This window comes from Bombyx mandarina, chromosome 26 (assembly GCF_030267445.1).
Source record: "Bombyx mandarina strain Sakado chromosome 26, ASM3026744v2".
Lineage (NCBI taxonomy): Eukaryota > Metazoa > Arthropoda > Insecta > Lepidoptera > Bombycidae > Bombyx > Bombyx mandarina.
In genome coordinates, this window is record NC_143232.1 from 5,010,323 (window position 1) to 5,144,223 (window position 133,901).

Sequence of the window (133,901 nt, forward strand, 5' to 3'; positions counted from 1 at the left end):
TATTGGTCAACATCGTGTCTTCTTCTTCTTTATTTCCTATTACCCCCTGCTGGGGTGTAGGGCTCGAATCAAATCCATCTATTTACATCGATCTTGGGCAGTCTGTTTTAACTTCTCCTGCATCATGCTTGTCGTGGCGTGCAACCTCTTCAACAGGATCTAAGACCTAAAACGACTAGACATAGACTAAGACAGAGACTTGACAAGAATTCGAAAGGAAACAAAAGCAACAAACAGAACAAAGGTGGACATGACTAGCGATAGGCAGTACTTTCAATGTCTTCCTAAAAGACGGACACGAACCAAGCAAGAGGGGGGGTCGTCGTAAACCCTTACGGGGGCACGGAGCGCCTCGGGGTGAACCCCACTGCCCGGGCAGAAGCTCCCTACCATGAAAGGCAGGGGTGAAGTAATGCAGGCAGGAATTGAGAAGGGGCAGCTCGCAGCGTGCTCAGCGCACCCACATCGACATATATACCTAGTCAGGTCATAAATTCTGTCACATGTTTAATGTAAAATAATTGAAACAAGTTTATTCATTATGTAACCATTCATATACCAAAATGAACTTAACAAAACATAGATTCTTATGACACTAAAGTTTATTCAAAATGACCTCCGTGATTTTGAATACAGGCCTTTAATCTGCGCGGCCAGTCGTCTATCGCAGCACGAACGAGGTCCATGTCAATATCGGCGGCTGCCTTAATCAAGAATGTCTTGAGTGACTCCAAATTGGGATGAGGCTTTGAGCACGCCTTTTCCTCCAAGTGTTGCCATATCTTGTAATCTAACGGATTCAAATCTGGACTGGAGGAGGGCCAGTCTTCGTGCCGGATGAAGTCGATTTCACGCGCCGCCAGCCAGTCTTGTGTGCTCTTCGCTCTATGAGCTGGCGCCGAATCTTGTTGGAATACCCAGTGCCTGTTATTGAACATGGTATGAGAAACAGGTTCCACAAGGTTCGTCAGGACTGTATTTTGATACACAGCTGCATTCGTTTTTACACCTTTCTCACAAAAATGTACCTCTGCTAAACCCCAATAAGAAACTCCCAACCATACCATGAGCGAGGATGGAAAATGACCTCGTTGGACACGCGGAATACGGTTGCTCGCTTCTTCACTACTGTGTGCGTACACCTTATCATTTTGTTTGTTGTAGCTCTCTTCTACGGTAAAAATGTTTTCATCCGAAAAAAGAATTTCCCGATATTTTTTTCCCGCGTACCGCTTCAACAAAGCGCGGCATCTCTTCAGTCTCAGGTCCATTAGACGAGCATTCAAACGATGTCCTGTTTTTCTTCGATATGCCCGAAGCCCTACGTCTTCATTTAACACCCTTTTCACCGTGGTTCTGCTTAACCCCATATGAAGGGCCAACAGTTTCTGCTTACGTTTGGGATTTCTTTGAATTCGCGCCTTCACAGCTTTTATCACTGCTGGAGTCCTAACAGACCGAGGGCGACCACTTCTTGACCAGTCATCTACACTAGAGTCTTCATTGTATCGTTTGATGGTACGATAAACGAATCTTTTGGTTATATTCAAATTTTTCAGTATGTTAAAAATTTGAATTGGCGCGTAACCGCAACGATGCAACGCAATAACTGCAACACGGTCTTCTTTAAGCGTCCACTCCATATTTAAAAATGAGTATAATTATAAAATTATACATTTTTATTTTCATGAACAATTCGAAATTCGAATTCAATAAACTTTTTTGTGGCCAGCATTCTAAAAGAAAAGTTTTTACTGTGTGACAATACTTATGACCTGACTAGGTACATAAATATAATACGATGGCTTGAATCCTGCCAGGAGTGACAAAGCTCCCACCAGCGCCGTGCTGTCGTCAGCTTGGTTTTTTCCTACAACTAACCTAATACTATCTAATACTATCTATAGACACGAACCAGACGACAAGGAATGTATTGACGGTTCTCATGTACATAAAATAGACGACAAAAGAACTAACCGACCGATCAATGCCCAAGAAGCCCAGCTCCTACTCCACCGAGCAACGCCAAGTTGTTCTGGGACGGCCTCTCTTTCAGACACTTTCCGGTCAGTGCTCTCTTGGACCCACCTAGAGTATCGCGCTTTCTTAATATGTGACCAATCCAATGCCACTTCCACTTCATCGTGTAGCTAAAATGAAAAACACAATGAGAATCCGTTTGTTTCAATCATTGAGAAACAACTCGATTGAGATCATAAATATCTGGTGTCGCTTCTACCACATCCACCGCTGCAACGTCTGCTATGATCCATAGCAGCGACCTTTTAGTGTGTTCTTTTCAAATGCAAGTGCAAATTTGTTCTTCGACTGATTAGACGTTTTGTCATTAGACCAACGCGATAGTTCTAGTTGTAAACTAAACGTGAGACCTTAGAACATATATCTCAAGGTGGGTGGCGCATTTACGTTGTGGATGTCTATGGGCTCCAGTAACCACTTAACATCAGGTGGGCTGTGAGCTCGTCCACCCATCTAAGCAATAAAAAAAAAAGTTCGAATGTTACTCTTAAAATTATAATACGAGAGGAAGAATTTTGTATGCAAAATATTCGGTAAATAATTATTGAATCAATTCAAATTTTTCTTAATTTCTCTAATCGTCCATAAATGTCACTAACTGGTGTAAACGCCTTGCTTAGTTATAACTTGCTTTCTCTCATTAAAAACCAACATTTTTCGATTCCATTATTTTATATATCAACTAGCGACCCGCCCTCGCTTCGCTTCGGAAACATTAAAACACACATGAAACAAAAAAAAAATAAAAAAATAAATAAAAAAGTAGCCTATGTTCATCAGGGACGGCTTCTAATGGAAAAATAATTTTTCAAATCGGTCCAGTAGTTTCGGAGCCTATTCAAAACAAACAAACAAATCTTTCCTCTTTATAATATTAGTATAGATATAGATAAGATACCGACCGCTTTTTGCTTCGTAAGACAAACAAATTTGATATAACGACGAAAACCATAAGACGATAATAAAAAAGATCAAATTGTTGGTAACATCTGCCACTGATAGCCCCTAGCTCGTGTTATAACCCCAGCCTATCTGCTTTAACGAAAAACGCCTACACATATCTATACTTAACATTAATATCCATATTTTACGATATTGTAATTCTGATTAAAGATTTTATTGTCTTTTTTTTAACACAAACAAAAATACAAGGAAAAGGTGTGTTTTGGATTATTGAAAAAAAAAACGTGTTCACTTTTTTTTTTATTGCATTGATGTATGGACGAGCTCACAGCCCACCTGGTGTTAAGTGGTTACTGGAGCCCATAGACATCTACAACGTAAATGCGCCACCCACCTCGAGATATAAGTTCTAAGGTCTCAGTATAGTTACAACGGCTACCCCCACCCTTCGAACCGAAACGCATTATTGCTTCACGGCGGAAATAGGCGGAGTGGTGGTACCTACCCGTGCGGACTCCCAAAAGGTCCTACCACCAGTGATTACGCAAATTATAATTTTTGCGGGTTTGATTTTTATTACACGATGTTATTCCTTCACCGTTGAAGTCAATCGTGAACATTTGTTGAGTACGTATTTCATTACAAAAATTGGTACCCGCCTGCGGGATTCGAACACCGGTGCGTCTCTTCATACGAATGCACCGGACGTCTTATCCTCTAGGCCACGACGACTTCAACTTTGGCTTTGCTACTGCAACTACTTTTTTGGATTCATTTTCATCTCCTGAAATGTATTTTATTTAAATTATTTTTAGCCTTTTATATGTGAAGAAGGATGAGATGACTAACCACTCGTATCAAGCCATGCCGACATTAGCATATAAAGCTGGTATTAAAATTTTGCAAGAATTGCATTGCATTGCATTTATAGAAAATACATAATAAAGCATATGTTTACGCCTTGCACAATAGGGTACTGAATACCGTGAAATAAGAATCAGACCCGCAAATTTTAGCATTTATATGTGAACTAGCGACCCGCCCTCGCTTCGCTTCGGAAACTGTAATTTATTATTGATTTCTCTACTATTTAATGGATGTTATTATACATATAAACCTTCCTCTTCAATCACTCTATCTATTAAAAACCGCATCAAAATCCGTTGCGTAGTTTTAAATATTTAAGCATACATAGGGACAGACAGATATAGGGACAGAGAAAGCGACTTTGTTTTATACTATGTAGTGATATAATAACCTGGGGAACCGAAGGAATCCAACCATAGTAATAATATTTAACCTGGCTTATAATGTTTATAGTAAAACACGAATTAATACGTTCGACTATTTATAACGGAAGCTACAAGTCACTTTACGGAATTATTCGCCTCTTTCCAGCCAACATTCTAACTCAATCTCTCCGTGACTTAAAATATAGAAAATATTTTTACCCCGAAAACCCGGGTCCGTATCCGCTGATCGCACATGAGCTATTAACACTTATCTAAGGCGCCCAGAGGGTTCTGTATTCCCAAATTATCTTCGCACAAAAACTTATCTCGCGCTGGGACAGATAATGACGGTCGAGATAATATACTGTGAAATTATGAACGGTAGGGCTTTGAGTGAGCCGGATTGATGTGTCTTCTGCGTGACTTTTAGTTTTGGAGCTACACATGTTACGTATTTTACTGAATGGTTTACTGGTGGTAGGACCTCTTGTGAGTCGGCACGGGTAGGTATCACCACCCTGCCTATTTCTGCCGTGAAGCAATAACGCGTTTCGGTTTGAAGGGTGGGGCAGCCGTTGTAACTATATTGAGACCTTAGAACTTATATCTCAAGGTAGGTTGCGGCATTTACGTTGTAGATGTCTATAAGTCCAACATGTCTCAAGAGATGCGCTTCGTAACAATCATTATTTCATTTTTATTATGATTGGTTTATTTTGCAATTTACTTTATATACTTGCAGAGTATACAATCCTTGTACATTAACAGGCAAATTGCTGAGATAGTTAATGCACTTTGCACTTCATTAAAGATAATTGATACTGATTCTCAATTTAACAGCTATTTCAATTGAATATACGACTAGGTATAGTAATTAGTGTGATATGAAATTTATTGGTATCTTAATTGAGTATAGAGACTTCAAACCAATATATCAATACATAATAATAAAACCATAAAATCTAGTGTGTGCTATACATACATATATACATATTATTATGTACTATATATTTATATATTTATATATATATATATATACTGTACATTAAAGAACAGTAATAAAAATAGAAGGGGCTTACTAAATAGGAGTAATGTAATTATTTTCTGTCTGGTTGTTTGTTTGTTCGCGCATATCTTCAGAACAAAAAGCCGGGTTCTATTTTGAAATTTTATATTATTAGTTGTTATATTTACAGATGTAGAGATTTTTTAAATTTACTTTCTTACTACTCAACGGTAGAATTTCACAGCATACTATAAAGCTTTTTTTAAATTAAACCACTGAGTCGATTTTGTGGAAATTATATAAGGAAATAGTTTGAACTGGGAAAAGCTATATGTTAGGCCACTTTTCATTTCATTGTTATTGTGTACTATTATAAATATTGTTACGCCGGTAAGAGTAACGCCATCTGTCGTCGAGTAGCAGAAACGAATATCAAAAGAACTAATAATAACGAGAACGCTCGAGAAGTACAACGCCATCTATTATCAAATTGCGGAAACACATATCGAAACTACTCCACATGTCAGGAATATTTTCGATAATTCTAGGGATGTCGTATCGACTACAAAAATGTAGCAGAGATGAAGCGAAGCAATTAGTAGTCGGATCTACTCGAAGCGAAACGGAAGAAGTGAATTACGAAGCTTAAAGTGTTCTGTGAGTGTTTAATACAGTTGTAATTTGTATTTCGGTAGAATTTTTATTTATCCCAAACCCCAGCGCGTAACGATATATAAGAAGTACTACTTCCGTTCACAATGCTTGAATGAATGATTTGACATTTTCGAACTGGCTAACCAAACAGATGATGCTTTGTTATAATTACAATTAATCTGTTTTTTATTCGTTCTTTGTTTCAATTTTCTTTTACGAGTTTTCTATCTCTTACCTAATTTGGATAAATTATTAAAAAAAATGCAAATCAGTCCAGCCTAGTGATGCACATATCAACGAACCACATTTAATTATTGTTTATCTCAATTTCTTATCTAGACTATTACCGCAAATACGTAATTAAAATCATACATTTACTTTCGCAAACATAACATAGTAAAAACAACAAATTAATTAACAAATGAACTGAGCTAAGCCTGTGGCTTCTCTCGTATCTTTTATATTAATAAATTATATATATATATATATATTTTTTATTGCTTAGATGGATGGACGAGCTCACAGCCCACCTGGGTTAAGTGGTTACTGGAGCCCATAGACATCTACAACGTAAATGCGCCACCCACCTCGAGATATAAGTTCTAAGGTCTCAGTATAGTTACAACGGCTACCCCACCCTTCGAACCGAAACGCGTTACTGCTTCACGGCAGAAATAGGCGGGGTGGTGGTACCTACCCGTGTGGACTCACAAGAGGTCCTACCACCCGTGATTACGCAAATTATAATTTTGCGGGTTTGGTTTTTATTACACGATGGAATCCTTCACCGTGGAAGTCAATCGTGAACATTTGTTGAGTACGTATTTCATTGGAAAAATTTGTACCCGCCTGCGGGATTCGAACACCGGTGCATTGCTACATACGAATGCACCGGACGTCTTATCCTTTAGGCCACGACGACTTCAAATCCTTATTAGGTTTATTACTTTATTAGTTTAGTAGGTATTAGTTTAATTAGGCTTATTAGTTTAGCAATTTATTTTTATCCGAACTCAAATTCAAAGATGATGGACCTTTTTTTTTACTGACGAAAAAAAAAAGTTTTTGAATGTTGTATATTTTAGGCCACTCTGTGTATTCTTTGTTCTATTGAGGCACCTTTTTAAATAAATATAAACACAGACATCACAAATGCAATATTTTACATATCTCGGTACTGTATTGATTCTTCTTCTCCTATTTCTTCTTCTTCTTTCCGGGGTTTTTATGAAGTCAATGATATCTGAACCTAAAATGATGGCCACATTGTTCTTATACATTAGGCACCTTTTTTATTGCATAGCTGTGGCCTATAGAACGTGCATACGGTCGACCCAGAGCTAAATGCTTAGTAGAAGCCGCAGATATTATCATGTGAAAACCGTCGCCCGCTTTGAGATATGCGGAGTAAGTATTATTCATGTAATATTATATCTCTCCTACCGATCAAAACTTGCATTGCGTTGTGCGGTAAGTTTGAAAAGTAATACTTACTTATAGTAGATTGAGAGCTAAGTTTGTCTCAAATGGCAGTTTTGTTACATAGCCTATTTCTGCCGTGAAGCAGTAATGCGTTTCGGTTTGAAGGGTGGGGCAGCCGTTGTAACTATACTTGAGACCTTAGAACTTATATCTCAAGGTGGGTGGCGCATTTACGTTGTAGATGTCTATGGGCTCCAGTTACCACTTAACACCAGGTGGGCTGTGAGCACGTCCACCCAGCTAGGAAAAAAAAATCTATTTCAATAGGCCTCAAACATTATATCGGCTCAGATTTTTCAAAGAATTAACAAACTTTCTTACGCCTTCACGTGTTAATTCCGATAGCTAAGCTGTTTTTAAAGTCAAGTGAAAGTCATCTAAATACGAAATTGTTGTTATTATAATAAACAAACTTAATATTAATTAACCTTCAATGATATATCATTGAAACGTTATTGCACTAATTGAATTTGCGTGATGCTTATTGAGAGCAAATTAATAATTACGAAAATCGGTCCAAGCATTTTTGGGGCCCCGTGCCAAATAAAAAGAAACCCTACAGAAACAAACTGATGTCTATCTATTTGTTCTGTTCTTTTAATCAGAAATGAGAAGTTTATCATTAAAATTAATATCTAAATACTGCATTTCGAAGGGATAGTTCGGTTCGCATCCATTAGACAATTTAATGGCGCAAAATATAAATTATACTTTTACAGTTTAATCTTGCGTCTTTAACTGTCATTTTATTAATTCGAACACTTCTCGGTTTTCGTGTTCACGGACGATGATATACATAACATCGTGTAAATATATAGTTTCAATTATGTACGTTTTTTATTGGGGGATTACAAATTTATATTTACAATTGGATCAACCAAAATATGAACTGATGAATGAATTTCACCGACTGCAAAGTTAAGTTTGTCATTCAATCCGACTTCTTTTGTCATTAGAGGAATTTCAGTGCTTACCTTACCTATTAAAAAATAGACAAGAACCGTCAGAACTCGATTCCCGGGACGCTTTAATATTTACATTATAAATTAAGTTTGTACGGAACCCCTCAAGACACACCGCACTCGTAAAAATCCATTATTTTTAATATTTAGACGTATGTCACAAAAGATGATAATTTAATTATGATTAACTCTCATCAGAATCTCTCAGATTGTATTGTATTTAGGACGCCTTGTGAGTCCGCACGGGTAGGTACCACCACCCTGCCTATTTCTGCCGTGAAGCAGTATTGCGTTTGGGTTTAAAGAGCGGGGCAGCAGTTGTAACTATACTAAGAACTTAGAACTTATATCTCGAGGTGGGTGGCGCATTTACGTTGTAGATGTCTATGGGCTCCGGTAACCACTTAACACCAGGTGGACCGTGAGCTCGTCCACCCATCTAAGCAAAAAAATATATACCTATATGATCATTTCCCTTTAGGGTTGTGCGGACTCATAATTCGCCCTACCACCGGCAAAGATGCTCAAGTAACATCAGCTGTTATTTTCCAATAGAATGCAATAATTCAAATGAGATCACCGTGTTTTTGTATGATAGATATCTGTCGGGAAGTTGGACTGTTTATGAGACTGATATGAGATATGCAGGGATGGAATCGCATCGTAAAATATCGAACCGGAAATTTTATAAAATTCCGTGATTATCTGTAGTAGAGCGTTAGGCCGTAAGCGCATCACTATCTTGCCCATTTCTTCGGCAAAGATAGTAATAATATAGCTCTTTATTTAACACCACATGTACAGAGTAAGCTTAAAAAACAAATAATAGACGGTGACATAAATTGGCGGCCTTACCGCTAAAAGCGATCTCTTCCAGGCAACCTTGCAGGTAGAGGAATAAGCAAACTGGACGGTGCTATATCTTAATAAACTTACCTAAAAATATAAACTTATATACACATGTGAAAAATAAATACAATATAAGATAGACTTACATACGATTAAATACAAATAAATACTAAAAATATGCTACTTGGAATACAAAAAAAAGTAGCAACTTGTACAGTCATATTGTAGGAGCCATATTATTGCGCAAGGCAAGTGCGATTTTAATCTGAACTTGAAAATTTAAAAAGATCTTCGTTACTAATTTGAAGGGTAGAACCTCCATTCGAAATTCGTTTGAACAAAAATACCCAACAAAATCCTTTCTATCGCTCTTAATATAACGAGCTAATCTGGTCTTAAATTGGGTAACATAACCTATGTTTTTTTTTATTGCTTACATGGTTGGACGAGCTCACAAGCCCACCTGGTGTTAAGTGGTTGCTGGAGCCCATAGACATCTACAACGTAAATGCGCCACCCACCTTGAGATATAAGTTCCAAGGTCTCAGTATAGTTACAACGGCTGCCCCACTCTTCAAACCCAAACGCAATACTGCTTCACGGCAGAAATAGGCAGGGTGGTGGTACCTACCCGCGCGGACTCGCAGGAGGTCCTACCACCAGTAATTACGCAAATTATAATTTTGCGGGTTTGATTTTTATTACACGATGTTATTCCTTCACCGTGGAAGTCAATCGTGAACATTTGTTGAGTACATATTTCATTAGAAAAATTGGTACTCGCCTGAGATTCGAACACCGGTGCATCGTTCAGCACGAATACATCGGACGTCTTATCCTTTAGGCCACGACGACTTCCGATGTACTTTGAGACATGGGGTCGTCTCAATTGTATCGTATAACGGCTATCCCATCCTTCAAACCGAAGGCTTTGCTTTCGAAGCCTTTTTGCGCCATAATTCGGAATTTATCCAACCATATTTACAAGATCTTCCAAGTGTTTCCCTGTTGTTTAGTCTGCACTCCGGGACCTTGATCTGCAACTGTCGCTTGCAACATACGATGTCTTATCAACGCCCGACCCGTTAATGAGTTGTGTAAACGCTAATTGATGCATGTCAATTAATAGCGGAAATCTTAATTAGTCGACATTATTCAGGCAAGCGATGGCGCCTTTGTTATACATATATATATATTTGTATAAAAAAATTAATAAGATGGTTCTGCTTGGATATTTTTAGTTTAAGACGCAGTTAGGATCAAGGAATTGGGTCACTTTTATTTTGCATTTTTCCTAGGAAAGCTTGTATTCTCCTCCATTCGTCACGCTTATCATGTCCAAGGATAGAACCACTTCTATCTTCGACTATTCGGAGAACATCATAGAAGGTGGAATCAAGTTGGTGCGAATCTGGTCAGACCAACGCATTTGTTTGTACAAGAATCTTTATTATCTTGTAAATTACGTAATCACTTAGTAGACGGTATAACTTTGGAACTTCTCAACCTTAATATTGTACACGACTTGTAACAAAACTACTTTAGCTACTAGAAGATCTACTGAATCATATAAGTCTACTGTTTCATTTTTAAACGCTTTTCCCGGAATCGAGTACTGTTCTCGTGATGAATTCTCCTTCATGTCTTCTACCGAATGAAAACGGCAGTCTCGAAGTGGTTATTTCAGTTTTTTTTTATTGCTTAGATGGGTGGACGAGCTCACATCTTACCTGGAGTTAAGTGGTTACTGATACCCATAGACATCCACAACGTAAATGCGCCACCTACCTTGAGATATAAGTTCTAAGGTCTCACGTATATTTACGACGGCTGCCCCACCCTTCAAACCGAAACGCATCACTGCTTCACGGCAGAAGCAGACAGGGCGGTGACACCCACCCGCGCGGACTCACAAGGGGTCCTACCACCAGTAATTACGCAAATTATAATTTTGCGGGTTTCATTTTTATTACACGATGTTATTCCTTCACCGCGGAAATCAATCGTGAACATTTGTTGAGTACGTATTACATTAGAAAAATTGGTACCCGCCTAAGATTCGAACACCGGTGCATCGCTCAACACGAATGCACCGGACGTCTTATCCGTTAAGGCATGACGACTTCTAAGGAAAAAGAAAGAAGTCAGCTGAAGTCATATCATATATGAGTGAATACAGTAGTTGCTGGATGGCATATGTTGCGTTTTTGGTCAAAATATTCGTTCGCAATTTTGGGTTAATGCGAATGCTTAATATCGTGCTACAAAATCTTTCCAGAAATCTGACCGTCGTCTTCGTTGAATTTGGTCAAATTTGCTCTCTTAAAAGGCGCATAACGCTTAAATAATATTATTTATTACCATTAGACCTTCCGGCAAGAATTCCAAGTGCAACACCGCAATATTCAAAGTAAACATTCAACTCACTTTGCCTTTGGTCATCTTTAGCGTGGTTTTTTCCGGTTTGGATTCAGTATGAAGACGCCACTCCAAAGATCAAACTCGTCCACAGGTTTCGTCAATTTTCGGTCGAAATAGCTTCGTTCTAGCACCAACTCGTATGCAATTGATTTCTTTAACAAAATTCAGATTTTTTTGGACTAGTCCAGCGGCAACATGTTTCATGCCCAAGTGATTATTTAAAATAGTACCGATCGACTCATTAGACACAGAAAGTTTCATCGTTCACTATAGCTATAATATCTTCAGCTGCAGACGTTTTTGGCCTACCAGAGAAAGAAAAATCTTCCATCACATCTCGAGCACTTTTGAACGCTTTTTGCGCTCTCATAAGTACATGTTTTTGATAAAGTCGATTCACAGTAAGCCTGCTCTAACATTTTCAGTAACTTCGAACATGAAATTCCATTAGCGATGCATACTTTAAAAAACATTATTTGATCGATGCTTTTATTCCCTATATGTATAATTCACAACCTCAAGGACCACCCGATGCTAGTAATTACCGGAGCACAAAGGCATCAACAACGAAAATTCCGCCACCTACCTTAAAACACTTACTGGTGGTAGGATCTCTTACTTACTGGTGGTAGGACCACTTATTTCTGGTGGTAGGACCTTGTGTGACTTGTGAGTCCGCACGGATAGGTACCACCACCTATTTCTGCCGTGAAGCAGTAATGCGCTTCGGTTTCAAGGGTAGGGCAGCCGTTGTAACTATACTGAGACCTCATATATCAAGGTGGGTGGCGGCATTTACGTTGTAGATATCTATGGGCTCCGGTAACCACTTAACATCAGGTGGGCGGTGAGCTCGTCCACCCAACTAAGCAATAAAATAAAAAAATCAATTATATAGTACAACATGCGTTATCCAGGAATGCATTACTGCTTCGGTAATAGCAGGTAGTAGAAGTAGGCTGTAGAAGATAGTAATGACCCATGCGGGCTCACAAAACGCCTTAAAGTCAGTAAGTTACGCTAATTACGATGAATTGCGAGTTTTTTTTAAGCTATAGCAAAGCCATTATCGCGGGCTTAGAGCGCGGCGACCGAATCAAGAAATTCCGTAACGAAAATAAAACCTAAAACTCCGCCTACTATGTAGCTCGCGTTCAACACATTCACACGTTGCGCTTGTGTAGTGTTTGTGAATAAGGGCGCGGCGTAACGTCGCACTGCATGCGCATCATGAAAAGTCTGCCCATCTCTCTCTCGCGTCGTCTAGCTTATGAGTGTGAAGAGGACAATTAAGGTTTTTCTTTTCTTAATTTTTATATATATACAGCGTTATATATAATACCGTGGGTTTATTTTAATATTATATTATTATTGTCTAATTATAATTGCAAAAGTTGATAAAAAATGCTATGCAATAGCTTTACCGTGGCAGTCCCCGAGTGCCACACGTGTTTTTTTTTTTCTTCCGGAAACGGAATTCTATAAATAAAATACGTTTCGAACCTTATTTCCTTTTTCCGGGAAAAAAAATCCCTTCAATTATATTTCACTTGCGACATCCTGTAATGAGGCTTTTAAAAAAAAATTACCTTCCGCAAAATGACTTCTTAACTCATTGAAGTTATACTTCTTTAGGCGCGTTATGAAAAATTGATGAGAGTGAAATTTTACGATGCGCGCGCACCGTGACACGAAATTAACAGAAATGAAGTTCCCCACTAAATCGCTCATTACAATACGACCGATGTAACTTGGCGAGTCTGAATATAGCCGCAGTGAACTTTCGCATGTACACTCGTAAAAAAAAGTGTTATTAGCATTGATGTTTTAGTAATATAAATGATAAAATTATTATTTAATATAATTAATACTAAATATTATTAAATTATTAACGTTAAATATTTATTATTAATTATTTCATATTTAAAAAGAAAAAAGAAAAAAGAAATAAATTTTATAAAAATAAAGTATAACTTCTTACGCACGTACATAAGTACACGCACCTTTTTTTTTTGTTCTTAAACATATACATATTATAATAATACTAAAATACGTAACATCAAAATTATAGCGCCGAAAATGTGCTTGTAACACGATTTTGTTACGAAAATTTTAAAATTCAATCTTTATAGTTGAACGGCTCAGCTCGAACTAAATTGCACCCGCTCAATATTCCAACTAGAGCTTTTAGCTTTAGGGTTCCAAACGAATATTTTTTCAGTCTTTTTTGGTCTTTTTTTTTTAATGACAAAGTCCTATAATGAATTCAGTAATTAAACATGTTTAGTGACGGTAGGCTATCTTCGATTTTCGATCGTAAAAAACAAACTCTATTCAACTCCGTTGTATTCGTCAACAATAAAATTACGTGTTCTTCTTTAACCGAGTCATTCACCACTTATCTTTAGAGGGCATTATTTGATAATTGACAAAAAACATATGTAAGTTTCAGCTTAACTTCAACAATCTTTACGGCAGGATTGAGAGATCTGTGAGTCCTCGTTTATGCTCTGCTATCAATAAAATGCCAGTTGGGATTAGAATTGTGCTGGTATGACACTCAGAGAACGCTGCTGCTGTGAGTTTGTTATTGAACCTCTTAGTCGCCTACACGACCTCCAACAAAGGATATGGAATACGTAGGTCTAGAATAATCCGGTGCATTCGTGTTGAGCGATGCACCGGTGTTCGAATCTCAGGCGGGTACCAATTTTTCTAATGAAATACGTACTCAAAAAATGTTCACGATTGGCTTCCACGGTGTAGGAATGGCATCGTGTAATAAAAATCAAACCCGCAAAATTATAATTTGAGTAATTACTGGTGGTAGGACCTCTTGTGAGTCCGCGCGGGTAGGTACCACCACCCTGCATATTTCTGCCGTGAAGCAATAATGCGTTTCGGCTTGAAGGGTGGGGCAGCCGTTGTAACTATATTGAGACCTTAGAACTTATATCTCAAGGTGGGTGGTACGTTGTGGATATCTATGGGCTCCAGTAACCACTTAGCACCACGTGGGCCGTGAGCTCGTCCACCCATCTAAGTAATAAATAAAAAAAAATAACAGCCGGATATCAACGACACCACAAATTTAAATTTATAATTTCAAAAACTTGATCTTATCTCTTACATCAACAGCAACACTGCCGATTATAGATTGTCAATCGCATCAAAATACAATTTACAAAACGACCAAAAAAGCTTAAAAAGAATTAAAAGCTAACATTTTTTTTTTAAATCCTGTTCATCCTTATCGGTTCTTAGTGCGCGAGCTAATTTTCAAGTCAATCGGACGTCTGGAAGTTAATGAAAATTACGTTGAATGGAATCTCCATTACATAAATAGATGCAGAACACGCTAATTAAAGCTTTTTAAAATTAAAGCTATCGTTGTGGTAGTGTTATTGCGTTAGCATCAACTACTTTGTAATGCTTAAGATGACCGATTTTTTTTTGGTCAGAAGGAAATCGCTGGACTCCCGCCCTCCACTGAGGATGGCGGGCGGAGCATGTCGGAGTCGAACCGGCTAAAACCTCCTGTCGCTCAACAACCAACGTCCAAGCCTCGCATGAGACAGAACTCATGAAAAGGCAAAGGGGGGAAAGTGAAGCGAAGATGACCGGTACCTAAATCTATTGATTCGAGAACTGATTCACGAATCTACTACATTAAACAGCCTCCTGTCGCTATTGCTGCCCTATACTGAGGCACTGGAATGAAGTCCATGTTGGCTCAAGACCAGCCACGGTCAATGTAAAATAAATAAAATGAACTGCTTTTTTTTAAAAAAGATTTTGTATTACTAACCCTTCATATGGAATTTAATTCTGAAATAAAAATTTATTATTATTATTATTAAAAGAAAACCTAAATGAACCTAGTCAATATTTCCTACAGAATCCGCATACATTTAGACTCGAGCATGCCTAAGAAGGAAATCACTTCCCCAGTGTGAAATATCAATTTAACTTATCTACTTTGGAAAGAAAAACTTCTGGAGTCTTCGGATAGAATTTCGATTACTGACTTAAATTTCTTATTCGTTATTGGACTGATTCTCGGTGCGACGGGGGGATTAACACCGTAATGTTGTTCCGTTGTATATTTGCAAATAATTAAACTTACTTTATAATTTGTTTCTGTGATTCATTTTAAATTATGTAAGCTTCAATTAACTTTTGATTTGTTTATTGCCGCAAATGTTTAGATTAGTGCACGGCCTTGTTTTCAAATAGTTTCCGAAACTGACAGACTTACTAATGTAGTTCTTTTATTAAGAAAGATTGTTAATAATAAATACAATGTTATCAATATGATACTTTTTTTTATTACAAGTCGTCCTAGTCGTGGTATTAAGATATATTGATAAAAGTAATAACTGTCATCGACCTTTGATGCACGTTCAAGTTTTCAAAGCAATCGAACGAATTGAAGTTGATGAAAATTACTTTGAATTATTCCGTTATTACAGACTAGCGACCCGCCCTCGCTTCGCTTCGGAAACATTAAAACACACATGAAACAAAAAAAAATAAATAAAAAAAGAATTAAAAAAAGTAGCCTATGTTCATCAGGGACAATGTCAGCTTCTAATGGAAAAAGAATTTTTCAAATCGGTCCAGTAGTTTCGGAGCCTATTCGAAACAAACAAACAAACAAATCTTTCCTCTTTATAATATTAGTATAGACAGATAGATACATATCAATAGAGTAAAAAAAATTGCGTCTCGGGACGCCCGACAGAAGTCATAGCTTAAATTAATCTAAGTTGAATTATTTAATTAAATTAAATTAAGTATTAAAACTTAGAACACTTAACGAATACTTTAAAACTCTCAATTCACTTCTTCCGCTTCGCTTCAGGTGATCCGTTCGCTGTTTCGCTTCGAGTAGTTCCGATTACTAACTAGCTTCGTGACATCCCTGCAACGCTTTTCTAGTCGATATGACAACCCTAGAACTATCGAGAACATTCCTCCTTTACTAGTTCTTTTGGTATTCGTTTCTACTATTCGACTATAGATGACGTTGCTCTTACCGGCGTAACAATAAATTGAAAAATATATATAAATAGTTAGGAGTTACATACTTTCTCAGCATCGCTGCCGTATGCGTGAGAGGAAGGGAAGCCTGACAGATTGGCGCCGCAATGTGTTAAGTAACGAAGCGGCTTACCCTCCCAAAAGAAGTTATCACTTCAGAAACATTTGTTAAGATGGCTGGTAATAAATGTGGTTTGAGTACATTACTCAACCTGGTTTTCACATCTCGTCCTTGCTAGGTCATCGTACTCGAAAAATACGCATTACTTTTTCTATCCATAAGTTAAACCATAAGCTAATTACGCGCTAAAGTAAACCCGTCCAAAAAATCCTTTCTACTTGATTTATACTAGTTTTCTTTAAAAACACTGTAGCGATAGTGAACGAGAAAACTAAATCGATAGTATACTTAGTCTGGCCTTAAATACTGTTACAATTGAAAATAAAAAAAAATCTATTGCAAATAACATTTATTACTTTTACAGTGTGTTAGTTTAATACATAAATATAAAACAGTTTAAAGTATAAAAAGTTTATTCGAAGTGGTCTCCATTGGCTGCAATACAGTCCTTTAAGCGTTGAGGCCAGTTATCAATAGAAGTATGCACTCTTTTCATGGGAAAATTTTTCACTGCCAATCGTACGGATTATTTTAGGGACTCCAAATTATCATGGCGTTTAGAGCAAGCCGTACTCTCTAAAACTGACCATAAATCATAATCCAGCGGATTAAGATCGGGACTAGACGATGGCCAGTCTTTACCTCTGATGAAGTCCGAAAAGTTCGTTTCCAACCAAGACCGCGTAGACCGAGCTTTATGACCTGGCGCCGAGTCTTGCTGGAAGGACCATTCTTGATTATTGAACATGGTGTTGTTAAGGGGCTTCACTACCTTCTCAAGAATGGTATCTTGATACACTTGTGCCGATGTTTTGATACCTTTTTCACAAAAGTATGGCTCAGTCACTCCTTCATAGCTAATACCCCACCAAACCATCACTGAAGTCGGATAGTGCCCACGTTGCACTCTGTCGATTAATTCAGAAGCTTCCTTAGTGCTTTGAGCATAAATACGGTCATTTTGTTTGTTAAAATGTTGCTCAATTGTAAAAATTTTCTCATCCCTAAACAAAAATTTTCTATGACCTCCCTTTGCGTACCGCTTCAGTAATTGTTTCGATTTTACCACCCTATTCTCTTTTTAATTATCAGTTAAGAAATGACCAGTACGTCTCTTATAGGCTGCAAATCCTAAGTCATCTTTTAAAATACGCGACATGGTTCTAGGTGCTATCTTCTTCTCCCGAGATAAAATCTTTTGCTTTCGGACAGGATTTCCTCGAATTCTTTCCCTTACTACTTTGACCACCTTTTTCGTACGAACACTACGTGGACGGCCAGATCTTTTTCTGTCACAAACAGAGGAGGTCTCATTGCACCTATTAATAGCCCGCTACACAAACATTTTACTAATACCAAGCGTATGGAGAGTTTTAAAACTTGGATTTGGCTCCATACCTACTTTGTATAATGCAATCACAGCGATTCGGTTCTCTTTATCACCCCACTCCATTTTAATATCACAAAATATTGTACAATGTATTGGCGCCAAAATGAGAAAACCCAATGAGCAATCATATAAAAATGACAGATTCCAAATTCGAATGTAATATTTTGTTTATTTTTAATTGTAACAGTATTTATGGCCAGACTAAGTATTTCCGTTACATATTTTATATTCGTACCTTAAGCGATAAAAACATCAAAGAAGTTCTTTATCGCTTGTCGGCGCTTTTGTCTCCGTAACTTTGGAACACCAAACACGCTGTCACATCGAACCCATTCGAGAATGTTCTAATTCGATCAATCAAACCAAGTATACACGAAAGGCGCCGGGACTGATATGGAAATCGAAATATAGTTACGATTTTTTTTTATTTTTATTTAGGCCTGCAATGTGATCACACCTGGGTAGCATTTATAAATTGAAATAAGTGTAATTTTTCACTCGGGTCAATTTTTTTTTTTGCTTTAGGTGGGTGGACGAGCTCATAGCCCACCTGGTGTTAAGTGGTTATTAGAACCCATAGACATCTACGACATAAATGCGCCACCCTCCTTGAGATATAAGTTCTAATGTCTCAAGTATAGTTACAACGGCTGCCGCACCCTTCAAACCGAAACGCAATTACTGCTTCACGGCAGAAATAGGCAGGGTAGTGGTACCTAACCACGTGGACTCACAAGAGATCCTACCACCAGTAATTACGCAAATTATAAAGGAGACGGAAAATCGTGGGCCAAAAATGTAATAACTTGGAATGTAGTCTAAAAAATTTGTCATATTTTTTTATATAAGAATATAAAAAATCACCTCAATCCTCTTTCTGGGACCGGAGAAAAATAAGAAAGTTAGTTTTTGTCGGTATAACGGTATGATCGATTTAATTAATCGATTACAGTATTATAAAAAGAAAAACATTGCACTAGGTAATTAATGCAAAGTAATTAAATGAGCAATTTATACTTGCTGTATACAAGTACGGTATACGCCGGATTTAATTGCGATTATATACATAAATGAAGAAAAAGTCTATTATTACTTAACAAAGTAATATGATTATCGATTTCAAATCGATTAAAATCGATTGTATTTTTGATGACAGCTTTGACAGTAGGTAAGCTGACATGACGTTTGTTCATAGATTATACAATTATTTTATGGCGCTTGTTAGTTTTTTCTGCTCTACTCGTTTTGTATCTTCGACGCATTTTGAGTGTGTATCTATCGGGCTGTTTTAATATTTTCAACGATCACTGCTTTATTATTACGGATTCCAACTCTGCCAGTCTTGTACGACAATTGCTTCTACACTGGACACCGAAGATCGCTCACACGTTTGACTTGAAATAGTTGCATTGGATACTGTTGAAATTATGGATCGCTGTGTGAATTGTGGGATAGCAATTCCATATTCCATACCTGATATATATCATTGATATTCATTCATAATATGACATTTAAAAGATTATCCAATGCATATAATAAACATTTACTTATGCTTAGATAAGTTATTATTCAGCTCTTTTAAAGAGATTGTAACATAACCTACTTTTACTAAATCTTTATTAACTCGGCTCTCAGATTGAGAAAACTTTTATAATTTTCAGCAAGGTACTGATAAATCTGAATCTATTAATTCATATTAGTTTCATCACGTTACATTCGGGCCCAAAAATGTATGTAATCGTTTCAGTCTCCTTTGCGCGTTTGATTTATATTACATTATGTTATTCCTTCACCGTGGAAGTCAATCGCGAACATTTGTTGAGTACGTATTTCATTAGAAAAATTGGTATCCACCTACGGGGTTCGAACACCGCTGCATCGCTCAACACGAATGCACCGGACGTCTTATCCTTTAGACCACGACGACTTAAGATTCAACGCAAATTGGATGGTTCTCTTGGTATTTCAATCAATCGGTCATTACGTCATATATCAAGCGCTGAGGGTTACATGCATAGTATATTCGGCCGTTTCGTGAATCAGAGATATAATTGAAAGTACTTTTACGATTTAATCTCGAAATCAATACACAAATTACTGGTGGTGGGACGAATTTTAGTACATTGGTGTTATTTATTCGCCGTGGAATTCAATCGTGAACATTTTTAGTACGTATTTTATTAGAAAAATTGGTACTCACCTGCGAGATTCGAACACCGGTACATCACTTGATACGAATGCCTTTATCCGGGCTTTTTATCCTTTAAGTCACGACGACTTCTCACTTATACCCATCTCTATCGAATTTGCACAAAACAACAATAGAGTATCATATACGTTAAATATTACATCGGATATTTTACCGCCTCATGCTTTTCTTATAATAGAGAAGTTGTACATATCTGGAAACAAATCTAAACTTTATCGTTTTGATATATCAGCTGTTGACTAGTCTAAGATATATAGCTTTACTTTGAAGCATAAATCTTTCATTGCACTCGAGCTATGACAAACAAAGTTCTATAGTCTATTTAACGTCCGTCTGGTGTAGTAGTAAGTGACATGGTCACTACACTAGGGGGTCGCGGGTTTGAATCCCGCCAAGGGTAGATATTTGTATGATAAATATAAATGTCTTTTCCAGGGTTATGGATGTATATTAAATATATGTATGTATGTATAGTAAATATCTTACATTTATTCCCGATATCTGGTACCTGTAACACAAGTTCTTTACGAACTTATCATGGGACCAGTTAACGTGGCGCGATTGTTAGTAAAATATTTATATTATTTATATTATAGTAAAATAAATCCGTATAACGTTTATCGAAAGTCAAAAAATGTATTAATTCTACCAAAAAATATTAAAAAATCAAAACTTTATAATGCAATGACTATTATCAACGTAAGAACTGAGATATTAGAACTTATGCCTCAAGGTATGTGGTGGTTTTTATGTGTAGATGGCCTTTGATGACCACTTAACGACAGGTAGGCCGGTGTTACTCATCCACCCATCTAAACAATAAAATAAAATTAATATGTTGTTGGTAAAACAAAAAAAAAATCTATTCTCTTCTTTTCATCCCGACTTTAGACGAAACCGCGAAAAATCGAGATAAACACAGAATAAAGTTCACAATAATTAATAAATACGGTTCTGATTTCTTTATGTGAAAAATATCCAATTACACTCGTAACTTAATGATTATTCTCAATAAGTTTCAAGTGTCTTAACACGAGATTTGGAAGTTAATTGCATAAATTATTTGTATTTTAAGTCCTCATTAAACTTTGAGAATTACTTTAACTAACTAAACAATGATCCAATTACTTTATTGGATGGAAATCAACGTTATTTGCTTCAATTTATTTATTTATTAGATGAAGCTGCAGTGTGTTTAGTTATAAACGATTAATTTACAGTTAAATAAATACTTAATTATAGGGTTTTTTTTTCCTACCTAAGCTGATAAACCTTGAGAGGCTATTTCAGCGTAACCTAACTAGTAGGTGAGCTCACGGGGCTCAAACCTGACGACGTTGCTAACACGAACCCTAGCAAGAGCCGTGCTTCGCAGAATCTACCACCGGATCGGAAACGCGATCCACTGAGAATATCCGGCAAGAAACTCAGTGGGCTGTGTCTGTGGGTTAATTTACTCGTCGAGCCCCTCGTCGTAAGCGACGGGTTCGACGAGAACGATGATCGGTTAATTATCATGAATATTATTGATTTACGGGTTTTTAAATTTTTTTAAGTGTGCTTAACAACACAACGCAAACGTAGAGAATGGTTTGCTCTCCCCATCGCTTTGCTGACGTCCATGAGCGACGGTAATCACTTACCATCAGTTGAGCCGTATGCTCGTCTGCTTACATGGGCAAGACAAAAACGTTATAATCATGAGTGGACAAACTGGTTATTTAAGTAAGATACTAAAATATCGTTTTTTATTATCTATCGTAATATTTTATCCGGGTCTATAGTATGCTATTTCTTTAGTAACTAAGATAGGAGCTAAGGGTTTGCGCATTAAGTAAGTAGCAACGAAAATAGAGGAGGCAAAAATAGGTACCTATTACAGCTACTACCAATTTACAATAAGGTCTACCATCAATAAGTCGGGGAAGCTACATACCGATTTGTATCCTATGTAGCATAAACATAACATAAAGGTGTTCACGAATGCTCACAGCAAGGGCGGATCCAGGGGGTGGGTCATGGGGGTCATGACCCCCCCCTGAGCTGGTTCCAGGACCTAGGTGGACCACATATTGAACATAATGATTTAAGAACACAATACTTAGACTGGCCATAAATACTCTTACAATTAAAAATAAACAAAATACATTTGTATTACATTTGAATTTGGAATCTGTCATTTTTATATGATTGCTCATTGAGTATTCTCATTTAGGCGCCAATACATTGTACAATATTTTGCGATATTAAAATGGAGTGGGGTGATAAAGAAAACCGAATCGCCGTGATTGCATTACGCAAAGTAGGTATGGAGCCAAATGCAATTTTTAAAACTCTCCATACGCTTGGTAATTATTATGTGGAAGGCATTGGGGAAGGCCTATGTCCAGCAGTGGGCAGATAAAGGCTGATGATGATGATGATGATGATACGCTTGGTATTAGTAAAATGTTTGTGTACCGGGCTATTAATAGGTGCAATGAGACCTCCTCTGTTTGTGGCAGAAAAATATCTGGCCGTCCACGTAGTGTTCGTACGAAAAAGGTGGTCAAAGCAGTAAGGGAATGAATTCGAAGAAATCCTGTCCGAAAGCAAAAGATTTTATCTCGGGAGATGAAGATAGGACCTAGAACCATGTCGCGTATTTTAAAAGATGACTTAAGACTTGCAGCCTATAAGAGACCTAGTGGTAATTTCTTAACTGATAATTTAAAAGAGAATGGGGGGTAAAATCGAAACAACTACTGAAGTGGTACGCAAAGGGAGGTCATAGAAAAATTTTGTTTACGGATGAGAATTTTTTTACAATTGAGCAACATTTTAAAAAACAAAATGACCGTATTTATGCTCAAAGCTCTAAGAAAGCTTCCCAATTAGTCGACAGAGTGCAACGTGGGCACTATCCGACTTCAGTGATGGTTTGGTGAGGTATTAGCTATGAAGGAGTGACTGAGCCATACTTTTGTGAAAAAGGTATCAAAACATCGGCACAAGTCTATCAAGATACGATTCTTGAAAAGGTAGTGAAGCCCCTTAAAAACACCATGTTCAATAATCAAGAATGGTCCTTCCAGCAAGACTCGGCGCCAGGTCATAAAGCTCGGTGTACGCAGTCTTGGTTGGAAATTAACGTTTCGGACTTCATCAGAGCTGAAGACTGACCGTCGTCTAGTCCCGATCTTAATCCGCTGGATTATGATTTATGGTCAGTTTTATAGAGTACGGCTTGCTCTAAACGCCATGATAATTTGGAGTCCTTAAAACAACCCGCACGATTAGCAGTGAAAAATTTTCCCATGGAAAGAGTGCGTGCTTCTATTGATAACTGGCCTCAACGTTTAAAGGACTGTATTGCAGCCAATGGAGACCACTTCGAATAAGCTTTTTATACTTTAAATTGTTTTATATTTATGTATTAAACTAACACACTGTAAAAGTAATAAATGTTATTTGCAATAGAATATTTTTTTCCTTTGTCTCAGTATTTATGGCAAGACTAGGTATATTGTTGCTCCTTATATTGCTCCTTAATTAATTTAATATAATATAATAACTTTGTATGATGGCAAATGTTTGGGAACGAACGCATCGAAAATTTGAATTTTACCGCGCCACACTCGCGCGCGCTTGTCGACTACGTAACGTCTAGCTAGGCCTAACCTCAAACTGAATCCTAACCTCAATCGGAATCGGAACGACTAAACTTCAACATATCTTAACATAGTTCTAAGTTAAAAAACTAAAATTTCTTTATACCTTTAATGTGCTTATACCTTTAATGTGCTTATAATAAAATACCTACTTTTTACTTGTATCTATTGTTATCAAAATTAAATTATAAGTTCTTGACTTGACCATGACTATGTGACCCCCTCCTGGCACCAAAGCTGGATCCGCCCTTGGCTCACAGTTCGAAAACCGTTTATAAGGACCTCTTGTGAGTCCGCACGGGTAGGTACCATCACGCCGCCTATTTCTGCCGTGAAGCAGTAATGCGTTTCGGTTTGAAGGATGGGGCAGCCGTTGTAACTATACTGAGTCCTTAGAACTATATACAGCTTGACTTTGACGCATAAATCTTTTATCGCACTCGAGCTATGAAAACAAAGTTCTATAGTAAAATAAATCCGTATAAAATTTCTCTCGAAAGTAAAAAAATATATTAATTCTACCAAAAATATAAAAACATCAGAACCTTATAATGCAATGACAATTATCAACGCAAGAACTTTACTTTTACGTTGTGAATGTCTATGGGCTTCAGTAACCACTTAACACCAGGTGGGCTGTGAGCTCGTCCACCCATCTAAACAATAAATTAAAAAAGTCGTGTGCTTATCTGCCGCATAGGTCGCGAAATTTTTCGAGAACATTTGCAAATCGGAACTGCTCCAGAAGATTTTCCGGGCGACTACACGAGTCCATCAGAACGGTTACATGGAATTGAATCGGTCCAACACATAAACCATTTTGCCCACATCCGGCCACCCTAGGGCAGCCAGAATCAATGGTTATTGGATATTGCCACAGTCACTTGTTCTACATAGAATATTTGGTTGATTTGTAGAAAGGGTTCGATTTTTTAAGTGAAACTTCTTTAGACGCGTTGAGAGTAAAATTTTACTCGCGACAGATTCGTTACGGCTAGAGAGAAAAGATACAATTTAGGAAGAGCGAGAGGGAGAAAATAGATAGAGCGTCTCGCGAACCACTCGACCGTAGAGAGAGGGAAAAGGACAAATCGAGCTAGGTCGTATTTTTTATACACAGCATTCCCTATTACATGAGAAGTTTGATTTAAGGATAAAAAATGAAGAAGACCACAATACTAGACAACGCAAAAGAAGTCATACGGATCGCTTGGAAACTCTGGGTCTGCGGAGGGACTTCGGTTCTGTATTCTATACCGTATGTTCCATGGGGAGTGCTCTAAGGAATTATTCGAGATGATACCGACATCTCTTTTTTACCATCGCACCGTCCACCACCGGAGTAGAGTTCATCTATACTACCTGGAACTACTACGCTCATCCACAGTGCGTATCCAGCGATCTTTTTTGCCACGTACCATCCGGATATGGAATGAACTCCCCTCCGCGACACGACCCACGACGGTAACCACTCACTATCAGGTGGGCCGTATGCTCGTCTGCCTATATGGCAATAATAATAAAAAAAGTTTCACTTCTTTTACGTACACCAAGTTGCCCGCGCATCATTTTTATTTATTTATTTATAACTTCATATACTAGAAAGTATAAAGGCGGACTTAATGCCATAGGCATTCTCTAACAGTCTACCTTAGAGGAGTTGAGAGATGAAGCTTGGTAGGTGTAGTGTCAAGGTGATATTACTTAAACATATCTTTATATATAACATACATAATATTTATAGATACAAGTACTCGTACTTAAATAAATACATATACATAATTATATACATATATATATCATAAATATATACACATATAAAAACATATATAAACAAATATTATCAATTAGATGACTCTGCTAACTCTCTGAGAACCAGTTCTCGAACCTTCGTCTTAATTTTTTGTTTCATGTTTCTAACCGATGAATTGACTGTTTCTTGGCTTTTCTGATGTCCATGAGCTACGACGCCATCTCACTATCAGATGGCGTATGTTGGTTAAGTTTTGAAAGGAATAAAACGTATTTTTTTCTTAATTTGCCTCAGGGAATACCTAAAGCGTCGTTTTCCTTTATTTGAATTTCTTGATCTTTCAAAATTTTGATCTACATTCACCGCTTAGAAAGCTAGCGATCGTTTAATATTAGTTAATTAGTTAAAAAATATTGGTTTTGTTCAAATTACTCTCGTCAATTATTATGTGTTATCTATCTATCTATGTATATAAAAATGAATTGCTGTTCGTTAGTCTCGCTAAAACTCGAGACTGATTTGGCTAATTTTGGTCTTGAATTATTTGTGGAAGTCCAGAGAAAGTTTAAAAGGTAGATAAATATGAAATTGGAATTAAATAAAAATAACAATTTTGTATTTCCTTTGATTTGTGCCCCGTCGGACGGATTCCTTTTGTTTGTTTTAAGTTTATTTTATTAAATACAAAAGTTTAGGTCTTTTATTTATCGATTGAGGCACTACGAAGTCTGCCAGGTCAGCTAGTATATAATAAAAACAACCAAACAAATACGAAAGCAATCATTAATTTTAAACAGTTTGTAATGTCGCTTCGATTGTTTAATACTTTTAAACGCATTTGACGCTTCTGCAAGCAAGTCCAACAAACTATTTTATGCTTTGACCGAAATGCCAGAACCCTTCACATATTTATGTCTCCACGAACATCGGCACGTTTGCCACTGATAATATAGAAAGAATGGTGGAATGTGAATCACTACTTGTTTTCGAGACGGATTCCATTTCTGTGGAACGCGCATATATATATATATATATAGATTTATATATATATACAAATTATTATTATTTTTGCTTATATGGGTGGACGAGCTCACAGCCCACCTGGTGTTAAGTGGTTACTGGAGCCCATGGACATCTACAACGTAAATGCGCCACCCATCTTGAGATATAAGTTCTAAGATCTCAGTATAGTTACAACGGCTGCCCCACCCTTCAAACCGAAACGCATTACTGCTTCACGGCAGAAATAGGCAGGGCGTTGGTACCTAACCGCGCGGACTCACAAGAGGTCCTACCACCAGTAAAAATATTATCTTATTTGTATGATTAAGGTTTCTCTGCGTACGCTTTTTGTTGTGCGAGAACACAATTCTTTATGATTCCAGGTTAATTTTTGCTGTTACATAATCACAATTCATTCACAAGAGCTCAACCTGACAGAATTGCTAGCACCGGCCTTAGCAAGAAAGTGCTTCGTGAATATACCACTGGATCAGGAATATATTGCTGTCTGTGATACTCTAGTCTTCTATACCTACCTAATTTCCTACCTAAGCTGGTAGCCTTGAGAGGCTATATCAGCGTAACCTTAACTAGTAGGTGAGCTCACGGGGCTCAAACCTAACAATGTTGCTAACACGAACCCTAGCAAGAACCGTGCTTCGCAAAATCTACCACCGGATCGGAAACGCGACCCACTGAGAAGATCCGGCGAGAAACTCAGTAGGCTGTGTCTGAGGGTTAATTTACTCGTCGAGCCCTTTGTCGCAAGCGACGGGTTCGACGAGAACGGTGACCGGTGCTTGAGGTACCTAAAAGCACCGTTAGTGGATCGGGAGGATCCGAGATGACGTGTTTTGGGCGACGTCGACTGTTTACCATTTGGTCCGCAAGATCAGCAATGTAGTTACCGGCAGCCACGATGAGAGGTTCTCGTGTCGTGCCGCTTTATCGAAATGGAGCCGTCTGCGTTACCCTTAAGTCTTCTATAACGACCAAGAAATGAGTATTCATCTTAAGGAGTTCCATGGGCATCATCGGTATATTTTCAACATTCTTTTTCCATTTTTTTCTAGTTACTTAAATGGGTGTATGAGCTCACGGCCCACCTGGTGCTAAGTGGTTATCGGAGTCCATAGACATCTACAACGTAAATGCCCCCCACCTTGAGATATGAGTTCTTAGGTTTCAGTTTTTACAGTCCAACGGCTGCCCCACTCTTCAAACCGAAACTGCTTACTGCTTCACGGCAGATATAGGCAGGATGGTGGTACCTACCCGTGCGGACTCAAAAGATATTCTACCACCAGTAATAATATATTAATTTTATAAACATTATTTTTTAATGATAATGATTTTTATATGGCCAGTGTAGACCCATTTACTTTACGCAGCATCTAAAATTGTGCGGAAAACATCTAAAATTACTACATGATACAAAAATACTTCGCAGTTAAAGTTCGCAAAGTGAAAAGGCAAATTCATTCAAAAAAACATTGAGAAAATAATAACTCCATTAACCTTCATTGTTCGATCATTATATCAAGAACGAATTTATTATACAAAATTGTACAAATTACACAGCAGAAATTTCTTACATTACCCCACAAAAGAGTCTTTAATTGCCGCACTGTTGCCAAGCTGCCTTCCCCCGTTGAATTATCTTTTGTATTTAATTCGTGAAGAGGGAAGATGAAAAATCGAAAGTTATTACGGTCTAAAGCAGCCTTTCTCAAAGTGGGCGATAACGCCCCCTTGTGGGCGCTCCAGGCTTAATGGGGGGCGGTAATAGACCCAGAAAAAAATGGGGGCGTTGTGTAGAGGCTTGGGAGGCGATTTTTAATTTCATCTAGGAGGACTCTTAGACACTGACTGAGCTGTCGCTATAGTGGTTTTTAAGTAGGTGAAAAAAGGGGGCGCTAAAAAATAATTTATTCTCAAAGTGGGCAGTAGACAAAGAAGTTTGAGAACCACTGGTCTAAAGTAATGTTATTAGAGTTGAAATGGTCTCCGGATATTCCTGGTGACGCTCGCTGTCTTAAATTACTAATTAGGAAATACGGCTTTGTCACAACGCTTCACAGTAGGGTTGAGTTGATATTTCGCCGCTGTTTGACGTTGAGTCGTGATTCATATTACAATTGAAATTAATAATCCATTATCGGTGACTGACTCCGTGGAGCAGTAGTTAGCGACCCTGACTGTGGTAACGAAGGTCGTGGGTTCGATTTCCGCATGGGCAAGCATTCGCGTGATGAACAGGTTTGTTTGCTCTTTGTATGGGTGTTGATTACCTATATATGTATGTCGGAGAAACCACATTATTAACACCATCGTCAGATATCATAGGGGCGAATAGGGTGATCGAGGTAAGAGAAATATTGAGTACACCAATCACGTTTGTTGTCTTAGAACAATTTAGAAATCTTCTCTTGACGTTAGCAAACGAAAACGAATGACAGTTCTTAGGACGGAGGCACCGCTCTTCAAGAAGGCTGGTTGATAAGTGTGATGGCGTCTATGCGCCTCCATTGGCTAGGCTCTGTCGTAGCACGAAGTTAGCCGAGTTCCGACGATACCATGATCGTGCTGCCATCACTCGGGAATCGTGCTGCGTTTCGTTTAGGTTTTTTTTATTGCCCTTGTAGGCAGACGAGATTATGGCACACCTGATGGTGAGTGGTTACCGTTGCCCATGGACTTCAGCAATGCCAGGGACAGAACCAAGCCGCTGCCTACCGAAAGCCAAACTAGGTACCAAACTAATGACCGTCTCCGACATGTATATATTTAAAAGCATGTATGTCAGTCTCTGGTACCAATAGCACAGGGAATCCCAATTTGAGGCCGGGTTTTTTTGTGATTGAGGGATTAATGTTCGACCAGGAATTTTTTTCGAAGAGTATGATAAAAATAGTATTGGTAGGGACATGTTTGAAGTACGGACCAGGTGGAGAGATGACTTCGCAGGGTAGCTGGTAACAAAGACCGGGTTGTAAATTGGGACAGGCATGTATGATGGGCTGAAGTTGATGCCAACCCTGCCAACACTGAGCCAACCTCGAACGCCTGAGGAGAATTAGTTAAAATTGTTTACCAGTCTCCGCGAGACAATCAACGAAACAATAATCTTTATTCACAGCTCGAGTCTATTCAAGTTAATCTCAAAACATACGAGAGAACATTCGAGAAACTTCTTCATGTAAAATTACGTTAAATATAAAGGTTTTTGTCCTTTTTTTCAGAAAGCAAGGATTAGTGGTCCCATAGTCTTTCCAGTTCCAGTAGGACCGGTGAGCCAGCATGGGCTCAGCCAGGAGGGGTGGGGTTTGCTAATAGCTGTCAGAGCACCTCCAAAGGAGATATAACAACTCAAGATCAGAATCGCGACTCAGCGCGCTGATGCATGGGTTCGGAGATTTTTGTTCTATTATATCTTATTTTATTTATTTATTTATTACACTTCATGTAAAATTTACATTGGCGGGCTTAATGCCTAAGGCATTCTCTACCAGTCAACCAAGGGTAGTGCAGAGTAAATAGTGGTAGGTGCAATGAAATTTATATTAAGTTACGAATACATTCAAAAAAGTATATAAACATATATACAAAATCACATATACATACATACATATATACACACATAAATACATATAATAGATTATACAGTATTAAGAGGAATGTATTAATAAATTTACTTAACAAATAACTTCATCTTAATAAGTTCATGACGATTCCGCTAAATTTTCCAACAACATTCCCCGAACCCTTAACTTATCTTATCATACATCATAAACAAATTCTTGTCTGTATGCCAGGATAAAACCTGATGTTTTGTATAAAAATAAAACAATAAGCAACGCTGTTATGTTTATTGTTGGGACATATACCTAAGCCACAATTGGTATTATAGAATTATATAGATACACAAAACTTATTGATCCAGCCTCACTCAGCTGTAAGTATCACTTAATGTTTGAAAAAACACATTGTTTTCATTTTTAATTTACTCACGCCGTTTCTAACTCTATAGTACTCTATGACAGGAATGTCACCAACAATAATTATAATTGCTAAGTCCATAACGAACAGATAACACACACATATGATTTAATTGGTTATATTATTATTGATAATACGGCGTATTATAAGCCGGTCCGAGTGGGCAGTACCATCCCGTGGATTTATGCCGCGAAGCTATTATGCGGCCCAGATTGAAGAGTGGGAAAGCATATAATACAATTTAGACTTACAAATCGTGTCAAAAGTTAATTGCGGCATTCAGGTTTGAAATAGAATCGGCTCCGTAACCACTTTACCCTGGATGGACCGTAAGCTTGTTCGGCAGATACCTACGCTATAAATAAAAATTAGATAATCATTTTCTGTACAATTTTGATTCGTTGAGATCGCTTAAAGCGATTTAATCTCTAATTTTTGACATTAGCTCGTTACAAGATGAAATAGTTTGAATAATATTTATCTAAAAAACGCTCAGGCACAATACTTATTATTTGAGTGAGAAAATAAAGTAAATTTATAATTTAACACTTTAATATCATTTCACAGTTATTACCATACATATTTTACGAGATATCTTAGCTGTTCTAGATTTCAAATTGAGAAAGTTCATTTTTATTTAAAACTTGACTTTCACTATTATAACTGTAATTATACAGAGATATATAACTAGTACAGTCCTTTTCTGATTCATTTAAATTAATATAAAATTATGAAGATTACATAATATGTAAACATAAGACATAGTATAACATATTTAATCTGAGCACAGTCAATAATAATTTGAAAATGCAAAATTTGCGTCAGTTCCTGAAGTCACATTGAACTGGAATTAAATTGGAATCGGAATACTTCTGGGCGTTTGATAATACTGCGGCGTGTCTATTAAAGTTGTAGCGCCGATCACTCCGCCCTCGGCAACCAGAAGCAGCCTCCGCCTACGGTGATGACGTAATAGCGACGCGACGCTCGTGAAACTTCGCTCGCCGCGCCGAGCAAAGCCGAGCGCGAGGCGGCCATCTTGACGACGCCGAACACCGACATTGTGCACTGCTCCAGTGCAAGACACACTTAATGTATACGCGTGGTTTGGCTGTAAAGGAAAACGTAACTTCTTAATAATAATTAAATAAAATACAGTTTTACAATAATTTTAAAATACGGCCCAGTAAAAATTGGTTTTCGTCACTCGGACCAAAAGAACACAAGGTGCACATGTATAAATTGTACTATACTAGTCCTCTTTTTTTCCTCCCTAAGATGATAGTCTTGAGAGGCTATGTCAGCGTAATCGGGCGAGAGGTGAGCTCACGGGGCTCAAACCGGAAGTGTTGTTAACACTGGCTCTAGCAAGAACAGTGCTTCGCAGAATCTACCACCGGATCGGAAACGCGACCCACTGAGAAGATCCCGCGAGGTACTCAGTGGGTTGTGTCTATGGGTTAATTCACTCGTTGAGTCCTTCGTCGCAAGCGACGGGTTCGACGAGGATGGTGACCGGTGCTTAAGGTACCTAAAAGCATCGTTAATGGATCGGGAGGATCCGTAATGACCCGGATAGTCCTCAGGCATCCCGCACGCAATAACTATTCTGCTTTGGCAAAATGTAGAAAAAATGTTTTGTTGTAAACATAAAATATTATAAAATTGTTTAATTACTTTAGTTAACATATATGTATTGCGCGCAGGAATATTTAGTTACAGTTTTACCTAAATATTCCTGCTAGAAATACATATTATGATAACTAACTATCTTACCTAGATATATAAAATGGTCGCATCCTAAAAGATAAGACGCCCGGTGCATTTATGGCAAGCGATGCAACTGTGCCGGTGTTCGAATCCCGCAGACAAATATCAAATGTTCCATTTCATTGGAACATTCATTTCATGTACTTAAAAAATGTTTAAGATTGACTTCGACGGTGAAGGAATAACATCGTGTAATAAAAATCAAACCCGCAAACTTATAATTAGCGTAATTATCGATAAATAAAAAAGAATTAAACTTTCCTTGCTTTAACTTAATCCTCTCATTATTTTAGCGAATAGTTGACCAGCACACATTAAGGAAGTCCCAAAGCATTGAAAAACAAAACCAAACAGCCTACCGTTGATTTCAAATCATCAAGCGCATTCCCAAATCAGTTTCCCTAACAGCCAATTAACATAATACACGTGAATATTCCCGCTGATATAATACGAAGTGAAGAGACAATCTCGTTAGCTCTGTTAGAGATTACGGTAATGAACCGTATAACTATTAATATGAGAGAGGCTTCCGCTAACTTACATGTCTTGAGTTATACGCCACAATTTTATTTTATTTATTTTTTTATTTTATTTTTATGTTATTTATCGGGTACCAACATGTTATACATCAGCACAGAACATTACAGGTATCATATACATTGATTTCACATTAAATGCTAACACAATTACAGGTGCCGACTGCATGCATCGAAAAAAAAGCGGTTTATTATATAAAAAAAAAACTATATATAACATTACAGGAAGACTTTACATAATTACACATTTACTACCGAATACGCTATTACTTAATTGAAAAAACTCATTGAGCAAGGCTGTAGACTTCTCGTCTAAAACTGTCAACAGTGCCAGCAAAAACGTCCAGAGAATATTTGTTATGAAAATAATTTAATTCCCCAACTAGTCTGCTGAATTTACAATTTATTCGCTAGTTTCGTATACACGTGAAGAGATTTCGTGCTTATATAGATTTTTTTTATTGCATAGATGGGTGGACGAGCTCACAACCCAGGTTCGGTTTCGGTAGGCAGCGGCTTGGCTCTGCCCCTGGCATTGCTGAAGTCCATGGGCGACGGTAACCACTCACCATCAGGTGGGCCGTATGCTCGTCAGCCTACAAGGGCAATAAAAAAAAATAAAAAAAAACCTGGTGTTCAATGGTTACACTTTGAAATATGGGTTCTAAGGTTTCAGTACAGTTACAACGGCTGCCCCACCCTTCAAACCGAAATGCATTACTGCTTAACGGCAGAAATAGGCAGGGTGGTGGTACCGACCCGTGCGGACTCACAAGAGGTCCTACTAGCATGTCGTTAATTTTCTTTTCGCACTGTAAGACAATAACGGTTCGATTAATTTAACAGTGAAACTATTTAAGGCCAGGTGGAAGGCAAGAGATCATGCGTCCGATCACCAATCCACTGGACTGAGCTAATAAAGAAAGCAACTGAATCCACCATGGTCCAGTGTATTTGAAGCGCTTCGAAACGCCAGATCTGGAAGCGAATCGCCAGAGACAATCCTCGATAATCCCTGACCTAATGGTTGCTTCTACATTAACATCATCAGCGAAACTCTGACAAGAGTATCCGACTAAGAAGAAGAAGTAGAAACTGTTTCTTTTATCAATCCAAACGAATGATTTTTGTTCATTTCGTACTAGGGTTTCAGTAGCCCAGAGGAACTACAACGCCTCTGTAATTCTGCTGTGGAAGGACGCGGGAAGCCACCACTAGCAATTTTCCCAAGAAAACCCTTACGTATGCGTATGTATTTCGTAAAGGTCACGACCCTCAGCACTGAGGAACACGACGCATGGAGGAGGAGTAAGTGTTATTGTGTCTATATGATAATCCAATTTAATTGAAACTCTAATCATTTGGTACGCTGCATGTTCGTAGGACTATTATGACCAGCGATACGTGAAACATGTCGCAAAATCGCGTTGGCCACAAAATCGCTGTAAATCCACGAAGAAGGTTACATCTCACGGCTTATACAATAATAAAATTATAATAAAAAAAATATGAACATTAATAAGAAGTCTTAATATTTTTCCTAAGGGCAGACCTGAATTCCTCAGCCCGCCCCGGCAAGGAAGCGTGTGACGAACGCGAAATGTAATCTCGGCATTTAATAAAAAAAATATTACGCATTCGTGACTGCGAAAATCTTTCGTTGGTACATAACATTTTCATTGTATTTCATTATTACAGCATCAATGTTAATCGCATTAGTGGAAATAAAAGTTTTTTTTGTTTTATTGCTTCAATCGGCAAATAAATTTGTGTAAAGCTACCGATTACTGGTGGTAGGACCTCTTCTGAGTCTGCGCGGGTGGGTACCACCGCCCTGCCCGTTTCTGCCGTGATACAGTAATGCGTTTCGGTTTGAAGGGTAGGGCAGCCGTTGTAACTATACTGAGATCTTAGAACTTATATCTCAAGGTGGGTAGCGCATTTACGTTGTAGATGTCTATGGGCTCCAGTAACCACTTAACACCAGGTGGGCTGTGAGCTCGTACACCCATCTAAGCAATTAAAAAAAAACCTGCGATAGTCTCCAGTCCACATCCCTCCCTTCGTGATTAATCCCTGTTTCATTGTTGCATTGGTGCTCAAATCCCGCGGGCAAATATGAATGCTCTGCTTAGAAATTCGGTATGCTCACGAATTATTTCCACCATGAAATAATAACATCGTGTAATAAAAATCAGAACACGCAAAATCAACAAATTTGCTTAGAAATTTGAGGACAACTTTGAGTAGATTAGTAAGGTGGCCGTAACGAAAAATAATCTTATTCCTTTCTTTGCCCTATATGTAAATGTTTTTCCTCTGAAGTGTGCGGCATTCGTTATTTTGAAACCTCGTGTATGAAGAATATATTCAGATTATTGTATTCACGAAATCCGCTTGCCGCTAGATCAGGCCTTTCTACTGACGACGACTAACACCGTCTTTCACTTGAATCAGAGTAAATATTGTATTTCCTTCGGCTTTCTTGAGTCGTACACACAATTAAAACTATCCACTTTAATCTTGCGTATTTCTTGTCATTATATTTGATGGATACGGCTGCTTCCATGGCGTTTTAAAATGATGACGTCATTGTCTTCCACAGTGACGGCAATTAAGACTCATTTTTCCAATGAGTTCAATTTATTACATTTTAAGTGTACAGCTATAACAATAGAGAGCTCCGCTCCGTTTTGATTGCTCGTGCATAGATAATACACATAAATTAGTTATAGATAAGTAACTCAAGCACAACAAAAATGTTTACGGGCGTCGGCCACTAGATGGCTTCGCTTCGATTAGTTTCTTATTGCTCCTGTAGACGGCAGTAACAAATTTACTATTCTATATTTTATTTTTAATGAAGGATTTTATAAATTCACAGAATTAAATTTTATGAATTTGTCAAATTGTATTGTATTTGTACCAAATAAAGACTTGTATGATTTTTTTTTTATTTTTATTTTCTGTGTTTTTAATTTTACAATAATTAAATAATGACCGAAAACGATGCATGAACGAATTTTGTATGAAACCATTTTTTACATACATACCTAACATCCTGTTTTATTAATTAGAATTATTTAATTGAAATATCAAATACAAATGTACTAAACTTACTTCCATCCCAACCATGCGAAAATCAATTACTCGCACCCATACCGTTACACAGGTAAAACAAAATCACTAAGCAGTTTCACTAAAGCCGGTTGCAGACGGACCCGAGGCCCAAAAGGGTAATTACCTATGAACAGATTGGGATCTCTGATCCTATTTACTATTATATTATTAATATATGTATATACGTGATTAGAGTCGTGTGTAATTTGCAACGTTTTCCGACAGGGAAAGGGGTGATTTTGTTGCAAGAAAATAATTAATGAGGCCACCATAATAACACACAATAGAAGACATGAGTGGATTTTACTGGTGGTAGGACCTCTTGTGAGTCCGCACGGGTAGGTACCACCACCCTGTCTATTTCAGCCGTGAAGCAGTAATGCGTTTCGGTTTGAAGGGTGGGGCAGCCGTTGTAACTATACTTGAGACCTTAGAACTTATATCTCGAGGTGGGTGGCGCATTTATCTTGTAGATGTCTATGGGCTCCAGTAACCACTTAATACAAGGTGGGCTGTGAGCTCGCCCACCCTTCTAAGCAATAAAAAAAATATGAAGGGGTTAAATGCCATTTTTAAAATTTTTAAGTTCTTACATTGAATGAAGGTGTTATGTGCCTATAAACCATATTAGACCTTAAAACTCCGGGTTTTAAGGCTTTTTTTTTTAGAAATTGCACGTGATGAAGGAGTGTACGAAGAAAAAGTACAAGTAACAAAATTTTGTTGCCCGTTTTCTCAAAATTAAAAAATTGTATCATATCCCCTTTATCCACTCATGTCTTCAACTATCTTATTGCTTAGACGGGTGAGTAACTTCATGTCTCAAGGTGAATGACAATATCATTGGTAACGTCTATGGACTAGGTTAATAGCTTAACACCAGGTCTATGCTATTAATCAAAATAAAAGAACCCTTTCAGCAACATATGAGTGTTTATACCTAAAACCACTCACTCACATTTCTTCTATATCTACACTGACCTCCATGTTAATGGATACAATTACATAGCGAATACAAGAACAACTCGTTTTGTATATCTTATACCATTAAACGAGCAATTCTTGTATATTAATATATATGTATATAATCTGAATCTCGGAAACGGCTCCAACGATTTTCATAAAATTTAGTATACAGGGGATTTCGGGAGCGATAAATCGATCTAGCTACGATTTATTTTCACAAAATGTTGTTTTATTCGTGTTTTCAATAATCAACTCTTCCCGACATCTATTGGCGAATAATAATACTATTTTTCTTAATTGAGGGCAACTAACCGCTTTAAAGACACAACAAGATGGCGTTATCAAAAAAAAACCGAACAAAGCTCGGTCATCGTCTAGCGATTTTTTAAGGTATAAGTATTTAAGTGCTTTTTGGAGTGTCGTCTAAGATTATGTTCACGAGAAAGATGAGATATTTTTTTTTATTACTTAGATGGGTAGACGAGCCCAAGGCCCACCTGGTTTCAAGTGGTTACCGGAGCCCATCGACATCTACAATGCAAATACCGCCACCCACCTTGAGATATGAGTTCAAATGTCTCAACTTTTTAAGTAAGTATCATGAAATATTCTACCTGGCTGGACGGCCTCAGGACAAACATCCCATCGGGCTGTCCCTTCAATAGGCTTTCGGCTTCGGTTCGGTCGATGTTCATATAAAAAGGTTCGTTCTCGATCGGTACCGGAAGAGGTCGATCGGCCATGTTCCGACTCTTACGGTCTTCCGGTTTTTGCGCATGCTGAGCGACGTCACCTTCGCTTCCATTATCTGAACCTTCCGATCGAGCGTCGTTTGTATCTGCAATAATATTACGGTATATAAGCAATCAGGCTAATTCAATTATGTACTAAATTTCAATTGTTTGCGTCAAGCGAAACGCTATTCACAATGCATGACGTCACATGTGGTTAAAAGCAATGAATATTCTAGAGTAATTCAATTTGACGTGTGTTCTTTTTTTTTCTTTTACCGCAGAGATAGATTACGATGAAGCATGGATCCATAACCCACCATGACACATGAGGTCGATATCTCGATATTGGACAGCCGTCCCCACCCTTCAAACTGGAACGCATGACTGCCTACACTAGACAGTAGACACTAACTAACACTGCGTTCTTCTTCTGGACTCTTAATCATTTCGAGGAGGCAACGCCTTAAAATGCAATACAAGCTTTAGTTTACCCCGACTCATATCGCCCCTGAACATTTTTGCAACTTTACAGTAAAGCTATTTCAAGTTTAAAATTTGGAAAAAATAACCACAAAAAAAAAAGCTTCGCCTATTTGAATGGAACAAACTTAATTGAAGTCCAATTCAAAACATCGAACCGTTGATGCTGGTACCAAATAAAACGGACCTTTACTTAATTACAAAGATAAAAGGTGGTTACAGGTTTTTGGTGGTAGGACCTCTTGTGAGTCCGTGCGGGTAAGTACCACCACCCGGCCTATTTCTGCCGTGAAGCAGTAATGCGTTTCGGTTTGAAGGGTGGGGCAGCCGCTGTAACTATACTGAAACCTTAGAACTTATATCTCAAGGTGGGTGGCGGCATTTACGTTGTAGTTACCTATGGGCTTCGGTATCTTGTTATATCTCTATATGATTCTTGATTAACTTGTCTTACCTACCTGTTAAATTGGTAACAGTAGCACAACGTACAGTCCTATAGAAGAAATCGGTTATGGCCTCACCCAGCCTCACTCCAAGATTATACGCTAGCGGTACAGTAACTTTCAGATACCAACACATTTTGTAGTTCAAATGAGAAGAAAAATTACGTGAACCGATTTTCGGTAAACACTTTTTTCACTCAAAGACATCTTAATCTATTTATCTTTCTAATGAAAATCGTACCTAAATATACAATGTAGCTATATGTGTATACATTTAAACGTATATAATTGTGTATATCAGGAATGAAAGAATCTTATCTCCCAGGAATCGCCACAAGGAATCCTAATTAGGGGACGGATGATAGTGCGTGGCTTGTTCCCGAATGTTTTAAGTAATAGTAATGTGTCTATTAAAATATAGTAATGTTCCCGCAGACAACGATCGCATACATGTATTTTTTTTAATTTAAGGCAAGCATCTATAATTTAAGTAATTTTAAACAAATGCGGGAGTACGCCTAATCTGTAATATCTCATCTCCATTGTAATACAAAAATGCAGAAAGTAATCCGGAATTTAAACAGACAGGGTCCTATGTGTTTGAAAACAAAAGGTATGAATTTGGAATTACCATGTGAATATTAACATGACCTTTTTCGCATTGTAGTTGGCACAATAACTACATACTAGTGGTCGCCCGATAGTCGTTTTTTTTTATTTATTGCTTAGTTGGGTGGACGAGCTCACAGCCCACCTGGTGTTAAGTGGTTGTACTGGTACTGGAGCCCATAGACATTCACAACGTAAATGCGCCACCCACCTTGAGATATAAGTTCTAAGGTCTCAAGTAAGTTACAACGGCTGCCCCACCCTTCAAACCGAAACGCATCACTGCTTCACGGCAGAAATAGGCAGGGTGGTGGTACCCACCTGCGCGGACTCACAAGAGTGTCCTACCACCAGTAATTACGCAAATTATAATTTTTGTGGGTTTTGATTTTTATTACACGATGTTATTCCTTCACCGCGGAAATCAATCGCGAACATTTGTCGAGTACGTATTTCATTAGAAAAATTGGTACCCGCCTGAGATTCGAACACCGCGCGGCGCATCGCTCAACACGAATGCACCGGACGTCTTATCCCTTCTTAGGCCACGACGACGAAATTCGACTATAATTAATTAAAATTATAAGTTTGGACATTATTATGGTTCTATTGTCAAAGACTATTATATTTCTATAGTCAAGATTTCGCCAAGACTACACTAAAGACAAATACTCGTAATGTTAAAATAAAGAATATTAACCTATTCTCAATTTGATTACAGACTTTAAGCAATAACAAAAGTTTGACAATAAACAAAGAGTATATGTGTGTGTGTCAAATACATGGTAGTGTGTGTAATGTTTTCTATATTGATTTAATGTATTGTAAAGCATAATTTAAAAAAAAAATTACGTTCTGCAATTCTTTATATTCTCTATCAGTATGGGAAATTTCATACTTCTCCGTCCGCGCAATTTTCGTAATAAGAGGTAGGAAGTTTTTGCTTCACGTATTAATATATAGATAAAAATTGATGTTTGTACGTTTCTTCCTTATAGACTCAGAAACAGTTGAACCGATCCCTATGAAATTTTCAGAAAACCTTCAGAGTGATGTGGCGGATGATTCTGCGAAGTTTGATAGCAATCTCATCGAAGTCAAATCCCAAATCGGCTAGTAAGGCGCGACAAATTTGCTAGTATTTCACATTAAGTGACAAATTAAATGCCACATTAATGTTTCGAACTAATTTTAAGCGGCTTGGCTCTGCCCTGGCATTGCTGACGTCCATGGGCGACGGTAACCACTTACCACCTGGTGGGCCGTATGCTCGTCTGCCTGCTCGGGCAGTAAAAAAATAAAAAAAAATAATAAAATAATAATAATGAATGAGATTGAAGACATTTACCGTTTGCCACACAACAAAAATATATTGGCCTTTAAATAAAACCTTTTTATTCTTTTTGTATTATAAAACTAATTGCCTTCTTAAATAAAGAACTGTTTCATTAACGAACGGAGAAAACAAAAAAGATTCATTAAAAAGAAAATGTATATAAATATATTAAACTAGTGGCCCGCTCGGCTTCGCTGAAGTCTTTAACAAAAAATTCAAAATAAAAAATTATAATACATTTGCGTCAGGTTTCTAAAAATAGAAAATTATAAAGGTAGTTTGAGTAATTATTATTATTTTAATGAACTATTAAATAATATTTGCTTTTATCTATTTTTTTTATTATTTTTACATTATTATTTTTCTAATTTTCGTAACATTATTGGAGTTTTAGTAAAGATACCTTTTTTAAAAAAAAAAAAAGAATGTAACCTATGTCACTCGGTGATAGTGTAGCTTCCAAACAGTGTAAGAATTTTTCAAATCGGTTCAGTAGTTTCGGAGCCTATTCAATACAAACAAACAAACAAATTTTTCCTCTTTATAATATTAGTATAGAAAACGAAAGTATCCGATTCCAAAAATAGTCGTTACTTAAATAGGAAACAGGTTAAAAAAAAAACGAATTTGATCAAAGAGACTTTGTACCGTAACTTATTAAATTTGAAAAACATTAATATTTTAGACGAGGTTGCCAAGTTTCAACATTAAATTCGGTGCGGTAATAATATTAAATCTAGTTTCTTTTACACTGATTTTATTTGTCTGTTTGTTATTTGTTTAAAGTAATCATTAGTTCTGTTTCGAATTAATTATAAGACACTAGCGACCCGCCCTCGCTTCGCTTCGGAAACTGTAATTTATTATTGATTTCTCCACTATTCAATGGATGTTATTATACATATAAATCTTCCTTTTCAATCACTCTATCTATTAAAAAAAACCGCATCAAAATCCGTTGCGTAGTTTTAAAGAATTAAGCATACATATGGATATAGGGACAGAGAAACCGACTTTGTTATATACTATGTAGTGAAGAAGGACTTAGACCCGTAGTGAACAGTGATACGTAAGCTAATCTATCCTTACGCTAACAATAAAAGCATCTATATTTTTTTATAATATATTGCATAATTTGAAATTTTGTACATGTTGTTACCGGAACCTATAGAAACTACAATACAGGTCGAGTTATAGAAATTCAAAGACCGTCCTAGCATTCAGGTCGGAACGCATGACGCGGCAGAAATAGGAGGGAAGGGGCGGTGTATAGTACCTACCAATACGAATTAAAGTACGCTCACAGAGTAACCACTCCTTAAATATTCGTCTAATAATTACTTTCTATACAAATTTATGTTTTAAAACGTTAAAAGAAAGTAAATTGTGTACTCATCTGGTGGTAGGACCTCTTGTGAGTCCGCACGGGTAGGTATCATCACCCCGCCTATTTCTGCAGTGAAGCAGTAATGCGTTTCGGTTTGAAGGTTGGGGCAACCGTTGTAACTATACTGAGACCTTAGAGCTCATATCTCAAGGTGAGTGGCGGCAATTACGTTGTAAATGTCTATGGGCTCTAGTAATCACTTAACACCAGGGGCTGTGAGCTCGTCCACTTATAAAAGCAATTAAAAAAACATAAGTTCGCCGAAATCATTCATATGAGAAATCCTTTAGACAAGTACGCGACTTTGAAACGATGCTTTAATTGACCTAATTAAAACCCTGTATGAATCATTTTAGCTGAGTCACTGTCGCAAAACAATTGTTCCGAATTAACGTTTGCCTGCAGTGAAAAGGACATTAAAATCCAGATACCAAAGCTTATAGAACGTAGATGAATGATAATAAATATTTTGTTACGTTCTTAGCGTTATACAATAAACTAGTGGGCCCCCGGTAGTAGAAATTCGACTATAATTAATTGAAATTATAAGTTTGTACACTATTATAGTTCTATTGTCAAAGACTATTATACTTCTTTAATCACAGATTTCGCCAAGGCTACACTTTAGACAAATATTAATAAAGACAAACAATATTGAATCTTTTTTTTTTAAGGGATTTTATGACCTCGTAACTGAGACCTTTAAGTCATGTCTTATTTTAATGTATATTCATATTTTTATGAAAAATGATATTATGGAGTGAAATGAAATGAAGATTATTAATTTGAGACATTAACCAATTTCCAATCCATTCAACTCCCAATCCATTCAACAACCAAACAACAACAACAATGAAATAAAATGAGATGATATGGGATGATATATAGTCTCAGTAAAATGGTGGTTATTTACTAAGATTTTTTCAATGGACTTTTTGGAGGATCCCGAGAAGTTACGTCCAGTGGCTTTGTTTCATTTTCCCACATTTGTGCACTTTCACAGATATTAAACAGTTAATAAACCACCATTATTACACATTTAAACCCGAAGAAACACTAAATAGACAAAATAAAACAAATCACGCAACTTCACTCCTCGCGTTCCCGCCAAAAAGTCCATATTGAATTTATTCTCAATTTGACCACAGACTATAAGCAATAAGAAAAGTTTGACAATAAACAAAGAGTACGAGTATATTATATATGTGGTGTGTGAAATACATGGTAGTGTTTGTAATGTTTTGTTTATTGATTTAATGTATTATTAACGCAGAATTTAAAAAAAATATTAACAATCCACACTCCTTCTCTATATCCTCTATAAGTGCGAGAAAGGTCATATTCCTCTGTCCGCGCAATTTTCTTAAAAAGGGGTACAAAGTTTCTGCTTCACGTATTAATATATAAATGCTATAACATTTAAAAATTCAACTTGAATTTAATCAATCTATTATACTTTAAATGATATCTTTACTAATATTAAAAAAAAAAACTAAACTGATTGATAAATGAAATAATGTGGCAATTTTTTTATTCTATTGTCAAACAATCTGACTTCTTTCCACTCTGTTTCACCTAATAATTCAATTTTACACTCATGACTATCAATCCACATTGCACAGACACTGAGTTTTGTGTTCACAAGATATTTTATTCGTGAATTTTCTGTAACACGCTCAACATTTTATGCTAAACATCGTGTAAACATACAAATCGAACTGAACCGTTGTCCTGAATATGTACCCAGTAAAAAATGTAAAAACGCAATCTCTATTAGTGCTGTAACGACTGTTATGTATCGATATCGATAATCTATATATATAAAAATGAATTGCTATTCGTTAGTCTCGCTGAAACTCGAGAACGGCTGGACCGATTTGGCTAATTTCGGTCTTGAATTATTTGTGGAAGTCCAGAGAAGGTTTAAAAGGTAGATAAATATGAAAATGCTCGGAACTAAATAAAAATAACAATTTTGTTTTTCCTTTGATGTGTCCCCCGTTGGACGGATTCCTTTTGTTTGTTTTAAGTTTATTTTATACAAAAGTTTAGGTATTTTATTTATCGATTGAGGCACTACGAATTCTGGCGGGTCAGCTAGTAATACATATTAATTGAATTCTTTAAAATCCGTTTATAGTTTCATTTATTCATCGCTCCGGTCGTGTTAGTTATTGAGAATAATTGGAAGACCGGTGGATATGATGAGTTTATAATTCAAATTATACCGCTCTCGTGGGAGCAGTTAACAAATTATTTACAAAATTATTTAAAAATAAATAATAGATAACTGGGAACCAATTAGGCACGGTCACCCGCCCCAATTTAGGGTTCTCTCTGTGTGTGTGAGTGTGTGTGTGTGTTTAAATGTATACATATATAGATAATAAACACCCAGACAAAGAGCAAATGAAAATGTTCATTAAACAATACTTGCTCGATGTGGGAATCGAACTCACGACCCTCGGCGCAACAATCAGGGCCACTAACTACCGAACCACCGAGTCAGTCATACTGTAACTGGACTGTCATAAGCAAAGCCAAATACAGATATCCTAAAGCAGCATAAACTTTTGTATAATAATATATCGACACTTGAAAGGCAAACGTGACTAAGCGACAATAACTGCTTTGTACATAAATGATAGGCAATAACGATATTCGATGCGCAAAAAAAATATATTTCTAGGTCTATTAAAATAATTTCAATTCTACAGCTAGATTCGTTAAAATAGATTTTTTTCAGGTATTTCAACTTTAAATTAGTCTACTGTAAAATTCACGCATTGTCGCTTAGTCATGTTTGCCTTTCAAGCGTCGATATGTATTTTATTTTCTTTATTATCGTTTCCTTCGCCGTTGCTTAGGGATAAGTAAGTTGTTGCTAAGAACTCTTTTCAGATCTCGTTTGGAGACAGTAATGTCGTAGCACACTGGCAACACCGAGATACTACACATCGTAAATATTACCTACATATTTTCTTATATTATTTGTGTCCGTGTATTTAATATTGGAATTACAAAATAAATTATTTGAAACACTAAAACAACTTATCGCTATTATTCACCACATCACTAAAGCACATGCTTTAACCATGTGACACATGTTTGAGAGAACAAAACAAAAAAGCTTTATGAGAAAGTGGAAGTAACAACTACTTGTTACTGGAGCTTTCGTGACCGTCCAGCTGCTATTGATTCATTCTTATTTCTTTATTAGCCTAGAAATAAAGACGAACCCATGACCAGCTTCGCGTTACCTAGATATTAGAGCCATTACACACCGCAGAGTCAAAGCCGATCCCTTTTAATACAATCTACCTGAGATAAAATTTCTATCTTATCTTATCTTATACCCTTAAACGAGCAATTCTTGTATATATAATTATATAATGTGAATCTCGGAAACGGCTCCAACGATTTTAATAAAATTTAGTACACAAGGGATTTCGGGGGCGATAAATCGATCTAACTACGATTTATTTTCAGACAATGTTGTTTTATTCGTGTTTTCAATACCTAATCAACTTTATTGATATCTTCCCGACATCTGTTGGCGAATAATAATACTATTTTTCATAATTTCATCTAACTGCTTTAAAGACACATTAACACTAAAGCTTAGCCCACTAAGTTTCTCGCCGGATCTTCTCAGTGGGTCGCGTTTCCGGTGGTAGATTCTGCGAAGCACTGCTCTTGCTAGGGTCAATGTTAGCAACTCTCCGGTTGAGCCTCGTGAGCTCACCTACAAACGTTAGAGCAAAGCTGAAATAGCCTCTCAAGGCTATCAGCATATGTAGGGGAAAAAAAAACTAAAGCTATTTCAGCAGTGCTCTGAGGAATTGTTCGAGATGATACCGGCATCTCGTTTTTACCATCGCAACGCACGCCACCGGAGTAGAGTTCATCCATACTACCTGGAGCCACTGCGGTCATCCACAGTGCGTTTCCAGAGATCTTTTTTGCCACGTACAATCCGGCTATGGAATGAGCTCCCCTCCGCGGTGTTTCCCGAGCGCTATGACATGTCCTTCTTCAAAGGAGGCTTGTGGGGAGTATTAAGCGGTAGGCAGCGGCTTGGCTCTGCCCCTGGCATTGCTGAAGTCCATGGGCGACGGTAACCACTCACCATCAGGTGGGCCGTATGCTCGTCTGCCTACAAGGACAATAAAAAAAATTAAAAAAGCAGATGGCGTTGTTAAGCCACTTATCAAAAAAAATCGTCTAGTTTAAATGATTTAAAAACACCTTTATCATTCCATCTCGCGCTTAACTTTTATGTTCATTAAATTAAAGACAGTCAAGGTGTGTTTACACGAAATGGAGACTAAATGCACGCGCAATAAGATATTACGAGACCAGTGCCCAAACGATATTTTAAAATCTAGAAATTTTAACAGACGAAATTACTTTAGCAATTTAATTTTATTTAATTTTAACGGTCGTCGGAAATTTTATTAATTCAAATAATAAATTCTAAATTGTTTTGTCTCTGAGAAGAACAAAAAAATGTACAAGGTCTTTAAGATGTCAAAAGTTTAAAATGCCAACCAAGTAGGGCGCGTCCCGGGGCGCGTTCGTTGAAGACTTATTGGATTTGCTAATTTCATTACAGCAGGACGAAAGCGTTCGGGATTCACGATCGACATTTACACCGTAGTGCAGCGGTCGGGGAAGTTTTTTAATTAGTACCCCAAAATATTTTTGTGTAAGCTGATATTACCCCATGCCGAAGAACAAAATTACACGAAATCGCTTCTTTTTAGCATCTTTCATATTATTATAGACCCCATGATAATTTTGAAAAGAAAACAATAACTAAAAATTTAATTTAAACATGATTTATACAATTTATCAATGTAATACCCTAGTAATACATAACGGTAATTTGGGGAGATATACGACAAAGGGAAGATCTTCCACCGAGCGGATGATATTGCTCGGTAGACCGACGGTCCGAATGTTGTTGTTCGGAACTTGTATATATGCGCTTTATCTTGAAAACGCAAGATTCAGGCATCTGTTAGTTATCTTGCGTTGTATGATGGCTACCCGCCACATCACTCCCCTCCGAGACCGGAGGTCGTGTCATTTAGTTAGCGTTGTCCGTGCTGAGATTAGCTTGCAAGTGGCAGTGGTGCTCGAAGTTTGCGGTGAGTCGAAACTGAGCTTGAAATACTGCGTGATTGTCGCCAGTGCTGCTCGAAGTCTGCGGTGAGTCGAGACTGAGCTTGAATGATGCGTGATGAGGCAGTGTAGATGCGTACCGTAGGACCAGGAAGCGCGGTGAGTCGGCTGCGATGGTCCTGTTGAGGCTGCGATGCTGGCTTGCTGTGGGACGACTATCGATGACTTGCTTTTATCTGCGAGAATGCGGGGATTGTGGTAGCCGAAGTTCTTGATGCGCTGATGATGAATCAGCAGGTTGCGTGTTCACATCACGTCGGAGGTCACCAGTTTGGGGAGATATACGACAAAGGGAAGATCTTCCATCGAGCGGATGATATTGCTCGGTAGACCGACGGTCCGAATGTTGTTGTTCGGAACTTGTATATATGCGCTTTATCTTGAAAACGCGAGATTCAGGCATCTGTTAGTTATCTTGCGTTGTATAATGGCTACCCGCCACAGTAATAATAGTAATATAGGTATGTAATATACAGTTGAGGAAAAAAAATCTCCCCCACAGAAAATATACTGAACTAGTCGGGGACGCGAGACCGTGTGGAGCGCTTCGTGATTTGTCGGCGTCGCTCGGAGCCGCTTCGGCAAACCAATCGCGGCATACTTATTTTTTCGTTACGTTCCATTTCGTTTCATCGAGTTTGAAATCACAACGATTCTAAAGAAGTTTCACTTCAATATATACTTTTTACTCACAAAAGTTTCATTTTTACCCCCCAAAACTTCATTTTACCCCATTTGGGGTAATTTACCCTGGTTCTCCGACCGCTGCCGTAGTGTCACCATCAACTTTGTAAACCGTAATCAAATGCGACACAAATGACGATACATTAACCCTAGGAACTCCTTGAGAGAGCTATGTAAATTTGATCCCACAAAACAATCAAATAGCCTTCACTCATAGATTTAAGGGAACTGCCTAAGAAAGAGCGATACGAATGAGCAATAAGCGTATGTTAAATTAAAAACTAATTGAAGCTAGAAGTGGGTCACCAGGTGGACGAATCCTTGAAAACATTCCGAACCTGATGAATGCTTCTGCGTACCATCAGCGCAACCACGACCATTCGGACAAGAGGACTCAACTAAGAAAATAAAATATTTTGGAACGATAATGTTCGAACGAAGTTCCTTATGGGACGATGTGGAGGGGCACCCTAACCGGGAAAAAACGTCCGTAACGTAAGATTCTTATTAGTAATGCACCAGTGTACGACTTAAATTTGTAATAACGTACAAAAAATTACATATTTTTATTAAAATTATATTTTTTATAAATCATTGTGAATAAAATAAAGTTGATAACTTTGTAAAGTAGTTTTTATTTTATTTTTATCAATAAAAAAATCATGATACAAAATGTATACCCGAATAGTTATTTTCTTTATACCTCGAATAGAGCTATCCGGTGTCCCACAACACCACACATTTTTTTTTTTACTGGATGGTACTGCTATTGGAATTACGCGGGAATGCGGCCCTTGCTTCAGGCCATTTTAGTCTACTTCGTTGAGTTTAAATTACTGTTACGTTAACAAACAATTAATTAGTACCTAAATATAAAAATAAATGACTTGCCCGCTGAGTTTGATCCGCCGGCTTTTCTCCGGATTGTGGCTTCTGGGAAGCGATATTTTGTTTTGACTTTCAATAAAAATATTCAATGACATCTAAATACTTAAATCAAATAATGATTTTGAAGTTTAGTAAATGTGAACTTTAATACTGTATTAAAGGTGCATAGTCCTGAGGAGAACTAATTCACGGGATTTCTATTGAAATTATTTAATGATCCAAAGAATTGAAATTCCACAAATTCAGCAAGTAAGTGAAACGCTACAAGTAATCTATACATAAAAATAAAATTGGAGTGTCTGTTTTTAATATTGAAATAGCCTCTTTTTACTACATGCATATGAAAATATATATATATATACGGTACATACACCAAAATAACATTTTTTACAATTTTTGTCTGTCTGTCTGTCTCTCTGTCTGCCTTTTTGTTCCGGCTAATCTCTGGAGCGGCTGGACCGATTTTGACGGGACTTTCATTGATAGGTAGCTGCTGATATAAGGAGTAACTTAGGCTACTTTTTTTAGATTAGCTCCGCCCCGTGGCTTCTCCCGCAATATAACAATAACCGCGGGTAACATCGCGGGACTCAGCTATCAATAATAAAATTTAATGTTTCCGAAGCGAAGCGAGGGCGGGCGCTTATATATTATAAATTAGATTACTTTAGAGGACGCCATTATCACTTTTTAGATAAGCCACGACGGGCAATTACTGTGCCTATGCACTGTTTGCTTTCAGATTTTGTTTCAATCAAGTACCGTATAGTTCTAGTACTAAAGTTTTAATCCCAATTAAAAAATCTAATAGAGAAATTGTTGCCTTGAATTTTGAATGTATTGTTTTGGTTGTAAATAGTCCTCAGAGTCATTGAAAAGTTACAACAACGAACACTAACGGTGTGAACGTCGGCAGATCTTCATTCGTGTCGGAAATTAGATTGAATAGGATTATTCGTCATTACCGCAGCCAAAATTATATGTACTTACCTCTTGTAAGCGCCTCGGATGTTATTCAACGAAGCGATGATTTGTTAAAAAAAAATCATTTTCAAAAACTAGGTATGTGTTACGCGCTATCACCGGCGCCATTGAATGTCGTAAGCGGCGATAATACATCGAAAACCTCCTCAGTTGGAGATTCGTCGAGTTATTCAGGAATGAAAAAGAAAGGACGGAAGAAAATGGACGCTGATAAAAAAATATATTATTAAAGGCTTTTTTTTTTAAACCACTTATAAAATTCAATTTCAAATTGTTCTACAATTCATTTCAAAATATTTTTAAATAAAAAGATTATTACACTATAGATTATTTATTCAACGTAGCTATGTTTTAATAATTACTTGAATATGCTATCGCTTCTCAAATTATTGACAACATCGGTGGCTTAGAGAAACCGGAGCCGTTGCCTCCAAAAAAATTAACCTGTAACATCGTACTGTATTCCTGCCTTCCTTCCATCCTATCAGGGACTTTTTGGCGGAAACGCGAAGAGTGAAGTTGTGTGATTTGCTAAACGTAACGTAGCCTATGGTTAATTAAATTAGAATTTTGAAGTTGACCGGTTGATGTGTTTGTTTCGAGTTTCTATTCGCTTATAGTGATGAAATGAAAAGCCATGCCGCGAGAAAACGATCAAATCTTTCCCGACGAAGCCGTAATGCAACTAGGATTCGAAACATTGCGAGTAAAAGGACTGAAGAAGAACAAGAAAATATAATAATAATAATAAAAACTAAAATAAATGGCCAGTAAAGAAGAATCATTCAAATAGTTGCTTTTGAAGTTATACTTCTTTAGGCGCGTTATGAAAAATTGATGGGAGTGAAATTTTACGATGTGCGCGCACCATGACACAAAATTAACAGAAATGAAGTTGCCCACTAAATCGCTCATTACAATATATATGACCGACGTAACTTGGCGAGTCTGAATATAGCCGCAGGTGAACTTTCCGAACCGTACCGAGAATTACCGAATTTATACGATGTCAAAAAAAGGGATGTCCAATATGCGTGTTTGAGGATGTTGTTTAATCGTTTTTTCTTTTAAATAAATTAAAATTTAAATTAAAAAAAAGAAATAAAATTAATAAAAATAAAGTATAACTTCTTACGCGCGTACATAAGTACACGCAACCTTTTTTTTTTAATTTACATTAATTATCCAAATAAAAAATTTACCTTGATAAAATCAATTATTGCCTCTAAGGCGGTACAAAGTTCGCTGGATCAGCTAGTATTATATTACACATACCTCGTTTCATTCCGAATCTGTTCTCGAATATACTCATAATATAACCGAGTATAGAGTCGTCCTTCTGTTTGTACTGAACGTCCAGATAATCCTTGTTAATTTGAACTGGATCTAAATAGTCTTCCACCGGTAATTTTGTCTGGAACATTTACATTAAGTATTGAGTGTGGCTTAAAAACAAAAACAACATACGCTTAAATGGTAAACCGATTTTTGGTTGCTTAAGCCGGTGGACGAGCTCACGGCCCACCTGGTGTTAAGGCCGCCATCTAACTTGAGATATGAGTTCTAAGATCTCACTATAGTTACAACGGCTGCCTCACTCTTCAAACCGAAACTCATTACTGCTTCACTGCAGAATTAGGCCTTGAAGTGGTGGTACTTACCCGTGCGGACTCACAAAAGGTCCTACCACGTTAAAATAATTCATACCTTCACGCTTTGATTTGCAATAACGTTTTCATTGTTCACATGCACCGAATCATACATATTTGCCATCGGATCATTGCTCTCATATATGTTTGTTTCTTTATCATCCACACCATTTTCCACCACGCAACCAACATCATTGACCGGATCAGTCTTTTTGCCACCAAAAAATGGCATCCTAAACGATTGGATAAGTTCTTGAATTTTAACCATACACGGCTTAGAAGTCTGATTTAAGTTGCAGCTGCTTATTCTGTCGTCTCTTACAAAGTTTTTAGTATTCTCAGGTATTTCATTGTAATTCAAGTCTTCGTAAAGATGATCCTCTGCATATTTATCCGTAAATTCTTCAGTTGTCGATATAGATTTGTACTTGGTTCCCCATTCGGGTCTTTTGTATAATTTGTTTATGTAAAATATACTAGTCCTTTTCATTGGATAGTATTTGTCCGTAGTTTCTTGCTTAAGCCGCGAACGTAAGTCAAACAATGGATATTCATATGAGTTTAGCCTAAAGAATTTTTTGGAGCGCTTTGGAGATACAGGCTTCATGGGAAGATAGGACGGTGCAGCCTTATTAATTTGCTTTGGTTGGTTCCTGTACAGAAAGCTTTTAACCGGTACCCATTTTTTCAATAAATCTTCGATGCTATTATTGACGTTACCGAGTTCTTCTGTACCCTTTTTTTTAACTGTTTGATACTGGCTTTCTATCAAAGCCATCTCAGCTTCAGACTTATCATCGATCGATTCATTTATATTCAAATATTTATCTGGGTCGCGTTTTAGGTCCTCGAGGAATGCAATGAATTTCTTAGCATTAGATTGCGGTCTCCATAGCTTTACTATTCCTTCTGTAACATCCTGCGAAAGGAAATTATCAAACACATATATAATCGGTATGTTCATCCATTAGCCTATTTATAATGCTTAAAAAGACGTGTTAACGATTATTCAATCGAAATATTCAATGCCTAAACCGGCGACTTAACATTTTCAAACCCCATTAATATTTGAGGTCATCTCACTTTATGAAATATACAATTCTAGTTATCTTATTACATATTATATAGAGCCACACGCAGAGGTCGTTTCTCCAGCGCTCTATAAACAACTGGAATTAACTCTATAATGGTATATGTGGGAAACATTGAGCCGCACAATCAGGCTATAGCCACAAACATCGGCGCGATATTCCGTCAGTGCTTTGAAGTTTCCTTATTTCTCTAACGTATCAAGAGAATTTACTGTAGAGAACACACATTGTTGAGAGAGTACGTATTCAAAAGCCACAGTTATCACTCATTATCAGTAAGGTCTATCTTTGACATTATGTACACAATAATCTATATATTAATACGTGAAGCAAAAACTTTGTACCCCTTTTTACGAAAATTGCGCGGACGGAGGAGTATGAAATTTTCCACACTTATAGAGAATATAGAGAAGGAGTGCACAATGCTAATTTTTTTTTTAAATAATGCATAAAAGATACATCAAATCAATAAATAAAACATTACACACACTGCCATGTATTTGACACACACACATATGTATATTATATACTCTTTGTTTATTGTCAAACTTTAGTTAATGCTTAAAATCTGTGGTCAAATTGAAAATGGGTTATTATTGTATATCTTTAATATTATTTGTCTATAGTGTAGTCTTGGCGAAATCTGTGATTATAGAAGTATAATAAATAGTCTGACAATATAACCATAACAATGTTCAAACTTATACTTTCAATTAATTATAGTCGAATTCCGACTACTGCGGGACCACTAGTATTTAAAAATCGCTGAAGAACAAAAACACGCTTAAAAAACTAAATAAAGAAAAAATAATGTAAAAGTTGAAAACATCAACTTTTAATATGAAACTTTCTAGAATTAATAGTTGTTACAACAATGTGTATGTCGACGGAGAGAAAATTTTGTTCCGAAAAGTTAGGCCCGCCTGCTCTGTAGTTATTAGTTGAATAGTTAAGGAATATTTTTATAAAATTTGTTTTAAAGAAATATAAGTTTTTATTATTACATTTTTTTAAGATTACGTTGCTCTGTAGGCTGTAGATGGAATTATTGAAAATTTCAAAGAATCTAATCATTAAAAATATATCTGCAACTCTCGTGTTTATTTTGGTATATTTAATTCGTTGAATTAGTGCTAATCTATGGTAGGCAGCGGCTTGGTTCTGCCCCTGGCATTGCTGACATCCGTGAGCGACGGTGACCACTTACCACCAGATGAGCCGTATGCTAGTCTGCCTACAAAGGCAATAAAAATAATAATAATAATCATTTATATATCAGGGTCCCACCTGCCTAATCTAATGGAGCTCACACGGCTCATCTTGAAATGGCTAACATCTGCCCTAGCATCATAGCTTAGCTGAATCTACCACCAGATCGGAATCGTGACCTACTAACAGAGAAGATCTAGAATGAAACTCTGTGGGTTAAGTTACAAGTCGAACTCTTCGTCGCGTTTGTCGAGAACTTGTTTTCTTTTTTATTTGTACCGCAAATCCGTATATATCCGTAATACCGATACTAATAATAACTTGGTGCTTTTTCGTGGTCACAGACATCTAATTTGTTATTAATCGACATTTGAATACTCTATTAAGCGATAAAGAAATTTAGACGGTAGTTGGAAAAATTTTAGAAACTCATGAAAACTAAAGAAAATATGTAGATCAAAGATCAGGGAATTTTGTTAAAATTACCATAAATTACATATGTTCAGTTCACAACGAAAGCATCGGATACTGCTAATTTAATTTTCTGACATCTCTGAGTGAAGGTAACCACTCACCATCACTATCAAGTGAACCCTGAGCTTGTCACCCTACAAAAGCAATAAACACTTTTTACTGGTAGTAGGACCTCTTGTGAGTCCGCACGGGTAGGTACCACCACCCTGCCTAACTCTACCGTGAAGCAGTCTAGCCGTTGTAACTATACTGAGACCTTAGAACTCATATCTCAAGGTGGGTGGCGGCATTTACGTTGTAGATGTCTATGGGCTCCGGCAACCACTTAACACCAGGTGGGCCGTGAGCTCGTTCACCCATATAAGCCATAAAAAAAACAGTCTTTGCTTTGCTAATTATGCTCATCACTAATTCTTTAAAGTAAAAATGAAAAAAAAAAACAAATGAAAAAATGAATGAAAAAAAATGAAAAAAAAATAAGCAAGCTCGTCCACTCAATTATCCAATAAAATAAAAACAGAAATTATCGACAGCGAAATCTGTTTGGATTAACGGTTTTGGTGAAAAAACTTTGTGCTTACCTAAATTTATTTGTAATTCCTGATGAGAATCCTCCTCCCGTTTCAAATAGAGTCGAGAATGTGTGCATATCACTTACGCGTCAAGAACGTGAGACCTGATTTAAAAGCTTCATAAATTTTAATGACTAGCGCCGTATTCAACATTCGCTGTCCGATGAAGGTTTTGATGGCGCTTACAGCGAAAACGATGGGAGTCTAGCAGATGCTGTGGTCGTGAGTTGTTGGATATGATGATGGCGTCATGTCATTGACTTAAATATAGCTGGTTTTGTCATGGCTTTACCATCATAGTACCTATTTCTGACACGAAGTAATCAGGGATTCTAGGTTGGTAGATGAGTTGACCGCAGTACACAATCATTGAGACTTCGACCAGATGTCAGTCTCGACCTGCCTATTTCTACCGTGAAGCAGTAATACGCTTCGGTTTCAAGGGTAGGGCAACCGTTGTAGTGTTAAAACTGAAACACATCTCTATATATAAAAATGAATTGCTGTTCGTTAGTCTCGCTAAAACTTGAGAACGGCTGGACCGATTTGGCTAATTTTGGTCTTGAATTATTTGTGGAAGTCCAGAGAAGGTTTAAAAGGTAGATAAATTAATGAAAATGTTCGGAATTAAATAAAAATAACAATTTTGTTTTCCCTTTGAAGTGTCTCCCTTTGATGTGTCCCCCGTCGGACGGATTCCTTTTGTTTGTTTTAAGTTTATTTTATACAAAAGTTAAGGTATTTTATTTATCGATTGAAGCACTACGAAGTCTGCCGGGTCAGCTAGTCTCTATATATAAAAATGAATTGCTGTTCGTTAGTTTCGTTAAAAGCCGAGAACGGCTGGACCGATTTGGCTAATTCTGGTCTTGAATTACTTGTGGAAGTCCAGAGAAGGTTCAAAAGGTAGATAAATATGAAAATGCACGGAATTAAATAAAAGTAACGATTTTGTTTTTCCTTTGATGTGTCCATGCGATGAAAAGCTTAGGTCTTTTATTTATCGATTGAGGCACTACGAAGTCTGCCGGGTCAGCTAGTAAGTAATAAAAAAGAATAAAAAACCCAACATGAATCCACATCGGTGCGCAAGCTCGTAAAAGGGTTTTACATTTTAATTTCGAAAAACATTTGACCCTTCTGGCTCTTTAAATCAACGGAAGCACCTCATTGATTTATGTAAGATAAATAGTGACTGCTTGGAAATACCGTGATGGGAAGATTAGAATTCAGTATAGTGGAAATGGACCCGCTCGTTGCGAAACTTTTAATTAAGAGTTAACACGAGTTTGCCTTTGAAATCGGACCGTATTTTGATAACGATTTTGTAGCCCGATCTCGTTTTTCGTGTGTTTAATTAGGTAATGATCTGATGGAGCCTTTTAGTTTAGCGGTTATAAATGTTAAATGAGAATGAACAGAATTTGCGCATTTATGTTGTAAATATCTATGGGCTCCAGTAACCACTTAACACCAGGTGGGCTGTGAGCTCGTTCACCCATCGAAGAAAAAACAAAGATGAACTTCTGAAAAATATCTATAAACGCGTCTGAATTCGACTGAAAATATTTTTTTATTTGTTTTATGTCTTGTGACGAGTACTGAACAGAGGGCAGCGGGTTGGCTCGGTCCCTGGCATTGCTGGCGTCCAGGGGCGATAGTAACCAATATGCAATATGTAATTTCGAGGTGGGTGGCGCATTTAGGTTGTAGATGTCTATGGGCTCCAGTAACCACTTAACACCAGGTGGGCTGTGAGCTCGTCCATCCATCTAAGCAATAAATAAATAAAAAAAACAAATATGCTAGTATGCCTACAAAGACATAAAAAATAATCTATACTAATATATAAATAAATCTACAGTGGCTTTTATGGAAGTTCCGTTATAACTACTGAACCATGCATCCGATTGACTTGAAACTTGGTATCCATGTAGAAAATACATGTACTTAATGGATAGGCTAATATTTATATGAGTGTTGGACTGCCTAATAATAATGACAATAAATAATAATGTTAATTTTAAATGCCCAACGAAGCAGGCGAGTACGGCTAGTATAATTATAGAAATATATAATAAATAAGATAAATTAGCTGTTAGAATATTTGACATAGAAAATAGTTAATATATTTTTGGAAATTCAATAGATCGTCATTGCATCAGAAATATTCATTTGGGGAACAATTTTAAATGTATAATTCAAGTGTTGATTTGTGATTTCAATGTTAAGACTTCTTTGAAAACTAAATAACATTTAAGATTATAATTTTTATAGACGTCATTAATGGCAAGGGCCAAGCCAAGCTGCTGCTTACATGGACGACATGGATTGAAGAATGACATGCCATGCCAGTCAGGAAACACCGTGGAGGGAAGTCAATCCAAAGCCGGACGGTACGTAACAAAAAGATCTCTGGAAACGCACTGTGAATTAATGCGGCGGCCAGCAGTGTGGTATCAAAAATGAAATGACGGTATCCTCTCAAACAATTATTATTTTATTACATTGTGTATTTGTATGTATATGTATATGAATGTATATATAATTATGTATGGTATTTGTGTATTTATATGTATGTGTATGTGTATATATATATTTATTTCATTGGATTGGACACCGCGCGTAATTCGTTGCCAAATGATTATTGTCAACTTAATGATAGTCTGGAAGAAATTGCTTTAGCGATAAGACCGCCAATTGTACTTTTTTGTAGTTAATGTTTTGCATTGTGTTTTTTTTTTAATGTACAATAAAAAATACTCTCTCTTTCTCTATCTCTCTCTCTCTCAATTCCTCACAGCACTCCCGCGTTTTAACTTACTGCGATTTTCCGTCCATCCAGTTGTTTTTCTTTAGCGAAGTCCACAAACTCAACCAAGTCCCATGTTTGCAATAACTTCACAACACCCTCTATATCCAAGCTATCCAGTTTTTTATTTCTGTCTTGTATACTCATTATGACTCAACCTATTGGGCTATAAGAAAAAAATATTACTGTACTAACTAAAGGAGCTCACTGTCCAGCGGTAGGCAGCGGCTTGGCTCTGCCCCTGGAATTGCTGAAGTCCATGGGCGACGGTAACTGCTCACCATCAGATGGGCCGTATGCTCGTCTGCCTACAAAGGCAATAAAAAAAACTGATTTCGGTTATTGCACCACGTGAATACCGACACCCACTTTAAGAGGTCGTAATTTTAACGCCATATAGGTTGAAAGACACTAAAGAGTTTTCAATGAAATTGAATCTTTAATTTTAATAATTGCTGAAAGCGAACCGCGAAGCAGCCTCCAATGCTAAGGTTATCTTAAATCCTGTCCATTACTATCACAAAACATTCATTCTGATTTCAGCTCGAAGGTCGCGACAGCCTTTGTAAGAGCCTCAATATGAATCACGGAATCTCCTACCATTAAGTCATATGGTAAAGCTTGAACTCATCTATCGATCTAATTCTTCACAATGATGAGCAAAGCTGTTTTTCTGACTTAGATGGTGGTAGGACCTCTTGTGACTGGTGGTAGAACCTCTTGTGAGTCCGCACGGATAGGTACCACCACCCCGCCTATTTCTGCCGTGAAGCAGTAATGCGTTTTGGCTTGAAGGGCGGGGCAGCCGTTGTAACTGTAACGTTGTAACTCAAGGTGGGTGGACATTTACGTTGTAGATATCTATGGACTCCAGTAACCGCTTAACACCAGGTAGGCTGCAAGCTCGTCCACCCATCTAACCAATATAAAATATTAAAAAAAAATAAAAAATCGTCTTTACTTTGCTGATTATGCTCATCACTAATTCTTTAAAGTAAAAATGAAAAAAAAACACCTGTATCTACAGCTAAATAGTATTAAAACATATACTTACTACTACAAATATATTTAAAAATCCTCACAAAACACAAAAAATATTCGAACCGCACTAACGAACCACGAACGCGCCGCGCAAGTCCTGTAACACCACTAAACGCTCTAATTGAAGCTTATTGAGTCGTGCTAATGGGGCATATGATATCATGATTTTGATTTCATTGTTAAGAATATAGAATATTTATTCTCTGTGTGATTCCTCACATCACATATGGATGAGTGGCTTCTTGTTTTCAACATGGTTGGTTATAAATTAAAAGTTTACACGCTTGTGACGCCGCCTCTTTGCGATAATTACGATAATTTATAATTTATAATTTGCGATATATTTTTTTTATTGCCCTTGTAGGCAGACGAGCATACGGTCCACCTGACGGTGAGTGGTTACCGTCGCCCATGGACTTCAGCAACACCAGGGGCAGAGCCAAGCCGCTGTCTACCGCTCAATACTCTCCACAAGCCTCGTTTGAAGAAGGACATGTCATAGCGCTCGGGAAACACCGTGGACCTTAGAACTTATATCTCAAGGTGGGTGGCGCATTTACGTCGTAGATGTCTATGGGCTCCAGTAACCACTTAACACCAGGTGGGCTGTGAGCTCGTCCACCCATCTAAGCAATAAATAAATAAAAAATAAATAAATTGAGTCCTCCTTGAAGGCGTAAGAATTTAAAAAATAATTGGGATGACGTAGTTTCAGTACTCTAAAATAAAATCAACTTATTGCCAAATGCTCACGGACGTCGTAAAAGACATGAAATAGGACGCAATGCGCACAATATATTATGTAAAAGGTCATGTATTACATACTCAACCACATCTTACCACACATTTCTTATTTTTTCCCTTTTTAAATCACTTCCGAAAGCGAAGACCGGCAGCAAATCCAAACAATCGGCAGTAAGTGCAATAAGACAAAAAATACCTTCAAATATTTACTTTCTTCCATTTTGTTTTATTTGCACGTAATGGAACACAACTAATCTACCATTGATGTGTGAGGTCAGTGGTTTCAAATTAACACGAACAGGGAACAACCTCATTATATACCCTGGACCCGGTCACTGTTCTCGTCGAACCCGTCGACGGGCTCGACGAGCCAATTAACCCATAGACACAGCCCACTGAGTTTCTCGCCGGATCTTCTCAGTGGGTCGCGTTCCCGATCATTCTGCGAAGCACTGCTCTTGCTAGGGTCAGTGTTAGCATCCCTCCGGCTTGAGCCCCATGAGCTCACCTACTAGTTAAGGTTACACTGAAATAGCCTCTCAAGGCTATCAGCTTAGGTAGGAGAAAAAAAAACCCCTAGTAAAATAATTTGTGTGAAAAACTAAACACAAAATCTAAGAAGTTTTTAAGCATTAAAGAACAAAACCGCGATTAAAAGCGGATTAATTTTAATTAGGGCGTGTATGAAATATCTGCCGTTACGCAGGATGTCGGCTCGATCAAAATAAATTGCTTCATTTGAAACCAATCAGCGATAGATTCCGACCGGGTATCGCGTTCCTAATTTATGCAATATTCGATGAATTTATTTTTCCTTTATTATCGAATTATATTATCTACCGGTATTTGGTTATTTGGCGGTATTTTGGCCTAAAATTGCACGACCCCTTCGCTTCACCGTTGCAGTCATCAACCGGCCTTTGATGGTGACAGTGCGTATCCATGCGTATTTTGTTACTGGTGATAAGATCACTTGTAAATCCGCACCAGTAAGTACCACCGTCCTGCCTATTTCTGTCATGAAGCGTTTCGGTTTGAAGGGTGGGGCAGCCGTTATAACTATACTGAGACCTTAGAGCTCATATGTGCCAGAGCTTAGAACTACTCAAGGTAGGTGGCGACATTTACGTAGTACATATCTATGGGCTCCGGCAACCACTTAACACCAGGTGGGCTGTGAGCTTGTCCACCCATCAATCTATGCAATAAATAAAAAAAAGAAAAGTACATCCAAGTCTAGATTACGAAATAGCTTCCACAGAGATGGTCAGGTACAGTTTTCGCCAACACCAATCAGCCTAATTCTCTTTGAAATATTGGACGGCCGTTGTATAATAACTTCATTTCGTAGTTAAAGATGAATCAACAAATAGAGAAGGTCATTGCTTTGTAGACCGACACTCCAAATGCTAATCGGAACTTGTATAAATGAAACTTATCTTACAGTATTTTGCAGAGATTTTCGCAACTCCACATAATTAAAAGTTATTTTACGGCTTAATCTCTTAGCCCTTAGAACGTGAACCATCGATAGATCGACTCTCCATTAATGTGTATAGAGTGCGGAGCGTCGCAATACCGACTATTGTGAAGTTTGATTATAATCGGCATTAGCAGCGACTTGTACGGACGTGTCTTAGCGCGCGCGTGTCTGACGTTTTTAATAAGATATTAACATTTATAAATAACCATTTAAAATAACTTTTCTGCGAGTTTACCAATGATTTCTGTTATTTTTTGAAGTGAAACTTCTTTAGGCGCATGAGGATAAAAATTTTACAGATGTAACGTCACGCTGCAACGGAAGTGTCGAAAAATTTTAATACAGCGCCATCTATGAGATTTTTTAATACTAACGTGCGTATGAAACCTCTTGTAGTGAATTTCAATTTAGGATTATACGTGACGTTAAAATATCGATTCACAGAGGGCGCCACCTCATACTATAAAAGATGATTTACAATTATTTACTAATGACAAAAATTTACATATACTTAGACATTTAGGATAATTGTATTTTAATTTTTGAAGGTTTCACTTCTAACACGTGTGAATTGCACACATGTTTTTTTTTTTTTTTACAGTTTAAGTAATTTTGGTACTGTGTTCAAAAATCCTTTGGTGGTTACCGCCAAAGTCCCGCAAATAAGCAAAACATTAAAGTTTAAGTATGTTGTAAACATCTTTAGGACGATTTTATAAAGTAGCTACCGCTATAATAACTGTTCACATTCCCGGTCTGAGTCAGAATGTTTGAGTTACCAAATTAAAATCTGCAAGTAAAGTCACTTGATCACTACAGCTTATAAGGTTTTTGTTTTATAATTAGTACGTACTAAACAGACCGTTCTGAACAGAATCGCGCGGGCGTAAGATAAATGAACTCCATGCTCTTTATTAATTAGTTTTGTGTGTGGTCGCACTGTTGGCGGATATAGTTATACGTGCAATGATTAACATACACCATGTTTAGCGATTATACCGTCTTATGGCTGTATCACCCCTCAAAATGAACACATTACTGCTTCACGGCAGAAATAAGCAAGGTGGTGCCTACCCATGCGGACTCACAAGACGTTCTACCACCAGTAATTAAGAAAATTATAATTTGGCAGGTTTGATTTTTATAACACGGTGCTACGGTGTACGGTGCCTTCATCGCGGAAGTCAATCGTGAACATTTGTTAAGTACGTATTTCATTATAAACATTGGTACCTGCCTGCGGAATTCGAATTCGAAAAGATAAGACCCCCGGTCTTATCCTTTAGGCTACGACAACTTATGTTTGACGGCAGAAACCGGCAATCTTTGGTACAGGCAGTGACTTAAAAATTAAACAAAAGAGCCAAAGCACGTTGTTTGGTATTGTGATTTATATTATTATATAATATATAAAGTCGATGTGTGGTTGGATCGATTTCGATGAAATTTCCAGGAAATCTGCTGATTCTTCTATCGGGTGATCACATCAAATTTGGTAGGGATCGGATCAAAGCATTAGAGATAGGCCTGCAAAGTGGAATGGTATAAAAAAAAAATAGTTGCATACGATCCGCCTCCTCGTCTCACTACTATACTGTATATAATCTATAGTATACTAAGCTAGAGTGTATATGATATCTCCTATGGTCTGCACCATAATCTTTTCCACCGGGACAATGTATCACGACGGGCGGTCATTTCGCCAATGCGTAGCAAATATCTGTGAAACAATTTTTGTTTTAATCACTCATTCTGAAACGTCTAAGATATACAGGTAAACATCACCATAACTATATCCAATTGAATAACGCTTACACAGACATTTGGCATTCTAAATTGAGGCCAATGGGGACAACCTTCTGTACTAGAAGTGGGAGCCATGAATGATGAACCACAGACCTTGACAGAAGTTTGTTTCTTAAGCTGTAAAAAGTCTATAGATTTCACTGCCACTCAAAACAATGCAGGCTTCGAGAATATTTTTATAAGTCCCAAGTCTATACTCTATCATCACCGAGATACTTAAAATTCAACGCAACCAAGAATGCATATATTTCTATTTCCTATATCCTTCTATTTGTTTTCTATATTCTTATCTTCTTCTATTTCTTTTCTATATTCTTATATTGTCCTATTTGTTTTCTATATTCTTCTATTCTATATATTTATTTCGTTTACGTCAAGTAAAGATCGTTTGAATTTAACATAGGCACTTAAAACTTACTAAAACTCGTAACACGATCACACTGTACCCCAATTTCGCTCGTACGTTGATGCTTAAGTTATAGGCTGCGGTTATTATATTACGTTCGGTATTAAGAGGTATTAGTGGGCAGAGAAAACGTTGCGATAAGACTACGTGGAGAACATATAACATTAATGAACATGTCGGAGAAGCCACAATTATTAACACCATCGACAGACATCGTAGCGAACAGGGTGATCGAGCTAAGAGATATATTGAGTACACCAATCACGTTTGTTTTCTTAGAACAATTTAGAAATCTTCTCTTGACGCTAGCAAACGAAAACGAATGACAGTTCTTAGGCACCTCTCTTCAAGAAGGCTTGTTGATCAGTGTGATGACGTCTACGCGCCTCTATCGACTAGGCTCTATCGTAGCAGAAAGTTAGCCGAGTTCCGAGGACACCGCAGTCGTGCTGCCACCTCTCGGGAATCGTGCTGCGTTTCGTTTAACTACCAAACTAGTGACCATCTCTGACAAACATATATAAAACTAGCGAACCGCCCTCGCTTCGCTTCGGAAACATTAAAACACACATGAAACCAAAAAAAATTAATAAAAAAATAAATAAATAAAGTAGCCTATGTTCATCAGGGACAACGTCGGCTTCTAATGGAAAAGAATTTTTCAAATCAGTCCAGTAGTTTCGGAGCCTATTCGAAACAAACAAACAAACAAATCTTTCCTCTTTATAATATTATTAGTATAGATGGCATCAAAAGCGAACAATCAAGGTGGCGTCACCGTAGCAAGTGATGTGATTTCAAAGATAGCGCCAAATATTATTATGTTAAATATTTCAACTCACTTCACAACGTTTAAGAACAACTGTTTACTTATTTTGTCATACTAATGATATTTTGGTGAGTTTTTTCATTGTACTTTGCTTGTCTCCCATATAAGATAGTTCTTATTAGCTCTGTCTCTCATAAATACATGTGGAATGGCAGAACGGAACCTGTATGTTCTGTGTTCTATTTCCTAAAAAATCCATTCGCAATATCGTCATTTCAATCGCTGACTGTCATTTACATTTTTCATATATTAAAAGAATGCTAATGTGCCAGTGTGAACCTAATTAAAAAATATCGATCTCTCTATATACACATAACTATTTATCTTTACTGACTGATTCGTGCAAGTTCTGTAATCCTTAGATCTGTGGGCTTATCCCACATTCCATGCACACACATTTACTCTTCACAACATAATACTTATATAATATATTTATTTAATATAATTATTAATACACACAGAGTATACATTCACACATATAACATATCTATTAATATATTATTACTACATTATATATTAAAGACTGACACACGACAATTTATCGTGCCGCGTCAATCAGCTGGTCGCCCGTTCGTTCGCGCTGTGGACACGCGCGCTTGGACGGAATGCCGCGGGTAGATCGAAAAGCACTCCTGCGCAGCTGATCGCGGCTAGCCACGCCCCCAGTCGAAACTTACCTCGTACTGAACGCACGTCGCTATCACTTATTGTATACTGTTTATTGTTTTCGAAGCTCTTGCCTCACTTGTGATAACGAGCTTTCTTTGTGTTTATCGTTACTGTATTGTCGTGTAAAGTGTCTTCTGTGTACTGTTTATAAACTGAATATCTGTCTGTGCTCGTAACCTTCAATTCTTCATAATTATAATAATATAGACTGTTTTGTATTCCGATGTGGACTAAGTGTAATTGGATAAACATTTAATTAGTGTGCAAGGTGTCGCATTTCATTTATTATTTATCCGAACACCGACGGCGCCTACTCAGGTATATGCCTTTATACCACATTACGCTACGCGTCCGGACGACGCATACATACTCATCCACATCCATACGGGAGACAACGATTCTCGTCTATAGATCAATATTCACATTATGATTGTATAGAATCCGATAAGGGATAAACACGAAAAAAGATATTTGCATTGTTAATGCGTAACAAAATTTTCTTCAGCTTATTTTAATGAAACACATGCCGAAACAGTCATTCGCATTGTCCCACCTTGACACGCTTCGCTATTTTGTACGTAACCCGCTCGTAATTTCGTCGTAGTCTGGTCACGAAGTGTATAAGTTTCACGAGACGTTTGTTCAGGACTTAGTCTGAGTTATTGAAATTGAATGCCCCTAGTACGGACGTTTTGATGACGTAGATTTAAAACAACTAAGGTTCCCAGATTAGTCGAAATTCGACCATAATTAATTTAAATTATATTCTAATTTTGAACATTATTAAGATTCTATTGTCAAAGACCGTCAAAGATGTCAAAGCATTAGCTTACACTATAGATAACCTATAGAAAAATAATATTAAAGACAAACAATAGTAATCTAATCTCAATTTGGCACAGACTTGACTACATAGTATAAAACAAAGTCGCTTTCTCTGTCCCTATATCTGTCCCTATGTATGCTTAAATCTTTGAAACTACGCAACGGATTTTGACGCGGTTTTTTAAATAGATAGAGTGATTAAAGAGGAAGGTTTATATGTATAATAACATCCATTAAATAGTGAAGAAATCAATAATAAATTTAAGTTTCCGAAGCGAAGCGAGGGCGGGTCGCTAGTTATATTATAATTTTGAACATTATTAAGGTTCTATTGTCAAAGACTATTAATCACAGATTTCGCCAAGGCTTAAACTATAGACAAATAATATTAAAGACAAACAATACTAATCTATTCTCAATTTGACACACACTTTAACAATAAACAAAAGAGTTTATATGCGTGTGTATGTCAAATACATGGTAGTATGTGTAATGTTTTTTTTGTTATTATATATGTTAATTTATTTTTATGCTTAGTAAATAAAAAATACTAACCTTCTGAACTCCTTCTCTATATTCTCTATAAGTGTGTGAAATTTCAAACTCCTTCGTCCGCGCAATTTTCATACAAACGGGTACAAAGTTTTTGCTTCACGTATTAATATATAGATTAAGCGAACAAACGAAAAGCCTTTTTATTCATTTATTTGCTAACGTTGATCAAAACTATATTTTATATATATTTTTGGTGTGAATTGCAAAATGAACTCATTACTTTAACAATGCTAATAGTATTTTCTTCGGTTTTCGAGAATCATAGATGTAATTAAAACTACTTGAATTCTTGGCACCACTGTCTAGAGCGTGATGATAAGCAACAACAAAATTAGTTCTTTTTTTGTACTAAAAAAAATTATTCACGAAAGCAATTAAGCCACTTGAATAATTTACATTATCAATAACCAACACTATAACCAAATTATACACATGCAGTAGAAATGTTTTCAAAAAGTTTGATAAATTTTATTTTTGGTTGGGTCTATCGCACGGGTAAATACCACCTTACCTATTTTTTCCGGGAAGCACTAAAGCATTTCGGTTCGAAGGGTGGGGCAGATGTGGTACTCTAAAAACTGAGACAAAGAACTCATGTCTCAAAGTTGATAGCGGCATTTAGGTTGTTCATGTCTATGGGGTCCGGTAACCACTTAACATCAGGTAGACCATGAGCTCATTCACCCGTCTAAGCAAATAGAAAGGCAAAAGAAGGTAGCTTACCTGATGCCTTCCGAAGTGGATGCATCAAACAACACTGATTTTCAGTCACTTCCCCTTTTGTGTTGTGCTAACTTTGTGTTTTTTCATAAAATCGCTATCACATGCAACACGCCTTTAACTCTGCACCCTTTGATGAGGTTAAACGATTCTATTAGTAAGTCCACACACCTGATGATAAATGCATTCTCTGCATTAGCTCTTAAATTAATACAGTTGAGTCTAAATTTCTATGCTCTGCTGATAACACTTAGGTCACTTATTTCAACATCAATATGGTGTTGAATGAACATTTCGACCTTTTGGAAAGTTTGGCTTGTTATTGTGATATTAATTTTAAATTTTGACCTAATGTTGAGACTTCGTCGTCGGCGCGGCCTAAAAGATAAGACGTCCGGTGCATTCGTATCTAGCAACGCAACGGTGTTCGAATCCCGCAGGTGGGTACCAATTTTTCTAATGAAATACGTACTTAACAAACGTTCACGATTGACTTCCATGGGGAAGGAATAGCATCGTGTTATAAAAATCAAACCCGCATAATTTGCGTAATTGCTGGTGGTAGGAACTCTTGTGAGTCCGCACGGGTAGGTACCACCACCCTGCCTATTTCTGCCGTGAAGCAGTAATGCGTTTCGGATTGAAGGGTGGAGCAGCCGTTGTAACTATACTGAGACCTTAGAACTTATATCTCAAGGTGGGTGGCGCATTTACGTTGTAGATGTCTATGGGCTCCAGTACCCACTTAACACCAAGTGGGCTGTGAGCTCATTCACCCATCTAAGCAATAAAAAAAAAACTTATTGTGAAGCCCGCAATGTATATATCAGCGTCCATTTCTGCCCGAATTCCGATTTCAAGGATGTAACAGCCGTTTTACCAAACAGTTGAGATTTCGACTTAATGTTCTTTGACATTGCGTGTGTGTGTGTGTTTTCCCCTACCTAATCACCGGTAAAGAAGGTAGCCAAGGAAGGTAGGTAGGAAGAGGAGTAATTCCAGTTTCACCGATTTGGCAGGCGATATCACGGAGCTGATCTTGAGAGATCTTGCCCTAGCAAGAGCAGATCGCGTTGTAATGGATATTACTTCCGGTAAAAATTTTTACATCAAACCGTCAATGAGTTCGTTCAGTCAATTCATGTTTAATAAAAAAACAAATAGGTATTTACTTTTGTAGAGTATTTATTATATTCTTATATTCAAATTCTTTATCTATACATTTTTATTTGTTTAAATAAAGTGACATAACAATAGTATCGTCAATAGTTTATTATCTAAAAATATTGTACATATTTTAATTGCAACTGTAAAAAAGTCCGGTCGTCTTCAAACATATACATAGACTAATTTTTTTTTTTAAATCTAAAACCAAGAGACTAATATCAAATAATTGTTCCTCATAAAATACCTCAATAGAAAAAGGGGACTATTTAAAAATATGATAAAATATTTGATAAGTTATCAATATGTTATCATATACAGATTAGATTGTGTTCAATTCAATGAACAAAGAACCAACTCATTAATCTAATATATTCCAGCAAATTCTTAAATTTTATATATACCTTTGTTCAAAATACGATACAGTTTTTGTGAAATAAAATTAAAAAGGTAAAAATTGAACAGCTCCAAAGAAAAATTACGGAAATTTGTTTGGAAAAATTATCCTTAATTCGAAGGCAATATGTACTAAAATTTAGTCCATTTTTTAAATCCAGCACGACTTTAACTGACTCTACACAAAACGTCGTACATTTTAAGCGCAACTTCTGTGCCGCCAAATCCGATGTAACACGTCTTGTGACTTGGGTGCACTTTACCGGGGGTCACGGATAGCTGGTACCTTGCCCTGCCAACGTACAAGGTCTCTCCTGACGCCGTTCTTCCTCCAAGCACTGCTCCAGGAGGTACGCTGCCGTTAGACGCTGACACCCACCGCAGGTCCTCCGGTCTGGCGCACAGAACCTCAATATTTTGAACGGGGATCTCTTTACCGTTGTACATAATTGAGGCCGCGTTGTGCCTCACGGACAGTTTTCCAGGTATCATGTCCCCCATGTGCCAAGCTCTGATGACCCATAAGGGACTTCCGTCCCAGCCTTCATGTCCACCAACAACGGCGCGACCAGTGAGCGAGGACGCGGTAGTGGCGGTGGTCGCGACCCAATCGTACTCTCCAGGATGGTCGACTACGCTAACTTGATCCACATTAGAAGATTCTCCGTGGTAAATGTAATTGGTTATATACGTTGGCTGACCTTGGTCCGGGGCTCCAGACATTGGTGGCATCGGCACTGGCACTGGGACCATAACAGTTCCGGGAACGTAGTAAGGGTACGGGTGGTGTGGATTAGGAGGAACGTAAGGTCCCGGTGGAGGAGGATGCGCCCCTGGGTGTGGAGGGGGGTGAGGCCAGTGAGGGGCAGGCGGGGGTGGGTAGTAAGGCGGAGGCCCTCCGGAATATTGACTCATTTTGCGCGAATTATCACAAAACACTGAGGACTTATCGAAATAGACCACTTTATATTTGCCATTTCATTTATCTTATCAGTATATTATCAGCCGTGAGTCAGGTGCAATAATACCAAGAATTGTTGATGTCAATACCATTTACTCGAAACAAATAGAATAATCTAAGAAACGTATACAACAAATAAGTAAATAATTAAAACATAACATGCAAATTTTTGTACAAATACCATAGTTATTATAACTGATAATTTATTAAATATTTAACTACCTAATCAAGGTGTATGAACAATAGACAACTTCTAAGTCATGTATGACTCGTGCAAAATGAAAATGCGCAACATATAAAAATATTATGAAATAGGTATACATGACAGATTATGAGTTAGAGACGGCACTATGTTCTTCTATGGCAATTTTAATGACATTAGATCGTCGTAACTTAGAATGAATAGCTTAAAAACATTCACAATTTCAATTTTGAGCACTCTAAGTGCACCGCTACAAATATGTAGTATATTTCACAAAATATCCTACCTTTAACTTTCACTTATTTTTATTTCAATTTAATTCCACAAAGTCATAATTGGAAAATTTAACTTCACAATGATGAATTACCAAAAATATTTGTAATCCGATATTAAAAACACGATAAAATATTTTGTTTTTCCTACCTACGCCGAAAGTTCAGTTTTCCTCCCGCTGTACAGGGAAGAAAGTGTAACTTTTCCTCCCTGGGTACTGACAGGTGCGCATGCGCGTTAGTGTCTACGTCTGCTCTCACGCACCTAAAATTCTGCACCATTGTTGTGCTCGGCTAATTTGTAATATTGTGTTTAGTGTAATGTACTATAAAATGAAATTGAATTATTATCCCACTTCTTTGTTAAATTATTGGTTATCATTAAAATCCTAATCGAATTTTGTCTGACTATGTCCATCCACAAGCTACTACTACCGCATCGTTAAAAATGGCACGGCACATTCCAGTATCCACAAACTTATGCAAGATTTCTGAAAACTTAGTCTCGAAATAAATTTATGTTATATGGTTGTTGTTGGAAACCTAACAAAATGGTATAAAACCTTTTTTATTGTTGTCGTTGTGGTTTTTGACATTACATTTGAATTCGAATTTTGGAATGTCTCAGTTTTGTCTCTCAAATATATTAAGTGTATAATCTATGGTTTTGTCATTCTCTTTTTTCCGTGCTATTGTACGCGATTTATAAAATTGTAAAAATATACAAATTTTATACGTGCAATCCTCGCGAGTTTATTTATCAAGTTCCTTGCCCATCCTAATCATACAGTCCACTACAGTTGTTATTATAATAACTGTGAACTTATAAGTTCACGTTGAAATTAGAGTTACCTCTATACATTTCTTTCTTGCCATAATATTTTTATTAGCGTTATCATCGATAATCTGCCTTTGCCTAATCTCAATCGAGCGATGCTTAAACAGAATGAGTCGGTATAGTGTATAAACAGTATAGTTACTAAAGTGCAACCTCGATATAACAAATCGGAAGGAAGCAAGTAAATAATCGTTATACTAAGTAATTCGGTAAACTGAGGTTTGTTATAAAGGTTAGGTTGGTCTACCATTTCTTATATTATTTCTTATATTATATTAACGAGGTAAAAAAAAAAAAAATTATTCACCTTAACATTACGTACTCATCTTGTTATAGCGAACAACTTCTACTAATAAACGATAACACATTTTTATCAAATTACTGTATATATTTTCTATTAAAAAACAATTAGATAGTTAACAATTTTTCTCAAACCTGTCGAGACTGATTCACACGGGTCATATTGGTGGGAACATTAAAGGCTTTGCGTTAACAAAATTCGTTAATTAGAGGTATTTACACTTTTTTGATTATTGAAAATTGGTTATAAAGGGGTTGTTCGCAAGAAATCTTCGCAATCTAAATGTACATTTTACATTAACTCTTATGGACAATTCGAGGGGATAAGGAAGAATTTGTTAAATCGACGTCGTTATATTGAGTTTCGTTATATTAAGGTTGCACTGTATTGATATTACTCGCATATGATGATGGGAATATACCGTAGACGCATCCATATTATGCCCCACGTGAATCAATTATAACTTCTTCAGAGTTTTACGTATTTTTATCCAAGCCTAAATCCGGAATAAACTGTACAACTTCTCTTGGAATATATCTTTGTTCAGGCCTACATCCAGAATAAACTGTGCAACTACCCTTGGACACATTTTCTCAGCTCCTCAGGGCAAATATTATGCTACACTAAGACTGATTCAGCAGTAACGGCTTTGTTTTATTTCTACCTAAGCTGATGGTCTTGAGAGACCATATCAGCGTCACCAGGCAGAGCAGACTTAGTAGTGGTTTATCCTAAGTCCAACAGACCGGTACAGCAATATCGTCTATATATAGGCTCGATTAAATACATAAATTATCTTTAGGAGTCGAGGTGTCAGACAAACATCAATAGAACCTATTATTGTTATTATAACAAACCCTTTTAATGCGAACACTTATCGAGTAAACAAATTAATTCATACATCAAACTTCATTTAAATATCGATAGATTATATACATCGTGTTGTATTTAAATCCTTATTCTAAATATTTAATTTGATAATTTATTGTAAAACTATGTAAGTACAACGGCTCTGAACACGCATCGGTTGCCATCCATTAACGCCGGCCACACGAAAGATTTGATGAGGTCAGAGCGTCTGTCCTTTAGCTCTCCCGCCGAAAACCTTACATGCTTCTCTGGGTTCATTAACACTGAAAATTGGAAAATTATAACATATTATGTGTTATTACATCTTTTGTAATTTTCATCTTTTGTCATGTGTCATTGAGTATTTTAATACAGTCAATACCATTTCTTTTTATCATTTGATCTGACATCATCAACATTCTCCTGCCCTGCTCCCAGTCACCTGGGGTAGGCGCAACATGTTTTCTCCTTCAATACTCCTCTATCATATACCATTTCTTCGCTCCCTACCCGCTTACACATATCATATTACACGCAATCCATCAAATTTTTCTTAGATCTACTTCTTCCTCTAAAGCCTTCCACATTCATAGTTAAAACTCTCTTAATAACCTCATTGTCATTTCGTCTTATCACTTGTCCATACCGTCCCAAACTGAGAGTGTTGCTAGCACTGGCCCTAGCAAGAACAGTGCTTCGCAGAATCTACCACCACATCGGAAACGCGATCCACTGAGAAGATCCGGCGAGAAAATCAGTGGGCTGTGTCTATGGTTTAATTTACTCGTCGGGCCCTTCGTCGCAAGCGACGAGATCGACGAGGACGCTGACCGGTACTTAAGGTACCTAAAAGCACCGTTAATGAATCGGGTGGATCCGTAATGACGTGCTTAGGGTAACGTCGACTGTTTACCATTCGGTCCAAAGGATCGGGAAAAGGGTGACAGCTGGTCTTACACTTGAGGTTCGACTGCGTGCCTCAAAGCGGGTGACAAAATTCAGCCTTTATAGTCTCCGGTGGATGTCACTTAGCATCAGACCGTGAACTGATTCCCCTATCTTTTTTTATTTATTGCGTTGTATACAAAATCCTTGTCCCGTCTGGTGTTAACTGACCAGAGTAAGTTACCGGACTTGAGTATAAGTTATTCGGCTGTTCCATCTTTCAAAGTAACGACTACTTCACGGCACAAATAGGCAAGGCGGTTTCATCAACCAGGAATGACTTATAAATACCCTACCCTACAAATAATAGGTAATTGATACCTCGATATGATTGCATACACGTATAGCAAAATAATAAATTATGTTCTGCAAAATCTAAAAAAACGCACCTAAGTAGCAATTAATTTCGTGTTTTTCATCCTGTTGATACTAGTCAGGCTATCGGGAGTGAAGTTATAAGATTATCTATTTGTTGCAGTGTCATTGGCCCTTGATGCGAGTGAAAAATTTCAAGTTAACCTAACGACTTGTAGCTGACAAACATGACGTTAAAAAAATCCGTTACCACAAACAAACCTTTGGTCAGGAGGAAATCACCGGACTTCCGCCCTTCACTGGGGATGGAGGGCGGGGAATGTCAGAGTCGAACTGACTAAAACCTCCTGTTGCTCAACAACCAACGTCCAAACCTCGCATGAGACAGAACTCATGAAAAGGCAAAGGGGGGAAGTGAAGCATTTAGTGCGGAGCACATCTCTCCCATCACCCTCAACAAACCTAGCTAATAAAAGAGTGTACATAATAAAAAAATTTTTTTACCAGGAGTGAAGTCGGTGTCGATTCTAAGTGGTGGTGAGTGCAAGCTGATGGTCCAAGCAGCGCGCGTGGCGGCCGCGACCAGAGCGTGTAGAGCCGCGCATGATGCCAGACAAGGGTATTCTCGGAGAGTATTCAGCACCTATAACATCGCAAAATACGTTCTTAGTTTATACAGGATGTACTAAATAAACCTTTTTTTTTATTGCTTAGATGGGTGGACGTGCTCACACTCCACCTGGTGTTAAGTGGTTACTGGAGCCCATAGACATCTACAACGTAAATGCGCCACCCACATATAAGTTCTAAGGTCTCAGTATAGATACCTAGTCAGGTCATAAGTATTGTCACACAGTAAAAACTTTTCTTTTAGAATGCTGGCCACAAAAAAGTTTATTGAATTCGAATTTCGAATTGTTCATGAAAATAAAAATGTATACTTTTAGAATTTTACTCATTTTTAAATATGGAGTGGACGCTTAAAGAAGACCGTGTTGCAGTTATTGCGTTGCATCGTTGCGGTTACGCGTCAGTTCAAATTTTTAACATACTGAAAAATTTGAATATAACCAAAAGATTCGTTTATCGTACCATCAAACGATACAATGAAGACTCTAGTGTAGATGACAGGTCAAGAAGTGGTCGCCCTCGGTCTGTTAGGACTCCAGCAGTGATAAAAGCTATGAAGGTGCGAATTCAAAGAAATCCCAAACGTAAGCAGAAACTGTTGGCCCTTCAGATGTGGTTAAGCAGAACCACGGTGAAAAGGGTGTTAAATGAAGACTTAGGGCTTCGGGCATATCGAAGAAAAACAGGACATCGTTTGAATGCTCGTCTAATGGACCTGAGACTGAAGAGATGCCGCGCTTTTTTGAAGCGGTACGCGGGAAAAAAAATCTCGGGAAATTCTTTTTTAGGATGAAAAAATGTTTACCGTAGAAGAGAGCTACAACAAACAAAATGATAAGGTGTACGCACACAGTAGTGAAGAAGCGAGCAACCGTATTCCGCATGTCCAACGAGGTCATTTTCCATCCTCGCTCATGGTATGGTTGGGAGTTTCTTATTGGGGCTTAACAGAGGTACATTTTTGTGAGAAAGGTGTAAAAATGAATGCAGTTGTGTATCAAAATACAGTCCTGACGAACCTTGTGGAACCTGTTTCTCATACCATGTTCAATAACAGGCACTGGGTATTCCAACAAGATTCGGCGCCAGCTCATAGAGCGAAGAGCACACAAGACTGGCTGGCGGCGCGTGAAATCGACTTCATCCGGCACGAAGACTGGCCCTCCTCCAGTCCAGATTTGAATCCGTTAGATTACAAGATATGGCAACACTTGGAGGAAAAGGCGTGCTCAAAGACTCATCCCAATTTGGAGTCACTCAAGACATTCTTGATTAAGGCAGCCGCCGATATTGACATGGACCTCGTTCGTGCTGCGATAGACGACTGGCCGCGCAGATTGAAGGCCTGTATTCAAAATCACGGAGGTCATTTTGAATAAACTTTAGTGTCATAAGAATCTATGTTTTGTTAAGTTCATTTTGGTATATGAATGGTTACATAATGAATAAACTTGTTTCAATTAGTTTACATTAAACATGTGACAGAATTTATGACCTGTCTAGGTATATATATTTTTTATGATTGAAAGATTAATGGTGGCCCGAAGGCCTTTCCAGTTTCACCAGGTCAGGTGGGCGAGCAAAGGCTCAGCCAGGAGGGGTGGGATTTGCTAACAACTGCCCGAGCACCTCCGAAGGAGACCTAACAACTCAAGAGCAATTGCTTCTCGAATGAATCTACTACCGGATCGGAATCGCGACCCGCTGAGAAGGTCCAACGAGAAACTGATGCATGGGTTAGGTTGTACGTCGACCTCTTTGTCGAGTTCGACGAGTACGGTTACCGGGGTCCCTAAGCCCGCTCCTAGTGCTAGGCGTAAGTAATAAATCTATTCTTCTGACCTGATTCACAACCGTTCTCTCGGCATCACCGAGAGGGAAGCTGTGAGCTGTTTCCTGTAGCATCCGTGTCGCTACCACAATAAGACGCGAGACCGTGGCTTCGTTGGCTTTAGTATCTTCGTTCACTCCGAGTAGAGCCTTCACTTCGGACAAGCGACGATCACGAAGACTTATTACTGCTCGGAAAGAGAGCTGAGGATTGAAATTATTTTGGTCACTATAATTATTTATTTATTTAGACACACCAACAGCAATACACACAAAACATTCAAGCTTAAAATTAGCATGTATAAAATTAAATACTGGTACGTAAGCCAGTTACAGGCATGTACAGCAATCTCTTATAACACACTATGACATGTTACAGCAATTTTACAAACAGCGGAAAAATAGACTAAATTTAAATGTTAACAGAACGACAAAAATAATAATTGAAAATAACACGAAAACAAGAGTTTACTTAAGATTCTCTCATCAATTATAAACAAAGGAACTTGGATACTAGTTTGTTTTTGTGACCAGGACACGTGTCGTTAAAAATGTCGGTGCCGTCAATTAATGCACGTGTTTGGTTATATTCACTACAAATCTTTGATAAAGGGGAATATCTAAGGAGGTTTGTCCTACTTGCGGTATTATTGGCACAAATAAAACATTTTGTTAGTTTCTGATAGACTAGTCGACTTAAGATAAGACAACCACGGATATGTTTATTATATTATAGAGACGGGTTAATGAGCTTACGGTCCATAGGCAGAAATAGGCGGAATGATAGTGCCCGTCTTCCAAGATTCACAATACAGGGCGTATTAGGTATTATCAGTAGTAGGAACGTGATTAAGTAAATTATAATTTATACGGATTTGATTTTTATTAAACTATGTAATTCCTTCATAATGGAAATCATTACAAAAAATTGTGTCTGCCAGTGGTATTCGAACACCGACACAGTCGAATCGCTCTAGATATATGAGGGGAAATCTTCCCTTAGGTCACGACGATTTCTCTGTAAAGTTCTCTCTCAATAATTACATTAAACTATTTCATATCATCATACCATGATCATTGCAATATCATAATTCTTTTTGCTTCTTGTTTTGGAAAGAATAAACCAAATAACAATTTTATTTGCCTTGACATTTTAATTTCAATTTTTATGTCGTAATTGGCTATGTTTTAGTTTTTACAAATTTAAATTGACTGTTTACACGCGTAATTTTAATCACGTTAATTTACTTGATAATTTGTCATTGATTAAGAACTTTTTCGTCGGTGATTAGCTCTAAAAGTCGGAAGCGAAGTTTGGGTGAAAAGAGTTCACGGATTCCAAATGTGAATATCGACCTTATTCTGAACAGATAAAATTGAGCTTACAACAACAACAGAGAAGACGATCTTGTACTTCAAGTGCGGCGTCGGTCGCAGTGGCTCCAGCGCCGCCAATGCCGGGAGCGCCTCAGCAGCAGCCCGCGCCCACACTGACGCATACTCAGAAACCAATTTGCTCCTGAAATGTTCATTTATATTGTTACGCCGGTAAGAGTAACGCCATCTATCGTCGAATAGGAGAAACAAATGTCAAAGGATCTAGAAACATCAAGAACGCTCGAAAAGTACGAGAAGAACGCTCGAGTTTTTTCTAAATTCCTCAAATATTATCACTGGTGGTAGGACCACCTGTGAGTCCCCACGGGTAGGTCCCACCGCCCTACCTATTTCGGCCGTGAAGCAGTAATGCGTTTCGGGTTGAAAAGTGGGGCAGCCGTTGTAACTATACTTGAGACCTTAGAACTTATATCTCAAGGTGAGTGGCGCATTTACGTTGTAGATGTCTATGGGCTCCAGTAACCACCACTTAACACCAAGTGGGCTGTGAGCTCGTCCACCCGTCTAAGCAATAAAAAAATATCTAAGTCGGAAAGTAATCGGGTTTAATTACCTATCCGGATGCTGATGTGAGTCGTCGCTGTCAGAATGATACCCATCGCTGGCAGAGTCCGTCGGTGACCGGGGCACGACCGACTGTCCTCCTGTAGCTTCTGCTTCGGACATTTGACTGAGGACGGCTGCACAACCCCGGGAATAGCTCATAAGCACACCCGCTACCGGTCTGAAAGTTAAATTATTGAAAGTTGGACTGTTAATATTTTCCGAATAGAAGATATTTATATTAGTCTAGTCAACAAGTCCAAAAACGTGAAAAATAGAGATAAGGATCCTAAGAATATGAACGATAACTCATTGCATTCGGAAACACCTCTAGGAAAATGTTTTTGAAGGATTTTGGAGCAGGTAAAAAATTGCAATTTTTTATTAACAAAATAAGGTTAAAAAAAATGAAATCTAATTTTTCGTTAATAGCTTGAAAAATATTAATATTTGAGGAATTTAGAAAAAGCTCGTTAAAGAGGAGGAAATTTTCGATACAAAAGTCCGTACCCCCGGAACTCTATCTCTATTATTTATAATTATAAATTGGACGTTGAAAATCGGACTCCGCGCGGCTGTTACGGAATACGCGCGCCACCACTAAAAAGAGTTCATCAGAAAAAACATAATATATCTTTACATAATTACTAGTGGTAGGACCTCTTGTTAGTCCGCACGGGTAGGTACCACCGCCCTGCCTATTTTGTTCAGTAATGCGTTTCGATTTGAAGGGTGAGGCAGACGTTGCAACTATACTGAGACCTTAGAACTCATATCACAAGGTGGGTGGTGGCATTTACGTTGTAGATATCTATGGGCTCCGGTAACCACTTAGCACCAGGTGGGCTGTAAGTTCGTCCACACATCTATGCATTAAAAAAATGAAAAAAAATACTATGATAGACACCACCTCCTGTAATGCTCTGACGCGGATTCGATCACAATCTAGGAAAAGGCCTTTTACATTCTTCGACCTATTCACATCGATTTTCCATTGGAGGCATTTTTGCACCTATTACTTAGGTATTGGACAAGTATTGTGTTGGCTTATCGGCCATCATATCGGCCACATATTTCGTGAGTGCAATTTCAAGAACTTTTTTTTAGATCATAAGATATTTTTTGCTTAGATGGGTGGACGAACTCACAGCTCACCTGGTGTTAAGTGGTACCTGGAGCTCAAAGACATCTACAACCTAAATGCACTAACCGCCTTGAGATATAAGTTCTAAGGTCTCAGTATAGTTACAACGGCTGCCCCACCCTTCAAACCGAAACGCATTACTGCTTCACGGCAAAAATAGGCGGGGTGGTGGTACCTACCCGTGCTGACTCACAAGAGGTCCTACCACCAGTAAACAAGACAGTAAATAAGACAGCAAAACAGTAAATAAGAGTATGAAAAGCCCCCGCGAACTGCAATAAACCCATTTATACCCAGCGTCCGATAGCCTTAATAAACCATCAATACTAAATACAAATTATTTTGTTCGTCACTCATAAACTAAATGATTGCACGTATTGAAATTATCAACGAATAATTAAAATTGAATGAAAAATTAATACAAATTCCAATTTAATTTACCAATTACTCTTCGCATCGTAAATTTTAATCTTGTTTATAATAAAACATAACAATGCAACGTGGAAAGCATGACAAATCGTTCGATGATAATTACACAATACGATAAATCGGATATTAAAATTATTTTATTGATACATTTTGTTTCCGAGTCTCTTTCAACGACTTGTTATTCGAATGGAGTCTTGTTTGTTAGTTTTCAACCTCTTACAATGTTGTATTTGCGTTGGATTCATTTCATGTTTACTTAGGCTTTTAATTTCTTACTGCTCTTAATATAAAGTTGAAAATCCCTAAATTTTTTTTCATTCTACACCTCAGATAATATTGATTTTTAGTTTTAACTGGATTAACATATACATAGCAGGAATTATTTTTTTAATAGAACTACTTAGATATATATATATTTTATCTCTTTCGTACACTAAATCAAATTAAAATTATACCCTCCACACGACATAGAAGTCTAGGTGTTTCATAGCAAGAGAGAAAAAGACTAGTCATATTAGAACTCCTTTTGCATTTGAGGTGTTAATTAAAATCTACAAATAAATGTAGCAAACTAGTGAGAACCTTTTCACATAAAACGGTCAACTTCAGGATCTCTAACATCACGAACTTTGGTCAAATAATAATATCCCTGAGCGCATAACTCTGACGCATACCAAACCAACGTCGAACCTGCAAACTACCAGCACCTCCAGAAAATCGGATAGTGAAGTCAAACAATTGTGGCCACGATCAAGCGTTTCTTTTTATTGCCCTTGTATGCAGACGATATGGTAGGCAGCGGCTTGGCTCTGCCCCTGGCATTGCTGACGTCCATGAGCGACGGTGACCACTTACCATCAGGTGGGCCGTATGCTCGTCTGCCTACAAAGGCAATAAAAAAAAACGAGCATACGGCCCATCTGATGATGAATCGTTACCGTCGCCCATGGACTACAGCAATGCCAGGGGCAGAGCCAAGCCGCTGCCTACCGTTGAGTACTCTTCACAAGCCTCGTTTGAAGAAGGACATGTCATAGCGCTCGGGAAACACCGCGGAGGGGAGTTCATTCTAAAGCCGGATGGATGGTACGTGGCAAAAAATATCTCTGGAAACGAACTGTGGATGAACGCAGTGGCTCCAGGTAGTAGATAGGTGCGATAGTAAAAACGAGATGATGGAAACATCTCAAATAATTCCTCAGAGCACTCCCCATGAAACGATTTTTCAGAACGATTAAAATAATTGATAACGTCCTCAGATTTTCATTTTTTTTTTATTAAGTTTGTTTACGTCACACGCCGCAATGTAAGTGAAAGCTCGATTTCCAGTCGCAGTCGATCGGTTGCACAACATATATTTGATATGCCGATACAAGACGCATCATAATTTCATCAGTCATAATACACGCATCGTTTATTTTAATTTGTGACAAGTTAAAAACCGCGTTCCATAATTTATTGATTTGTAGTCACGACCTGCCTGTCTTCTTTGTTGGATGCTTAAACTACTTTCTTTTTATTTTCTACCGGTGAGTCCTAACCTCGTTCATTGCGACCATCGATAAACTGTTAACCATTTCGATTGTCTAGTAATTAGTGTTGGCGACAACTGTACCTGACCATCTCTGTGGGAGATATTTCGTAATCTAGGTATGGATGTTCTTGCCTTTTGTTATTTATTGCATAGATGCGTGGACGAACTCACAGCCCACAGGTCCAAGTGGTTACCGGAGCCCATAGACTACTATAACGTAAATGCTGCCACCCACCACCTTGAGAGATGAGTTCTAAGGTCTCAGACAGTCTCAGTATAGCTACAGCGGCTGCCCCGCCCTTCAAACCGAAACGCATTACTGCTTCACGGCAGAAATAAGCAGAGCGGTGGTACCTACCCGTGCGGATTCACAAGAGGTCCTACCACCAGTAATTACGCAAATTATAATTTTACGGGTTTCATTTTTATTACACGATGTTATTCCTTCACCGTGGAAGTCAACAATATTCGTAACGTCATTACTGGTAAACTTACGTACACTGTTAACAATAAATTTGTAATTACTGATGAGAGTGTGAGTGTGTGAGACTTGTGAGTCCGCACTGGTAGGTGCCCTGCCTATTTCTGCCTTGAAACAGTAATGTGTTTCGGTTTCAAGGGTAGGGCAGCCGTTGTGCTATAAATACTGAGGCCTTAGAACTCACGTATCAAGGTGCCCACCTTGTAGCAGTCTACGGGCTCCGATAACCATTCAGCATCAGGCGGGCCGGGCGCTGGTCCTAACATCAAAGCATTTCTATATATATATATATATATATAAATGAATTGCTGTTCGTTAGTCTCGCTAAAACTCGAGAACGGCTGGACCGATTTGGCTAATTTTGGTCTTAAATTATTTGTGGAAGTCCAGAGGTCTAGAGGCTTAAAAATATATGATAATTCTTGAAATTAAAAAAAAGAACAATTTTGTTTGTCCTTTGATGTGTCCCCCATCGGACGGATTCCTTTTGTCTTTTTTTTTATCGATTGAAGCACTACGAAGTCTGCCGGGTCAGCTAGTAAAAAATAAAAAGTCGGTCCACCTAGTCTTTTGATTCGATCGGTGAAAGATCTTCCCTTTCTCGTCGCTCGCGTTCCAAAAAAGCCTTTTTTTAATATATAATTAGCGTGTCATCTATCGTTTAATTTTGTGAATGTGCAAAGAACCTAAAATGTTCATAACAATTGAAATTTTCAACTCAATGCAATAAAATGACTTAAATAATTTTTTTTTATATTCAAAAATTTTATGTATTCCGTTCGGCTCAAATGGTTATAATTGTAGCATTATCAAATTCGATTATTTCTTTACTTTTTTATTGGTGTAAACATTATAGTGCGCTCAAAAAATTACATGACTCAAGTACCTTTTTAATACGCTTTTATTAGCTTCAGACGTATGTAGGTATCTTAGTATGTTAGTATGTAACGGAATCTTTGAACATGATTTTGACCCCTTTCAAACTTTCCCAAACGTCGGTTTAACTCGAAATTTGGTATACTTATTAAAGACAGATGACAATTCAATATTAAAAAATTGATAATATTGAAGTTCCATTAAAAAATGAAAAATAAATATGAAAAAGAAAATGAATAACTAGAAAATAGAAAACAAATTTTAATAAATTTGAATTAAAAATAGTGTAAAAAAAAATGATTTTATTGTAAAAAAAAAGCGTAAACTATTATTTATTTTAAATTCAATTTGCGGGTAAATTCAAGTAACTGGCCATCACAAGCATTCCTAACTATTGAGATAAGAATAACAATAAAAACATTTAAACAGTGCCAGAAATCATTATGCTATACATTATTTCACACAACACATCACAGGGTTACATAGTTTCAAGCTAAAATGTTCATAAGAAAGTTCTTATTGCGCCTAGAAACAGGGATGTTTCTTCTTCGTCTAAACACAATAGTGTTCTGTACACGCAAATTGTGTGAACATAACTAAAGACTGCCACTTTTGCATCTCGTCCGCAACAATGACGCATCAACCGCGAAAATATTGTTGTGAAGCGCAGCATTAAAAATATAATTGTCACTTTCTTCGCCAACAATGTACGTACTGAGAAAATAATTTGTTTAATGCTAGTGCAGAACGTAAAATTTGACTTTCTGTTTTTTTAATTGCCATTAAATAATCATTAATTAGGGGTATTGTTTGGTAGTGAAGTCCAACGGTCACCGTTCTCGTCTAACTCGTCGAAAGCGATGACGAAGAGTTTCATGTGGGTTTTTTTTTGGGCCGGGGGGCGAACCTGCTACGAGGTCACTGCGCCTAGCGGGCGCGCGGGGTGTGTAGAACTTGACGATCTGCTGATGTTGAGAGCAGACCACAGCCCCAAGGAATTTTAGGGCCCTACCGCACTAAACGACTCCCCTGCACTCTTACACCCGACTTCCGTCCGGGGTCTCAACCCGTTCAGAGTAGGGTTCCCGCGCTCAACACTACAACCAGACACGCGGCGCCACCCCGAGGACGCCCGACCGACGGGTCGTCGAGGCGATAGTCGACAACCAACGACGCCGGTCCCGGTATGGCGTCCCTACCAGGCCACCCGGGCGATGCCGCTGGTGTTCCGGGATACCCTGCTGGGCCAGAACCAGCCGGCGGGTCGGAACGCGATACACCGCCGGCCGGGAGAGTTTCATGTACAACTCAACTCATACACATAGCCTACTGAGTTTCTCGCCGGATCTTCTCAATGGGTTGTGATTCCGACACGGTGGGAAGTTCAGCGAAGCACTGCCCTTGTTAGGGCTAGTGCTAGTAATTTTTTTTTTCTAGGCACGTAAACAAAAAAAAGAGAACTATAGTTATTTTATAGTTATTTTGCATATTTAAGAAATTAAAAGGCTTCTTTATACCGCAGTAATAACTAATTAATTTGATTAATTAATCCTTTAATATTCGCAGCTGTAAGCTAATTCAAACTTCTTTTACTGCTTAAATAATCGTGAACTGTTTATTTTTTTTATTATTTCCGACGTTTACGACGACATTTCCGACGACTACTACAGTTTTCTTGATTTTGGCCTATTTCTACCGTGAAGCAGTAATGCGTTTCGGTTTGAAGGGTGGGGTAGCCGTTGTAACTATACTGAGACCTTAGAACTTATATCTCAAGGTGGGTGGCGCATTTACGTTGTAGATATCTATGGGCTCCAGTAACCACTTAACGCCAGGTGGGCTGTGAGCTCGTCCCCCATCTAAGCAATAAAAAAATAATAAAAAAAACTAAAGTGTAATTCGTCGTAATATGAATATTAAGCTAACTACCGTCTATATTTATATAAAAAGTTTCTTGACTTTTTCGTTCTTCTTCTTCATATCACAAAAAAAAAACAAAGAAACTAATATTATCTTAACGGGAAGCAGTTTGTTTGTTATCTGTCACCTGGGATCCTCTTATAATTGAGACGGAAACCGAACTCGAATCCATTTTCATTGTGCAAAAATGTGGTGAATCACAATAAAACCTCGTCATTAGATAGTATTTTTAATGACTAAGTTTTTTTTGTTGTCACGATTAACAATTTATTTGATATAACATGTTTTTTTCTTCGCGTGGACGCCGCATTGAAATAATATTTATATGTAAACATATCACTTCCTATGTCATGTTATATGTCATTTCACAGCTCAGATAAGTCGACTCGCAACATAGGATTAAAATATAGATATACCACCAAACTGCGAACCATGCAAATAGAATGATTAAATGCTATGATAGCCATTAGCTGAAGAATGCTTTCGACATTAGTAAATTAAAAGTAATGCTTAAAAATTCCATCCAAATAACCCAAATGTACAACTCTAGTATAGTACCCACAGATCGAACTAACAACAAAAAAGCGAAACAAAAAATCATCTTGCATCTACATATTTCGTAATCATGAAAATTGTACAAACCTTAAAAAATTGCACCCACTGGTACACCCAAGCCAAGAATATATATTTAGTAGCCCCTCTACGAACCTTATAAAATCGCACCCACCGATACACCCAAGCCAAGAGTATATTTAGTATCCTCTCTAAAGTTCTTCACAATCTGAGAAACGAACAATCTAACAATACAAAATGACGTATTATTAAAATTCTTATGATGAAATGCTCCACACAATGCTTAATAAAACCATTCCCACGTACATTTCTCTGAACTGTATATTCTTTGCTCGCCCATGAAAATAATTGTGTAACTAAATAGCTATTGTTTTGTTAAAATACTAACACTAATTTCGGAACTCACAAAATTTTATTAAGTGAATGTTTTGTTTGATGCTCTATTGACTTTTGTCCGTGGTGCGTTCTTTTCTAAGTCAAGAAAGTGATTAAGTAGCTGTCATAGGAAGCATTGCTTTAATACGGAACAGCTTAAAGAGTAAGAAGATCTTAGTAACTTAGTAACTAGAGGTCTTACTGGTAGTAGGACCTCCAGAGTCCGCACGGGTAGATACCACCGCCCTGCCTATTTCTGCCGTGAAGCAGTAATGCGTTGCGGCTTGAAGGATGGGGCAGCCGTTGTAACTATACTGAGACCTTAGAACTTATGTCTCAAGGTGGGTGGCGCATTTACGCCGTAGATGTTTATGGGCTCCAGTAATCACTTAACACCAGGTGGGCTCTGAGCTCGTCCACCCATGTAAGCAATAAAAAATATATATTTGTTTGACTACTAATCACACTCCAAAAAAGGGAAAACCGACGCAGAGCCTATCCAAACGAATACACTGCTCTGTTGGTTAGTACTGGTAGTATCAATGTTCTTAATAAGACTCCCAAATTCCTATTCCTCTAATTTAGATCTCATCATAAGAGTATAGCGTAAATTTGACTTGAGAAAAAAAATTTTTTTTTAATTAATTTGAGTCAACTCTATTCATTTTATAGTCAGCCGGGCGCTTCGATTCAAATATTATTAGAATAACTTTTTTGAATTCAGTGAGGTGAAAGGTATAAGAAGTTTAGCGGTGAAATTATAGAGCTTGTTTTAAATTACTTGAAAATCGTTTCGTAATAAGCTTGAAGATTCCGATTTTTACTTATTACTCGCCAAACCCGGCTCGCTTTGCTGGCTGATCTTTGATTAAGCTTTGACCCGATCGCTACCAAGCTTCTCGGGATCACATGCTGGCCTTCTGGTACGCTTCTGAACATTCCTTCCTGAATATTTCACCGAAATCAATCCAGCCCTTTCGAATTTTATAGGAAACAAACATTTGTATCATCGCCTTTTTTGTATATGTATATATTCTAGAGAGGCATTCAATCATTTGCCATGTCACTGACTGTATTATTGACCTAATATGTCACGTACGACTTTCGCGTTGAAACAACAACAACATGTAATTAAAATCAAAACTGCAAAATTGGTTTAAGTAATTATTACTACTAGAGACCCGCAGTAGTCGAAATTCGACTATAATTAATTGGAATTGTAAGTTTATACACTATTATGATTGTATTCTATACTTCTATAATCACAAATTTCACCAAGACTACACTATAAAAAATATTAATAAAGACAAACCATATTTAATCTATTCTCAATTTGACAACAGACGTCAAGAACAAAAGTTTAACAATAAATAGTATATATGCGTGTGTGCGTCAAATACATGGTATGTAGTGTGTGTAATGTTTTCTTTATTGATTTAATGTATCTTTTATGCATTATTTTTAAAAAATATTAGCATTGTGCACTTCTTCTCTATATTCTCTATAAGTGTGGAAAATTTCATACTCCTCCGTCCGCCCAATTTTCGTAAAAAGGGATACAAAGTTTTTGCCTCACGTATTAATATATAGATTGGTAGGACGTATTGTGAGCCCGCTCGAGGTTGTAGCAACATTTCGCCTATTTCTGCTGTGAAGCAGTTATGCATTGCAATTCGAATATGTGGATAGTCACTATACAATTCGATTCAAATTTTAACCTTATCTAAAAATGAGTAGTGACATCGGGAGACCCTCTACCCAACATCTTTTTTTTTAATTGCTTAGGTGGGTGGACGATCTCACGGCCCACCTTGTGCTAAGTGGTTACCAGAGCCCATAGACATCTACAGCGTAAATGCCGCCACTTAACTTGAGATATAAGTTCTAAGGTCTCAGTATAGTTACAACGACTTCCCCGCCCCTAACCGAAACGCATTACTGCTTCACGGCAGAAATAGGCAGGGTGGTCGTACCTATCCGTGCGCGCTCACAAGAGGTCCTACCACCAGGAATAACGCAAATTATAATTTTGCGGGTTTGATTTTTGTTACGCGATGTTATTCCTTCACCGTGGAAGACAATCGTGAACATTTGTTAAGTACGTATTTCGTTAGAAAAATTGGTACCCGCCAGCGGGATTCGAACACCGGTGCATCGCTAGATATAAACGCACCGGACGTCTTATCCTTTAGGCCACGACGACTTAGTGAGCACATCCCTTACTAAGAACTATTGTGAGAGATTCATAACGTATATACTCCGAGTACATATAAATAAAACGTAATGAGTTCAAAATACGTTTGTTTTTGTAAGTCGCTCACGACCGTTGTAATGTTTACGGCCTAAAGCTAGCCGTATTGTCCTTAATGCGTCCCAGTAATGTTAGAAAGCTCTCGTTGACAAATGTACTGAAACCTCTGTTTAATGTTCTTATGTCGTCTGTACACTTGATGACGTGACTATATGTATCTTTCAGATGTCTTAGTAAAACATTAAAGCATGCGGCTAGCTTTAGTTTGGTACAGGCTACAAATAACATAGCGGTATACTACTGTAGGGTTTTTTTATTTTTATTTTTTATTTCCTACCTAAGCTGATAGCCTTGAGAGGCTATGTCAGCGTAACCTTAACTAATAGGTGAGCTCACGGGGCTCAAACCTGACGGCGTTGCTAACACGAACCCTAGCAAGAGCCGTGCTTCGCAGAATCTACCACCGGATCGGAAACGCGACCCACTGAGAAGATCCGGCAAGAAACTCAGTGGGCTAAATAAATAAATAAATAATAAATAAATATTTACTAACAATCACGCCACGTTAACTGGTCCCGTGATAAGTTCGTAAAGAACTTGTGTTACAGGTACCAGATAACGGATATAAATGTAAGATTTTTATTATACACATACATAAATTTAATATACATCCATAACCCTGGAAAAGACATTTATATTTATCGTACAAATATCTTCCCTTGGCGGGATTCGAACCCGCGACCCCCTTGTGTAGTGACCATGTCACTTACCACTACACCAGACGGCTGTGTCTGAGTAGGGTATTAAATCTGCCAAATCACAAAACGCTTTTCTAGTAAATCGAAGGGAAATCTGCAGATGCTCTTAAATCACAATTACGCGTTTAAATCGCCATAACAATGGCGCGTAATGTTCACATAAGGAAACGTAACAAACCTAACTTGTGTGTTGAACGTGTGAGAAGCGATTTCCCTTTCCCGTCTACAGATTATATCATCGCATCCTAGTTCTTAAGGAAATTCGTAATTTTACTATTATCTTTTTATTTATATACTCGCTGTTTCAATATTTCATAATAAATGTACTTGAATTTGATTTCGATCTTAAGCTACATCAATTTATGTATTATTAAATCAATGGAGTTATATTTTTAGAGCAGAGAATCTTGTGTCTCACCTAGGGCTAAAATGAGGAGTTTATTAAGATGGAAGGGCTTGATAATATTTTTGCGTAAATCGACTTTTTTTTATTACCCTTGTAGGCAGACTAGTATACGGCCCACCTGATGGTGAGTGGCTACCGTTGCCCATGGACTTCAGCAATGCCAGGGGCAGAGCCAAGCCGCTGCCTACCGCTTAATACTCTCCACAAACCTCGTTTGAAGAGGGGCATGTCATAGCGCTCGGGAAACACCGTGGATTGGTGTGTCACAATGACAAAACCACTGATTTTCCCGCCGGATCTCCTCAGTGGATCACGAGTCTGATCCGGTGGTAGCTTAAGCAAAGCACTGCACTAGCGAGAGGTAATGCTTTAACAAGTCCTCTCAGGTTGAGCACCGTGAGCTCACCTACCAAACTGACCATAGCTGGAATAGTCCTTTAAGATAACAGCGATTAGATGGGAGAGAGGGGGGGGGGAGTAATTACACTTCAAACAAGCTTCGATTGGATCTGTTAATTATTTTTTTTATTGCTTAGATAGGTAGACGAGCTCACAGCCCACCTGGTGTTAAGTGGTTACTGGAGCCCATAGACATCTACAACATAAATACGCCACCCACCTTGAGATGTAAGCTCTAAAGTCTCAGTATAGTTACAACAGCTGCCCCACCCTTCAAACCATTACTGCCTCACGGCAGAAATAGGCGAGGTGGTGGTACCTACCCGTGCGGACGCATAAGAGGTCCTACCACCAGTTACATGTACGCAACACTGACTTAGCTGCACTAAGCTTGTTCCGCTATCGCAGACAATATATAGAAGACGCCGACAAAAATAAAAAAAAAAAGTCTACAACAAAAACCATAACTCAATCTGTTAACGCCAAAACGTCTTTATTTAAATACTTATACGGTATACTAGAACTTATAGTGGACTACATTCCGAAAACTTGTAATGTCATGTTGTTCGTGATGTCAATTTTTTTATTACCAAAATGTGTGTTGATAAGATACAACAATAATTTTTTTTCGATTCACACTAATTGAATTTTTAATAAATCCCAATTCTTCGTCGGAGGCTAACGTATCAAACTGTATTCTAAAATTTTTATCATTTCTTAAATAACTCAAACTAACTCAAGAATCAAACAATAAAGACTAAATTTATTATTAACTATATATTATTTAGCGGGTTCTTAATACGATTTTCACCATTTATATATTCACGATATTTCGGCTCTGAAGTTTGAAACAAATCGTTTCTATCATTAACTTGCGAATTAAAGATCGAAACAAAGTCATCTAAGTCCACTGAGTTTCTCGCCGGATCTTCTTAGTGGGTCGCGATTCCGATCCGGTAGTAGATTCAGCAAAGCACTACTCTTGCTAGGGTTAGTGTTAGCAATTCTCTCGAGTTGAGCCCGTGAGCTCACCTACCGATCCGCGCGAAATTGGCATAGCCCCTTAAGCTTGGTAGGGCAAGAAAAAAAAGTCATTAGAAATTTTCGTAGTTTCAAATGGATGCTAACTTACCTCGTATCGCTCAAATCTAAAGTCGGATCAGTTCTCTTGATCTGTCCAATGCAGGCCAGCACTGCTTTGTCGCTCTCCACCCTTGCTGCTAAAGATGCGACCAATGTGGGTAACTGCCTTAAGGCTGGCTTATCAACAATGGTCAGCAAGGACTTGTTGTCAATCAGACGACGCTCTACGTCAGCGTGGGAGAGAGCGAGTAGACGCTGGTGGGACGACGAAGCTGGATCCTGGTTTACTGTCACCGGTGACTGGAAAGATTAATAATTTCTTGTTAAGCCACCGCCCTGCTTAATTCTGCCGTGAAGCAGTAATGCCTTTCGATTTGTAGGGAGGGGCAGCCGTTGTACCGTGAACTGACACCAACTCATATTTCAAGCTGGGTGGCAGCATTTACGTTGTAGATGTCTATGGGCTCCAGTAACCACTTAACTCCAGGTAGGGTGTGAGCTCGTCTACCCATATAAGAAAGCAATAAGTAAATAAACTTCCAAAAACTAGAACTTAATATATCATAAGATTTTATAAAATCATTGGGGATGTAACTATCATAAGTTTAAAACAGATTACCAGTTCCTCCAGCTTGTGTAATGCTTGTTTGTAGACCTCGACGTGCCTCTGCAGTTCATTCTTCATGGCAACGTGTAAGGATATCAGAGTACCTGACGAGTCTGCTGTGAGTCCGTGTGTTCCAAGACCTAGAACAAGTTTTACAGTCGCTTAGTGCTCATTGAAGTTGACATAAATTTCTTGTATGTTTAAATCAAATTTTCAAAATTTTGGAAAACCCCTCTTCCAACCTAAACGCCATAGCATTGTCTATATATATAAAAATGAATTGCTGTTCGTTAGTCTCGCGAAAACTCGATAACGGCTGGACCGATTTGGTTAATTTTGGTCTTGAATTATTTGTGGAATTGGAAATATGAAGGTGCTCGGAATTAAATAAAAAAAAACAATTTTGTTTTCCCTTTGATGTGTCCCCCGTCGGACGGATTCCTTTTGTTTGTTTTAAATTTATTTTATACAAAAGTTTAGGCCTTTTAATTCTCGATTAAGGCACTACGAAGTCTGCCGGGTCAGCTAGTCTATAATAAAAATCGAGTTTTACCCAAATACACTAAAACGAGAAAAACGGCAAGCGTCTCGATTTTTGAAAAACGTTCGAACAAAGAAACGTATTCTGAAAGCAGAAAAACCTCAAGCGTCTGTACCAATTCAAGGAATCGATTTTTGGAAATCGTTCAAAGAAGCATATTCAGAAAGCAGAATGAAGTTCTAAAAGAAAACATAAAAAAGAAGATAAAAGGCCCTTCATGTCCACTAGATGTAAAAAAGTGCGGAGCATTAAATCAAAATTGTAACCTATATAATTCGGACAAGGTAAATGGCAACAATAGCGTTCGAACAAAGAAACGTATTCAGAAAGGAGGATGAAGTCCTAAAAGAAAACATAAAGGAGTAGATAAAAGGCCCTTCATGTCCACTAGATGTATCCCAAACATAAAAACAAACAGACGTAAAAAATTTCGGAACGTTAAATCAAAATTGTATCCTACATAATTCGGACAGGTTAAATGGCGACAATAATGTTGATCACAAAAAAACATCAGAAATCCCGCTGGAGAGGAAATGAACGCAATTACTCTAATGCTTCCTCGGTGCCACCTGCTCGAATTATCTTATCCGTTCGCCGTAGGAAATCAGATATTAAACCTACTTACTTCCTTTCGCAAACAACGCTGTGCAATGGATAATCATTGACTGATCAAAATGGTTTCATTATTAGCTAATAGATAGAAGATTGAAATACAGTTTTAATATTGTCCACGCTCTTGTCAATGCAAATGGATAATTAATAGCCTGTGAATACTGAGCACTAAGCACTGATGAAAAGCTATATAAATTATGTATTAACATAAACGTTGATGGCCCGCACGCGACATTTGAACATTTTACATAAGCATAATGACCTAATAGGTCTTCGATCAATAATACTACTACTACTAGATTTCCGATTAGCGCTTCAAAAACGGCCCGAAAAATAAGATCACAAATTTATTTGTGGTCTTATTTCAAATTAGTATGATTCAATCAATCAATTCAATTGTTTCCTTTCATATTTTTTTTACTTTATTCAATTTTATTATTTATTACCTATTTGTTGTAATAGCGGCAATGTAAAATATTATCTACAACTTTTTTGAATCGGTCAAAAATAGTTGCGACCATACAAAACAAACCTAAAACAAATATATTCTGCAACTCTACGTCTTTCAATACTTACTGTGTTCTGAGCATTGAAATGTAATACCAAGAACTACATCTAGTTCCACAATACAATAAGCACGAAATTTTAAACAAATATTTTTAACCTTATAAATTACTCCTTATGTATCATTTTAGAATAAATATTTTTGTACTGATGACTATTTATGTTCAAGTGACATTTTAAATTTATGCCACAATATTCTTTCTCTGACGAAAGGACCTAAATAAATATATTTTGCAATGGTAATTACACTTTATGTTTAAGCATTAAGGTTTATAATAAACTGAAGTCGTTAACATTATTAACCTTTTTTCTAAGAAATGAAGATGTTTTCGTGTCTGAAAACGTGGCCACTCGAGCGTCTTATTTTTGTTCCTGATCCTTAATCTAGTACTATTATTGATCGAAGTAATAGGTATATAAATAGTAGTTTAAAAGTGCTGCTTTTTATTTTTAAATTAAAATCTTCCAGCAGACCCTTGAGAGGATTCTGAATCCGGAGTTTTCGATATGTCGAATGTGTACATACATAAGATTTTGCTTTAAAAATTAAAACCACTTCTCTACCAAAAACACATATTGCATTATCGTATCGCGTTAGAGATCAGAAATGATTTTTGATAAGCATTTTTTTTAAAACAGTACTTGATTTCCGGCTTTGTATTGAAGACGAAGATTTAGCTTGAAAACCCGGCTAGTAGCTTTGGAGAAGCTATTGCGTTAGGTAGTTGACTTTATTTATTATTCATCGACCAAAACTTAGTACAAAAAACGAAACTAATGGCTTAACTAAAATCAAACAGAACCTTCAAGTTAAATACTTATTTCTTTAGAACAATTCGTATTTGCGAGAGATTTGAATACCGGCATAGTAACACCTGACGTGATGACCACGACCGCTCTGCTAAGAGTGCATGCGACTGAGAAGAAGATTGAATTGTTACGAGTGAATGCGTATCTTAGCCTTTAAATCACAACGATTCCAAAGCTTAGTGCAGGCTAAAAACTGCACATCTAGTCTTACCTTGGACAGCAGCGTCGAGTTGCCTTCTCCTCGAATCAATAGCGTCTCTTGAATCTGGTGCATAGTGTACCAGCGCAGACGCGAGCCGCGAAGTCCTGGCACGAAGCCCTGAGCCTTGATCTCCGCCGAGAAGTCCGACCAGCCTCCAGGCTACCGACTCGCATTGTATCTCCGGTCGTGGAGACACATCCAATGAAATGAGCCTGTATGAAAATAATACCCGCTGTTATTGTTTGTAATTCGAATTTAACGCCCAAAGAGTTTCCATGTGTAACAAGAACCCAAATAATGTAACATATTATTTCCCTTCTTTTTTTATAGCTTATATGGGTGGACGAGCTCACAACCCACCTGGTGTTAAGTGGTTACTGAAGCCCATAGACATCCACAACGTAAATGCGCCACCCATCTTGAAATATAAATGCTAAGATATCAAGTATAGTTACAACGGCTGCCCCCCCCCCCCAAACGCATTACTGCTTCACGGCAGAAATAGGCAGGGTGGTGTTACCCACCCGCTCGGACTCACAAGAGGTCCTACCACCAGTAATTACGCAAATTATAATTTTGCGAGTTTCATTTTTATTACACGATGTTATTCCTTCACCGTGGAAGTCAATGGTGAACATTTCTTGAATACGTATTTCATTAGAAAAATTGGTACCCGCCTGAGATTCGAACACCGGTGCATCGCTCAATATGAATGCACCGGACGTGTTATCCGTTAGGTCACGACGACAAAATTTCATTAGTTTACATAGGATATAGAGTATGGATCAATACGAGCTGCTACCTTCTAAAAATATACTACTATATGTATATTAATAACTTTTACCCTAGAATGATTTGGTCATACTCTTATTCGGTAACTTTAAGAATAAATTTCAAATTTTGTGTCGTAATTGCAGTGTTTTATGGTCCTTTAAGCTCAACTCTTGTATGATAGCTCTTCATAACCTTATTTAAGGCTTAATATTAACGGTACTGCACATAACGGGAATTACAGATATCTCTAGACAGCATCAAATATAATACAACACTTCCCACAAGAATGTCGTGTGAATCGGAACAGTTCGCGAATATCATGTCATAGTCATATTATAATTTGCGCTCATTAACTTAGACTAACGCGGTGGTGCAGTAATTAGCGGCACTGACAGTTGCGCCGATGGTCTTGGGTTCGTTTCTCTCATCGGGCAAACATTGTCTGATGAACAGATTTGTTTGCTCTTTATCTGGCTATTTATTGTTACGTCGGTAAGAGCAATGCCATCTATCGTGGAATAGCAAAAACTAATATCAAAAGAAGTAGCAAAGTCGAGAACGCTCTAGAAGCGATGGCTCGAGCCATCTATTGTCAAATGGCGGAAACGCATATCGAAATTACTCGACTTGTGAGGAATGTTCTCGATAATTCTAGGGATGTCGTATCGACTATAAAAGCGATGCAGGGATGTCACGAAGGCAGTTAGTAATCCGAAACACTCGAAGGAAACTGCGAATGGATCTTGAAGCGAAGCGGAAGAAGTGGATTAGGAGTTGTAAAGTGTTCTGTCAGTGTTTTAAATGTTTTAAAGTTAAATAGAGTTTCAATTTGCAGTTCGGTAGAATTTTTATTTATCCCGGACCCCAGCGCGTAACATTATCTACATATGTATACTAGCAAACCCGGCGAACTCCGTTTCGCCACCATATGGCTTCGTTTTATGTAACATTTCGTTTGGTGATTAAAAGATGAGAAAAAATTTTTTTTTTGTTTTATATTTAAAAGGAAAATTTTCATTTCATTTCACAACAGTAATGAATTCATTTCGATTACAAAAATGAAGTGTTATTTAGTTGAACTTCTCAAAGTAAATAAAAGTGAATCCAAAGTAAATACTGAATCGAGGCGTTATACGTGTCCGCAAATTATCCGTTTCATTGAAGTGCTCTTTGGTAAACCAAATTTTTTCTTTTTTGGTCTGACGTTAACACAAACAAAGCGGATGGCTTCCCAACTCGTGAACACGCAACGTATAACTGCCCATGTGAAAAACAATGATTTTCTAAATTTATCACGCAAACACTAAACGATTGGCCTTGCGACTTGTTAATTGTCATTGCGAACGCAAGGCGATGTATATATTTAAACATATATAAGTTAGTTTAGCACTCTCTAGGACCCATAAAACAGGGAATCCTAAATTGGGGCTGGCCGTGCGTGATTTTTTCCCGGTTATTACTAAAACTATACATAGTTTTTTTATTTAAACTTGACATTCGTATACATTTTCCAGAGCACCCAGATTTTTGTAAATCAAAAAGTTTATTCTAGGCAGACACATTTCAAGTAGATTTATTCTTAAGTGTCAAGAACTTTCATATCGTTTCTTCACCATCGTCTTGGGCGTTAACCCTTAAATTTCTGGTCGTAACCGGTCAGGGCACTTTCACCGGACTCCCTAACTCAATTCGCCGAAAGCTCGTAAACTTATGTCTCCGTTTCTCAAACGTCATTTTTTTTTGTTACGCAATCGCCCAGTTCAAACACATTACGCAATGTCATATGATTGGTATTGACTGATTTCTATAGCTTCGAATATTGATGAACTTTGAAGTTATGTTGTTTTAGATTTATTTATTGACAGTCACCCGTTTATATGAGTATGTCCATACTATAAGACTGATAGACAGTTTCAAAAGGCACTATTCTGAAGTATTTTACGTACGTAATCTTTTATAGCGTACGAGGCCATCCCAACTACGATCGGTCGGGTAGACGAATTCACAGACTCAACCCGAGAGAATTAAATAACACTAACCATAATAAGCGTGGCTAAATCTACAACCGGATCAGAATCGCGACCAACTTTTTTATTGTTAAGATGAGTGGACGAGCTCACGGCCCTCTTAGTGTTAAGTAGTCACTGGAGCCCATTTACAATGCCGCCATCCATATTGAGACATGAGTTCTAACAGGCAACGGCTGCCCCACCCTTCAAACTGGAACGCATTACTGCTTCACGGCAGAAATAGGCTGGGTGGGCAACATCTACCTGTGCGAGGTGGCGTAATTTCGACCCACCACCATACACTTAACATATTCATGCCACGAAGCAATTGCCCTTGAGTTATTAGGTCTCCTTTGGAGGCGCTCAGGTATCTGTTAGCAAATCCTAACCCCTCCTGGCTGATATTTTAAACAGCAAAACATTTCGAAAATGATTGACAATTTTACTCTCATAGTCCGTTTTTTTTTTTTTGCAATAAATTCAATCTGTTCGTGAAAGCGGTCCAAAGTCTGGATTCTTCGTAAAGCACTTTCATCGTTTCCTATAAAACGAGCACGTACATATATCCTTGCGCGACCAACGAACCTTAACTCACAGGTGTAGAGGTCAGTTTCGCTTGCGAGCAATTAATATTTTAATTTGATTTATTGCATACAAGAATTGGGTCCAAGTTCTGTAATTAAAGTGGTATTTATTTCTTAAGTGCTACGGCTTAGTTTCCTTTACAGAGAAAGATGAAAAGTAAGATGCATGCGTAATCTTAGATCAGTGTCATTGACCCGTTTGTAGTGAAGTGGGTAAGCGGTGAATATTATCAATATATCTTTCTACTTGTTATTAAAATCAGCTAATGTTTAATCGAGAGAAATATTAATTGTAATACATTTTTATTAACCTATTTAAAATTCACTTCAAAAGTACATTGCTTAGTTTTATACATATATCCATTTTATGAATACGAAGGACACTCATGATTTAAAGAAAGCTTAAAAAATATCAAAACATGTCGAAATCGCCGGACTTCCGCCCTCCTCTGGGGTTGGTGGGCGGAGCATGTCGGAGTCGAACCGACTAAAACCTCTTGTCTCTCAACAAACAACTTCCAAACCTCACATGAGACAGAAATAGAACGCACGCACCAACACGCTGAAAATAGAATCCTCCCGATTCACCATCGGTGCTTTGGGCATTCCAAGCACCGGTCACCGTTCTCGTCGAACTTGTCCAACGAAGAGTTCGACAAACGAACTAATCCACAGACACAGCTCATTGAGTTTCTCGCCGGATCTTCTCAGTGGGTCGCGTTTCCGATCCTCTGGTATATTCTGCGAAGCACTGCTCTTGCTAGGGCTAGTGTTGGCAAAGTCGCCAGGTGAAGTAACGGCAAAGTGAGCGTCCTACACGTCCGTTGAAACTAGGATAACCCGTCAAGGTTACTCTAGCATTGGTAGAAAAAAAACTAAATATATAGTACCGGTATAACACTGTGATTATAACTCTTTATTCAAAGATCTAACGATGCTCTACACGCGCATACAGCGTACGGATTTTCCCATGCTATGGCCGATGCTCCGTGGTGAAAATATCTATCCGTCAATCAGGTCCCATGCTCGACATTGAACAATTGCAAATCACCAAAAAAAACAAAGTGTTCAATCAAGCGGGTGTTTTATAAAATGCTATGACTAGACTTCAAGAACCTCTACCATGAGTTCTCGAACCCAATTTCAGTGACGCTAACATCCTGCCGCGCGCAGTCGAGCACGAAGCCTCCGCCATAAGCAAACACCGGATCATTATTTAGCGGAAATCATGTTTAAGCGCACGGTGTAAATATTTGGAAGACATTTCAACATTAATTCAACAAAGAACATTTCCAAATCAGGTTGTGTACTTGAACCGAATTTTCATTAAAAATTAACTTTCCGTTAAAATAACTTTTATAAATTGAATATAATTTCAGTTTAACAATAATAATATTAAGAAGGTAATAACGCAAATTCAATAACTCGAAATCAATGGGAAATTGTTAAAAGAAGATAACAAACACAACTGTAAATTTGTTAATAATTAATTGATCAGAATCATTCGGGAAAAGAACATCACTTTGACAAAAGTTATTTCGATTAATCGACATCTTTGCAACTTTACAGGAAAGCCAAGCTTTAAAGCTTCAAATTTGAAAAAAAAAATATCATAACAAAAAAACTTCTTCAGCAATTTGAATGGGTTAAACTTAATTGAAGTTCAATTAGAAACATCGAACTCTTGATAGTGATAGTAGTTGAAAGTAATGTTATACATGCACAACGTACAAACTATTCGTCTGCCAACCCTTTTTTTTATTTTTTATTGCATAGCTGTGTGGACGAGCTTACAGCCCACCTGATGTTAAGTGGTTACTGGAGCCCATAGACATCTACAACGTAAATGCGCCACACACCTTGAGATAGTTCTAAGGTCTCAGTATAGTCACAACGGCTGCCCCACCCTTCAAACCGAAACGCATTACTGCTTCACGGCAGAAATAGGCGGGGCGGTGGTACCTACCCGTGCGGACTCACAAGAGGTCCTACCACCAGTAATTACGCAAATTATAATTTTGCGGGTTTCATTTTTATTACACGATGTTATTCCTTCACCGTGGAAGTCAATCGTGAACATTTGTTGAGTACGTATTTCATTAGAAAAATTGGTACCCGCCTGCGGGATTCGAACACCGGTGCATCGCTTCAACACGAATGCACCGGACGTCTTATCCGTTAGGCCACGACGACCACAGACCCTATAATAATTATTCCTATCTGCCGACCTACCTACATAGTACATTTTATGCAAGGTGCCGTAATATTATTCGTGGTAAAACATAAGTAATACTAAGAACTACTTAATTTACAATTCAAGAAGATATAAATTTATCTTTTGAAAATGTAATGCGTCATGTGGATTTCTAAGATTGACATCAGATACTTAGTAATTTAATTTTTGTTAGCGACTGAAATTAAATTTTTAATAAAACGTCCCGAATCACAAACGAATTATTCGACATGATTAAAAATTATAATACAGTTTCAACTATTTTCATTTCATAGATTTTCTTCTCCTCTTATTAGAATATCGATGTTCGATGAATATTCGATCGATCGAATATCAATATCTTTATTAAGCACTTCATTAGGAGATCGAGCTTATATACCATCTGGTGTTAGATGGATACCGGTACCCATGAGACAATATAACGCCACCACCTTTGACCCATAAGCTCGAAGTATCAGAGTCCTATCGAAAAGCTTAGGCCGCGGTAATAAGACACAAGATAATTCCCATGTGTAGTCTTGAATTAACTCTGCCATTGCCGGTCCCAAGCCCGGATGAGAAAAGAGGAGGGTTGGCGTCGGTATGCCACCTACCCAACCGTAAAAATATAACGCCGAGCAACGGGCGACGGTCAAGTAACCCGAACTAGGGCTTCAGTAGCTCAGAGGAACTAAATCGCCTATAAAATTCTGCTGTGGAAGGACGTGGGAATCCACCACTAGCAATTTTCCCAAGAAAACCTTGACTTATGTATTCCGTAAAGGCCACGATCCTCAGCACTGAGGAACACGACGCACGGAGGAGGAGTCTTGAATTTGACGTAAGCTAAATCGAATTCTTTCATTGCGTAAACAAATCAATCAAGGAAATAAAAGCATGCTAAAAAGATAAATGTTATTAATAAACTAACCTATTTAGCAGCGTCTCAATAAGGTGCGCCGAATGAGGTAAAGCTTCAATTAACAAGTCCAATGGCAAGTCAGAGACCACGCTCTGTAACACGCCCGGTCCGAGTCTTGATACAATAGCAGCCGCTTCCCGAAACTGTCTCCCTTCGGCCAGCAGGAGCACGCGGCGTAGAGCGAGACGGGGAGACGTGTACGTGTTCTTCTCTCGCTCCCTCTCGCGTCGAAAGCGTTCGCGACTTTCGTTCATTTTGCTTTCGTGTTCCCGTGATAACGCTAGCCCATTATTGATGATTCCGTTTATCTGTTAACAAAAAAGTTAGTTTTAACTCACATACTCACTCCTTTCATATTTATACCACGTTTTTAATTATGAGCATACAAACGACACATGGTCAAAAATAAATAGTTAAGCTTTTGCATAGCTTTTATCGCGGGCTTTGAGCGCGGCGACCGAATCAAGATATTCTGTAACGAAAATAAAACCTCACACCCCCCACTCCGCCTACCATGTAGCTCGCGTTCAACACTGCATGCGTATCATGAAAAGTCTGCCCATTTCTCTCTCGCGCGGTCTAGCTTATGAGTGTGAAGGGGACAGTTAATGTTTTGCTTTTGTTAATGTTTATAAATATAGCATGGTCTTATTTTATTATTGTTTGTTAATATTAAATTATTATTGTCTAATTATAGTTGCATAAATTGATAAAAAATGCTATGCAATAGCTTTACCGCGGCAGTCCCCAAGTGCCACACGTGTTTCTTTTAAAATGTATTCTATACATAACATATCTGATTTCTACGCGGCTGCAATAACATTTTTAACCACTCTTTAAATTGAATAAAATCAACTTTAAATTAAATTAATAATATTGTCACTATATAACTAATAATATTAGAAGTCTAACTTGGTGGCGCAGTAATTAACGATCCTGGGATTCGATTTTCACATCGGGCAAATAGTCATGTTATGAAGAGTATAGAAGAAGTAATTAAATCTACAACACACTTCTGAAAACACTATGGTCATGCTCGGCTTAAAGGTGGTATGATCAAATTAAAAACCCATAGAGACTATAATCGAGTTATAAAAATTGCTTTTGCCACTGACTAATTAGTTTTTGTTACTTGGACAATCATAGTTCAGACGTAAGGTCAGACTCGCTTAGGCTAATATCATAATAATACCATAACAAATGATAATAAGTGATAATAATAATAATAATAATGTTAATGTAAGTGTCAATAAAAAGTGGGTGGCGGCCCAGATGCAAAAAGCAGTCTTGCTGGACAATGCCGCTATAATTCGCAGGTTTGACTCCCAAAAGTCCCAACGCTCCAGCTGATTGTGCCCACCTCGCCGGAATGTGTCCTGCCGTCTTCCCAGGCGAGGCAGTGTGTGATACAAAATAATAATAGCAATAAATCATCTATACTAATATTATAAATCTATCTATACTAATATTATAAAGAGGAAAGATTTGTTTGTTTGTTTGTTTCGAATAGGCTCCGAAACTACTGGACCGATTTGAAAAATTATTTTTCCATTAGAAGCCGACATTGTCCCTGATGAACATAGGCTACTTTTTTTATTTTTTTTTGTTTTCATGTGTGTTTTAATGTTTCCGAAGCGAAGCGAGGGCGGGTCGCTAGTAAGTGATAAATATGATAATAAGATAATAAACCTTAATGCTTTGTGACAGAAGTGAAATAGCAGACGGGTCGGGCGATACCGTAACACCTCTAACACACCGTCCCAGTATATCCTACAAGCAGTTTTACTGTTTAAAAAACGCTGCTCTCAATAAATACAAGCAAGTCACCGCGTTAAATCGTATCGTAAGCGCAGCACATCATAGTCTGAGCCGTTAGGTATTAAGTCGAGATTCCGACCGGCCATTGTCGATTATTACCCTAATTTGTCAATACTGAGACGTAATGATTGTTGGCAGGTGGTACACTGATTGCGTTGACCACAATTTATAAGATTTAGCGGTTAATATAATCCTCGCCCGGACTTTTTTAATAGGATTTCGTCTAAATGTTTTCGTACTTGAATAACTCTTGTCCTTTCTCGAATAACTCTTGTCTTGTTAAACTCGTGTCCAGTTCGGGTTTGTTTCCGAAAATATTAACGAAAATATCTCTAGATAACTCGTTCAAATAATATTCTAATATTCAAATAATATTCTATCAAATAATATTCTAATATTATTTGAACGAGTTATCTAGAGATATTCTCGTAAACAATTCCGGAAGCAAACGCGAACTGGACACGAGGTTAATAATTTTGAATTCATTATTCAGTTAACCAAATCGCTGTCCGGTTTAAGATTTTTGTTGTTTATTTTACAAATCTTTTTAAATTTTATAGCTTAATTGTTCTTGATTTTAGTCCAAACCGCGAGCGATTGGATGATTTGTAAAATAATTATATTAATACACTTTATTTTTTTGCCGCTATCGCTTATAAATTAAACAATATTTAAGAGCTACAGAATGGTAACTGGACAATAACTGTAGCCGGCATCATACTGTTCAATCCGTATTCAGTTTCTTTTGGATTGAGTTAGATGAAAAAAAAAGCAATCGAAATAATTTGGTGCATTGAACTTTTAAAATTACTGTTATTACAGAGACAGATACACGAGCTCCCGGCCTACCGTGACCACTATCGTCACCACTTTGTAATGTAATTACCAGGGCTTAAAGTTGTCCTCATAACAACCACCTAAACATATATCAAATCTAGATTATAAAGTAATATCGCAGTCTCACTCTTCAAACGGCTTCGCGGCACATATACACACGATGGTTGTACCTCACCGCCGATTACGATCTTCGGCCAACTTGTTCCCTGGGTCAGGAAGGTCAAGTACCTGGGTGTCAACCTGGATGCATCCATGACATTCCGCCCGCATACAAAATGAGTCTGCGACCGTGTCGCGTTTATTCTCAGCAGACTTCCATCCCGTGATATGTAAGCGGAGTAAAATGTCCCTTCGGAACAAGGTGACACTTTACAAAACTTGCATAAGGAACATCATGACTTACGCGAGTGTGGTGTTCGCTCACGCGCCCCGCACACGCATAGACACTCTCCAATCCCTACAATCCTGTTTTATTTTTATTTATTTTTTATTTTATTGCTTAGATGGGTGGACGAGCTCACAGCCCACCTGGTGTTAAGTGGTTACTGGAGCCCATAGACATCTACAACGTAAATGCGCAACCCACCTTGAGATATAAGTTCTAAGATCTCAGTATACTCGTAGTTACAACGGCAGCCTCACCTTTCAAACCGAAACTGAATTCGGCTTCATGGCAGAAATAGGCGGGGTGGTGGTACCTACCCGTGCAGACTCATAAGACGCCTGACTCGCCAAGGCGGCCAAGACTCGCCCACCTGACCAAGTGATACTGGAAAGGCTTCCGGCTCATCAGTAATCCCTTATACATAATTTAAAAAAAAAAGTTCGTGTCTACCCGTACGGACTTACTATACATACTATCGAAAAAACTTAATTACGCAAAATAAATGTTACTCGTTTAATTTTTATCCGATAAACGATTAAATGATTTTATTCTTACGCATGTAATTCAAACTTATGTTAATTTAGGACCCATTATCTTCTGACAATTATTAGATTATATATTTTGCATTATTTCATTTAAATCGTAACTACACCTAATCTGAGAAACGTATAGATCAAAAAAGTAATAAACTATTTAATCATCTCAATTACAATTGAGTGATATGTGAAACATGGAAGTCCGACTTTCGTTAGTAATTTGCAAATTATTTATGAAATCTATCTATATATATAAAAATGAATTGCTGTTCGTTAGTCTCCATAATCTCGAGAATGGCTGGACCGATTTGGCTAAATTTGGTCTTGAATGATCAGTGGAAGTCCAGAGAAGGTTTAAAAGGTAAATAAATATGAAATTGCTCGGAATTAAATAAAAATAACAATTTTGTTTTTCCTTTGATGTCCCCCCCGTCAGACGGATTCCTTTTGTTTGTCTTAAATTTATTTTATACAAAAGCTTAGGTCTTTTATTTATCGATTGAGGCACTACGAAGTCTGCCGGGTCAGCTAGTTAGCAAATAAATACTACAAATTATATTATTATAATCTAACTAGATTATATAATTTGCACTATTCATTTAAATCTTAGCTACACCTAATCTGAGAAACGTATAGATTAAAAAACTAATAAGCTATTTAATAAACTCAATTACAATTGAGTGATATGTGAAACCGTGGAGGTCCGGACTTTCGTTAGTAATTTGCGAATGATATGTGAAATATAAAATAAAAAACCTTTAATATAATAAATTAATTCATATTATATTAATATATTAATAGTTTAACTATGTTTTCTAATATAATTATAAGCAAAAGTGATTCATGAACATAGAGTAATTTCAAACAAACTTTCTATTTGTCCGTGAGAAACATTGTCTTTTCATTTGATCTTATTGATCAATGAAGCAAGATATATCACAAAATAAACAGAGCAATGCAAGAATCAGCGTTATTTTATTTTGTTAAAAGGAGAGGATAATGAGCTTATCTGTTTATAGTTCAATCTCTTGGCTTTAAGACTAACAGACGCTTTTGTTATATTTTTTTAATAAGGAAAAAAAGTCGTCGTGGCCTAAAGGATAGGACGTCCGGTGCATTCGTTGTTGCGATGCACCGGTGTTCGAATCCCGCAGGTGGATACCAATTTTTCTAATGAAATACGTACTTAACAAATGTTCACGATTCACTTCCACGGTGAAGGAATAACATTGTGTAATAAAAGTCAAACCCGAAAAATTATAATTTGCGTAATCACTGGTGCTGCATACGATACATGAGAACGACACATGAGCGACGATACATGAGAATCCTCCACTGTATCTCATCCCATCTATGTCATTCTCATTTATGACTCTGGCAAACTGATATCCAGGAATGACAAGTCACGATGTCACTTAAGTCGGTTCTGAGTTACTTTACTAGTGGTAGGGTTCACCTCTTGTGAGTCCGCACGGGCAGGTACCACCACCCCGCTTATTTCCGCCGTGAAGTAGTAATGCGTTTCGGTTCGAAGGGTGGGGTAGCCGTTGTAACTATACTGAGACCTTAGAACTTATATCTGAAGGTGGGTGGCGCATTTACGTTGTAGATGTCTATGGGCTCCAGTAACCACTTAACACCAGGTGGGCTGTGAGCTCGTCCACAAATTTAAGCAATAAAAAAAATAAAATAAAAAATGTGCGGGAACATATTTTGTACAACGTAAATAATTAATAAGACCTATTTTCTCTGTGGAGGAAGTGACCGTACCCTAGAATATTCAAAGGGCTTAGCACTAATTTAACATCATCATCACTATCCTGCCCTTCTCCCAGTTACCTGGGGTCGGCGCAACATGTTTTCTCCTTCCATACTCTTCTATCATATACAATTTCTTCGCTCACTCCCCTCTTACCCATATCGTCTTTCACGCAATCCATCCATTTCTTCTTAGGTCTTCCTCTTCCCCTATATCCTTCCACATTCATAGTTAACACTCTCTTACCAACCTCATTTTCATTTCGTCTCATCACATGTCCATACCATCCCAAACGCGCACTTCTCAGCTTCTCTGTCACAGGTGCCACTTTCAGACTTCCTCTAACATATTCGTTCTGTATTCTATGCATTCTCGTTACTCCACACATCCATCGCAACATTCGCATCTCTGCTGCATGCAATCGCCTTTCATCCGCCACTTTAGTGGTCCAACACTAATTTAACATATATGTACATATAGTAAGACGAGCTCACGACCCACCTGGTGTTAAGGAGTTATCGGAGTCTATGTGTATCAAATTTCACCCACTCACCTTGAAACATGAACTGTAAATATTGTCGAATAACACCTAAGAAATCAGTGACGACGAAAACAATGAATGATATGGTTTTAAAAAAATCTGCAGAGGTCGAGAAGCCAAGAGAACTCGTGTAAAGATATATTTGGGAAAACGCATGACATTCTTGTTATCTGCCCAAATTTGTTTATTTATTTAGAAGTCACACAATAAACATTGTAAGCTTCAAAAAAAGGTACACATAGAAACAACGAGTAAAAGATCTAGCTTGTAACAAAATCCATGTGCGCGAATAAATAACCAAATAACCAAATCGTATTATCATCCAAAAAAATACAGGGCAAGCCTAATAAACTGGTGTACTGGTGGTAGGACCTCTTGTGAGTCCGCACGGGTAGGTACCACCACCCTGCCTATTTCTGCCGTGAAGCAGTAATGCGTTTCGGTTTGAAGGGTGGGGCAGCCGTTGTAACTATACTTGAGACCTTAGAATTTATATCTCAAGGTGGGAGGCGCTATTACGTCTTAGATGTCTATGGGCTCCAGTAACTTAACACCAGGTGGGCTGTGAGCTCGTTCACCCATCTAAGCATTAAAAAAAACCAGTGGTCCCATACTAAACTAGACCAAGCACTTGACCCAATAATTGTATTAAAACAATGCCAATAACATAAACAATTCTAAACATAACCGGTTCGTAAATAGTGTCGCGTATCATTAAATTCATTATTCAACAGAAAAGAAACTGAGCTTTATTTATCAGTACTCTAGGTTCGTTTTCGTGTGAATAAATACTGCGAAAACATTAGAAATAAATGTTAATGGCTATTTAAGGAAAGTCCGTGATATCCGTGTTTTTTAGTTTTAAATATTATCACAACCCAACTTAGTGGTCACCGAAGTAAATGGGCATTACAATGTGTGACGCCGCCAGGATAATTTCCATTGTTTTTTAAAACGACTGTCCTACTAGTCAAGCCGGCATCCATAACTGTTTAACGACAAAAATAGACAATTCTACTACTAATCCGTGTGATGCACTACTAATAGTCAAACAAATATTTGATTAGCGCGATATTATTTTTCCTTCACTAAATTCTTTTTTTTTTTTTTTTTTTATTGCTTAGATGTGTGGACGAGCTCACAGCCCACCTGGTGTTAAGTGGTTACTGGAGCCCATATACATCTACAACGTAAATGCGCCACACACCTTGAGATATACTTCTAAGGTCTCAGTATAGTCACAACGGCTGCCCCACCCTTCAAACCGAAACGCATTACTGCTTCACGGCAGAAATAGGCGGGGCGGTGGTACCTACCCGTGCGGACTCACAAGAGGTCCTACCACCATTCGTTAGTGGACAGTGTTTTTAAGTAAGAGATAGCTTGATAGCTGCCGACACAATGAGTTTTGTGGGCGTTTGTATGCTTAATGTAAGTATTTTAACGTTCTCTATAGCGTAAAAGTTAACTCAAATTTGTATGGAGTTGGAACGTTTGTCTACGTTTGCCCCTAATTTGCGTTAACTTTTACGCTATCGAGAACCTTAAAAAACTCGCACTAAATACATAGCAGTGGGCAGCAGTTTGACTGTGTCAACAGCATTGTTGGCATCCATGAGCGATGCTGACTCCGTATCATCAGGTATGCTCATCTGTCTATTAAGGCAATAAAAAATTATTGACAAAAATATACGAGACGAGACTACCCATTAGGTCACGGACATTGAAGCTATTCATAAAAGTGTGCTTTCTATTAATTAATTTAGAAATTTTGAAAATTAATAAAGTTTATTTCCGCTTCTTGTAGGTATGTCGGTAGTGAGAAGTGAATTTTTATTTTATTTTCATACCTAATCGTCATATCTTAATTTATGCATATGCCTCATAATTTTCTTAATCACAAGAAATTTTTAGTTTGATGCTTAGTCAGGCAATTTCGTATTAAAATATAAAATTACATTTGCAATTCTTTAATTTTTGAAAACCATCTAAAGATGTTCTGTCCGCAATCTTCTTTTTTTTTTTTAAGTGATTTTATGACCTGGTAACTAAGACCTTTAAGTCATGTCTTATTTTAATTTATATTCTTGTTTTTTATGAAAAATGATAATATGGAGTGAAATGAAATTAAAATGATTAATTTGAGACGTTAATCAACTGGGATGAAATTAAATGAAATGAGATGATATGGAATGAAATATAATCTTAGTAAAATGGTGGTCATTTACTAAGATTTTTTCAGTGGACTTTTTGGAGGATCCCGAGAAGTTGCGTCCAGCGCCTTTGTTTCATTTTCCCACATTTGTGCACTTTCACAGATATTAAACAGTTAATAAACCACCGTTATTACACATTTAAACCTGAAGAAACACTAAATAGACAAAATAAAACAAATCACACAACTTCACTCCTCGCGTTCCCGCCAAAAAGTCCTCCGCAATCTTCTGTTAGCATGATTAACCTTAAAACCCTGAATAATATTATTGTTAAATATTTCTAACAACCAAAAAACATGTATCATTCAAAATAAAACATTGCCCTCTTAAGCCAGTACCACAGTTTTACTTAACGGTATTCATGTGTTTATGTTTTATTAAAGTCATCATGCTGTAGTGCGCTGTGTATATTTGTGAGTAATGTTAAGCGTCCACTAATGAACACGACACAGTGCTTATCAATATTTGGTATATTCGCGTTATGTGCGGCTGCTGATTTTTTAATTATAAATTCACTACTTGTTACAACATTTAAAAAGATTAATAAATGGAATTCGCAGGGGCGACCAATCCGGATTAGTCGGCGAAAATTTTTGGGTCAAAAGAAAATGGCCCATCTTCCGCCCACGAGTTGGGGACAGAAAGTGTGACATGTCATAGTTGAATTTACTAAAACCCTGTGTCATTCAATAACCTTAGACGAGACAGAATTCATCCAAAGCAGGCTAAGCGCAAAGTGACGCGCTAAGCGCTGAGCGAACGTCTTCTCATCACACTGGATGACGAACCGATGCCACATTAACTAGGCCTCTCAGTCTGTAGACTATTCGAATCCCACCTAGACAGCGATGCCAACTCATTGTGCTCTGCACTTCACCTCACTCATCCTAGTTTTGAAACAGCGTGGGTCGGAGAGTGGTGCCAACCGTCACGCGGTTATTCTTTGCTAAAGAAGAATACACGTGTAAATCATCATAGATGTTTTCTTGTATGGCCTCGGTTGCCCGTTCCCAAAACCTACATGCGAAGGAAACCCGAAACACCTCGTTAAACCAGGATTCGAACGGAAGCTCTATCCTCTATATTTATTTCCTAATAGTTCACCAGAAACAAAAGGTCTTAAGCCTTCACGTGAATAACAAAAGGGGAAACTCCTCAACAAAAATTGTGTAATCTACCCTGCCATTAGGATATATGTGATTCCGACATTTAAAGTAACTTACACTTAAAGTTTTTGAACACTTAAAGTTTTTTTGGGCTGATTTACTCAAATAAAATTTCTCAATTTTTTAATATCGAAGGGATGGTAATTAATAAAAAAATCATCTGACGTAAACTCTGTACGGCACTAAATCGCTTAGTGGGTGTAAAATGTATTTATACCAAATCACTTTGGCTTCAACACATAGTCAATAATAGCCCAGTCGGTCAACTTTTTTGTCGTTTACTAGTTACTCTCTTTCAATTACTCCTAACACTCGAGATTTAAATTTTACCGATTTGAATTACAGGACAAATGTTGAACTTAGTACGTAGAAAAAATTGTATAGTATTTAATAATAATAAAAATGGCACAAAAAACAGACTTAAATAAGTGTCATATTCCCACGTAAAGACACCAACAAAATGATTCTTTCACTTGATATAATTCGTAATGTTCTATTTTTTTCACTAAGTATCTGTGTCAGTGAACAAATTGTAACTGTTTCCGGGGCTTGTGGTCAAAGCATCCAAGTTCAAATTTCAGGTAAACAATGAGTACAATTTCTCAGAACCGTTAATTTCGTTAAATTACTATATTGCTGTTTATCATTTAACACTTTTGATAAGCCTAAATTTAATTGAGGAATTTACTAACTTTACTGATTTACAGTATACTAATATACTAACTTTTAAAGGGGACGCGTAAAGTAATCGTTTTAAGGCTAACTGGCGGTACCAACTCACGCAGACACACCCTGCTACGATTGGAACTCGAAATCGGGATGAAGGGTAGAGTTACATAAAAATATTACCTAATATTATTAGTAGTATTAGTATTAACAGTAAACCAAACGCTATCTGTTATCAGTGTATTCTCAAGTACTTCGGTCACATCGCTCGTAGAAACCCTGATAATCTAGAAAAGCTGATGGTAATTGGTCAGGTTGACGGGAGAAGATCACGAGGACGCTCACCTATTCGCTGGGCTGATCTGGTATAGATGCTCACCGACCTGCCAACAACACAGGCTATCAAGACTGCCGATGACAGGAAGATGTGGAGAAACATAGTGCATCGAGCTATCAACACTTAAAGCTAGATACAACCTTCAGCAATGAAAAGACCGACTCAGAAGAAGAAGTAACCAAACTTTTTGTCGCGCAAAATCCCTGACTTGAAAGTCAAGTCGAAAAAGCCGACGGTCAAGTTAACCACCAACACTGGTCTTGCTTGCGTCAAAGTTTCTCGATGCCAATCGGAAGTTGCGGTGAACGATTAGTGGATTCAACTCTCAAATATCCCACAGCCCCAACCTGTGGGGTGAGGTTGCCGCAATTCAAACCCCATCACAAGAAGTATGTGTACGTAAAATAAAAAGATCTTAACAACGACAAAAATAAGTCAGCTATTAATTTAGATTAATTATGAAAAATAAAATAGAACCGTGTGATCTATTGGCCTTCAGAACACAATATATTTTCGAAACACCTTATTTAGTTAGTAATTCACATGCTCACCTAAATACTTAGGCTAATGTCGACACATACATTTGGCGTACTTTGAATCAACGATGTCTTCATTATGAAACTCTTTTAAACTGAAGGTGACAATTATTTTTGTGTTCAAAAATATAAATAAATAAATGTGAATGGAATTTAATCAGTCACAGCGACTGGACTGACTGGTCTTTAAAAGTTTCACTACACCGACCGTGTGTAGGGAGAGTTCACCGTTTAAGGCAAAAGAAAACGCGTCTTTAAAGTAGAAAGTGATTTAAAAGTACCATTAATAAAGTCAGTCATCGTGGCCTAAAGGATAAGAAGCCCGGTCTACCCTTATCGGGCGATGCGACTATACTAGCGTTCGAATCCCGCAGGCGGGTAAAAATTTTTCGAATGGAATACCTAATTGACACATGTTCAAGAAAGAAGTAGGTATAAAAAAAATTGTAAAACCCGCTTAAATTATAATTTGCGTAATTACTAGTGGTGGTTGGAGCCCACACCGGTATGTACCACCCGGCCTATTTCTTCCGCGAAACAGTAATCCATTCTAGGTGTGAGACAGTCTTTGTACTATAAAATTGAGATTTAGACCTCAAAGGGCTCAGGAGCCTTGGTGTTAAGTGGTTACTGGAGCCGATTGTCACCATAATGCGAACACCACAACCCACCACCCACCACGCTGCATTAAGTTGAGTTAGACAAAAATAGGACTGGGATTGGAATTTTTTTTTTTGGGATCTTATAATTGAAGAATCAACCAACTATGAATTTTTCAATCCCGTTACATGAAGACTCTCATAATATATATTTTAAGTAACATTGAATATATTAATAATAAATTTTGACATTTTTCTTAGAAAGAATTTAAATAATTCCGAAAAAAAGATATATTATGAATAAGACCGTTAATCTTAAATGAGAATAGATTTAAGTTATTCCCGAAAAATAATCCGTATCAACGGGTAAAAGGTTATTTGGTTTAAGCAACTTTTTTTCAACTACACAGGAAAGTAAGTAATTTAAAGTTTAAAATCTGGAGAAATAGCACGTAACAAAAGAACTTAATCAGCTATTTGAATGGGATAAATTTAATAGAAGTTCAATTAAAAACATCGAACTCTTGATGATAATACCAAATAAAACGCACCATTAATTACAAAGATAAATAAATGTCGCGTATTGAGCTAAATGTCGTTTAAACCGAATATCCCTTCACCTCTCGGTATATATTCCAAACACAACTTACTGAAATAAAAAGTTACAATTAAATAATCCTTGTTTACTAAGCACAGGCACTATCACAACACGGCACGATCTAGCGTTTTGAAACACGCTGTACGCGGACGGTGGTAAACGAGAGCGCGTGCGGTAGCCCTGTCTCGCAGACGTGAAATGCAGCGAGCTTCGTTGTGCCGGCGGCCGTGCGTGAAAGCTTGGACGGTATCTCCGTGAAGTGAACAAGTACATTTTAAGTTAATGTAATTGCGATTTAAGATGGATTAGTTACAACTTTAAATGAGTGGCTCTATTTTTTTATTTTTTTTATTGCTTAGGTGGGTGGTGGGTGGATGAGCTCACAGCCCACCTGTTGTTAAGTGGTTACTGGAGCCCATGGACATCTACAACGTAAATGCGTCACACACCTTGAGATATAAGTTCTAAGATCTCAGTATAGCTACAACGGCTGCTCCACCCTTCAAACCGAAACGCATTACTGCTTCACGGCAGAAATAGGCAGGGCGGTGGTACCTATCCGCGCGGACTCACGTATTACTGGTGTCCTGGATTCCTTTCCAGTTACTCCAGGACAGGCGGGCGAGCAAAGGCTCAGCCAGGAGGCGTGGGATTTGCTAATAGCTACCCGAGCGCCTCCGAAGGAGATCTAGCAGCTCATGAGTAGTTGCTTCGCGAATGAATCTACTACCGGATCGGAATCGCGACCCGCTGAGAAGAACCGGCGAGAAACTCAGCGAGCTGATGCATGGGTTAGGTTGCACGTCGAAGTCTTTATCGAGTTCGACGAGTACGGTTACCGGGGACTGGGTTAAAATTTGGAAAAAATATCATAGCAAAAAACTTCTTCAGCTATTTGTATGGGATAAATTTAATTGAAGTTCAATTTAAAACATCGAACTGTTTATGCCAATACCATATAAAATGCAACTTTTATTACAAAGATAAATGTCGCGTATTAAACGAAATGGCGCTTAAACCAAATACTGGTGGTAGGGACCTTTTGTGAGTCCGCACGGGTAGGTACCACCACCCTGCCTATTTCTGCCGTGAAGCAGTAATGTGTTTCGGTCTCAAGGGTGGGGTAGTCGTTGTAACTACATTGAGACCTTAGAACTTATATCTCAAGGTGAGTGGCACATTTACGTTGTAGATGTCTATGGGCTCCAGTGACCAGTTAACACCAGTTGGGCTGTGAGTTCGTTCACCCAACTAAGAAATAAAAAAATAAAAAAAGAGTATCCTTTCACTCGTCGATACATTAATGGGTAAGTTATCAAATATTTCAAATTTAGTAATAAACACGTGTTTTTCACTTCCAGTTTGCGATATTCGATTGCTCAAAAACTTCATAGGTTTCGCGGCAAGAAATTTTATTTGAATTTCTTGGTTACATCTCGCATGCGCATCTTATAGCCAAGAGACAGGTGTTTGTTGAGCTTCCGAGAAAATTTCTCAAGCTCTTCGTCTGATAAATTCTCCGTAGCCCCCTCATCCCGGAGCGTTCGTCTCTGCACCGGTCACTGCATTAATTACATAATCATTAAACATTCTCATATAATTTTATAGACGGTTACGTCACGAACGTTCCCAGTCGCTTTCGTGCATCATCGGAAATTCAAATCGGTTTCTTTCACACGAATTTCTACGTTATTTTTACGTTTATGTATATAAATATTTGATTTAATATATTACGTTGATTTATCATCGATTAGCCAAACGAAAGTATATTATGAAAGTGTATTTCTTAATCGCTCCTCCCTGTTTTTCGCAGTTTTCTTCTAATGAATATTTATCTTCGCCTTCTCTGTCGCATTGATAATATTTTTATACTAGTGGTCCCCCAGTAGTCGAAATTCGACAATACTTAATCTAGATTATCAGTTTGAACAATGATATGGTACTATTGTCAAAGACTTATTATACTTCTATAATCACAGATCTCGCCAAGACTACAATATAGACAAATAATATTAATCTATTCTCAATTTAAATACAGACTAAACAATAACAAAAATTTGACAATAAACACATATATATATGTGTGTGTGTTGTTCCAAATATATTATAGTGTGTGTAATGTTTTTTTTTCATTGATCTAATGTATTTTTTATGCATAATTAAAAAAAGATTAACATTCTACACTCCTCTATATTCTCTATAAGTGCGGAAAACTTCATACTCCTTTGTACGCCCAATTTTCATAAAAAGGGGTACAAAGTTTTTGCTTCACGTATTAATATATAGATAATAAAAAAATCAACTATACTAAAACATTGTCTGCGGTTCCACGGCATCATTACATAAGTACACTTACCAGAATTCTCTACGACGAGTACTTTATTTAAGTGTTAACCAAAAAAAAATTATAATTATGTAATGTATAAGTATCATTTAATACATGCAACCTCGAAACGAGGCTAATAACATATCTGGACCATCTCGATTATAATACCGACAAAATAACTATAACACAGCCATTCCAACGCTTCCTATGTCCGACCGTTTTCGTAAATAAAAGTAAATTGTGTTTGTTTAATTTTATAATTAACGTCAGAGTACCTTGAGATCGCTAATTGGAGGATAGACATTTGACTGTCCATATCAAAATAAAATTACATCAATGATTTTAAATGGCTTCACCATTTTTATTGTTGTAATTTTGAATACAGCAATAACTAATACCATAGAACTTATTTCTCAGGTGGGTGGCGGCATTTACGTTGTAGATGTCTATGAGCCCCGGTAACCACTTAACATCACGTGGGCCGTGAGCTCGTCCACCAAGCGATAAAAAAATCCGGTCGTGATTTGCGTGTGAAAGATTTATGATCGGAATAAATAAATAAATAAATCTAAACTGCCGTAGAGGTTTCTAGGCAGCGGCTTGGCTCTGCCCCTGGCATTGCTGAAGTTCATGGGCGACGGTAACCACTTACCATCAGGTGGGCCGTATGCTCGTCTGCCTACAAGGGCAATAAAAAAAAAAAAAGAAAGGTTTAATTAAGTTTGAACAACTAAAAAATATTTATTTCTTCTAAAACTCAAAACGTCAGAAATGCCCAAAGCTCTTTAATTAATCGTTCGGAAAACCTCAAGTTCACAGACGAATAAATGGCGTTGAAGTTAAACTATAAAAACACTAAAATTCATTCTCGAAATTAACAATTAATTAACGGCTCTTAACAGAAAGTCTGACGCGCATTGCTTTTAGCACTATTGTTTAGTATTCATCACAATAGTGTAACTGAGAACTTCAAAAGAAAACACGATAAAATCTCAATTGTACTATTTACAAGTATAGATTACCAAAAAAAGACGCTTTCTCTCTCTCTCTCTTTGGCAGACCGAGCGTGTCTTTGAGAATTTTATTTACTCAATTCACAGCCATTGCCACAATTGGAAATCTAAAAATTATGAATGAAGCTACCTTCCTTTTTTACCTACCTATTCGCTAGTATCTTAAGGAACTATTCAAGCTTCGCGCAGATGGGTAGGTGAGCTCACGGACTCATGCTGAGACAATTTGCTAACACTAGCCTTAGCAGGAGCAGTGGTTCACAGAACCTACCGTTGGATCGGGATTGGGAACCACTGAGAATATCCGGTGAGAAACTCAGTGGGCTGCGTCTAGGCACACCTTTATACATACTAAAGATAGCAGAAACACTACGTATTCCAATATATTATTACATACAATACGTTATTGAGCCGAACCTAAAACACATTTGCACTTATAATTCGCGCCTCTTTCATAAGTCATACTGACATTACTTAGCGAGCTCCCTCAAAGTCATAACCTTACTATTCTCAAAGAAACTAAGGTTGGCAATGACCGGACAAAGAAAAAAACTAAAAATATTACATATATCATACTTTATATATTTGCAAATATTAGCGAACTTAATGCCTACCAGTCAAACAAATTAAATGTAGAGAAAATAATAGTAGGTGCATTAATAAATAAATTGAATACACAATCACTAACATACACACAAAAATATATAAGTACAGATTAGGTAGCGTAAAAATATAGTTTTTTGCTATATTAAAATAATTAGATTAAAATAAACTTAATAAAAACAAAATATACATTAATTCATTATGATTCTGTTAATTTTTTTTAACAGCATTCACCGAAATAGAATCACCAAGGTTTCAAGCTTGTCTTGGATATATTTTTTATACAATTTATAAGTTTCTAAATATATTTTACTGTTATTATAAGTAGCCTGTGGTTCCAAAAAGTCATCTAAATTTTATTACAATTATTGTCAACCCTGTCCAATACGTTATCTTGTATAACAATAGAGAAAACAAGTAAAAGCCTTAACGTAAGTTTAAGTGATGCATCAAATGGACATTACCACATTTTACGTAACACCACAGCGCTCTTTTAATACCTTTTATATTATTCACATGAAACATTCTTAAACTTCAATTATTTTCTGCTGTTGGGTTGACGAACTAACCACCGCAGTCCAATAATTGTTATGGTATACAATTCTGTACGTTTATGGGGTCAATAGTTACAACACAGTTGAGACGTCGACCTCGTGTCTTGAGGCGCGTGACCCGCGAGCTCTTTCTCTCGTCAATCTATACTAATATATAAATCTACAGTAGTTTTCACGGATGTTCCGTTATAACTACTGAACCATGCATTCCAATTGACTTGAAACTTGGTATCCATGTAGAAAATAAATGTACTTAATGGATAGGCCAATATTTATATGAGTGTTGGACTCCCTAATAATAATGATATTAAATAATAATAATGTTAATTTTAAGTGCTGGCGAGTACGGCTAGTGCAATAGAAATACATTCCAATATGACATTTTACGTAACACCACAGCGTTCTGTTACTACCTTTTCGGGTTAAAGATATTCTTTATTCTCAAAAGAATTACATAAATTCACTTAAATGAGAACATTAAAATAGTTACAATTAATTCAGATCGTGCAGTACATGACAATAATTTACAGTAACAACATGCGACGCTATGCTATAAACAATACATTTAACAAAAACTATAAAGATTATTATTTTCTTAAAATGTATAAACAGGGTAGATTACCACAGCAGATCGCCTCTTAGATTAGATTCTTTACATGAAACATTCTTAAACTTCAATTATTTTCTGGTGATGGACCAACGAACTAACCACCGCAGTCCAATCATTTTTACGGTATACAATTCTGTACGCTTATGTGGTCAATAGATAGAACACAGTTGAGACGTCGACTTCATGTGTTGAGACGCGTGACACGCGAGCTCTTTCTGTCGTCAATGCAATATAAATACATTCCAACATGAATGGCGTCAGCTGTACACAGTAATCCCAGATTAATGATACACAAAAACATCGGAAAAGTCAAACTACTGCCTAAAATATTTGTAGATTATTTTAGGGTTCTCGATATTAAGAAGAGGTTATCAACCCTTGTGAGTAGGTACACGATATTACAGTCATTTGATCTAAACAGTTCACCGGAACATTCATTCATGACATTTTGCTTTAAGAAATATTAAGTATTTATGCAGAACCCTAATGCTAAACACACAAAATTAAGTTTAACCTAGTAATCAACTTAATCTAGCACTCTGTCTAGACGCATGCATCAACCGTTTCCGCTTGGAACCATTTTTGATTGAAATACCATACGATAGCGTCGTAGAGTTCATTTTGAAAGGCGTTTCTTCTGTTTTGAAATCAGAACCAAGATAGAACCAGAGTTTTTTTTTTTTTTAATAATTCGAACAAATCACTCACAGTCATTCGGTCCCAAATTAGGATTATCTGTGTTATGGGTCCCAAAGACTGACATAGGTACCTATATACATTTTTTTGTATATATGAATTTGAAAAGTTTATTATTATTCAACGACTTTATGGCGGGAACGCCAGGAGTGAAGTTTGTGTATTTTTTTTATTATTTAGTGTTTCTTCATGTTTAAATGCGTAATAACGGTGGTTTATTAGCTGTTTAATATCTGTGAAAGTGCACAAATGGGGGAAAATAAAACAAAGCCGCTGAGCGTAACTTTTCGGGATCCTCCAAAAAGTCCACTGAAAAAGTTTCAGTAAATGACCACCATTTTACTGAGATTATATTTCATCCCATATCATCTCAGCTCATTTCATTTCATTCATACCATTTCATTTTCATTTCATTTCATAATATTAAAGATTAGGCTCTATGGTATGATACCTTTGCCTTTTCAATTGGAAAAATAAAGCGACTACTACTATTTATTATTTAACGAACAACGTCAACATGTTTGTGATTTACAATAACAATTACTATCAAACTGTTAGTACTCGTACATATAAACATAAAATAGGCCGAAGATAGATAGGACTTCCAAGCATCTTACCAGATAAAATCGACCTATAAGTTTTTTTTTATCATCTATATATTAATACGTGAAGCAAAAACTTTGTGCCCTTTTTACAAAAATTACGCGGACGGAGGAGTATAAAATTTCCCACACTTATAGAGGAGTGCAGAATTTTTATATATTTTTTAAATTAAGCATAAAAATACGTTAAGCAATAAAAAAACATTGCACACACTACCATGTATTTGACACACACACCCATGCATACTATTTGTTTATGTCAAAGTTTTCTTATTGCTTATAGTCTGTGGTAAAATTGAGAATAGATTAAATATTTTTTGTCTTTATTAATATTTGCATAAAGTCTTGGCGAAATCTGTGATTCTAGAAATATAATTGTCTTTGACAATAGAATCATAATAACACAACAAACTTATAATCTCAATTAATTATTGAGAAGATCGTGTCTCGTGAAGAAAATGATAGTTTTATTTTAACTTTGTTTCGATCTCCGACTAACTCGATTTCCGATTCTCTAAAATTCCGAATCGAACCTAAAAAACCACGCACCGCTTGTAAGATCGATTGGACCAAACAACAATTTATAATCGTCGTAAATCAATCATTGATTTTGAAAAGCAAACGCAACTTTCGCTATTAATAATGATTAGAATAATAAGACTGACTGGGTGGTGCAGCAGAGAATTCTCGAATGCGCCGATGGGCATGGGTTCGATTCCCACATCGGGCAAACATTATGAGTTGAACAAGTTTGTTTGCTTTGTCTGAGTATTTATTATCTATATATCTGTATATTTAAACATATTTAACAACTTCATTATTTGAGAAAAAAAAACAAAAACAAAAAAGCCCGCTGAGTTTGTTTCGCCGGTTCTTCTCAGGACTGTGGCTTTTTTTGGAACCGGTGGTAGAGTTAACATGGTTATTTATATTTTAACATTCAACAAGTGTGTTATACTGACATCTAAGCTGAAATAAATGATTTTGAATTTGAATCTGAATTATTGTTACGTCGGTAAGGGTAACGCAATCTGTCATCAAATAGCAGAAACGAATATTTATATATTAATACGTGCAGCAAAAACTTTGTATCCCTTTTTAAGAAAATTGCGCGGACGGAGAAGTATGAATTTTTCCACACTTATAGAGAATATAGAGAAGGAGTGCACAAGGCAAATTTTTTTTTTTTAAATAATGCACAGAAGATTCATTAAATCAATAAAGAAAACATTACTCACACTGTCATGAATTTGACACACACACATATTTCTTACTTATAAAACTGTGGTCAATTTGAAAATAGGTTAATATTGTTTATCTTTAATATTATTTGTCTATAGTGTAGTCCTGGCGAAATCTGTGATTATAGAAGTATAATAGTCTTTGACAATATAACCATAATAATGTTCAAGCTCATAATTTCAATTAATTATAGTCGAATTTCGACTACTGCGGGACCCCTAGTCATAAGAACTACGTAGTAATATCGAGAACACTCGAAATGTTTAACGCCATCTGTTATCAAATAGTGGAAACACATATCGAAAGGACTCGTCCTATCGGGAATGTTCTCGATGACTGTAGACTTGTCGTGTCGACTATAAAATCGTTGCAGAGATGACATGAAGGCAGTTAGTAAGCGGTTCTACTGGAAGCGAAACAGCGAACGTATCACCTTATCTATCTTATGCTTACATTAACAGTTAGTTAAACTTTAGTGCTTCGGCTAATAGTTTGACCCCGGACAGAGATCGGACGTCGAGTATAAGAGTGCAGGGGAGTCGTTTAATGCGGTAGGGCCCTAAAATTACTTGGGCCCGCGGTCTGCTCCCAACACCTTTCAGATCGTCAAGGCCCACATACTCCGCGCGCCCCCTAGGCGCAGGGACCTCGTAGGAGGTTTGGCGAACAGACCGAAAAACAAATAATAATAAAAAATACTCAACGAAAACAATATAACCGCATAAAGTTTACTTTTCGCAATTGGAAAATGTACTAATATCATAATAAAACATTACTCATAAACTGACCTCGTATTTCTAATCTTAATCCGACAATGTGTTGAAAAAAAAACTAAACAGTCATCAATTACTGAATTCATTATCATTTATGTATATTTATTACAGTAAAAAATTAACACCAAACTATGTATAGCTGGCCACATTATAAATAAATATCTTATAACTTTAAACTAGCAATTCTTGTATATAATTTTATAATCTGAATCTCGGAAACGGCTTCAACAATTTTCATAAAATTTAGTATACAGGGGATTTCGGGGGCGATAAATCGATCTAGCTACGATTTGTTTTCAGAAAATGTTGTTTTATTCGCGTTTTCAATAATCAACTCTTCCCGACATCTATTGGCGAATAATAATACTATTTTTCTTAATTGAGGGTAACTAACCGCTTTAAAGACACAACAAGATGGCGTTATCAAAAAAAAACCCGTCTAGTTTACGTTTAAACGAATACTAAGCAATAGTGAGATGTTTTGAAAAAGGTTTTCTTTTTGTAACATTTTTCTTTTTATTTCAAATTTATTTTTATAAAAATTACATGTTAAATAAAGTTTGCAGTAAAATAAAGTGGTTTATACGCATAAGGTATATAGTAAAGAATATGAATGATTCATACGGTTTAAAAGAGTAGCACGATATCACAAAAGTATCACAAAAAAAAATCTCAATAATTTTTTGATGCAATTTTTCTACATAATACATAAAGTATCAACACTGTTCTTAGTATTAAATACGGACTGATGCATTTATCGCACGTTTTTTCAACTCAGTACTTTGGCACTATCATCCTGTGTATTAGAATCGCGAAACAAACTCTTTTTCGAAGAGTCTGACGATAATCGATAAATATCTTTAAATATTATTAATTAAATAATAATAAACTTTCCAAATTCAAACCGATAAAAAATATATTTAAACATTTAGAAAATAAAGTACACAATAGAATTTAAGAATACCAATTTTGAGGAGTATACAGTATATTAAATAAGGGATTACATAACGTCAAGGAAACGAAAGTTTATAAGAAGCAGATAAATTAAGAATGTTATTAATTGTGCTACATTATCGGAAATGAGCTGTCACATCGCAGACTAATGAAGACGAACTGTGATGGTTCTGTAGAATATTGTATAGAATTGAGTGAACTGGCATTAGGACCTCTTATGAGTCTGCACGGGTAGGTACCACCACTCCGCCTATTTCTGGCGTGAAGCAGTAATGCGTTTCGGTTTGAAGGGTGGCCCAGCCGTTGTGACTACACTTGAAACCTTAGAACTTATATCTCAAGGTTGGTGGCGCATTTACGTTGTAAATGTCTCTGGGCTCCACTAACCACTTAACACCAGGTGGGCTGTGAGCTCGTCCATCCATATAAGCAATAAAAATATATATAAAAAAGTTAGACAATTCAAGCGCTTAATAACAGAAATCGACATAATTACTTCAGTGCGCCGCGTAGGACACCGGTGACCTACATAGCAGCCAATGTGTTAAAAAAATCATTAAAACTTGTATTCATCTAATGATAAGAGCTACCGTTCTTATAAATTAGCTGAAAAAATCCGTCAACAACTTACTGTTGCAAAGCGTATGCTTTTTACAATTACTTGTACCAGCTTGTACCACCGTAGAAGTACATATAGTTATACAGTACAATGGAGAACTTAACGACATACTAGTGGTACCGCAGTAGTCGAAATTCAATTATAATTAATTAAAATTATAAGTCTGAACATTATTATGGTTCTATTGTCAAACACTATTTTCTATAATCACAGATTTCGGCAAGACTACACTGTTAGACAAATAATATTAAACATAAACTATATTAACCTTTTCTAAATTTGACTACAAATTTTAAGCAATAACAAAAGTTTGACAATAAACAATGAGTATATGTGTGTGTCAAATACACGGTAGTGTGTGTAATGTTTTCTTTATTGATTTAATGTATTTTTATGCAAAATTAAAAAAAAAATAGCACCGTGCACTTCTTCTCTATATTCTCTATAAGTGTGGGAAATTTCATACTCCTGCGTCCGCGCAATTTTCGTAAAAAGGGGTACAACGTTTTTGCTTCACGTATTAATATATAGATTAAATTGACTTGTGACGTGTCAATGAATAAACACCGAGTGATGTGTACGGAGAGAAGCTTGCACTTAGTAACGGATAAATACGGACCGGTTCACATAATGGTAACTGTTCTTCTAACGCACCCATGGTAATAAGTGCATCACATGATGTCGTTATTATCGTACCATACTTATTGCTCTGCAATTTGCTAGCAATTCATTTGGATTAGGCTACGGCTAATACGCTGGGCCCTAGAACGTAATAGATGCAATTTCCCTTTAATTTAGTATTTAAAAAGATAATATCTTATGAATTCAATTACAGAACGCCCCTGTACGAGGTGCTTTGTGGATCAAACATCAAAAAGTGTTCTCAACGCGACGTGCTCTTAGCAATTGTTTATTTTATTTTATTGCTTAGGTCCGTGGACGAGCTCACGGCCCACCTGGTGTTAAGCGGTTACCGGAGCCCATAGAGATCTACAACGTAAATGCCGCCACCTACATTGAGATATAAGTTCTAAGGTCTCACTATAGTTACAACGGCTGCCCCACCCTTCAAACCGAAACACATTTAGACATCATCCCCATTTTACTGTCGTATTAATAATAATACCAATTTGTTTAAATAAAACAAAGTATTGATTGAATGATTGGCAGCCTGTTAGCAGCGCGTTAACAATTTTAATGGTACCAATTACAATTGAAAATCCTTAATATTTTTACGGCGTGTTAAAACCACAGGAAATTGGAAATACGGGGTGTTGATATTCTTTATAGTTCGTGATGTCAACGGAACCCTATTTCTAAAAGTTAGAAGACGTCTCGGCGTCGGTCACGTCCCGCTGAGATCACGCCCGACCTTGACACCAGACTTTCCTTCCATCGGTAATGCCTTATACTAACGAACCATTTGAAACAGCGCGGCGTTTTTTAACGTCAACAGTGTTTTATATTTAAAATGGACTTCATAAAAATAGAAGGTTCTAGATTCGCGTGTATATTATTTAAAGTGTGTCACCACAAAACCTTATTCGTGGTGAACCGATTTTGATGTTTTTGTTTTATTTTGAGTACGTTTCATGTAGATCCATTTAAGTTGTATCAAAACCTGGTCAATAGTTTTTAAATAATATTTAATAATGCAAATTTAATTAATTGCCTTCGACTATATCGGTCATATTCTAATTTTATTTCTATGAATTCGATTTTGCTTAAAGTTAAATAATATATAACCAGATAACTTATATATATAACTAAAATAATAATAGATATTTAAAAAAACCTTAAATAAAAGGAGGACTAAAATTAGAAACTGTTTAAATTTAAATATAATCCCAAAAAATATGAATTCTAATTTTACTACACAAATACTTGGGCCTGATATTCAGTTTTAGGGAATTTCATGAAAGTATTCGGCTATTATTATATTATCCAGGAAGGTTTTGTCATACAGACCATTTGGCGCACTTTTATGAGGAGCGTCCGAGACATGTTGCCCCCCCTTGCCTCCCCTCACTACGCCACTGCTTAATAAACACCTCAACAATTCAAACAGCAACGTCATTGAAAGTTCACTTGAATATTATTGATCTTATCAACATTACGTGAGCGGTAACAAACAAGCACGTTATGGAGGAACACGTAATTCTCACATACGTAACTCTGTCTTCATTGAATATAACAGCCCACTGAATTTCACGCCGGATCTTCTCAGTGGGTCGCGTTTCCGATCTGATGGTAGATTCTGCGAAGCACTGCTCTTGCTAGGGCCAGTGCTGGCAGCACTCCCGGTTTGAGCCCCGTGAACTCACCTACACGTTAGGGTGAATCTGAAATATCCTCTTAAGGCTATCAGCATAGGTAGGGAAAAAAAAAGAATATACAGTGAATGCTTTTTTAACAAAATAATATGCGGAACAAGTGATTTAACTAACGAAAATTAGACAGTACGGTCGCCTTAAGGAAGGAATTAGTTAAAACCAAGTTCCAACAAAGAATAATCTAATATTCGATATCCAAGAGTCATGGACGTAATTAAAATTCTTCTTCCAGTTTCTTTCTCTTCCTTTTCTCGCCAGTGTTCAATTTATAAAAATCGCCAACTATTAGATAGATGTACACTCTGCTATTAATGAATGAAATATACATGTCCTTATACATATATATTATTATTAAATGGATGATACTCTACTATCTGATTAAAGATACGGAGCGGAATGAGAGAGATAATGCTAATTTATTTGAGACTTTAATCATTTGGGACGAAATGAAACGAAACGAGATGAGACGGAACGAAATAGGTCAAATGATGCTTATTTATTGAGACTTCAGCGAACTTCATGGATAAAGTAAAAAAAAAACCACATCAGACAGCTTGTTTTATTTTCCCACACTAATGCACTTTCACAGATGCCAATCGGTTAATAATTGTTACACGTATAAGCCTGAAGAAACATTAAATTAACAAAATAAAACTATTCATACAATTTCGCTCCTCGCGTTCTCGCCAAAACTTATTTTTACAGCTTAATTTCGTACACACGTAAATATTTTGCTAACTACCGTGGTATTTTCAATAAAAAAAAACACTTTTTTGATCTTATTGTGTTATATGCCCTCACCAGATGAGCTATGAGCTAAAAAAAAAACTAACAGTATCTTGGGTCTGGCACTTTGTTTGACTTTGACTTTTTTATTGCCCTTGTAGGCAGATGAGCATATGGCCATGGCACTTGATGATAAGTGGTTACCGTCGACCATGGACGTTAGCAATACCGGAGTTAAGTCACTGCCTACAAACTTGGCTTTTAATCGTCACAATAAGAGGATCCAGCTATTAGATAAGCGCCAACCATCTACCCAGTTCAATTTACTGCATATTTTTAACTAATACAACCTCGCATAGCGTACAGAGTTATTCTTCTTTTGCTCCGCCTTATCCCACTAGGTGGGGTCGGCACAGCTGCTTTTGCTCTTCCATTGTCTTCTATCAGCCGTCATCTTAACACTCACTCCTCTCTCCCTTATATCATCATTCACACACTCCATCCATGTCTTCTTCGGTCGATCTCTTCCCCCTCTACCTTCTACTACTATACATCTCCTAGTCACTTGCATCTTCTCTCTACGCATCACATGTCCATACGACGCCAACGCTAAATTATTGTTATCTTAAAATTTAACTCTGGAAATACTTTTAACAGCAACTTTCAATCGGCAGTCGAATTTCGTATTGACTGCGAAAGAATTAACTTTAATTAAAGGGCAATTTGTTTTCGTTCATACCGTTTGGGATGAGACCGTGAGAACGTGTTACGCACGATTTGGTTTTCCTCTATAATAACTGACCTATACATTATTAGAAAGTTGCTGATAATTATTATGTTTCATGAAAGGAATAATATAGTAACGGCGTGTATGTGTAATGTGGCAAATCAAATGATAATAACCGTGGATAAGTAACAAACAGTCACCTGGCCTCAAACTACATATAAAATTCCCTGTCTTAGAACCAGAGTCTGACAGATACACTTGTACTTTTTTGACTAAATAATAGAACAAACTCATGGTTTAAAGTGGGTAACGGAGCCCATTAGACGTTACAGCGTGAATACCGCCACACACCTTAAAACACAAGTTCGAATTCTCAATTTAACTATAGCGTCCCTCCCGATTTTCAAACCGGAAAGCATTTCTGCTTCACGGCACAATCACTCGACACCCCTTTACAAAGATACACGCGACAGACAACTATTAAACGGCCGTCTGGTGTAGTGGTAAGTGACATGGTCACTACACAAGGGGGTCGCGGGTTCGAATCCCGCCAAGGGAAGATATTTGTATGATAAATATAAATGTCTTTCCAGGGTTATGGGTGTATATTAAATATACGTATGTGTATAATAAAAATATTATATTTATTTCCGTTATCTGGTACTTGTAACACAAGTTCTTTACGAACTTAGCACGGGATCAGTTAACGTGGCGTGATTGTTAGTAAATATTTATATTTATTTATTAAAACAAAAATTATCCCTATAATAATACACCGTCAACATTATTATTCAATTACATTATTTAGTTTAATAAAACTACTATCTATTATATAAATACGATCTGTCTAACTGTCTCACTTTGGGAATGTTTAATGACTGCTTAGAACAAATGTACATAATTAAGCTCACAGAGTATCAGTCTCGTTACTCTTGGGAACAGTCTTTAGGATTGTAGTACTTATTTCTGTATTAATAGAAATGTTATACCCTAAGCTGATTGCTCATATTACTTCATACAAATCACCAATTAGTTACCATTAGAAAACAATTTGTGAACAGCAACTAAATGCGTATTAGAATAATGTCGTAGTACCTACCATGTACCTACCATGAATTAGGTAGGTACTTTTTAGATAGATCTAAAGAAAATGTAAACAATGTTTTTTTTCTCGCCAATAAATTTTGGACGAACTTTTTAAGTAGTGACGCTTACCGTTCTATTTCCATTTTCCTTTAATATTACATGTATTATAAAATCGCAAAGGCAATCAAGCTCCTCAATGCAAAATTAAAACATTCGTTAACGTTTTTATACGAGCTGCAGTTGCACTACTCACTTGACTGACCAATTCCTTAAAACCTTTAGGCGTTTCGTTGGCAAATCTGAAGAGGAATTAGTCGAGAATTAAATACTGGAAAACAATAGGAGTGACCGAAGGAAACCGAAGCTAGATACACTATCACAAGAACTCACTTGCTGCCATCAAAAATGTATAAATTTATAGATAAGCAAATCAATGTTTTGAAACAAGTTAAAAAACGAATGGCTATCTTTAAATGAGAGATTGAAAAGTGTCAAATAGCAAAGATCTCTTCCAAGCAAAGAAAGTCAGGATCTTAAAATATACATCAGAATTAACCAATTATGTTGCTGAACAAAATTCAAGAATTCAAAACGGGTTCTTAGTTCGTTCATCAAATGTCCTGTACTTTTGAAAAAGTGGACCGCAAAACACCCACTCCCAGTAAACTGTGCCACTTGTGTGAGGCGCTTCAATAAAATTTGAATAATAATCGAGTCACAACTGCTATCACTAATAAGTGAAAGTCCGATCATGTGTGTAATGGAAACGAATATTTTTATATGTTTTAGTTCTAGATTCGTGCGTTGAGCGGATGAAATTAAACAAGAAAAGTCATTTCATTTTGATGTGGTCTCTGTCCGAAATTTATTCATTCCAAATAGAACAAACATTTTTTCTAACTTTTCGGACAAAAGGTGTTTACACTTCAACTAAATTGTGTAATAGTCGTCCAACCCTTCAGACCGGAATTTGTAACTGTTTTGCGGCAGAAATAACCCAGATGCTGATGACCTGTACGCACCTATTTACAATACGCCCTACCACTAATAGTAATTTAATAACCATTCATGCTGATTTCTGGCACAACGACTAGCATTTTTTCTGTATATTCGTTGATAAATTTCCCCTCATATTTCTTCTTGCATCGTTCTCCTAAATACTGAGAATCGAAACTTCCGTACATCACTTTTTGGTGACGATAATTCGTCCATAAGCTAGCTCTGAATAGCTTATTTTTGTGTCTCTATGTAGCCATATGCGGTCACTTTAACCGACTTTTCCGTTTTCAATTTTTTCCTATTGACATACATATAGAGACATTTTAGTCTTGTTGCCATTAAATAAACAGGAAGCAACAAAAAGTAATTAAAACCATGACTGTTGAAATTGCCCGACTTCCTTTTTCAATTTAATAGCCGCCGTCTCCCGTGTCTTGTACCGCACATCGATAAATATTAAAAGCTATAAACTTATACAGCATCTTAAACCAGTAGAATAAAGATTATAATCGTTGAACGAGACCTTCGTAGCGTGCTACTATTCCGACGACTTTCGCTTTTGTCTTCCAGTGTCAGATTACTCGTCTAATTCGTTTTTATTTGTTTTAGAAATGTTTCTGGATATTATGATACTGATTTCTTCTTTTATCGCTGATACATGAGCCGTCGCTTGATTGGCAGGCGAATGTTTTCAATTGGAGTCACTTTACTCATTGAAACTTAACATGTGTGAGTCGCTTCCAAGTAATACAAACTGGCTCAAGCTGTTGACGGGCATTATTGATTTCATTTAAACCAATTAATTATTTATTTATATCAATTAGAAGTTAGAATTAATCCAATTCCGGGGATATAATTTTAGTGAATCCTACTTTCGCCTTTTATTATCCATTTGTTGATGTCTTACCCAAAACTAGTCCAAAAATTAAAAGTAGGTAGTCCAGCGGAAGGTAATCTAATAATATCTACACCAAACCGCAATCGCTTAAAATTACCATACTCTTTGACGTTCATACAGAAATATTAACTAGCTATGTAAATAAGGTAAAGTTAAAGACACACAAGAAAATCACAATATTGCTTATCGACATTGTGGCTTTATTATTTGCCTTTATCGTTTTAAAAAAAGATGAGCTGCGGTATTGTTTCAGATGATTTAAGTTGTAAAAAAGGCAATACAGTTCTGTTTTAAAACCTCATTCAAAATTTTTTTCGATAATTAAGTCACGTATAATTTAATCAAGCATTAAAACGTTCTGACATTCCGTATTATGTGTGTATTTTGCAGCTTTTATAAAATATATAACGAAATAAAAACATTGGAAAAGTTAAAGAACATATTCGTAAAATAAACAACATAATGTTATGTTCATAAGTCGCAAATAACTTGTCAATTATTTTTTTAATAGCATAATACAGGATAAGCTGCTATATAAGGACAAGGTAATAAGATAATATATTATGTTCATTCGAAGATGCTTGAGTTGCAGTGAATGTTGGTGTAATTTTGAAGTCGTCGTGGCCTAAGCGATAAGACATCCGGTGAATTCGTGTTGAGCGATGCACCGGTGTTCGAATCTCAGGCGGGTACCAATTTTTCTAATGAAATACGTACTCAACAAATGTTCACGATTGACTTCCACGGTGAAGGAATAACATCGTGTAATAAAAATCAAACCCGCAAAATTATAATTTGCGTAATTACTGGTGGTAGGACCTCTTGTGAGTCCGCGCGGGTGGGTACCACCACCCTGCCTATTTCTGCCGTAAAGCAGTAATGCGTTTCGGTTTGAAGGGTGGGGCAGCCGTTGAGACTATACTGAGACCTTAGAACTATATCTGAAGGTGTGTGGCGCATTTACGTTGTAGATGTCTATGGGCTCCAGTAACCACTTAACATCAGGTGCGCTGTGAGCTCGTCCACACATCTAAGCAATAAAAAAAAAAACATAATGTTCATAAGTCGCAAATAACTTGTCAATTATTTTTTTAATAGCATAATACAGGATAAGCTGTTATATAAGGACAAGGTAATAAGATATTATGTTCATTCGAAGATGCCTGAGCAGCAGTGAATGTTGATGTAATTATAAAATTAATTATAGCAAGCTGAAAGTAATTCACTGGCGCTTTGCAAATAACTATTTACCATTAAAATTTACTTTTTGTTTTTGGTTTCATGGTAAACGTTTCATATTTTACCAAATGGCTAACTTAATTTTTGGATTGGCACATATACTTTTAGTCATATCATTTAAATATTTTTCAACACTATTTTAGCTCGGATAATGCTACTACTCTTAAATTATTATTTTAAATGAATACGAAAAATGTTTTTTTTCTTGTTTTTTAAGTCCGGAGGAATTCGCCGGACTTCCCACCCTTCACTGAGGATGGCGGGCGGGGCATGTCGGAGTCGAACCGACTAAAACCCCCTGTCGCTCAACAGCCCGCATGCGGATCTCGCATGAGACAGAACTTATGAAAAGGCAAAGGGGGAAGTGAAGCGCTTAGTGCGGAGCACATGTCTCCCACCACCCTCCCCCTCGGGACGCCGGAGGGACAGTCGTCGGCGCCACGACCACCAGCCCTCTCGATCAGACAAAAAATGCTTGAAATCGCATTTAGGGTTACAAACTTTTGTTGTTGTCTAATCTCTATTAGGTATTTCGATGAGTGAAGAAACTTTTGCTCACGGTCCTCTTAAAGTTAGACTAGTCCACAGCTAACAGATCGGTAGGCAGCGGCTTGGCTCTGCCCCTAACATTGCTGAAGTTCACGGGCGACGGTAAACACTCACCATCAGGTGGGCTCGTCTGCCTACAAGAGCAATAAAAAATTATACCACAAATAAAGAAAAAAGCTTATGACAGAATTCAGAATTAATTAGAATAAAGCTACCCATCTTCTCTATTCTTTTTCACAGCAAATATATGTAAGATTCTCTTAAAAAAGTAGTACTTTATATATTAGATACTAGAACAAGCATAGTAGTCGAAATATAGTTGAGAACATTAAAATTTATATTCTCATAAACCCGACCATGAATATCACAGTTTAATCAATTATAAACAATTCAATTAAATACTAGATATACACGAATAGTATTTGTATTAGTTTTATAACTTTTTGTGGATTGCATTGCGCCTATGTGGATAAGCGCAAGCGATTAAGCATAATATTGTATAAAATCTTAGTTAATAGATAAATTACTAATTGGCTATGATACATATTTAATGAAATTTTTATTTCAAATACCGAACATTCAAAATGGTTTTTCTATACTAATATACTAATACTAATACTAATAATATTATAAAGAGGAAAGATTTGTTTGTTTGTTTGTTTCGAATAGGCTCTGGATACTACTGGACCGATTTGAAAAAGTCTTTTTCCATTAGAAGCCGACATTGTCCCTGATGAACATAGGCTACTTTTATTAATTTTTTTTTAATTTTTTTTTTTTTGGTTTCATGTGTGTTTTAATGTTTCCGAAGCGAAGCGAGGGCGGGTCGCTAGTCATGTAATAATTATGTAGTTGCCGACATTTGTGTAGTACAATTCCAAATAGAAATTTCATAGTCGCGGCATATGATCATATGATTCGACTCCCCTGGACTCTTCGCCCAATCGTCCAATCTCCTCCGAGGTCAGAACCCGGATGAGGTAAGGGAGTTACCGCGGTCAACGCCACAACCAGACGGCACAGGTCACCCCAAGGACGCCCGGCCGACGGAGTCTTCGAGGCGAATCGAAGGCTCTGAAACGTCGGCCGTCTCGGTACGGCAGCGCGTCAGGCCGCTCAGACAGTGCCGCTGGTGTCCCAGAATACCCCGCCGGACCAGAACCAGCCTGCCGTGTCTGGACGCGATACACCGCCAACCGGTTGTTCTTTCGTATCTCCTTGGCAGCGCGCTAGAGTGCTAGTAGCGCGCCGCGCGGCCTCTACCCCCTCAGGTCGCCCCTTGACCTTCACCGGGGGGAAGCCGCCATCTACAGGGATCCGGACCCAGCCATATTTTTTTTCAGCCAGTCGTTAGTATTATTATACAGTAACATGACCGAACCTTTATATAGTTCATATCTAACAATTCTCATACATTCTGAACGCGAATCATTTCGTATAATTGCTACAGTCTATAACGATTGACCACGTTTGTTCCGGTTCCGTTGCAACATCACAATATATCTACTTAATATCTATATGTTGATGTAGTTAACATAACCTAACTCACGGTCCACCCAATTCATTGATTACTAGAGCCCGTAGACAACAACAACGTAAATGCCGCCACCCACTTTGAGACACAGTTTCTAAGTCTCAGTTTTTCCAGTACAGACGCTGCCCCACCCTTCAAGCCGAAACGCATTACTGCTTAACCGCAGAAATAGGCCGAGTGGTGGTACCTACCCGTGCGGACTCACAAAACGCCCTACAATCAGTAATCAGGCTAGTAATAATTCCTCTTTCGCCTTCAGAACGAACCCAGAAGTATCTAGCATACTTCCATGGACTACGGTAATTATCTATTGGAGTACAAAAGTTAAAACACTACAAAGGGGACGGCCCATTTCAGGCCCAAAGCGGACAATAGATTAGAGAAAAAATACTTAGTGCATTAATTTTGTCATAAATAAATATGCATTTACTTTCTTCCAAATAAGCGCCACTACAGTTTACAATAAGTAGTTTAAAAAAAGTAACTATTGAAAAAAACAAGAATATTATTTTTGCGGGAAAAATATTGCCAGCATCAAAACCTTTTACGTATTAAGTAAACATTTTAAGTATATAAAAAAACATATAAATAAATCATTTTAAATATTATCATTAATCAATCGATTTTAATCGATTTTAAGCACATAAAATAACATCAAAGACATACCCATTGGACTTTAACTTGTTACTATACTTGAGACCTTAGAACTTATATCTCAAGGTGGGTGGCGCATTTACGTTGTAGATGTTTGTGGGCTCCAGTAACCACTTAACACCAGGGTGGCTGTGAGATCGTCCACCCATCTAAGCAATAAAAAAAAACTTAACTTGTATTGTTATTTAAATATGTACAACTAAAACAAAACATAAAAAATAAAATATGATGTGTACTCGTAAAAAAAAGATTAAGAAATAAATCAAATATCGATTATTTTAAAAAATGATCGATATATGAATTTCATGTAATTATTTTTCTTTATACTGACAACACTGATTTTAATCTGACTGACTGACACTTCGCTTGCTGCTTGTGCTTGCGTACAAAATGGATGTGTTTTGATTTTTCTTCGATTTATTTTGCTTTTATCAATAACGTTTCATACTACGGCTGAAAACCATTGTGTGAATTGTGGTTTTAACCTGACCGAGATTTAAAACCGTCTATATGCTCTCCTGTGCTATTTTTAGATGATTTACTAATTGTGTATGAAGATGAAGAAAATATAGATATTTAAAGAAGTATGTGTGTTTTTTATACCCTAATAACTACAATTGGATAAAAATACATTAGGAACATCTTAAACATTAAAAAAAGAAAAGTTCTTGAGGTATTTATATAGAAAATTAACCTCAAAACGAGTTTTTTTATTTTTATTATATTTTTTATAATAGTGGCGTCAATTTCAATATATTTTTTAGATATCTAATACATTTAAGAATTTGAATCAGTCCATTTTTATAGTAATATTTGATGTCCACCTTGGGCCTAGCACACTATGGAGAGTGGGCATTCCCCTTTAATAACCTTTATGATGATTCCATTATCTCGTTTTTTCATCAATATTAGAGAGAGAGAGAGAGAGAGTGAGAGAATACACTTTATTGCACACCAACACAATTTACATTCAAAAAAACAGTCAAAAAGCACATACATTTGTACAATACTACCTATAGAACCACTGCGTTCACCCACAGTCCGTTGACACGTACCATTCGGCTTTGGAATGATCACCCTACACGGTGTTTCCCGAGCGCTATGACATGTCCTTCTTCAAACAAGGCTTATGGAGAGTACTTAACGGTAGACAGCGGCTTGGCTGTGCCCCTGGCATTACTGAAGTCCATGGGCAACGGTGACCACTCTCCAACAGGTGGGCCGTATGGTCGTCTGTCTCTCATTGCACTATACAAATAAGGCGCTCGAAAATGTATTATTGTAATAAACAAAAAATTCGGATCGAACAAATCCTGTTTGAGAAAATTTTATAATATTTATTTAACAATACGAAAAAATATGTTAGAAATTCACGTAAAAATTAATACAAATATAAGAAACAGTAAAAAATATAGACACATTTAACTTTGAACCGGTTTAAGAATGGAATTTGTAATGTTTTTATTACGTTAATCCGACGACATTTTATCTTAGAAAGTCTACTACGGTGACCTCAATGACATGGTCCGAAGTTAAGTTAAAAAATGGGAATGATATATTACAAAATTAAAATGGACTCTTCATGGTCATGCTATCTCTATATTAATACGTGAAGCAAAAACTTTGTATCCCTTTTTACGAAAATTGCGCGGACGGAGGAGTGTGAATTTTTCCACACTTATAGAGAACATAGAGAAGAAGTGCACAATGATAATTTTTTTTTAAATAATGCATA

The 133,901-nt window shown here is 37.2% G+C and overlaps 3 protein-coding genes across 4 annotated transcripts; all 3 read right to left on the reverse strand.

Moving 5' to 3' along the window:
- Positions 1-31,250: 31,250 nt before the first annotated feature.
- LOC114248117 (uncharacterized) lies at positions 31,251-58,851 on the reverse strand. 2 transcript variants are annotated; one of them, XM_028181240.2, is made up of 6 exons: positions 58,702-58,851; positions 57,660-57,813; positions 51,548-52,408; positions 51,116-51,254; positions 37,723-37,946; positions 31,251-31,827 (listed from the first exon to the last, which is right to left on the reverse strand). In XM_028181240.2, exons 2-6 carry the CDS (start codon positions 57,792-57,794, stop codon positions 31,567-31,569), a joined length of 1,620 nt encoding a protein of 539 aa, XP_028037041.2. In that variant the 5' UTR covers positions 57,795-57,813; positions 58,702-58,851; the 3' UTR covers positions 31,251-31,566. The 2 variants fall into 2 exon arrangements, with proteins under 2 accessions (XP_028037041.2, XP_028037043.2); XM_028181242.2 differs by lacking the exon at positions 57,660-57,813 and having other exon boundaries at positions 58,702-58,797.
- A 9,483-nt stretch (positions 58,852-68,334) lies between these two features.
- On the reverse strand, positions 68,335-69,237 carry LOC114248123 (pfs47 receptor). The gene has a single exon (XM_028181250.2). It carries the CDS (start codon positions 69,198-69,200, stop codon positions 68,454-68,456), a length of 747 nt encoding a protein of 248 aa, XP_028037051.1. The 5' UTR covers positions 69,201-69,237; the 3' UTR covers positions 68,335-68,453.
- An 82-nt stretch (positions 69,238-69,319) lies between these two features.
- Positions 69,320-111,631, reverse strand: LOC114248110 (uncharacterized). The gene is made up of 10 exons (XM_028181232.2): positions 111,482-111,631; positions 99,445-99,743; positions 92,944-93,146; positions 90,218-90,345; positions 89,648-89,898; positions 77,380-77,550; positions 76,815-76,947; positions 75,441-75,632; positions 73,473-73,611; positions 69,320-71,992 (listed from the first exon to the last, which is right to left on the reverse strand). The coding sequence occupies exons 2-10, from the start codon at positions 99,687-99,689 to the stop codon at positions 71,853-71,855; spliced, it is 1,602 nt and encodes a 533-aa protein (XP_028037033.2). The 5' UTR covers positions 99,690-99,743; positions 111,482-111,631; the 3' UTR covers positions 69,320-71,852.
- Positions 111,632-133,901: the final 22,270 nt, after the last annotated feature.

Coding starts and splice junctions, on each gene's coding strand:
- LOC114248117 (XM_028181240.2), bottom strand. CDS start 57,794: ATGAGTATACAAGACAGAAATAAAAAACTGGATAGCTTGGATATAGAG. Junction 52,409..57,659: donor TGGATGGACGGAAAATCGCA/GTAAGTTAAAAC, acceptor TTCCTTTCGCAG/GATGTTACAGAAGGAATAGT. Junction 37,947..51,115: donor CAGATTCGGAATGAAACGAG/GTATGTGTAATA, acceptor ATATTATTGCAG/ATACAAACGACGCTCGATCG.
- LOC114248123 (XM_028181250.2), bottom strand. CDS start 69,200: ATGAGTCAATATTCCGGAGGGCCTCCGCCTTACTACCCACCCCCGCCT.
- LOC114248110 (XM_028181232.2), bottom strand. CDS start 99,689: ATGAACGAAAGTCGCGAACGCTTTCGACGCGAGAGGGAGCGAGAGAAG. Junction 89,899..90,217: donor TACACAAGCTGGAGGAACTG/GTAATCTGTTTT, acceptor TAATCTTTCCAG/TCACCGGTGACAGTAAACCA. Junction 71,993..73,472: donor CGACACCGACTTCACTCCTG/GTAAAAAAATTT, acceptor TCCAATTTTCAG/TGTTAATGAACCCAGAGAAG.